General features: G+C 47.2%; 1 long non-coding RNA gene across 1 annotated transcript; it reads left to right on the top strand.

The window, feature by feature from the left end:
- Window positions 1-30449: 30449 nt before the first annotated feature.
- Window positions 30450-139071, top strand: LOC134956854 (uncharacterized). Its single transcript, XR_010186235.1, has 3 exons — window positions 30450-30537; window positions 102998-103092; window positions 138959-139071. It is a non-coding gene; the product is annotated as an uncharacterized LOC134956854 (long non-coding RNA).
- The last annotated feature ends 5108 nt before the right edge of the window (window positions 139072-144179 follow it).

Here is a 144179-nt window from a genome sequence, read left to right as displayed (position 1 = left end):
CGACACAGAGGTAGCTACAGCCGTGGACTACCGTACTGTACTGTGTCTGCTGCTAATATAGACTGGATGATAATGAGATGTAGTATGTATAAAGAAGAAAGGGAAAAAAAACCACGGGTAGGTGGTATACAATTATGGACGGACTGCCGAGTGCCGACACAGAGGTAGCTACAGCCGTGGACTACCGTACTGTACTGTGTCTGCTGCTAATATAGACTGGATGATAATGAGATGTAGTATGTATAAAGAAGAAAGAAAAAAAAAACCACGGGTAGGTGGTATACAATTATGGACGGACTGCCGAGTGCCGACACAGAGGTAGCTACAGCCGTGGACTACCGTACTGTACTGTGTCTGCTGCTAATATAGACTGGATGATAATGAGATGTAGTATGTATAAAGAAGAAAGGAAAAAAAAACCACGGGTAGGTGGTATACAATTATGGATGGACTGCCGAGTGCCGACACAGAGGTAGCTACAGCCATGGACTACCGTACTATACTGTGTCTGCTGCTAATATAGACTGGATGATAATGAGATGTAGTATGTATAAAGAAGAAAGGAAAAAAAAACCACGGGTAGGTGGTATACAATTATGGATGGACTGCCGAGTGCCGACACAGAGGTAGCTACAGCCGTGGACTACCGTACTGTACTGTGTCTGCTGCTAATATAGACTGGATGATAATGAGATGTAGTATGTATAAAGAAGAAAGAAAAAAAAACCACGGGTAGGTGGTATACAATTATGGACGGACTGCCGAGTGCCGACACAGAGGTAGCTACAGCCGTGGACTACCGTACTGTGTCTGCTGCTAATATAGACTGGTTGATAATGAGATGTAGTATGTATAAAGAAGAAAGAAAAAAAAAACCACGGGTAGGTGGCATACAATTATGGACGGACTGCCGAGTGCCGACACAGAGGTAGCTACAGCCGTGGACTACCGTACTGTACTGTGTCTGCTGCTAATATAGACTGGATGATAATGAGATGTAGTATGTATAAAGAAGAAAGAAAAAAAAAAAACACGGGTAGGTGGTATACAATTATGGACGGACTGCCGAGTGCCGACACAGAGGTAGCTACAGCCGTGGACTACCGTACTGTACTGTGTCTGCTGCTAATATAGACTGGATGATAATGAGATGTAGTATGTATAAAGAAGAAAGAAAAAAAAAACCACGGGTAGGTGGTATACAATTATGGATGGACTGCCGAGTGCCGACACAGAGGTAGCTACAGCCGTGAACTACCGTACTGTGTCTGCTGCGACTGGATGATAAATAATGATATAAAAAATATATATATATCACTACTGCAGCCGGACAGGTATATATTATATAATGACGGACCTGCTGGACACTGTCTGTCAGCAGAATGAGTTTTTTATTTTATAGAATAAAAAAACACCACACAAGTCACACGACGTGTGTTTAACTTTTACAGGCAGACAGTCAATCACAATACAATATAGTATACTATACTGGTGGTCAGGTCACTGGTCAGTCACACTGGCAGTGGCACTCCTGCAGAAAAAAAGTGTGCACTGTTTAATTTTAATATGTACTCCTGGCTCCTGCTATAACCTAACTGCTCCCCAGTCTCCCCCACAATTAAGCTGTGTGAGCACAGTCAGATATTATACATAGATGATGCAGCACACTGGGCTGAGCACAGATATGGTATGTGACTGAGTCACTGTGTATCGTTTTTTCAGGCAGAGAACGGATTATATTAAATAATATAAAACTGCACTGGTGGTCACTGGTCAGTCACTAGTATAACTAACTAATACTATCAGCAAAATTCTGCACTCTCTGTCTGAGTACTCCTCCTAAGCTCCAGTAAATGAAGTGTCACTGTCTCACTCTGTCACTAGTATAACTAACTAATACTATCAGCAAAATTCTGCACTCTCTGTCTGAGTACTCCTCCTAAGCTCCAGTAAATGAAGTGTCACTGTCTCACTCTCACTCTCCTATCTATTTCTTCTCTAAACGGAGAGGACGCCAGCCACGTCCTCTCACTATCAATCTCAATGCACGTGTAAAATGGCGGCGACGCGCGGCTCCTTATATAGAATCCGAGTCTCGCGAGAATCCGACAGCGTCATGATGACGTTTGGGCGCGCTCGGGTTAACCGAGCAAGGCGGGAAGATCCGAGTCGCTCGGATCCGTGTAAAAAATCATGAAGTTCGGGCAGGTTCGGATTCCGAGGAACCGAACCCGCTCATCTCTAACAGAAATGGTGTTCGGTTGAGAAACGATAGAGAGGCGTGGGTGGGGGAGGGAATGTAGAGAAACGCTGTGCGATCAGTAAAGGATAGGGAGAGGCAGGGTGGTAGGGAGAGGATAAAGAAAGGGAAGATGTTAGAGAGAAAATACCGTTGCAAGAGGCTATGACCGGTTAACACCTGCACGGGCTTCAGCTGTGCTATAATTGTTATTATATGGAGTATTACCTGAATTTTTTTTTATGGCAGTGGGTAAATATTGTAAGGGGGGAGGGCGTGCGATTGTCAAGGGGGCGTTGCCCTTTGTGAGGGCATGCAGAGTGGCTGCAGGGCACAATGAATAACATAGTGTAGTATATACTGCTAGTGTCTGCATCATGAAGTACCAGATGACTAACAGCAATGCACTGTAGATAAGACACCAAAGTGCTGTGGACACAGGTAGCAGAGCCGCTTATACACACAATACCCCCAGGTAGCAGAACCGCTTATACACACAATACCCAACAGGTAACAGTGTCGCTTATACACACAGTGCCCACAGGTAGCAGGGCAGCTTATACACACAGTGCCCACAGGTAGCAGGGCAGCTTATACACACAGTGCCCACAGGTAACAGTGTCGCTTATACACACAGTGCCCACAGGTAGCAGGGCAGCTTATACACACAGTGCCCACAGGTAGCAGAGGCGCTTATACACACAATACCCACAGGTAGCAGAGGCGCTTATACACACAGTGCCCACAGGTAGCAGAGACGCTTATACACACAATACCTACAGGTAACAGAGGTGCTTATACACACAGTGCCCACAGGTAGCAGAGGTGCTTTTACACACAATGGGCACAGGTAGCAGATCCACGTATACACACAATACCCACAGGTAGCAGAGCCGCGTATACACACAATACCCACAGGTAGCAGAGCTGCTTATACACACAGTGCCCACAGGTAGCAGAGCCGCTTATACACACAATACCCACAGGTTGCAGAGGCGCTTATACACACAGTGGCCACAGGTAGCAGAGGCGCTTATACACACAATGGGCACAGGTTGCAGAGGCGCTTATACACACAATGGGCACAGGTAGCAGAGCCACGTATACACACAATACCCACAGGTAGCAGAGCCGCGTATAGACACAGTGGCCACAGGTAACAGAGTTGGTTCTACACACAATGGCCACAGGTAGCAGAGCCGCTTATACACATAGTGCCCACAGGTAGCAGCGCCACTTATACACAATGGCCACAGGTAGCAGTGTCGCTTATACACATAATGGCCACAGTATTAGTATACTCACAAAAGTTTGGGGGGTTTGGAAAGGGGGTGGGTTCAGTGAGGTGCCTATCAGTGCGGCTGATCATCCCGATTCAGGGCATCACTTGTAGCGGCTGCGGATGGTGTCCGAGCTGCTACGTGTGGTAGAGAGGTGGGTGTGGGAGGGGTTCCAGAGGTGTTGTGGGTGGCGGAGGGGTGGGTGCAGGGGCACGGATGGCGGAAAGGGTGCAGAGGTGCTGTGGGTGGGGGAGAGGTAGGTGTAGAGGGGGCGCGGATGGGGAGTGTAAATGCTGTTGGTGGGGGAGGGGTGGGAGCGGGGGACTGTGGATGAAGGAGGGGGTATGGAGGTGATGTGTGTGTGGGAGGGCTGATGTAGGGGTGTGTGTTTGGAGGTGCAGGGGGGGTGAGCTTAGGTGATGGGTTTCAGAAGTGCTGTGGGTGGGGGGGGGGTGGGATGGCACGGATGGGGGATGTAGATGTTGTGGATGGGGGTGGGGTTGATGCGGGGGAGCTTTGGATGGGGGAGGGAGTCCGGAGGGGGTTCGGGTGGTGGTCCAGAGGTGTTGCGGGTGGGGGAGGGGCAGGTGTGGGAGGTCCGCAGATGGGGAGGGTGTCTGTAGATAATGTGGGTGGGTAGGTGCTGTGGTTGTGGGAGTGGCGGGTGCGGGGGTGTTGCAGGTGGGGTAGTTGATCTGGATGTGCGGTAGCCAGGGGAGGGGCGGGTGCGGGGATGACACGGATGGGGGAGAGGGTCCGTGGGTGCTGTGGATGAGTGAGGGGTGGGTTACGGCGGTTGTGGCGGCCCGGGTGTGCTGTTGCGGTGGGTGAGGGAGGGTGCCGGTGCAGGGATACCGAAGTTGGGGTAGGGTGGGGGTGCAGCTGCGGCGGGTGGGGGAGGGGCATGGGCGGGGAAGAGGCGGGTATGGGGATGCTGTGGGTTGGGTGCCAGGGTGGGGGGTGTGAGGGTGTGTGGATGGGGTCTGTAGATGCTGCTGGTGGTGGAGGGGCAGGTGCGGGAGGCTGTGGATGAAGGAGGGGTCTGGAGGTGCTGTGCGTGGGGGAGGGGTGATGTAGGGGAAGGTGGGGTTGCAGGGGCGTGGGGGTTAGGTGATGGGTTGTAGAAGTGCTGCGGGTGGGGGAGGTGGGGGTGCGGGATGGGGTATGTAGATGCTGCGGGTGGCTGCAGGGGAGCCGTGGATGGGGGAGGGGGTCCTGAGGTGCTGTGGGTGGTGGTCCAGAGGTGCGGGGGGTGGTGGAGGGGAAGGTGTGGTGGGTGTGCGAATGAGGGAAGGTGTCTATAGATGATGGTGGTGGGGGAGGGGCCGGAGGTGCTGTGGGTGGGGGAGTGGCGGCTGTGGGGGTGTGGTGGGGGTCCTGATGCGCGGCGGGGAGGGGCGGGTGCGGGGATCAGAGGGCGCTGTTGGTGGGTGAGGGGCTGGTGTGGGGTTAACGCAGTTGGGGAGGGCCAGCTGTGGTGGTGTTGCGGGTGGTGGAGGGGCAGGTGCGTGGGTGTTGGGGGGGAGGGGAGGGGCAGGTGCTGTGTGTGGGGGAGGGGGCCGTTTGCTGGGGTGGTGCGGTTGGGTGTGAGGGTGTTGCGGGGGCGGGTGGTGCTGCAGGTAGGGGAAGGGTGGGGGTGCTGGAGCAGGGGTGCTGTGCATAGGGGAGGGGCGGGGGTGCCATGGGTGGGGGGTTGGGAGCAGGGGTGATGTGGGTGTGGGAGGGGTGGGGGGGCTGTGGGAGAAGCTGGTGTTGGAGTGCAGTGGGTGGAGGAGGGGGGTGCTGCGGGTGGTGGGCTGGTTCCATGGGTGGGGGGACAGATGCAGGGGTGCTGCGGTTGGGGGGTGGGAGGCGGCTGCGGGGGTTTCCGAGGGTTGGGGGGGGAGGGGGTTGCGGGAGCAGGGGTGTTGCGGATGGGGGAGGGGTGGGTGCAGGAGGGGCAGATGCGGTGGTGGTGCGGGTGGGGTGGAGGGTGCAGGGGTGTAGCGGGGGGAGAGGTGGGTATGGGGGTGCCGCGGGTGGGGGAGGGGGACGTTTTCCGGGGTGGTGCAGTTGGGTGGGTGTGAGGGTGCCACGGTTGCGGGGGCGAGTGGGGGTGCTGCAGGTAGCGGAGGGGTGGGGGTGCAGGAGCAGGGGTGGTGTGCGAAGGGGAGGGGCGGGGGTGTCATGGGTGGGGGGTTGGGAGCTGGGGTGATGTGGGTGTGGGGGGCTGTGGGAGAAGCTGGTGTGGAAGTGCTGTGGGTGGGGGAGGGGGGGATGCTGGGGGTGAAGGCGTGGTGCCATGGGTGGGGGGACAGGTGCGGGTGGGGTGGAGGGTGCAGGGGTGTAGCGGGGGGAGAGGTGGGTATGGGGGTGGGGGAGGGGCGTGGGTGCCGCTGGTGGGGGAGGGGCGGGGTTTGCTGCAGGTGTGGGGGCGGGAGTGCTGCGGGTGGGAGTGGATGTGGGGGGATGCGTTGGGTGCCGCGGATGGGGGGGTGTGTGGGTGTCGGTGCTACGGGCGGGGACGGGAGTGCCGCGGGTGGATGCCGCGGGTGGGCGGCCACGGATGTTGGTGCTACGGGTGGGGGAGAGGGCGGGAGTGGCGCGGGTGCTGGTTGGATGCGGTTGGTTGCCGCAGGTGGGAGGGGGAGCGAGTGCGGCTGTCAGTGTCAGCATTGTCCCCTGAACTCTGCAGCAGCCGCTAGTCTGTGAGGCTGGTAGTGTGAGTTCCGCTCACAGTCAGTGGCTGCTCTGTGTACGAAGAGGAGGGAGACAGGGGACAGGGCGGAGACGGGGAGGGGACTGGGCGGGGATGGGCGGTCAGAGGGAGAGGACTTCTGGTAGATCTGTGTCTGTGACTCCGCCCAGTGTTACGGCCAGGCACAGAATCACAGAGTTGGGCTAATAAATAGGAGATTCTATGAAGAAATTCCTGGAGACCTGAAGAAGTCAATGTAATGAGTAGGTGTGTGAATATGTAAGGTAGAAACTGACTGTAAAGGCACATGCATGGCAGATGAAGGAACAGATTTAGCACTTGATACTGCATTGCCAATAACAGTGGATGGCTGAAGCATCCCCCCTCCCACACTGTGTATCTCCTTGCTATAGCATCAGCCCACCTGACTGGTTCAGGAAAATAGGGAGAATCCCACACTGTTGCTTTCCCCTTATTTTCCAATATCAGTCTAGGCTCAGAGGCCCAGGACTGGTTATTGATATATATATATATATATATATATATATATATATATATTAACCCTTTATAACAATATTAATACAGGTTGAGTATCCCTTATCCAAAATGCTTGGGACCAGACTTATTTTGGATATGGGATTTTTCCGTATTTTGGAATAATTGCATACCATAATGAGATATCATGGCAATGGGACCTAAATCTAAGCACAGAATGCATTTATGTTTCATATACACCTTATACACACAACCTGTAGGCAATTTTAGCCAATATTTTTTATAACTTTGTGCATTAAACAAAGTGTGTCTACATTCACACAATTCATTTATGTTTCATATACACCTTATACACACAGCCTGAAGGTCATTTAATACAATATTTTTAATAACTGTGTGTATTAAACAAAGTTTGTGTACATTGAGTCATCAAAAAACAAAGGTTTCACTATCTCACTCGCATTCAAAAAAGTCCGTATTTTGGAATATTCCGTATTTCGGAATATTTGGATATGGGATACTCAACCTGTAATAACAGTGATCTGTGCATTGCTTCCAATCTGCAGCAGATTGACGGCTGGTTTCAATCTAACCCAATATTTTGTATATGTATTCCTTAGATGGAATATTGCTTGGGATACGGTTATTAGGTCAACAAAACTTATGTCTACAGTAATTAAGTCGACCACTATTGGTCAACATGCATTAGGTCGACATGGTCACTAGATCGATATGGTCATTAGGTCGACATGGTCACTAGATCGATATGGAAAAAGGTCGACATGGAAAAAGGTCGACATGAGTTTTTCAAATTTTTTTCATATTTTGAACTTTTTCATACTTTACTATCCACATGGATTACGACTGGGAAAGACTGGGAACGGTAACCTGTGCCGAGCACAGCGAGGCACCTTGCCCAAAGCATGGTAAGCAAAGCGAGCCATGCGATGGGACATGGTGCACTAATTGGGGTTCTCCCGGTCACTTTACGAAGAAAATGACACCAAAAAAAGTTACAAAAAATCCTCATGTCGACCTTTTTCCATGTCGACCTACTACATGTCAACCTAATGACCATGTCTACCTAGTGACCATGTCGCCCTAAGGCATGTCGACCTAATGACTGTCGACTTAAGTGTTGTCGACCTAATGACCCATACCCTATTGCTCACGTCTGTATTTTTATACTCAAGCGTCTTCATACTTGGTGTTTAACGTCTACTATATTTTGAGCATTTTAGAACATATGCAACCTTAAATCTAGTGTATAGATGAGACCTGGTCAAAAATCATCTTCATCTCAAACTCTTTCACCTGGTTTATATAGGCAAAAAATAATATACTTCTTCATCAATGTATTTCAAGATCAGTGCAAGTCAGAAAAAGACACTCAAAGAAGTGTGCTCAACTTGCATTTGCACATCCCTAATATACAACAGACTGTACTTGAACAATAATACTCCTGATTTGCCTCTCCAAGTGCAAGAACCCACTTCTATGGCATAACGTTGTAAGATATGAGCAACTCTAAATCAGTGGCGTAGCAGGGGCCTCTATATCTTGAGCCAGCACCCCCATTCTGAATGCACGTCTAATCATAATTAGAGATGAGCGCCTGAAATTTTTCGGGTTTTGTGTTTTGGTTTTGGGTTCGGTTCCGCGGCCGTGTTTTGGGTTCGAACGCGTTTTGGCAAAACCTCACCGAAATTTTTTTGTCGGATTCCGGTGTGTTTTGGATTCGGGTGTTTTTTTCCAAAAACACTAAAAAACAGCTTAAATCATAGAATTTGGGGGTCATTTTGATCCCAAAGTATTATTAACCTCAAAAACCATAATTTACACTCATTTTCAGTCTATTCTGAATACCTCACACCTCACAATATTATTTTTAGTCCTAAAATTTGCACCGAGGTCGCTGTGTGAGTAAGATAAGCGACCCTAGTGGCCGACACAAACACCGGGCCCATCTAGGAGTGGCACTGCAGTGTCACGCAGGATGTCCCTTCCAAAAAACCCTCCCCAAACAGCACATGACGCAAAGAAAAAAAGAGGCGCAATGAGGTAGCTGTGTGAGTAAGATTAGCGACCCTAGTGGCCGACACAAACACCGGGCCCATCTAGGAGTGGCACTGCAGTGTCACGCAGGATGGCCCTTCCAAAAAACCCTCCCCAAACAGCACATGACGCAAAGAAAAAAAGAGGCGCAATGAGGTAGCTGTGTGAGTAAGATTAGCGACCCTAGTGGCCGACACAAACACCGGGCCCATCTAGGAGTGGCACTGCAGTGTCACGCAGGATGGCCCTTCCAAAAAACCCTCCCCAAACAGCACATGACGCAAAGAAAAAAAGAGGCGCAATGAGGTAGCTGACTGTGTGAGTAAGATTAGCGACCCTAGTGGCCGACACAAACACCGGGCCCATCTAGGAGTGGCACTGCAGTGTCACGCAGGATGTCCCTTCCAAAAAACCCTCCCCAAACAGCACATGACGCAAAGAAAAAAAGAGGCGCAATGAGGTAGCTGACTGTGTGAGTAAGATTAGCGACCCTAGTGGCCGACACAAACACCGGGCCCATCTAGGAGTGGCACTGCAGTGTCACGCAGGATGTCCCTTCCAAAAAACCCTCCCCAATCAGCACATGATGCAAAGAAAAAGAAAAGAAAAAAGAGGTGCAAGATGGAATTGTCCTTGGGCCCTCCCACCCACCCTTATGTTGTATAAACAAAACAGGACATGCACACTTTAACCAACCCATCATTTCAGTGACAGGGTCTGCCACACGACTGTGACTGATATGACGGGTTGGTTTGGACCCCCCCCCAAAAAGAAGCAATTAATCTCTCCTTGCACAAACTGGCTCTACAGAGGCAAGATGTCCACCTCATCTTCACCCTCCGATATATCACCGTGTACATCCCCCTCCTCACAGATTATCAATTCGTCCCCACTGGAATCCACCATCTCAGCTCCCTGTGTACTTTGTGGAGGCAATTGCTGCTGGTCAATGTCTCCGCGGAGGAATTGATTATAATTCATTTTAATGAACATCATCTTCTCCACATTTTCTGGATGTAACCTCGTACGCCGATTGCTGACAAGGTGAGCGGCGGCACTAAACACTCTGTCTGCTGCTAATATATAGACTGGTTGATAAAGAGATAGTATACTCGTAACTAGTATGTATGTATAAAGAAAGAAAAAAAAACCACGGTTAGGTGGTATATACAATTATGGACGGGCTGCCGAGTGCCGACACAGAGGTAGCCACAGCCGTGAACTACCGCACTGTACTGTGTCTGCTGCTAATATATAGACTGGTTGATAAAGAGATAGTATACTCGTAACTAGTATGTATGTATAAAGAAAGAAAAAAAAACCACGGTTAGGTGGTATATACAATTATGGACGGGCTGCCGAGTGCCGACACAGAGGTAGCCACAGCCGTGAACTACCGCACTGTACTGTGTCTGCTGCTAATATATAGACTGGTTGATAAAGAGATAGTATACTCGTAACTAGTATGTATGTATAAAGAAAGAAAAAAAAACCACGGTTAGGTGGTATATACAATTATGGACGGGCTGCCGAGTGCCGACACAGAGGTAGCCACAGCCGTGAACTACCGCACTGTACTGTGTCTGCTGCTAATATATAGACTGGTTGATAAAGAGATAGTATACTCGTAACTAGTATGTATGTATAAAGAAAGAAAAAAAAACCACGGTTAGGTGGTATATACAATTATGGACGGGCTGCCGAGTGCCGACACAGAGGTAGCCACAGCCGTGAACTACCGCACTGTACTGTGTCTGCTGCTAATATATAGACTGGTTGATAAAGAGATAGTATACTCGTAACTAGTATGTATGTATAAAGAAAGAAAAAAAAAACACGGTTAGGTGGTATATACAATTATGGACGGGCTGCCGAGTGCCGACACAGAGGTAGCCACAGCCGTGAACTACCGCACTGTACTGTGTCTGCTGCTAATATATAGACTGGTTGATAAAGAGATAGTATACTCGTAACTAGTATGTATGTATAAAGAAAGAAAAAAAAACCACGGTTAGGTGGTATATACAATTATGGACGGGCTGCCGAGTGCCGACACAGAGGTAGCCACAGCCGTGAACTACCGCACTGTACTGTGTCTGCTGCTAATATATAGACTGGTTGATAAAGAGATAGTATACTCGTAACTAGTATGTATGTATAAAGAAAGAAAAAAAAACCACGGTTAGGTGGTATATACAATTATGGACGGGCTGCCGAGTGCCGACACAGAGGTAGCCACAGCCGTGAACTACCGCACTGTACTGTGTCTGCTGCTAATATATAGACTGGTTGATAAAGAGATAGTATACTCGTAACTAGTATGTATGTATAAAGAAAGAAAAAAAAACCACGGTTAGGTGGTATATACAATTATGGACGGGCTGCCGAGTGCCGACACAGAGGTAGCCACAGCCGTGAACTACCGCACTGTACTGTGTCTGCTGCTAATATATAGACTGGTTGATAAAGAGATAGTATACTCGTAACTAGTATGTATGTATAAAGAAAGAAAAAAAAACCACGGTTAGGTGGTATATACAATTATGGACGGGCTGCCGAGTGCCGACACAGAGGTAGCCACAGCCGTGAACTACCGCACTGTACTGTGTCTGCTGCTAATATATAGACTGGTTGATAAAGAGATAGTATACTCGTAACTAGTATGTATGTATAAAGAAAGACAAAAAAACCACGGTTAGGTCACTGGTATATACAATTATGGACGGGCTGCCGAGTGCCGACACAGAGGTAGCCACAGCCGTGAACTACCGCACTGTACTGTGTCTGCTGCTAATATAGACTGGTTGATAAAGAGATAGTATACTACTAATATTATATACTGGTGGTCAGGTCACTGGTCACTAGTCACACTGGCAGTGGCACTCCTGCAGCAAAAGTGTGCACTGTTTAATTTTAATATAATATTATGTACTCCTGGCTCCTGCTATAACCTATAACTGGCACTGCAGTAGTGCTCCCCAGTCTCCCCCACAATTATAAGCTGTGTGAGCTGAGCAGTCAGACAGATATATAATATATATAGATGATGCAGCACACTGGCCTGAGCCTGAGCAGTGCACACAGATATGGTATGTGACTGAGTCACTGTGTGCTGTGTATCGCTTTTTTCAGGCAGAGAACGGATTATAAATAAAAGTGGTGGTCACTGGTCACTATCAGCAAAACTCTGCACTGTACACTACTGAGTACTCCTAATGCTCCCCAAAATTAGTAAATCAAGTGTCTCTCTAATCTATTCTAATTCTAAACGGAGAGGACGCCAGCCACGTCCTCTCCCTATCAATCTCAATGCACGTGTGAAAATGGCGGCGACGCGCGGCTCCTTATATAGAATCCGAGTCTCGCGATAGAATCCGAGCCTCGCGAGAATCCGACAGCGTCATGATGACGTTCTGGGCGCGCTCGGGTTAACCGAGCAAGGCGGGAAGATCCGAGTCGCTCGGACCCGTGAAAAAAAACATGAAGTTCTGGCGGGTTCGGATTCAGAGAAACCGAACCCGCTCATCTCTAATCATAATGTCACAAGACAAATGCCACTAAGATTTGTACCTCTATACAGAAAGTTGGCATTTCTAGGCAGTCACCCGACAATGTGGAAAAGGATGGTGGGCTGCCTCTTCGTGGTGCCATCAGAGCAGCGACCATGCTGCTACCTTGGCCTTCGCCCTTAGGCAGTGGCACCGGTCGAACAACTTTCTTTAGGGCACTTAATAAATTAAATATGCATGCTGTGCACATCTGTGGTGTGCCAGTTTTGCACCAAAAAATAAGAATTTTAAACCTACCGGTAAATCTTTTTCTCCTAGTCCGTAGAGGATGCTGGGGACTCCGTAAGGACCATGGGGTATAGATGGGCTCCGTAGGAGATATGGGCACTATAAAGAACTTTAGAATGGGTGTGCACTGGCTCCTCCCTCTATGCCCCTCCTCCAGACCTCAGTTAGAGAAACTGTGCCCAGAGGAGATGGACAATACGAGGAAAGGATTTTGTTAATCTAAGGGCAAGATTCATACCAGCCCACACCATCCACACCGTATAACCTGGAATATACGCAACCAGTTAACAGTATGAACAAAAACAGTATCAGCTAAAGACTGATCTCAACTGTAACATAACCCTTATGGGAGCAACAACTATATACAAGCCTTGCAGATTTCGTCCGCACTAGAACGGGCGCCCAGCATCCTCTACGGACTAGGAGAAAAAGATTTACCGGTAGGTTTAAAATCTTATTTTCTCTTACGTCCTAGAGGATGCTGGGGACTCCGTAAGGACCATGGGGTTTATACCAAAGCTCCAGACCGGGCGGGAGAGTGCGGACGACTCTGCAGCACTGACTGAGCAAACGCAAGGTCCTCATCAGCCAGGGTATAAAACTTATAGAACTTTGCAAAAGTGTTTGTACCTGACCAGGTAGCTGCTCGGCAAAGCTGTAAAGCCGAGACGCCTCGGGCAGCCGCCCAAGAAGAGGCCACCTTCCTAGTGGAATGGGCCTTTACTGAATTTGTTAACGGCAAACCCGCCGTAGATTGAGCCTGCTGAATTGTGTTACAGATCCAGCGAGCAATAGTCTGCTTCGAAGCAGGAGCGCCAACTTTGTTGGCTGCATACTGGACAAACAGTGCTTCTGTTTTCCTAACCCGAGCCATCCTGGCTACATAGATTTTTAAGGCCCTGACTACATCCAGGTACTTGGAATCCTCCAAGTCACCTGTAGCCACAGGCACCACAATAGGTTGGTTCATATGAAATGAAGAAACCACCTTAGGCAAAAATTGAGGACGAGTCCTCAACTCTGCTCTATCCACATGGAAGGTCAAATAGGGGCTCTTGTGAGACAAGGCCGCCAATTCGGACACCCGCCTTGCAGATGCCAAGGCCAACAACATGACCACCTTCCAAGTGAGAAATTTCAATTCAACCGTTTGAAGAGGTTCAAACCAGTGAGACTTCAGGAACCGCAACACCACGTTAAGGTCCCAAGGTGCCACTGGGGGCACAAAAGGAGGCTGGATGTGCAGCACTCCCTTCACAAAAGTCTGGACTTCTGGGAGAGAAGCCAATTCCTTCTGAAAGAAAATAGACAGGGCCGAAATCTGTACCTTAATGGAGCCTAATTTTAGGCCCATATCCACTCCTGTCTGTGGAAAGTGGAGAAAACGGCCCAGATGGAAATCTTCCGTAGGAGCATTCTCGGCTTCACACCAAGAAACATAATTCCTCCAGATACGGTGATAATGTTTTGCCGTCACCTCCTTCCTAGCCTTTATCAGAGTAGGGATGACTTCCTCCGGAATACTTTTCCCAGCTAGGATTCGGTGTTCAACCGCCATGCCGTCAAACGTAACCACGGTAAGTCTTGGAACACGCAGGGCCCCTGTTGTAACAGGTCCTCCCTGAGAGGAAGAGGCCATGCATCTTCTGTGAGCATCTCCTGAAGATCTGAATACCAGGCCCTTCGAGGCCAATCTGGAACAATGAGGATTGTTTTCACTCTTTTTTGTCTTATCATTCTCAATATTTTTGAGATGAGAGGAAGAGGGGGGAACACATAGACCGACTGAAACACCCAAGGTGTCACCAGGGCATCTACCGCTACTGCCTGAGGGTCCCTTGACCAGGCACAATACCTCCGAAGCTTCTTGTTGAGACGTGACGCCATCATGTCTATGTGAGGAAATTCCCCAAAGACTTGTTCTCTCTGTGAAAACGTCTTGATGAAGTCCCCACTCTCCTGGATGGAGATCGTGTTTGCTGAGGAAGTCTGCTTCCCAGTGGTCCACTCCCGGAATGAAGACCACTGACAGAGCACTTACGTGATTTTCCGCCCAGCGAAGAATCCTGGTGGCTTCCGCCATTGCCACTCTGCTCCTTGTCCCACCTTGGCGGTTTACATGAGCCACGGCTGTGACGTTGTCTGATTGAATCAGAACCGGTAGGTCGCGAAGAAGATTCTCTGCTTGTCGTAGGCCGTTGTATATGGTCCTCAATTCCAGTACGTTGATGTGTAGACAAGCCTCCTGGCTTGACCATAGCCCCTGAAAATTTCTTCCTTGTGTGACTGCTCCCCATCCTCGGAGGCTCGCGTCCGTGGTCACCAGAACCCAGTCTTGAATGCCGAACCTGTGACCTTCTAGAAGCTGAGCACTTTGCAGCCACCACAGGAGAGACACCCTGGCCCGTGGGGGACAGGCTTATCTTCTGATGTATTAGTAGATGGGACCCTGACCACTTGTCCAGGAGGTCCCACTGAAACGTCCTTGCATGAAACCTGCCAAAGGGGATGGCCTCGTAGGCTGCCACCATTTTCCCCAGAACTCAAGTGCATTGATGAACAGACACTCTTTTTGGTTTTAGCAAGTCTCTGACCATGTTCTGGAGGTCCTGGGCTTTTTCCATCGGGAGAAAAACCCTCTTCTGTTCCGTGTCCAGAATCATGCCTAGTAATGATAGTCGAGTCGTTGGAATCAATTGTGACTTTGGCAGATTGAGAATCCAACCGTGTTGTTGTAGCACTCTCAGGGAGAGTGACACGCTCTTCTGCAATTGATCTCTCGATCTTGCTTTTATCAGGAGATCGTCCAAGTATGGGATAATTGTGACTCCCTGCCTGCGCAGGAGCACCATCATCTCCGCCATCACCTTGGTGAAAATCCTCGGGGCCGTGGAAAGCCCAAACGGCAACGTATGAAACTGGTAATGACAGTCCCGTACAGCGAATCTCAGGTACGCCTGATGAGGAGGATATATGGGGACATGAAGGTATGCATATTTTATGTCGAGTGACACCATAAAATCCCCCCCTTCCAGACTGGAGATCACAGCCCGGAGCGATTCCATCTTGAATTTGAACTTTTTCAAGTACAGGTTAAGGGAGTTTAGATTTAAAATGGGTCTGACCGAACCATCCGGCTTCGGTACCACGAACAGGGTCGAATCGTACCCTTTCCCCTGTTGGACTAGGGGAACCTTGACAATCACTTGCTGTTGACACAGCTTTTGAATTGCAGCTAACACTACTTCCCGCTCTGGGGAAGAAGCTGGCAAGGCCGACTTGAAAAATCGGCGAGGGGGCACCTCTTCGAATTCCAGTTTGTAGCCTTGGGATACAATATCCATCACCAAAGGATCCACGTCTGACAGAACCCAGACCTGGCTGAAGAGTCGAAGACGTGCCCCCACCGGTGCGGGCTCCCTCAGTGGAGCCCCAGCGTCATGCGGTGGATTTAGTAGAAGCCGGGGAGGACTTCTGCTCCTGGGAACTAGCTGGAGCAGGTGCTCCCTTTCCTCTACCCTTACCTCTGGCGAGGAAAGATGAGCCCCGACCTCTTCTGGACTTATGCGACCGAAAGGACTGCATCTGATATTGTGAGTTTTCTTTTGCTGTGAGGGAACAAAAGGCAAAAAGGTAGATTTACCCGCGGTAGCTGTGGCAACCAGGTCCGCGAGACCTTCCCCAAATAAAACGTCACCTTTGTATGGCAAAACCTCCATATGCTTCTTTGAGTTGGCATTACCCGTCCATTGGCGGGTCCACAGGGCTCGCCTAGCAGAAATCGCCATGGCGTTGGCTCTCGAACCCAGCAGCCCAACGTCTCTTTGAGCGTCCCTCATATATAAGACTGCGTCTTTAATGTGGCCTAAGGTCAACAAAATGGTATCCCTGTCTAGGGTATCAAGGTCAGCTGACAAGGTATCTGTCCAAGCTGCAACTGCACTACACACCCATGTCGATGCTATTGCCGGTCTGAGCAAAGCACCTGTATGCGCATAAATAGACTTTAAAGTAGTTTCCTGTCTGCGATCAGCAGGATCCTTGAGGGCTGCCATGTCCGGAGACGGTAGCGCCACCTTCTTGGACAGGCGTGTTAAAGCCTTGTCCACCCTGGGCGAGGATTCCCACCGTACCCTGTCCTCGGCAGGGAAAGGATACGCCATAAGAATCCTTTTGGGAATCTGCAGTTTTTTATCAGGAATTTCCCAAGCTTTTTCAAATAACTCGTTAAGCTCATGGGATGGGGGAAAGGTTACCTCAGGTTTTTTTTCCTTATACATGTGCACCCTCGTGTCAGGGACCGAGGGGTCATCTGTGATATGCAAAACATCTTTTATTACAATAATCATATAATGAATACTTTTGGCCACCCTTGGGTGTAACCTCGCATCATCGTAGTCGACACTGGAGTCAGAATCCGTGTCCGTATCAGTGTCTGCTATTTGGGATAGGGGACGTTTTTGAGACCAAGAAGGGCCCGGTGACCCAGTCGAAGCGGTGGATTGACTCCCAGCTTTTTCTCTGGACTCTGCTTTGTCTAATCTCTTATGTAATAAGGTCACATTTGCATTTAAAACATTCCACATGTCCATCCAATCATGAGTTGGCGTTGCCGACGGAGACACCACAATCATCTGCTCCACCTCCTCCTTAGCTGAGCCTTCCGCATCAGACATGCCGACACACTCGTACTGACACCCCACACACACAGGGATATAGTTATAAGGAGACAGTTTCCCAATAAGGCCCTTTGGAGAGACAGAGAGAGAGTATGCCAGCACACACCCAGCGCCAACTGACACTGGAAAATACTCTCCCAGATATTAGCGCTTTTATCTTAATCACTGTGTTAATACACTCACTGTGCCTTACAAGTGCCCCCCCCCCCCCCCCCTCCTCTTTTCAGCCCTGTGTCACAATGTTCAGCAGAGGAGAGACCGGGGAGCCAGCTTCTCTGCAGATTTCTGTGGAGAAAATGGCGCTGGTTAGTGCTGAGGGACCAAGCTCTGCCCCCTCCAGCGGCGGGCTTCGGTCCCGCTCAAAATATCACAAAACTGGCGGGGGATTTATAGAATTACTGCCTCTAACAGACACTGCGTCTAACCTTATAATGCCAGAATCAGAGGTTTTTATTGCTGCCCAGGGCGCACCCCCCCCTGCGCCCTGCACCCATCAGTGTCCGCTTGTGTGTGTAGTGTGTGGGAGCAATGGCGAGCAGCGTTACCGCTGCGTGCTTACCTCAGTGAAGATCTGAAGTCTTCTGCCGCCTTGAAGTCTTCTTTTCTTCTTACACTCACCCGGCTTCTATCTTCCGGCTCTGCAAGGAGGACGGCGGCGCGGCTCTGGGACAAACAGCGAGGGGAGACCTGCGTTCCGACTCCCTCTGGAGCTAATGGTGTCCAGTAGCCTAAGAAGCAGAGCCTATCACTTAAGTAGGTCTGCTTCTCTCTCCTCAGTCCCACGATGCAGGGAGCCTGTTGTCAGCAGTGCTCCCTGAAAATAAAAAACCTAACAAAATTCTTTATCAGAGAAACTCAGGAGAGCTCCCCTGTAATGCACCCAGTCTCCTCTGGGCACAGGATCTAACTGAGGTCTGGAGGCGGGGCATAGAGGGAGGAGCCAGTGCACACCCATTCTAAAGTTCTTTATAGTGCCCATATCTCCTGCAGAGCCCGTCTATACCCCATGGTCCTTACGGAGTCCCCAGCATCCTCTAGGACGTAAGAGAAAGCATCGTTATGACATACACTTATGTGCATTTTAAAAACAAGGGAGACCTAAACCTAACAATAGACCAGAAATGTATTTTCATGAGCCACTATGTTTTCTCATTTTATGAAACTGAGCTATGAGTTCACACGCTGAAGAAAATTAGGCAATTTTTTCCCCCCAAATAAAAAAACTGAATAAAATCAAGATCTAATGAGGCCTAGTACCACTGCTGATCACAACCATACATAGTTATCTCCTTCAACATTTATCAAGCAAGTTAAAATAATAATCTGTTTATATTTTGTGAGCTAGGCTTGGAGCCATGATTTACAAAGTATCAAGAGGGATAGTTGTAATCATGTTTCAACAGCACAAATAAGAATTTGAACAAATATAAGTATCAATCTTAATTAGAAACAAATAAGAAACGGTTAGAAATGAATTGAGCCACTAAGCATATATCAAACCGATTTAAATTATTTTGCAGAAGGTTACAACGGCACTTAGCCTTACAATATAGAAAACAGATGGGAATCAAAAAGATTTGAATGCATTATGATATACAGAATGACATTTAAAGGTTATTGGTTTACTTAGCCCCATATTAGTTTTATTAGTATTATTATTTTTATTATTATTACCATCAATATAATACGCATATCTATTTAACTGTAAATATTTTGAACATATAAACATTGTTATGCCACAGATATCTCTCTTTTATTTTACATGTGTGGTTAAATTGGCAGTTGTTGAAAACACAATATTATGGGTGTCCATGCAGGGAACAGAACTTTGTGGGCCCCATAGCAACATATTGAAGAAGCCCCTGTCCCAATGCTTCTAGAGAGACACCTCTCCACAGCAGTTATTAATTGTATGCCCCATAATAGTGCCCTACAGTGTCGGCTCCTGAAGTGGCGCTGCAGCACAGTTCAAAATTCAAATAGGGGAGCCACACCAACTGACAGGCGAGTCCTGGGCAGCGATGTTTGGCAGTGTTTGGGGTGGGAATTGGTTTGGCTCAACTATTTGAAACTTGGACTGAGCTGCAGACACATATCTGGAGCCGCCACTGGTGCCCTACTTCATTTTCGGAACCATAGTAGTGCCCTAGTTAATATTATGCCCCATAGTAGTGTTCTAGCTTATTTTAGGAACCATCGTAGTGCCCTAGTCTATTTCAATTACAATTTTGCCCTGCATTGCATCTTGCATCCTCTTGGACTTACGCTACCAGCACACCGTGGACAAAGCTAAATGTAGTCTATCGTCTCTGACAAAAAAACACTCACATTGGATAAATAGTCCCTCTTCCATCCAAACTCAGTACCACAACCATCAATCAAATGTATTTAAAAAATAGACACAGCTTACATAAGCACTCATTGCCCTACTATCACACCTGAGAGTTTGGGCAGGCTTGGGGTGGTGTATGAGGCTGAAGCCACAGTGGCTGGAGTGTGGTGGAAGCGCGGAGGCTTAATCCAGCTTTTACCCGTGAAGTGTTCTGCATTAGGAGATGTATGGTTTATTGAACTTGAAGAGATATGTTGGTGCTCTAGCAGAGCAGTCCCTGGGCAGCCTACTGGTATCTTGTATCCACACCACCAACCGAGTGGGAATAGAACCTGAGTTCAGGACATCCAGCACAGCCAACAGTCCCATCTTCCCTGTGAAAAAGAGTGGGGAGAGGGGTTACAGGCTAATGCAGGATCTATGAGGGATAAACAAGATAGTCGAGAGCCAATTCCCCGTAGTGCCCAATCCAGCGGTCATCCTGATGCAGATTCCCTCCACCTCTAAGTTTTTCACTGTCATCGACCTCTGTTCTGCTTTCTTTTCTATCCCTCTTCACCCTGACAGTCAGTAAGTTTTCGCTTTCACATACAGGGGAGTACAGTACACCTGGACCCGTCTCCCCCAAGGGTTCATCAGTGACAACCCAATGGAAGACGTAGACTTTGCCTTCTACACTGATGGTAGTTGCCACAGACAGACGGACTCAGGAGACCTGTGCACTGGATATGCAGTTGTAGATGACGAATGTATCATAGAAGCTGAACACCTTGGTCCACCTCACTCAGCACAAGTCGCTGAGCTGGTAGCAATGACCACAGCATGTGAGTTGGCAAAGGGTAAGTCAGCTAATATATACACGGACTCTAGATACGCCTCTGGAGTGGTGCATGATTTCGGGGCCCTGTGGCGCCTCAGAAATTTCATGACGGTAGCTGGCACACCTGTAGCGCAAGCGTCACACATTAAGAGGCTTCTGACAGCCATACAGGAACCTGACAGTGGCTGTTATGAAGTGTAAAGCACACACTTACAACCAAGACCAATTTCACTTGGTAACAGCCGAGCGGACGAAGCTGCAAAATCAGCAGCGAGCACTACCACACAAATTAACACCACACAACTGATTACATTCAACACGGTAAACATGCAACAATTAATCGAAATGCAAAATTTGTGTTCCCTACAGGAGAAGGACGTCTGGAAGGTGAAGGGATATGGTCAGGAGTCCTCAGGGCTCTGGAGAGATGGACAAGGTAAGCCAGTGGCCCCCAGGGCATATCTCCCAAGCCTAGCTGAGGTGGCACACGGTCTGACTCATCTGGGCAAGGAAGGTATGTGCAAATTGGTAAGAGCCTACTGGAGTGCACCAGGGTTCTCTTCTCAGGCGAGCAAGAAAGCAATGACATGTCTTACTTGTTTGAGGAAGAATATTGGTAAGACAATACCAATGGAGCCATCCCATATCCCTCATACAGGTAATACAAATTGACTTCATACAGCTACCACCCTGTAGGAATTTAAATTATGTTTTAGTATGTACTGATATCTTTTCGAACTGGGCAGAAGGATTTCCCACTACCACAAATACTGCCGTATTCACTGCAAAGAAAATTGTACAAGAATTTGTGTGTAGATATGGTATCCCTAAAATGATTGAAAGTGATAGGGGTACCCCTTTTAAAGGTGAAGTCTTTCAAGTCATGTGCAAACTTATGGGTATTAATAGTAAGCTACATACTCCCTACCGGCCACAGGCCAGTGCAAAGGTGGAGAGAATTAATAACACTATTAAGAACACGCTGAGTAAAGTGATGGCTGAAACTGGACTGTTGTGGCCAGAAGCACTGTCACTAGTGTTGTACAGCATCAGAACGACTCCCAGGTCACCGCTTAACCTATCACCCTTTGAAATTCTTTTTGTACGACAGCCCCATGTAATGATAGACCCCCAGGATGATCTGAAGTGCAATAATGAAATGACTGTGCAATATTTGGTTAGGATGAGCCAGCAACTGAGAAACCAGCAAAGGAATCTGAAACTGGAAATTCCTGACCTACCAAACAGTAATTGTCATAACATTGAACCTGAATTTGAAATTTTCTACGCTCAGGTTGCCTCATTGACAGGTGGGAAGGACCGTATCAAGTTTTGTTGACCAGCACGACAGCACTGAAGGTTGCCGAGAGAGAGACTTGGGTCCACTCGTCCCACTGCAAGAAGGTCGCTGACTCGGAGAAAACTCGTGAAAAAGAGAAAGGTGAAGAGAACCTCATATCACTACAGAATTTGTGCACCTGAGTGTGGGGAACAGCAAAATCAAGGACGGATGTCATAATTTATTTTTCTCCTCCAACCACCCCCCACTCTTTTCCTCCTTCTTTTTTTTCTCCTTACCGAAATGGATCCACATCAAGAGACTGTGTTCCGGCTTTTTCTTGTGATTCTATTTTTGATCAGGACAATTTGTTTTTGTGATGGCCCCCGAGAAGTCGAGCAAGGATCTGGAATGGGTTCTGATGGAGAGGATGAATTCGTAGGACCCCAGGATCAGTTCATCACTTTGCTCAAAGCTGGTATCAGTAAGAGATCTGGTAGTCACGGAGCTCGGAGGCAATGTGAAGGGTTATTGTCTGATGAATATTGCATATGTACGTACTGCGATAACATAGTCGAAGATGGGTGCATCCAGAGATGTCAGTCAAAGAATAATATCAATACCGACGGACATCCTTTGAGTGATTACCACTCATTAGTGGGTACGGTCTTAAACCAAATGGAATGCTGGGTGTGCTCACAAGTACCTCAAGGACAGAGTAAATCGGGATTAGTGCCATACCCCTCAACAGTAAATGAGGTACTTGAATTACATGGGGGGAGACCGGTGGACAGGAAATTCAATATATCTAGGCACCCTAGCTTGAAGCTGCACCAGTACCACGTAGATAGGTCACTACTGTGTTTTAAAGTGTCCAATTTCCGGAAACCAGGAAATTGGGAAGTGACATGGAACAATCAGACAATGACCTTCTCACATAGGGCTGATAAAGAACCCATCAACTCCGAACTTGTACGTAGGATAACCACAAGTGGGAAGTACTTCCGATACAGGTATACACGTGGGAAAAAAAACCATGTGGACTGGAAAGTTGTCACAGCGATACTGTGCACACATCATCCAACCAGATACTTGTGTCGAGTAGATGAAAGAACTGGGGACAGGTTTCTTTATAAGGATTATGTGTGACATGGTATTAATGCATTCTGTCCCCTATGTTCTCCCAGATGATGCATATTTCATATGTGGAAGGAAAGCGTACAAGTGGCTTACTCCGAGCTCTGAAGGAATGTGTTACATAGGCAGAGTACTACCAGAGGTCATGACCATTGCACATGACAAAATGAAATATATTCACCGCAACGCTCAGACTCCTTATACTCATACACACTATGAACACATTGTCAAGAGACACCTCATAGATAGGACAGAGCCCACAGCCTCTGATTTGATTCATGAATCCACCGGGATTCAGACTCTTCTCACATTAGATATCACCCATACTGCCAGAGGAATTATAAATTATAGGTACATCCATGCGCTAGCGAACTTGATAGATAATATCACTGAGATTTATGATGACACCTTCAGGTATACGGGTAGGGAACTACAGGCCTACAAGAAGGAGCTGGTCCAGCACAGGATGGTCTTAAATTACGTCACGGCCGTGACAGGTGGGTATTGTGTTATATATCAATTAATGTTCTATAGGAAACATTAAAGGAGCGCTGTTTACAAATATAAATTCGTTTAATAATAAGTATGGTGGAAAGGACCACCTAAAATAGTTGGTTTAAGAGTTAAAATCAAAGAACAGTGCAAATACAAATGCATATACAATAATCACATTCACAATGAAGGATAAGTTAACTGAAAACGGCCTGTGCGCCAATTATAATTGATATTGCAGTCCACAATGGTGTATTATGCTGATGCCATCCGTACTGATAAGGGCATATATAAGTGTCTCGACAGGTTTATTTGAAAAATCTGCTGATAATTATAGGCAATTGGATTTTGTTTGCTGTTTTTCACCCTTAGCATTAAGATTCGTTACTCTGGCAACTCAATACGGTGTGAAGTGCTGTACTTTTATTACGAACAGTACTGAAGACCCAACGGAGATCATCAATCAAAAGATGGATGAGATCTTGCAGTTGAAGTGGGAGATCAGAAGGAAACACAAACTTACCTTAACGGCTGTGGGTAATGAATTGACCGGATGGATCTCATGGTTGAACCCACTCAAATGGTTCTCTGGGTTAGGAGAGTGGGCACAAAATGTGATTGCAAGCGTGGGAAAGTTTGTCCTCTGTATCCTGGGTGTCGTCATAATTATCGGTCTGATATTCAGATGTGTTCGAATTTTGACGCAGCGAAAACATAAGACAAATTTGATGAGTCTAAGGCGCGAGGGCGTTGTAACAGCAGCAGATTTTATATATGACCCAACCATAGAAACAGTGTTGTGATAAGGAATGTAAATGAATTTCATGGCCTGTTTCTTTCACCATCTTTCTGTTTTCCCCTCTACCCAGAGATCTACAATCCGGAAATGACATCAGTGTACCCTAAATTTATGTGAATGTATGTTTATATGTCTTACCCTCATCTCTGCAAACTTCAGTTAATAACACACATAGCCGATAAACTTTATCCAAACATAATGGCATACACATACATCTCCCCACATGTTTCATCAGATAAATGTGCTCCCCATTTACTATTATAAGAAGCCGAACAAGGCGAGGGCTAATGGCCCTTGCCTAGAAAGAGCTTGGTAATGTTTGTTTGCTCATGTACAGACCCTTAATACGGGATGAGAAGGATTAAATGTATACTTCGCAGTACCATACGGCACGATGATACATCTCCCTCAGACATTTACTCATACATACACACTTTTTCCTATCCCACTAGGCTATATGTTTCCCACCTACAACTCTTCCTCCTGTTACTCGAATGTTGTACATATTGTAAATGTAATATTTTCAGTATTATTAGTAATGTGTGGCAGTTATTGTTTACTGCCAAAGGGTGGACTGTCGAAGTCGAAAATATTATACCCACATCCAACACGTGCAAACACCACACAGACAGGCCTCCGTGCGTGTGCTTGTTCTGCTGTGAATGCACATTCCCGCACGCTGCATACATTGGCTCACGAAGCCCTGCGTATTAGCGCGTGGTATGGGTAAATACAGTAGCATACGCATTTGCATAGAGAAGCCACAAAGACATACCTGATATTTTATCCACATAGTGCATAATTTACACATAGTCTACACACACCACACCAGCAAGTTACATTTACTTCAGAAATAGAACAATAGAAATATCCAGCTTTACAGGATGTGAGGGGACAGAATTAGGTTAGGACATAGTGTTTGGTATCCAGATGTACAGTATTTCAAGGGCTACATTCCGATCGCAGTTTGCAGATTATAGCATGCTCCTGCGAATAGATATGCACAAGAATACAATATTCATATCATACTGTAATTACTGTACTCCTGATATTCGGCGGGAACCCAGTGGAGGACACCTGCAAGTACATCTGGACCAAGCATCGCCCACCTATTCAAACTAACCTATGACCCCTCACGTACTGTAAATGACCAGCCCTTTGACCTATGAAAGAAGAGCTTACAGTTTCCTTTGTATTATGTTTTGGACTATTGTATAAAAGAACGGCCTCCTGGCCGGTCCCAGTCTAATTCTCTGAAGGTCATCTTGCTAGACTGACTGAGGACCGGATCCGGGTGGCACAGGCGAACAAACGTATGTACTATTGGTTGTAGCTCTTCTCTTGTATTATTGTTGTATTTCTGTGTGTATCACCTTTTAGTAAATATTTGTTGCTGCATTGTACCACAACATAACATATACAATTGGTGTCACATTCCATTCCTGTTAGGGGTTTAAAGTGTATTAAGCCACACGTGTAGCTGCATTGTGCTCACAACATGTCGGCGTGCCTACGCAACGTGCGTACATTCCATAGAGGTTTATTGCATACATTTAGCGGCCACAGATGCCCGAACCCTTGTGTAATAAGGTACTGCTTTTTCCTGAAAGTTAAACGAACTTAACAGCCCTCTGGAACATATTACAGCCTTAGCACCAAATTGAATTGTCCCCTTAAAGTCAGACATACACATTATTGCTATTAGTGTTCACACAATGGCTTGTGTCACTGAGGGACATGAGAAGGAAGTTCAGGTTTGTTAGCTTTTTAGATGCAATACAGTGCCAGATTAAGGTCCGCATGGGCCTGGAACTGAAATTTAGGAAGGGCCTATTGTGTGCCTCGGCAGGAGGTGTGACAAGCGCTGCAGTGGTGTGATTAGTGATGTGGGGGTGTGACCAGTGTGGTGTGGCTGTGATCTAAATAGGGTGTGTGGCTATCCCGATGGATGTCAAAGCTAGTGCCCCAATGCCTACCTTCAACCACTTAATAGTGACGCTATAACAAGAAAAAGTTTGTAACCACCATATAATACAAAGAATCAGTGACCACCATATGATACAGAAAGCATCTCAGTGACCACCTTATGATACCTAGAGCATCTAAGTGACCAGCATCTAATACAGAGAGCATCGCAGTGACCGCCATATGATACAGAGAGTTGTATCAACATGCAAAGAAGATGGAAAGGGGAGAAACAATGGGGCAAAACAGAGCAAGTGTGGAAAGATTAGAAAAGAGGGGGGCAATACAGAGGAGACAAGGAAAGGGGAGCAGAGACGGGCAAAACAGAGCAAACAGGGAACTGAGGGCTCATGAGACACAGTTACTGATACAGATACTTATTGACACAGACACCACTTACCGACACGGGCATCTCTTACTGACACAGGCACACTTGCAGACAGACACCGCTTACCAATAGACACCCCTTACTGACACAAATACAGATATAGACTGAAGACCTTACTGACACACAGACCACCTACTGACACAGACTTACTGATACAACTTACTGACACCTACACAGACACCTCTTACTGACACAGACACAGCTTACTGATAGATATCACTTATGGATACAGGCACCCCTTACTGACATATTCCACTTACTGATACACCTTACGAACACAAACATTTATTGACACAGACACCACTTACTGACAGATGGCACTTACGGACACAGACACCGCTTATTGGCACATAAATACTTAATAACAGACACCCCTTACTGACAAAGATACAACTTAGTGACACAAACAATCTTACTGGCAGGGACAGGGATGCCATCAGATATTGTGGGGCCTGGGACAGAAAAAATAGGTACCCCCCCCCCCCCCCGACCCACATAGCCTCACACATGCATATGCTGCCCCATAGCCATATTTCCCTCTGTCTCTGTTACATCCCCCACATTACCCTCTGCCTCAGTGACATGGCCACATTGACCTGACTCTCAGTGTCCCCCCCTCGCCACATTCCCCTGTCTCTCAGTGACTGCTCCCACATTCCTCCCTGTGTCAGTGACACCCCATTTTCCTGTCTCTCAGCGACCCTCCTCCCCACATTGCCCTGTCTCTCAGTGACCCCCCAAACATTCCCCTCTGTCTCTCAGTGACCACCACAGACGCACTCACATTCCCCTCTGTTTCTCAGTGACATTCCCCCTCACACACTCACATTCCCCTCTCGGTGGCAACATTAATACAAAGGTCCTCACCAGTGAAAAGATGCGGCCTGCTGAGCACTGTCCTGGCCCAGGAACATCTCAGGCATCCACAGATTACACATGGTACAATGCCAGGCTGTCTGGGAGTACAAGAGAGGGTGGTTACTGGGCCACATCTAAGCTGGAAGATAAGCTCTGCGCGGCCGGGCCAGAGCTTAAGAGCAGTGTCAACCCTACTATAGGAGCCAGAGGTAGCCCCCCTTTCCACCCTGGCCAGGTACTCCTGTCTGGCAGTCCCCCCACCCCTGATGGCAGCCCTGAACATTGATATCCCTTACTGACAGATACCACTTACTGACACAGACTCCACTTACCTATACAGACATCTCTAATGGACACAAATAGCCCTTACGGACACACAGACACCTCTTACTGACATAGACACCCCTTACTGACAGACACACTGACACAAACACACTGATATACACTTACTGACACACCTTACTGACACACACACATACAGACACTCCTTACTGATACAAACATTTAGTGACAGATACCACTTAATAACACAGAACCCTTACTGACACAGACGCCACTTACCGACACAGATGCCACATATTGGAACATACAAAGTTACTGACAGGCATGCCTTACTGACACAGATACAACTTACTGACACAGACCACTTACTGAGGCACCACATACTGTCACAGACACACTTACTGAGACACCCCTTACTGACACAGACACTACTTACGGACAGATAACTTACTGGCACATACATACTTACTAACACACACCCCTTACTGACACAGGTACAACTTACTGATACCCCTTACAGAAACACACAACACAGATACCGCTTACTAACACAGATAAACTAACTGCCTCAGACACCACTTACTGACAGACACTACTGACACACACAACACAAACTTACTGACACAGTCACCACTTACTGATAGACATTACTTACTGACATACACGCACAACACAGACACTACTTACTGACACACACAGATACAACACAATACTTACTGACACAGACACCACTTACTGACAGACACTACTTACTGACACACACACAAGGCAAAATGTACTGACACAGATACCATTTATTGACAGACACTACTTACTGACACACACACACAACAAAAAACGTACTGACAGACACTACTTACTAACACACACACACACACACACACACACACACACACACACACACACAAAACTTACTGACACACACACAACATAAAACTTACTGGCACACACCACTTACTGACAGACAATACTTACTGACACCAGTGGCGTAAGTTCCTTCCAAGTACCCCCCACCCCCTCCACAGCATTGGTGACACCCATATGCTAGTGATAGCATCGTCACCTCCATATTGTAACAACAGCATCGGGGAACCACAGATACTACAGACAGCGTTAGTGGTCTCCATATGCTATATCCCTCAATCTAATAAAAAAAAATCTAACAACAGTTTGGATTTATCTTTGGAGTATCAAGCCAAGCGAAGTGTGTAGAAGAAAGGGCATGGAAAAATGCAACAAAAAGTCAATTTAACCCCTTCCACAGATCAAAAATATACTCATCCTTTTTTTTTTTTGGGGGGGGGGGGGGGGGGTACAGGGTGACACACACACACAGAGGTGGAGAGTGTACAGTGTGACATACACGGAGGGACTGGGAGCACAGGGTGTCAAACACAAAGGTGTAGGAGGTGTAAACTGTGCCATGCACGGGGGGTATGGGGGTACAAAATGTCATACACACAGGGTAGGGGGATGCAGGGTGACATACACACAAAGGTAGCAGGTACAGGATACAGGGGGTCACAGGGAGGTACACACACACACACACACACACACACACACACACACACACACAGTGGTATGGGTACAGGGCAGTAACACACAGGAGTGGGGGGTAGCTGGGTACAGGACTACCCGGTCACTCACTGCACTGTGTCCAATCCCAACCTTGCAAGTGGTGAGCTGTATGGTGTCATTGGGAGGTCCATGGATCCAGGTGCAGGTCGAAGAGGATGCCAGCGGCAGGAGGATCCACGCTGGATGCGGAGCTCACCAAGCTCCAGTTGCTATGCTGTCCTATGGTGCCGTCCTGCCTCTAGTGTGAGGAGGAGTTTAGAACACTGGAACAGTATTTGCTATGGAGAGGCCGACCTCTGTTTCACCGCAGCTGCTGGAGGAGGGAGAATGTCGGGCCTGCTCGGGAGGAGGGCAGCAGCTTAGTGAACTGCCCTGCCGGCGGCTGCCCGAACGGAGCGGCATGTTTATATTAGTCAGCCAGGCGAGCCTTGCTTGGCACCTGCACTCCCCCCCGCTGCAGACTCAGAGCTGTCCTGCCAGCTGCTGCCCGATCTCAGCTGAGACAGGCAGCTAAAATCATAACAGAGCCGCCGGCAGGTGCCCCTACCTACCACCACCATCACTCTAAGGGCCGGCTCTGAGACCGCGGCGGCACAACAGCGGTGACGAGATCCCGGAACTCTACTCTGACAACAGTAGCAACGGCAGGTGTGCTACCGCTCAGCGCTCACTGCTGAAGTGGTCAGCGGCGCGCCAGTTACACACACAGCAGTTAAAGATGGATTCATATATGGATTCATCTATAACCTCAGTGCCTGCTCTTCTATGCCCCTCTGATGGCAAATGTCTCCATTGCCTCTGGGAGTTACGCCACTGACTGACACATACACACAACACTTACTGACACAGATAGTACATACTGACAGACACTACTTATTGACACACAAACACACAACTTACTGACACACACCACTTACTGACACATATAGCACATACTGACAGACACTATTTACTGACACACACCACAAAACCTACTGACACACACCACTTACTGACACAGATAGCACATACTGACAGATACTATTTACTGACACACACAACACAAAACTTACTGACACACACCACTTACTGGCAGACACTACTTACTGACACACACATGCAACACTTACTGACATAAACACCACTTACAGAGGAGACCTCAGGGCCTGGTGTGGAAGACAGCTCTCCTAAAGGCAGCAGCCCCTCCCCCTCTTTCATGAGGCATTTTCATGTTGGGAAGCTGCAGCAGGGGGTGACAAGCAAAGGACGTATTTCGGATTGGCAGGGGGCGGAGCCTCGGGTGAATGGGGCGGAGCTTCCGGCGGACCCGGGGTGGAGCTTCAGGCGGACCCAGGGGCCAAGCCTCAGGCTCAGATGGATATAGAAAAGGAAAGCCACTGGCAGTGGTATGTTTAGTTACTAGTCAGTGCTGTGGTGGGGGTGAATGGGCAGCCGGAGGTGAGTGCGCTGCTGTGTGTGATGACAGGAAATATATTTTTTCCTGTCCCCACTGGCTGCACTGCACTGCAGGGAGGTCTGTGGGCCTATTTTCAATGGGAGGCTTGGAGCTGCAGCTCCATCCGCCCCATTGTTAATCCGGACCTGATGCAATAGTGTGTATGCAACAAATGTTTTATCTTCGCACGGCGTGCATGTTATATATTATGATATTGAGAATGTGTCTGCATGTGTTCAAATTAGTATAGTTTATTGGCAGGTTTAAAACTCCTTGCAGTTTTCCAAACAAGCCAGTGCTAAAGGTAAGTGTTGGGAATTTGTTTTTTCAAAATGTTAAGGAATGTAAATCACAGTAAAAGCTCACTGTGAAGTTGTATTAGGGCTATGGCATTTTTATCCACTGTTTACTAAGAGTCTCAATTTTTAGGTTTATCTGGGTGTAATATAAAATGCTGGTGTCGGGGATGCTGGCTGTCAAAATACCCTCCCCAATACCCCTTAACCTTCCCTTCCCGCAGCCTAACCTTAACCCCCCCCCCCCCCCCCCCCCACACACACACACACACACTCCCTGTAGCCTAACCTAACCCTTTATTCCCTACAGCCTAACCCTAACCCTCCCTGGGGGTGCCTGAACCTACCCTCAACCTCCCTTGGGGTAACAGTGAGAGTCCGCCGGTCGGGATTCCGGCATCTGCATTTTGTTTGGTATTGGAGTTCTGGCGTCAGCATTATGACCCGATCCCAGTTATCTAGTTTAGCAGTATTACAGCCTTTCCATATTTATTTGTGTTGCCCTGTATGTACTGTATGTGCTCCTGGATATTTCAGGTATGTTTCAACCCCTTCCCCAATATTACAGTATTTAAAATAGAGATGTGCGGCGGGCACGTTTCGTGTTTTGGTTTTGGTTCTGGTTCCATGCTCATGTTTTGGATATGATTTGGTTTTGCCAAAACCACCCTTTCGTGTTTTGGTTTTGGATGATTCTTTTAAAAAAACATAAAAACATCTAAAATCACAGAATTTGGGGGTAATTTTGATCCTACGGTATTATTACCTCAATAACATTCATTTCCACTTATTTCCAGTCTATTCTGAACACTTCACACCTCACAATATTGTCTTTAGGCCAAAAGGCTGCACCAAGGTGGCTGTATGACTAAGCTAAGCGACACAAGTGTGCGGCACAAACACCTGGCCCATCTAGGAGTGCCACTGCAGTGGCAGAAAGGAAGGCAGATTTAAAAAATAGGCCCCAAACAGCACATCATGCAAAGAAGAAAAAGAGGTGCAATGAGGGAGCTGTATGACTAAGCTAAGCGACACAGGTGTGCGGCACAAACACCTGGCCCATCTAGGAGTGGCACTGCAGTGGCAGACAGGATGGCATTTAAAAAAAATTGTCCCCAAACAGCACATCATGCAAAGAAGTAAAAGAGGTGCAATGAGGCAGCTCTATGACTTAGCTAAGCGATACAAGTGTGTGGCACAAACACCTGGCCCATCTAGGAGTGGCGCTGTAATGTCATACAGGATGGCACTTTAAAAAAATAGGCCCCAAACAGCACATCATGCAGAGAAGTAAAAGAGGTGCAATGAGGTAGCTGTATGGCTAAGATAAGTGACACAAGTGTGAGGCACAGACACCTGGCCCATCTAGGGTTGGCACTGCAGTCCCACTGCACTATTGGCGGATATTGGACGCACGTCTAACACCAACATAGCTGTCAAGGCCTCAGTTATCCGCTTTGCAACAGGATGACTGCTGTCATATTTCATCTTCCTCACAAAGGACTATTGGACAGTCATTTGCTTAGTTGAAGGTCTTCCGAATTCCCCACTTGAATGATGATCGATTCCCAGCAGCAACAACAGCAGCGGCAGCAGCAGAAGTAGGAGGAAGTGGTTCTTGATCTTTCCCTATTTTATCCTCCAAATTTTTGTTCTCCATTATTTTTCTGGAGTGATATAACAAAATGCAGCAAAGGAGAGCATACCTCTATACCAAACTGGGCAAACCCTGTAAAAATTATTTGAATTAAATATTAATAACCCCTTTATTTGGAGTAAATAATATACAGCACAGGACCGCACCACTGAACTTATATGGCAGCACCACTGGACTGGACTTATACAGCAGTACCACTGGACTGGATTTATATGGCAGTACCACTGGACTTATACGGCAGTACTACTGGAAATATATGGCAGAATCACTGGACTTATATGGCAGTATCACTGGACTGGATTTATGCGCCAGTACCACTGGATTTATATGGCAGTACCACTGGACTGGATTTATACGGCAGTATCACTGGAATTACACGGCACTATCACTGGAATTATACGGCAGTATCACTGGAATTATACGGCACTATCACATTATACTGCAGTACCACTGGACTGGATTTATACGGCTGTATCACTAGATTTATATGCCAGCACCACTGGAATTATATGGCAGTATCACTGTATTTATACGCCAGTACCACTGGAATTATACGTCAGTATCACTGGATTTATACGGCAGTATCACTGGAATTATATGGCAGTACCATTGGACATGTACGGCAGTATCACTGGAATTATATGGCAGTACCACTGGACTTATATGGCAGTATCACTGTACTGAATTTGTACGGCAGTACCACTGGACATATACGGCAGTATCACTGGACTGGATTAATACACCAGTACCACTGGATTTATACACCAGTACCATTGGACATATACGGCAGTATCACTGGACTGGATTAATACACCAGTACCACTGGATTTATACTTAATCTAATGGGGATAGTTCCGCAACAGGTTATTATTACAGACATTGACCGATATTAGATCTAAGTCTGTGACCGACTTTAGACTGATAATGTACACTGAGTGTACTAAACCAATTACACGTCGGTGGTGCTCCCAGAGTCAGTAGGTTTTTCCACTGGATTTATACACCAGTACCATTGGACATATACGGCAGTATCACTGGACATATACGGCAGTATCACTGGACTGGATTTATACGCCAGTACCACTGGATTTATACGGCAGTACCATTGGACATATACGGCAGTATCACTGGAATTATATGGCAGTACCACTGGACATATACGCCAGTATCACTGGATTTATACGGCAGTACTGCTGGACATATACGGCAGTATCACTGGACATATACAGCAGTATCACTGGACATATATGGCAGTATTACTGGACATATACGGCAGTACCACTGGACTGGATTTATACAGCAGTATCACTGGATTTATACGGAAGTACCACTGGACATATATGGCAGTATCACTGGACATTTACAGAAATATCACTGGACTTATAAGGCAGTACCACTGGACTTATACGGCAGCACAGGGACACCACCACTGGACTGATGCAGGACAACACAGCACCACTGCAATGGACTAGACTTGTACAGCAGCACTGGACATATGGCAGCAGAGGACACCACCACTGTGACTGGACTGATGCAGCACAAGACGCCGCTACTGGATGGATGCAGCACAACACAGCACCACTGGACTGGACTTATACAGCAGCACTGGACATATGGCAGCAGAGGACACCACTACTGTGACTGGACTGATATAGCACAAGACACTACCACTGGACTTATGCAGGACAACACAGCACCACTGCACTGGACTTATACAGCAACACTGGACATATGGTAGCAGAGTACACCACGACTGTGACTGGACTGATGCAGCATAAGACACTACACTGGACTGAGCAGCACAAGACAGCACTTGAATTGCCACCCGACTTTCTCTCCCGCACAGACACTGAGGACAGAGACACATCCTCTCGCTACACTCTCCAATGCCGGAGTGAAAATGGCGGCGACGCGCAACTCCTTAGATGGAATCCAAAACCCGCGAGAATCCGACAGCAGGATGATGATGTTTTGCCTCGTTCTGCTTTACGAGTCAGGCGGGAAAACCAGAGCTCGGATCCGGGCTCGGGTAGTGAAGACCGGTAGGCTTTGGTTCTCAGGGAACAGAACCCGCTCATCTCTAATTTAAAGTAGCAATGTTTGCATGGATACCATGGTTTCAGTTGTTGAATGTGTTTACACTTGCTAGCACTAGCCTTTGAATAGATTACAAGTGTAAACAAATCAATACTGTGCACAGAATATTGATTATTATTGGGAGACATGTTTGTCAAGGTTACATGCATTTACTATGCAGATAAACAAGATGTGGCTATTCTTTCTATGTATAATAATTCCAATGTATTTCATTGAAGGATATAATTTTCCTTTAAAGCCTATTTTTATGGTAAATCACCCCCAGCTCCTGGCATCCCTTTTCTATTGAAGTCAGACATTATAAGCATAATAGTACCTTGCTTTGGATATATTGTTGATTATTTGACGAGTGAATGCATTAGCAGTGTTTGTAATTCTAGGTAGATCAGAGTCAGGGTCGTTAATTAAATTTTCCACAACACTGTTGCTGGATCCATACAAAGGAACATTTGCACTCAAAATCATCCTAATTTGTGAGTTCAAACTTCAAAGCAAAAGTATGCCACAAATCCACACACAGAATATGTCAGCACTGTGAAATATTTGTTGCAAATCAGCAATTTAGTTTGAAAAAGGCGATTGAAAAAGTCATTGAGTCAGTTAATTACAGTTTCTTTTTGTCACGTCAGGAACTTCACAAAAGGAAATATTCATGAGGATTTTACACTTCTTTAGTTTAATGGGGCAAGTTGAATATTTAGAAATCTAATGCAAAGATTTAGTTAATGTATTGTGTTCCAGAAAGCTGCATTGCAGTAATCACCAGGAAAGGATGGACAAGAGCTTTGGTTAAGGCAGAAGTGAAGTTTGCCAAACCTAAGTTATTAACAGAAACTGGGCCACTGAGAACTGGGCAAACCCATTACTTGGGCGATGGGGAGGGGAGATGGCCACTGTAGTTGTGGAGGAGACACTTTATTGTGGTATATTTTCCTATGGTGCATGACACACAGCACATGTAGAGGAAGGCATCTTTATGTGTTTAGGCACTTTGGGGGTCATTCCGAGTTGATCGCATGTAGCAACTTTTTGCTGCCCATGTGATCAACTAGACACCGCCTATGGGGGAGTGTATATCTGCATAGCAGGGCTGCGAACGCTTGTGCAGCCCTGCTATGCAAAAAAAGTTTCCTGTAAAAGAAGCCCAGGGTAAGAGTTACTTACCCTGTGTGATCGTTCCAGCGATGCAGGTCCCGGAATTTACGTCAGACATCCGCCCTCCAAACGCCTGGACACGCCTGCGTTGGACTCACCACTCCGAAAATGGTGAGTTGCCGCCTAGATCCACCTCCCTCCTGTCAATCTTCTTGCAGTTGCCGCTGCGACCGCTTTCTTCATTCAAAGCGGCCGCCTCACATACGCAGTTCCAACCCTATCACACGGCTGCGAGGAAGTGCAGCGTGCGATCGAGTCGGAATGACCCCCTTTGTGCCCACCCACACTCTTGGCGCCTTTGACTGGCAAGAGAGAAAATTACATATCCCCCTTCATGTTAGCGGGCCATGTATGAAAGCCATTATGGGCTCCTTGAGTCTTTGCAGAGAGTTAGTCTCAGCCCTCTGCCTTTACTCCCTGATTCTTCTGTCACTCTTTGACCACCAAAAATAAGGAATCAGAATGACAAAAGGATTGTTTAATAATGAATGAATATGGGAAGTAAACCATAGCATCAGCCAGGGATGTTTTTTCCCCCCACTGGGATCCTATTTGGACAGTATTAAATAAATGTGCCTTAAGCTGTATTTTTCCTACATAATTATTTGCAGATGATCATCTTTTTAATAAAGGAACTAATACAATGAAAATGACCATGTATGTAAAAACTAATAAAGAATATACATTATTATAGCAATGTGTAATACTGTTTGGAAGAAAAATGATACATTTCATGCTGCATTAATCCTCCAGGCACCCTACAAGAAGGAAAAGAGTGACAGTCTGATGCTCCAGGGTGTTCTCAGTGCAAAGAATGTGTAGCCCCTTGGCTTTACACCCCGGCCGGTGTCACCTGGCACTCACCCCTCGTTACAGCTTTGATCTTGCATACAGATGTAGCCATGATCATCTCTTAAGCAAAGCAGCATGCAGTAACTTGGCTTGCTGCATTGCATGCCAGGCTGCGACTATCCGCAGCCAGCGATCGCTCCATTAATTCCTAAAGGAATTAATAAACCGATTGCCGGCTGCAAATAGTTGTGATGCAACAGGCCACAACGCAGTAAGATAAGAATGGCTCAATCAGGAACTGCCCAATCAGAACTCTAAATACACCTGTGCTCTCTGCCAAGTATAGCACTTTATCTCTGAGTTACACTTTCATCTAAAACTGTGGTAAGCAGAGCTTACTGCTGTTTAATAAGTCGCCAGCAGGTCACTGTCACCATACTTGTGTATAGGGAAGCTTAATTAACTGAAACTAGGGGGTCCGCACTCCACAGAAGACATCAGAGATTTCTTGCATAGTGCAATGCTGTGAAAAGCCCTTTTATCACTGGTGACAGATGATAAAGGGCTTTTCAGAGCTTTTCTGTCCTAAAATGATGCTTTTTACCATAAGAAGGTACAGTTATAAGCACCATCAAGATATGGAGCATCTTAACATCCAATAACACAATAAGTGCATACATTCAATTATTACAAACGTGATACATATTTATGTAATAATTACCTGTATTTCTGAATTGTGACATTTATGTAGCAAATTAGAAGCAAAAAAAAAAATTATAAAAAAAAAAAATTGCCTTTATGCTTTGTGCCAATACAATATGGTCACAGATCAGAGAAATATCGAAACTTTAATAAAGATTAATATAATAATGTAAGATAAGAATACATTTTAAAACATACAGTAAGGCTACACTTTTTATAAATGACAGCAATCCATGCTGACTTCTAATAAAACAGCAGGAAACTAGCTATACTTGGTCTGATTGCGCCGGTCACATGACCGCATCTCGGTCTGACCACGATACTCAGTTCTAGCACTGACCACCAGATTACTGTCCATCCCCACTACACACATGGGAATTTGGCCGCTCACACAGGCTGGTAGATGGTATCTGCTGACTGGGTATTGTATATAGCCATGCTCAGTTACAATCAGAATGATTACAATTGGATCATTAATGGCCACTGTAATTTGGGACTTGATTTGAAAATATCCAGACAATTGCCTAATGTAACTGGTGATTATGTATTGTGTGGTCAGCATAATACTGCAAAGCAAGAGGGCTGTTATTCTTCATAATACACATATTACCAATGTATACTGGTTAGTACATCATAATAGATTGTTATTTAGATAGTATTAGCAGGAGTTTAGATATTTATGTCACCTTTGCACATACTGTATAAATATTAGAGATGTGCGGCTGGCACTTTTCGTGTTCTGGTTTTGGTTCTAATTACACTTTCGTGTTTTGGTTTTGGTTTTTGATCTGGATGATTTTTTAAAAAAACATAAAAACAGCTAAAATCACAAAATTTGGGGGTAATTTTGCTCCTATGGTATTATTACCTTAATAACATTCATTTCCAGTCTATTCTGAACACCTCACACCTCACATTATTGTTTTTAGGCCAAAAGGTTGTACCAAGGTTGCTGGATGACTAAGCTAAGCGACACAAGTGGACAACACAAACAATTGGCCCATCTAGGCATGGCACTGCAGTGGCAGACAGGAAGGCAGATATAAAAAAAAGGCCCCAAACAGCACATCATGCAAAGATGTAGAAGAAGTGCAATGAGGTAGCTGTATGACTAAGCCAAGCGACACAAACAATTGGCCCATCTAGGAGTGGCACTGCAGTGGCAGACAGGAGGGCAGATATCAAGAAACGCCCCTGATGCAAAGAAGAAAAAAATGCACATTCCGTGTCGTAAATGGCATATTGGCAAGTTTACGTTTCTCCTCAGACCATTTAAATTTCTTTTTTTGGGGTCTTTTTACTGAACTTTGGCTTTTTGGATTTTAGATGCCCTCTACTATCACAATGGGCATCGGCCTTGGCAGACGACGTTGATGGCATTTCATCGTCTATGTCATGGCTAGTGGCAGCAGCTTCAGCACTAGAAGGAAGTGGTTCTTGATCTTTCCCTATTTTATCCTCCAAATTTTTGTTCTCCATTATTTTTCTGGAGTTATATACCACAATATGCGGCACAAGAGATCATACCCCTACATCTCACAGGGCAAACACTGTAAAAATTATTTGGATTAAATATTAATAACCCATTTATTTGGAGTAAATAATATACAGCACAGGACAGCACCACTGAACTTATATGGCAGCACCACTGGACTGTATTTATATGGAATTATATGGAATTATACGGCAGGATAACTGGAATTATATGGCAGTATTTCGAGAATTATACGCCAATATCACAGGAATTATACAGCAATATCATATGAATTATACGCTAGTATTCCGAGAATTATACGGCAATATCACAGGAATTATACGCCAGTATTCCGAGAATTATATGGCAATGTCACAGGAATTATACGCCAGTATTCCGAGAATTATACGGCAATATCACAGGAATTATACGCCAGTATTCCGAGAATTATATGGCAATATCACAGGAATTATACGGCAATATGATAGAAATTATACACCAGTATTCTGAGAATTATACGGCAATGTCATAGGAATTATATGCCAGTATCACGGGAATTATATGGCAGAAACACTGGATATATGGCAGCAGAGGACACCACCACTGTGACTGGTCACTGGACTGATGCTGCACAAGACACTACCCCTGGTCTGATGCAAGAGAGCACAGCAAAAATGCAAGAGACTTATACAGCAGCCAGCAGCACTGGGGACATATAGCAGCAGAGGACACCAACACTGTGACTGGCTGGACTGATGCAGCACAATACACTGACTACACTGGACTGGACTAAGCAGCACAACACAGCACAAGACTCGCCACCCCACTTTCCCGCCCCCACACAGACACTGAGGACAGAGACACGTCCTCTCACTACACTCTCCGAGACTGGAGTGAAAATGGCCGCGGCTCCTTATATGGAATCCAAATCCCGCGAGAATCCGAAAGCGCGATGATGACGTTTTGCCTTGTTCGGGTTTGGTGAAGTTCGTTACGGTTCCGTTCTCTGAGAACCGAGCCCGCTCATCTCTAATAAATACATTGTATTTTTTATCACCTATGTGAGTAAACAGTGGGCAGAATGTAGTAAGCATCGCAGTCGTAATGTGGTGCATCCCGCCACTTACCGCGGACATACTAATAGCATATGTACTTACATATGTAATTAGTATTGCAAAGGTCAGCTCTTTGTAATGCCAGGACTACCAGGTTTAATATCCAGTTGTCTCTCTGCGCATGCACAGATTGACATGGCGGCTGCGGGGCGTGCTGGGAGGGATCTGATTGGATCCCTCTCAGGGAAAATCACGAAAAGAAGCCCATAGGCTTCTATTGAGTAACGTCAACCAAAGATGGCATTACCCATCGAGTCCAAGCTCCGTAATGCATTGCAATCTGGAGTTTGGTACATATGGAAATGCGGTAAAAACCCAGAAAACTGGATTTTCAGGGTTTTTACTGCAGTTTAGGCTTTAGTACGTCCCGCACAATATGTAATTTCTATCCTGGGAGTCATACAGAGTTGGATATGAAAGCAATCGGCTTATTTTTCCCCGAATATTGCTATTTTATTGTTCGTTATGCATGCACATTAAAACTTCTCATGTATCCCTACCTATGATGACTGAGAAGCATTTGCCCTTACAACCCTTTATACTAATGGGAATGAAACAGACATTAGAGGTGGCGTGTAATACGCACCCATATTGTGCTTTACTGCGCTTACACCGTGTAAGCACAATAAAAGCTCAATATGGAAGCTTAAATGTGTTTAACTGAGAGATCTCCATTTTATTTAGAAATCTAAGGCAGTTTTATAAGGTACCCTTTACATATGACAGCGGTAGGCGGCGGGGGTCTATTTTTTGTGCCATTAAAAAAACAATACCTTCCTCAGATGCACTAAACCTTGGAGAGTGATAAATTGGATGGAGACAAAGTACCAGCCAATCAGCTCCTGACTGCCGTGTTGCGGCCTGTGTTTGAAAATTGAAAGGAGCTGATTGGTTGGTACTTATTTCTCTCTACTTTATCATTCTCCAAGGCTTAGTACATCAGCCCCCTTTGAAACAGGAACTACAATTACTATAATTCAGTATATGGCTAACCATTAGTAATGGCTGACCATTAGAGTATGATCTGGACCCCTTTATAACTATATTCCATGCATGATAATTTACCAGGTTAATTCACTGTAGAAAATACACCAAAGTCCTGTGCAGTGTAATGTAATATATGTATAATGTATAATTCAAGTGCACAGTCTGGAACCTGATCCCTAGATGAGGTAGTGGACTCCCAGACAGTGGGGCCCACCAGGGCTTGCCTTTCCCCTATACCCCGGTGGGCCAGTCTAACCCTGGTTGTTGCCCATTTAAAGCACTACTAAGGTAGTAATATTGGGGGTAATTCTGAGTTGATCGCAGCAGGAACTTTGGCCCTCATTCAGAGTTGATCGCTCGCTGCCGATTTTCGCAGCGCAGCGATCAGGTGAAAAAAATGGCAATTCTGCGCATGCGCATGGTACGCAGCGCGCATGCGCTAAGTACTTTCACACAAAACTTTGTAGTTTTACACAAGCTCGACCAACACTTTTCAGTCGCTCGAGTGTTCGTTGTTTGATTGACAGGAAGTGGGTGTATCTGGGCGGCAATTCAGCGTTTTCAGGGAGTGTGCTAAAAAACGCAGGCGTGCCAGGTAAAAACGCAGGAGTGGCTGGAGAAATAGGGGAGTGGCTGGCAGAACGCAGGGCGTGTTTATGACATCAAACCAGGAACTAAACTGACTGCAGTCATCGCAAGCTGGGAGTAAGTCTTGAGCCACTCTGAAACTGCATGATTTTTTTTAGTTGCAGAACTACTAACCTTTCGATTGCACTTCTGCTAAGCTAAGATACACTCCCTGAGGGCGGCGGCCTAGCGTTTGCATTTCTGCTAAAAGCAGCTAGCGAGCGATCAACTCGGAATGAGGGCTTTTGTTAGCAGTTGGGCAAAACCATGTGCACTGCAGGGGAGGCAGATATAACATGTGCAGAGAGAGTTAGATTTGGGTGTGGTGTGTTCAATCTGCAATCTAAATTGCAGTGTAAAAATAAAGCAGCCAGTATTTACCCTGCAGAGAAACAAAATAACCCACCCAAATCTAACTCTCTCTGCACGTTATATCTGCCTCCCCTGCAGTGCACATGGTTTTGCCCAACTGCTAACAAATGGGGTAATTCCAAGTTGATCGCAGCAGGAAATTTTTTAGCAGTTGGGCAAAACCATGTGCACTGCAGGGGAGGCAGATATAACATTTGCAGAGAGAGTTAGATTTGGGTGGGTTATTTTATTTCTGTGCAGGGTAAATACTGGCTGCTTTATTTTTACACTGCAAATTAGATTGCAGATTGAACACACCACACCCAAATCTAACTCTCTCTGCACATGTTATATCTGCCCCCCCTGCAGTGCACATGGTTTTGCCCAATTGCTAACAGAATTCCTGCTGCGATCAACTTGGAATTACCCCCAAAGTTCTTACTGCGATCAACTCAGTATTACCCCCATAGTTATTTATGCTTTATGTACTAGAGATGAAAGCACACTCTAGTTCAAGAATGTACTGCATACTAGAGATGTGCACCGGAAATTTTTCGGGTTTTGGTTTTGGGTTCGGTTCCGCGGCCGTGTTTTGGGTTCGAACGCGTTTTGGCAAAACCTCACCGAATTTTTTTTGTCGGATTCGGGTGTGTTTTGGATTTGGGTGTTTTTTTCAAAAAACCCTAAAAAACAGCTTAAATCATAGAATTTGGGGGTCATTTTGATCCCAAAGTATTATTAACCTCAATAACCATAATTTCCACTCATTTTCAGTCTATTCTGAACACCTCACACCTCACAATATTATTTTTAGTCCTAAAATTTGCACCGAGGTCGCTGGATGACTAAGCTCAGCGACCCAAGTGGCCGACACAAACACCTGGCCCATCTAGGAGTGGCACTGCAGTGTCACGCAGGATGGCCCTTCCAAAAAACACTCCCCAAACAGCACATGACGCAAAGAAAAAAAGAGGCGCAATGAGGTAGCTGTGTGACTAAGCTCAGCAACCCAAGTGGCCGACACAAACACCTGGCCCATCTAGGAGTGGCACTGCAGTGTCAGGCAGGATGGCCCTTCCAAAAAATACTCCCCAAACAGCACATGACGCAAAGAAGAAAAAAAAGAGGCGCAAAGAGGTAGCTGTGTGAGTAAGCTAAGCGACCCTAGTGGCCGACACAAACACCTGGCCCATCTAGGAGTGGCACTGCAGTGTCACGCGGGATGGCCCTTCCAAAAAACACTCCCCAAACAGCACATGACGCAAAGAAAAAAAGAGGCGCAATGAGGTAGCTGTGTGAGTAAGCTCAGCGACCCTAGTGGCCGACACAAACACCTGGCCCATCTAGGAGTGGCACTGCAGTGTCAGGCAGGATGGCCCTTCCAAAAAATACTCCCCAAACAGCACATGACGCAAAGAAAAAAAGAGGCGCATTGAGGTAGCTGTGTGACTAAGCTCAGCGACCCAAGTGGCCGACACAAACACCTGGCCCATCTAGGAGTGGCACTGCAGTGTCACGCAGGATGGCCCTTCCAAAAAACACTCCCCAAACAGCACATGACGCAAAGAAAAAAAGAGGCGCAATGAGGTAGCTGTGTGACTAAGCTCAGCGACCCAAGTGGCCGACACAAACACCTGGACCATCTAGGAGTGGCACTGCAGTGTCACGCAGGATGGCCCTTCCAAAAAACACTCCCCAAACAGCACATGACGCAAAGAAAAAAAGAGGCGCAATGAGGTAGCTGTGTGACTAAGCTCAGCGACCCTAGTGGCCGACACAAACACCTGGCCCATCTAGGAGTGGCACTGCAGTGTCAGGCAGGCTGGCCCTTTCAAAAAACACTCCCCAAACAGCACATGACGCAAAGAAAAATGAAAGAAAAAAGAGGTGCAAGATGGAATTGTCCTTGGGCCCTTCCACCCACCCTTATGTTGTATAAACAGGACATGCACACTTTAACCAACCCATCATTTCAGTGACAGGGTCTGCCACACGACTGTGACTGAAATGACGGGTTGGTTTGGACCCCCACCAAAAAAGAAGCAATTAATCTCTCCTTGCACAAACTGGCTCTACAGAGGCAAGATGTCCACCTCATCATCATCCTCCGATTCATCACCGTGTACATCCCCCTCCTCATAGATTATCAATTCGTCCCCACTGGAATCCACCATCACAGCTCCCTGTGTACTTTGTGGAGGCAATTGCTGCTGGTGAATGTCTCCATGGAGGAATTGATTATAATTCATTTTAATGAACATCATCTTCTCCACATTTTCTGGAAGTAACCTCGTACGCCGATTGCTGACAAGGTGAGCGGCGGCACTAAACACTCTTTCGGAGTACACACTTGTGGGAGGGCAACTTAGGTAGAATAAAGCCAGTTTGTGCAAGGGCCTCCAAATTGCCTCTTTTTCCTGCCAGTATACGTACGGACTGTCTGACGTGCCTACTTGGATGCGGTCACTCATATAATCCTCCACCATTCTTTCAATGGGGAGAGAATCATATGCAGTGACAGTAGACGACATGTCCGTAATCGTTGGCAGGTCCTTCAGTCCGGACCAGATGTCAGCATCAGCAGTCGCTCCAGACTGCCCTGCATCACCGCCAGCGGGTGGGCTCGGAATTCTGAGCCTTTTCCTCGCACCCCCAGTTGCGGGAGAATGTGAAGGAGGAGATGTTGACAGGTCGCGTTCCGCTTGACTTGACAATTTTCTCACCAGCAGTTCTTTGAACCCCTGCAGACTTGTGTCTGCCGGAAAGAGAGATACAACGAAGGTTTTAAATCTAGGATCGAGCACGGTGGCCAAAATGTAGTGCTCTGATTTCAACAGATTGACCACCCGTGAATCCTTGTTAAGCGAATTAAGGGCTCCATCCACAAGTCCCACATGCCTAGCGGAATCGCTCTGTGTTAGCTCCTCCTTCAATGTCTCCAGCTTCTTCTGCAAAAGCCTGATGAGGGGAATGACCTGACTCAGGCTGGCAGTGTCTGAACTGACTTCACGTGTGGCAAGTTCAAAAGGTTGCAGAACCTTGCACAACGTTGAAATCATTTTCCACTGCGCTTGAGACAGGTGCATTCCACCTCCTATATCGTGCTCAGTTGTATAGGCTTGAATGGCCTTTTGCTGCTCCTCCAACCTCTGAAGCATATAGAGGGTTGAATTCCACCTCGTTACCACTTCTTGCTTCAGATGATGGCAGGGCAGGTTCAGGCGTTTTTGGTGTTGCTCCCGTCTTTTGTACGTGGTGCCTGTACGCCGAAAGTGTCCCGCAATTCTTCTGGCCACCGACAGCATCTCTTGCACGCCCCTCTCGTTTTTTAAATAATTCTGCACCACCAAATTCAAGGTATGTGCAAAACATGGGACGTGATGGAATTTGCCCATATTTAATGCACACACAATATTGCTGGCGTTGTCCGATGCCACAAATCCACAGGAGAGTCCAATTGGGGTAAGCCATTCTGCGATGATCTTCCTCAGTTGCCGTAAGAGGTTTTTAGCTGTGTGCGTATTCTGGAAAGCGGTGATACAAAGCGTAGCCTGCCTAGGAAAGAGTTGGCGTTTGCGAGATGCTGCTACTGGTGCCGCCGCTGCTGTTCTTGCGGCGGGAGTCCATACATCTACCCAGTGGGCTGTCATAGTCATATAGTCCTGAGTCTGCCCTGCTCCACTTGTCCACATGTCCGTGGTTAAGTGGACATTGGGTACAACTGCATTTTTTAGGACACTGGTGAGTCTTTTTCTGAGGTCTGTGTACATTTTCGGTATCGCCTGCCCAGAGAAATGGAACCTAGATGGTATTTGGTACCGGGGACACAGTACCTCCAACAAGTCTCTAGTTGGCTCTGCAGTAATGATGGATACCGGAACCACGTTTCTCACCGCCCAGGATGCCAAGGCCTCAGTTATCAGCTTTGCAGCAGGATGACTGCTATGATATTTCATCTTCCTCGCAAAGGACTGTTGGACAGTCAATTGCTTGGTGGAAGTAGTAAAAGTGGTCTTACGACTTCCCCTCTGGGATGACTATCGACTCCCAGCAGCAACAACAGCAGCGCCAGCAGCAGTAGGCGTTACACGCAAGGATTCATCGGAGGAATCCCAGGCAGGAGAGGACTCGTCAGAATTGCCAGTGACATGGCCTGCAGGACTATTGGCATTCCTGGGGAAGGAGGAAATTGACACTGAGGGAGTTGGTGGGGTGGTTTGCGTGAGCTTGGTTACAAGAGGAAGGGATTTACTGGTCAGTGGACTGCTTCCGCTGTCGCCCAAAGTTTTTGAACTTGTCACTGACTTATGATGAATGCGCTGCAGGTGACGTATAAGGTAGGATGTTCCGAGGTGGTTAACGTCCTTACCCCTACTTATTACAGCTTGACAAAGGCAACACACGGCTTGACAAATGTTGTCCGCATTTCTGTTGAAATACTTCCACACTGAAGAGCTGATTTTTTTGGTATTTTCACCAGGCATGTCAATGGCCATATTCCTCCCATGGACAACAGGTGTCTCCCCGGGTGCCTGACTTAAACAAACCACCTCACCATCAGAATCCTCCTGGTCAATTTCCTCCCCAGCGCCAGCAACACCCATATCCTCCTCATCCTGGTGTACTTCAACACTGACATCTTCAATCTGACTATCAGGAACTGGACTGCGGGTGCTCCTTCCAGCACTTGCAGGGGGCGTTCAAATGGTGGAAGGCGCATGCTCTTCACGTCCAGTGTTGGGAAGGTCAGGCATCGCAACCGACACAATTGGACTCTCCTTGTGGATTTGTGATTTCGAAGAACGCACAGTTCTTTGCTGTGCTTTTGCCAGCTTAAGTCTTTTCATTTTTCTAGCGAGAGGCTGAGTGCTTCCATCCTCATGTGAAGCTGAACCACTAGCCATGAACATAGGCCAGGGCCTCAGCCGTTCCTTGCCACTCCGTGTGGTAAATGGCATATTGGCAAGTTTACGCTTCTCCTCCGACGATTTTATTTTAGATTTTTGAGTCCTTTTTTTACTGATATTTGGTGTTTTGGATTTTACATGCTCTGTACTATGACATTGGGCATCGGCCTTGGCAGACAACGTTGATGGCATTTCATCGTCTCGGCCATGACTAGTGGCAGCAGCTTCAGCACGAGGTGGAAGTGGATCTTGATCTTTCCCTATTTTTGGAACCTCAACATTTTTGTTCTCCATATTTTAATAGGCACAACTAAAAGGCACCTCAGGTAAACAATGGAGATGGATGGATACTAGTATACTTATGGATGACGAGCGACTGCCGACACAGAGGTAGCTACAGCCGTGGACTACCGTACTGCATCTGCTAGTATAGACTGGATGATAATGATATAAAAAAAATATATATATCACTACTGCAGGACAGGTATATATTGTATAATGACGGACCTGCTGGACACTGTCAGCACTGCAGACTCCTAAACTACTAGTATGAAGAAGATAGAAAAAAAAAACCCACCACAGGTAGGTATACAATTATGGACGAGCGACTGCCGACACAGAGGAAGCTACAGCCGTGGACTACCGTACTGCGTCTGCTAGTATAGACTGGATGATAATGATATAAAAAATATATATATATATCACTACTGCAGGACAGGTATATATTGTATAATGACGGACCTGCTGGACACTGTCAGCACTGCAGACTCCTAAACTACTAGTATGAAGAAGATAGAAAAAAAAAAAACACCACAGGTAGGTATACAATTATGGACGAGCGACTGCCGACACAGAGGTAGCTACAGCCGTGGACTACCGTACTGCGTCTGCTAGTATAGACTGGATGATAATGATATAAAAAATATATATATATCACTACTGCAGGACAGGTATATATTGTATAATGACGGACCTGCTGGACACTGTCAGCACTGCAGACTCCTAAACTACTAGTATGAAGAAGATAGAAAAAAAAAACACCACAGGTAGGTATACAATTATGGACGAGCGACTGCCGACACAGAGGTAGCTACAGCCGTGGACTACCGTACTGCGTCTGCTAGTATAGACTGGATGATAATGATATAAAATATATATATCACTACTGCAGGACAGGTATATATTGTATAATGACGGACCTGCTGGACACTGTCAGCACTGCAGACTCCTAAACTACTAGTATGAAGAAGATAGAAAAAAAAAAAACCACCACAGGTAGGTATACAATTATGGACGAGCGACTGCCGACACAGAGGTAGCTACAGCCGTGGACTACCGTACTGCGTCTGCTAGTATAGACTGGATGATAATGATATAAAAAATATATATATATCACTACTGCAGGACAGGTATATATTGTATAATGACGGACCTGCTGGACACTGTCAGCACTGCAGACTCCTAAACTACTAGTATGAAGAAGATAGAAAAAAAAAAAACCACCACAGGTAGGTATACAATTATGGACGAGCGACTGCCAACACAGAGGTAGCTACAGCCGTGGACTACCGTACTGCGTCTGCTAGTATAGACTGGATGATAATGATATAAAAAATATATATATATCACTACTGCAGGACAGGTATATATTGTATAATGACGGACCTGCTGGACACTGTCAGCACTGCAGACTCCTAAACTACTAGTATGAAGAAGATAGAAATATAATGAATGACGGACCTGCTGGACACTGTCAGCAGAATGCGTTTATATATAGAATAAAAAAAAAAACACCACACGAGTGTTTAACTTTTTCAGGCAGACAATATACTGGTGGTCACTGCTGGTCAGTCACACTGGCACTCTGGCAGCAAAAGTGTGCACTGTTAAATATGTACTCCTGCTATAACTGCTCCCCAGTCTCCCCCACAATTAAGCTGTGTGAGCAGTGAGCACTACTCAGCACAGTCAGATATACATAGATGATATTATCATGCAGCACACTGAGGCTGAGCACAGATATGGTATGTGACTGTGTATCATTTTTTTTCAGGCAGAGAACGGATTATATTAAATAATAAATAAAACTGGTGGTCACCACTAGTATAACTATCAGCAAAACTCTGCACTCTCTGAGTACTCCCAATGCTCCAGTAAATCAAGTGTCTCACTCTCTATCTAAACGGAGAGGACGCCAGCCACGTCCTCTCCCTATCAATCTCAATGCACGTGTGAAAATGGCGGCGACGCGCGGCTCCTTATATAGAATCCGAGTCTCGCGATAGAATACGAGCCTCGCGAGAATCCGACAGCGGGATGATGACGTTCGGGCGCGCTCGGGTTAGCCGAGCAAGGCGGGAAGATCCGAGTCTGCCTCGGACCCGTGTAAAAAGCGTGAAGTTCGGGGGGGTTCGGATTCCGAGGAACCGAACCCGCTCATCTCTACTGCATACTAGCCCTTACCAGTTAGCTTCTCCATCTCGCTCATATTCAATTACTTTGTTTCAGGGTGCAAATCCATAGGTACTTACAGGGTGTAAACCCTCTGTATTACCACAGAGCCCTAATTACTGCAAGAAGTTCCACAATACAGGATATTGCTACATGGCCTCATCTGTGATTCAGCTTTTTGTATCACCATATTTAAAGATCCCGTTGTAGCCTCTGCATTGTCATTGCTTACTTATTGCCTTTTAAAAAGATATTAGGGAGTTAGATAGGGTTTTCCTGCATCAGCCTTTAATGGCCTCTGCAAGGACCCACGTTCTTGAAGAAAGAATTCGACTTACAGTAGGTGGAGGCACTGAGAAGAAGTGAGGGGATCCTAACGTGAGGTTTACCACCTCTCCAGCTGCATCGAGGTGCTAGGAGGCACAGAACTACTGTCCAACACTACAAAGCAATTCATCAAACAAAACTCATATTTAAAAGACCCAAGGGGAGATGTAACAAGCCTTGGAGAGAGATAAAGTGGAGCAGTTGTCCAAAGCACCCAATCAGCTTCTTATTTTCATTTCAAAGACTGTGTCAGTTAGAAGATAATTGATTGATTTTGGCAACTGCTCCACTTTATCTCTCTCCAAGGCCTAGTGAATTTCCCTCTCGGTTCAGTACCTATTGGCAGGGCCGTAGAAAGCTGGACAGTCAAGGGTGCTTTTCAGGGGGCATGGCCTAATTGCCCCTTAGTAAAAAAAATAAATTAGCAAAAAAAAGTACTTGCTGTGCTGCACCCTAAACAAGGGGGAAGGGGGGAGGGCAGCAGTGATTACCTGCAAGACCCTAGGCCAGCTGCATGACCCATGGGAACGTGCAAGCTGGCCATCGCAGATCAAACAAAGAGGTTGTTTTGGGAAACTGGGACCATTGCTGCCCACTTACCCTCAAATGGCTGCAGACTGTCAATCACTCACAGTCTGCTGTCGATCTGCATCCAACATCACAGACCGTGCTGTACATGTGCAGTATGGGTCCGGCGCAGATCCACTGGAACCTGAATCAAGCCTCTGCACTATGTTGTAATGATCTTATTATTACCATGGTCAAACAGGAAATGTGCTGATTCTATTACACTTTCAGTATTGCTAATCTATGCCCCTGCCGAGGATTGCTGAGCTGGACATACCAAAATTTTAATTACATCTGACCATGTATGTAGTAGGGATGAGCGGGTTCAGTTCTCAGAGAACCGAACCCTACCGAACTTCACCATTCGAGCCAGGCTCGGGTTTTCCTGCCTGCCTTGGAAGGCGCCACCTCTTCCCGTCCAGTGTTGGGAAGGTCAGGCATCGCAGCCGACAAAATTGGACTCTCCTTGGGGATTTGTGATTTAGAAGAACGCACAGTTCTTTGCTGTGCTTTTTCCAGCTTAAGTCTTTTCATTTTTCTAGCGAGAGGATGAGTGCTTCCATCCTCATGTGAAGCTGAACCACTAGCCATGAACATAGGCCAGGGCCTCAGCCGTTCCTTGCCACTCCATGTCATAAATGGCATATTGGCAAGTTTACGCTTCTCCTCAGACGCTTTTAATTTTGATTTTTGGGTCATTTTACTGAACTTTTGTTTTTTGGATTTTACATGCTCTCTACTATGACATTGGGCATCGGCCTTGGCAGACGACGTTGATGGCATTTCATCGTCTCGGCCATGACTAGTGGCAGCAGCTTCAGCACGAGGTGGAAGTGGATCTTGATCTTTCCCTATTTTACCCTCCACATTTTTGTTCTCCATTTTTTAATGTGTGGAATTATATGCCAGTAATATATCAGTAGCAATGGCCTACTACTATATATACTGCGCACAACTGAAATGCACCACAGGTATGGATGGATAGTATACTTGACGACACAGAGGTAGGTAGAGCAGTGACCTACTGTACCGTACTGCTATATATTATATACTGGTGGTCAGCAAACTGTGCAAAACTGAAATGCACCACAGGTATGGATGGATAGTATACTTGACGACTCAGAGGTAGGTAGAGCAGTGGCCTTCTGTACCGTGCTCCTATATATTATATACTGGTGGTCAGCAAAATTATGCACTGTACTCCTACTATATACTACAATGCAGCACAGATATGGAGCGTTTTTCAGGCAGAGAACGTATAATACTGGTGGTCACTGGTCAGCAAAACTCTGCACTGTACTCCTCCTATATAATACTGCTGGTCCCCAGTCCCCACAATAAAGCAGTGTGAGCACAGATATATGCAGCACACTGAGCACAGATATGGAGCGTTTTTCAGGCAGAGAACGTATAATACTGGTGGTCACTGGTCAGCAAAACTCTGCACTGTACTCCTCCTATATAATACTGCTGGTCCCCAGTCCCCACAATAAAGCAGTGTGAGTACAGATATATGCAGCACACTGAGCACAGATATGGAGCATTTTTCAGGCAGAGAACGTATAATACTGGTGGTCACTGGTCAGCAAAACTCTGGACTGTACTCCTATAATACTGCTGGTCCCCAGAATAAAGATATTTGCAGCCCCCTGAAACAAAGTGAGAGGACGCCAGCCACGTCCTGTGCATCAGTCAGTCTAGTGACCATTCGCAGTGGTGGTGTCCTTTGCTGCCATATGTCCACTGCTGCTGTATAATAAGTCCCTTACAGTGTTGCTGTGTTGTGCTGCATCAGACCAGTGGTAGTGTCCTGGCCATCAGTCATTCCAGTGACCAGGCAGCCACAGTGGTATACACTGCTGCTATATGTCCACTGCTGCCGTATTATTATAATAATAACAACAAGTCCCTCACAGTGTTACTGTGTTGTGCTGCATCAGACTAGTGGTAGTGTCCTGGCCATCAGTGTTTCCAGTGACCAGGCAGTCACAGTGGTATACGCTGCTGCTATATGTCCACTGCTACAGTATAATAATAATAATAATAACAAGAAGTCCCTCACAGTGTTGCTGTGTCATGCTGCATCAGACCAGTGGTAGTGTCCTGGCCGTCAGTCATTCCAGTGACCAGGCAGTCACAGTGGTATACGCTGCTGCTATATGTCCACTGCTACAGTATAATAATAAGAATAATAAGAATAACAACAACAACAAGTCCCTCACAGTGTTGCTGTGTCGAGCTGCATCAGACCAGTGGTAGTGTCCTGGCCATCAGTCATTCCAGTGACCAGGCATTCACAGTGGTATACGCTGCTGCTATATGTCCACTGCTGCAGTATTATAATAATAATAATAACAACAACAAGTCCCTCACAGTGTTGCTGTGTCCTGCTGCATCAGACCAGTGGTAGTGTCCTGGCCATCAGTGTTTCCAGTGACCAAGCAGTCACAGTGGTATATGCTGCTGCTATATGTCCACTGCTGCCGTATAATAATAATAACAAAAAGAAGTCCCTTACAGTGTTGCTGTGTTGTGCTGCATCAGACCAGTGGTAGTGTCCTGGTCATCAGTCATTCCAGTGACCAAGCAGTCACAGTGGTATATGCTGTTGCTATACAGTATATCCACTGCTACAGTATTATTATAATAATAATAATAATAATAATAATAATAATAACAAGTCCCTCACAGTGTTGCTGTGTTGTGCTGCAGATGACCAGTGGTAGTGTCCTGGCCATCAGTCATTCCAGTGACCAGGCAGTCATAGTGGTATATGCTGCTGCTATATGTCCGCTGCTGCCGTATAATAGTAACAACAAGTCCCTTACAGTGTTGCTGTGTTGTCCTGCATCAGACCAGTGGTAGTGTCCTGTGCATCAGCTATCAGTCATTCCTGTGACGCATATTGTGTAATATAACTCCAGAAACATAATGGAGAACAAAAAGTTGGAGGATAAAATAGGGAAAGATCAAGAACCACTTCCTCCTAGTGCTGAAGCTGCTGCCACTAGCCATGACATAGATGATGAAATGCCATCGTCGTATGCCAAGGCCGATGCCCAATGTGATAGTAGAGGGCATGTCAAATCCAATAAGCCAAAGTTCAGTAAAAAGGCCCAAAAAAAGAAATTTAAATAAATCTGAGGAGAAACGTAAACTTGCCAATATGCCATTTACGACACAAAGTGGCAAGGAACAGCTAAGGCCCTCATCCTCCCGCTGGAAAAATTAAGAGAGTTAAGCTGGAAAAAGCACAGAAAAGAACTGCGTTCTGAGATGGTATCACAAATCCCCAAGGAGAGTCCAAGTGTGTCGGTGGTAGCGATGCATGACCTTCCCAACACTGGATGGGAAGAGGTGGCTCCTCCCACCATTTGCACGCCCCTTGCAAGTGCTGGAAGGAGCACCCACAGTCCAGCTCCTGATATTGAAATTGAAGATGTCACTGTTGAAGTACACCAGGATGAGGATATGGATGTTGCTGGCGCTGAGGAGGAAGTTGACGATGAGGATTCTGATGGTGATGTGGTTTGTTTAAGTCAGGCACTGGGGGAGACACCTGTTGTCAGTGGGATGAAGGATCCCTTTGTGATGCCTGGGCAAAATACCAAAAAAGCCACCTCTTCGGTGTGGAATTATTTCTCCACAAATCCGGACAACAGGTGTCAAGCCGTGTGTTGCCTCTGTCAATCTGTAATAAGTAGGAGTAAGGATGTTAACCACCTAGGAACATCCTCCCTTATACGTCACTTGCAGCGCATTCATCAGAAGTCAGTGTCAAGTTGTGAAACTTTGGGTAAGAATGTAAGCAGTCCACTGACACCTAAATCCCTTCTTCCTCCTGTACCCAAGCTCCTGCAAGCCACACCACCAACTCCCTCAACATCAACTTCCTCCTCAGCCAGAAACGTCAGTAGTCCTGCTGGCCATGTCACTGTCAAGACTGAGGAGTCCTCTCCTAACTGGGATTCCTCCGGAGGATCCTTGAGTGGTACGCCTGCTGTTGCTATTGTTGCTGCTGGGAGTCGATCGTCATCCCAGAGGAGAAGTTGGAAGACCACTTGTACTACTTCAACTAAGCAATTGACTGTCCAACAGTCCTTTGCAAGGAAGATGAAATATGACAGCAGTCATCCTGTTGCAAAGCAGATAACTGGGGCCTTGACACTTATGTTGGTGTTAGATGTGCATCCGGTATCCGCCATTAGTGCAGTGTGATTTAGACAATTGATGGAGGTACGGTGTCCCCGGTATCAACTCCCATCTAGGTTCCACTTCACTAGGCAGGCAATATCGAGAATGTACAAAGACGTCAGAAAAAGAGCCACCAGTGTCCTACAAAATGCGGTTGTATCCAGTTTCCACTTAACCACGGACATGTGGACAAGTGGAACAGGGCAGACTAAGGACTATATGACTGTGACAGCCCACTGGGTAGATGTATGGCCTCCCGCAGCAACAACAGCAGCTGCACCAGTAGCAGCATCTCGCAAACGCCAACTCGTACCTAGGCAGGCTACGCTATGTATCACAGCTTTCCGTAAGAGGCACACAGCTGACAACCTCTTACGGAAACTGAGGGACATTATCGCAGAATGGCTTACCCCAATTAGACTCTCCTGGGGATTTATGATATCGGACATCGCCACCAATATTGTGCATGCATTATATCTGGGTAAATTCCAGCACGTCCCATGTTTTGCACATACAATTAATTTGGTGATGCAGAATTTTTTTAAAAATGACAGGGGCATACAGGAGGCTGTCGGTGGCCCAAAAAATTGCGGGCCACTTTCGACATTCTGCCACCGCGTGCCAAAGACTGGAGTGACAGCAAACACTCCTGAACCTGCCCTGCCATCAACTGAAGCAAGAGGTGGTAACGAGGTGGAATTCAACACTCTATATGCTTCAGAGGATGGAGGAGCAGCAAAAGACCATTCAAGCCTATACATCCACCTACGATATAGGCAAAGGAGGGGGAATGCATCTGACTCAAGTGCAGTGGAGAATGATTTCTGTCTTATGCAAGGTTCTCCAACCCTTCGAACTTGCCACACGTGAAGTCAGTTCAGACACTGCCAGCTTGAGTCAGGTCATTCCCCTCATCAGGCTTTTGCAGAAGTAGCTGAAGAAATAGAAGGAGGAGCTAAGACAGAGTGATTCCACAAAGTATGTGGGACGTGTGGATGGAGCCCTTCATTCACTTTGCCAGGATTCACGGGTGGTCAATCTGTTGAAATCAGAGCACTACATTCTGGCCACCGTGCTCAATCCTAGGTTTAAAGCCTACGTTGTATCTCTCTTTCCGGCAGACACAAGTGTGCAGAGATGCAAAGACCTGCTAGTGAGTAAATTGTCAACTCAAGCGGAACGTGACCCGTCAACAGCTCCTCCTTCAATTTCTCCCACCATTGGGGCTGCAAGGAAAAGGATAAGATTTCCTAGCCCACCTGCTGGTGGTGATGCAGTACAGTCAGGAGCGAGTGCTGACATCTGGTCCGCACTGAAGGACCTGCCAATGATTACTGACATGTCTACTGTCATTGCATATGATTCTGTCACCATTGAAAGAATGGTGGAGGATTATATGAGTGACAGCATCCAAGTAGGCATGTCAGGCAGTTCGTATGTATACTGGCAGTAAAAAGAGGCAATTTGGATGCCCCTGCACAAGCTGGCTTTATTTTACCTAAGTTGCCCCCCCCCCCCCCTCTAGTGTGTACTCCGAAAGAGTGTTTAGTGCAGCCGATAACCTTGTCAGCGATCGGCGTAGGAGGTTACTTCCACAAAATGTGGAGAGATGATGTTCATCAAAATGAATTATAAATTCCTCCGGGAAGACCTTTACCAGCAATTGCCTCCAGAAAGTACAGAGGGACCTGTGATGGTGGATTCCAGTGGGGACGAATTAATTCTCTGTGAGGAGGAGGATATACACAGTGAAAGGGGTGAGGAATCGGAGGATGAGGATGAGGTCGAAATCTTGCCTCTGTAGAGCCAGTTTGTGCAAGGAGAGATTGATTACTTCTTTTTTTGGTGGGGGCCCAAACAAACCACTCATTTCAGCCACAGTCGTGTGTCAGACCCTGTCGCTGAAATGATTGGTTTGTTAAAGTGTGCATGTCGTTTTTGTACAACATAAGGGTGGGTGGGATGGCCCAAGGACAATTTCATCTTGCACCTCTTTTTTCTTATTATCATCATGTGCTGTTTGGGGACTATTTTTTTAAAGTGCCATCCTGTCTGACACTTCCGTATATGTCCAGTGGTACTGCCATTTAATTCCAGTGATTTGGACGTAGAATTCCAGTGATTTGGACATAGAATTCCAGTGATTTTGCCATTTGATGCCTGTGATTTAGACGTATAATTCCAGTGATTTGGACGTATAATTCCAGTGATTTTGCCATTTAATTCCATTGATTTTGCCATTTAATTCTAGTGATTTGGTCGTATAACTCCAGTGATTTGTAGTGATGAGCGGATTCGGTTTTACTCGGTTTTACTCGGTTCTCAAAACCGAAGCTTATTGGCTATCCAGAACACGTGACATCAGTGAGCCAATAAGATTCGGTTTTGAGAACCGAGTAAAACCGAATCCGCTCATCACTAGTGATTTGGACGTATAATTCCAGTGATTTGGACGTATAATGCCAGTGATTTTGCCATTTAATTCCAGTGATTTTGCTATTTAATTCCAGTGATTTTGATGTATAATTCCAGTGATTTGGACGTATAATTCCAGTGATTTGGACGTATAATGCCAGTGATTTTGCCATTTAATCCCAGTGATTTGGTCGTATAATTCCAGTGATTTGGACGTATAATTCCAGTGATTTGGACGTTTAATTCCAGTGATTTGGACGTATAATTCCAGTGATTTTGCCATTTAATTCCAGTGATTTGGATGTATAATTCCAGTGATTTGGACGTATAATGCCAGTGATTTTGCCATTTAATTCCAGTGATTTGGATGTATAATTCCATTGATTTTGACGTATAATACCATTGATTTGGACGTATAATTCCAGTGATTTTGCAGTATAATTCCAGTGTTTTGCAGTATAATTCCAGTGATTTGGACGTATAATTCCAGTGATTTTGCCATTTAATTCCAGTGATTTGGACGTATAATTCCAGTGATTTGGACGTATAATTCCAGTGGGAATTATTTGTGTCACTTGGCTTGGTCATACAGCTACCTCATTGCACCTCTTCGACATCTTTGCATGAGGTGCTGTTTGGGTCTAGTTTTTGAAAAGTGCCATCCTGTGTGACACTGCCGTATGAGTCAAGGGGTACTGCTGTATTAGTCCTGGGGTACTGCCGTATAAATCCACCAATTGCAGATTTTTTTTTAAATGACAGGGGTGTGCTGGAAATGCTGTCAGTGGACCGAAACAATTGCGGCTTACACTCGACATTCAGCCACTGCGTGACACTACTAGATGGGCTAGGTGGTTGTGTCGCTTAGCTTAGTCATACAGCTACCTCATTGCACCTTTTTTACTTATTTGCATTATGTGCTGTTTGGGGCCTAGTTTTTGATAATGCTGATTTATATACAGGGATGAAAGCTATACCTTAAACCAGAGGTTCTCAAACTCGGTCCTCGGGGGCCCACACAGTGCATGTTTTGCAGGTCTCCTCACAGAATCGCAAGTGAAATAATTAGCTCCACCTGTGGACCTTTTAAAATGTGTCAGTGAGTAATTAATACACCTGTGCACCTGCTGGGTTACCTGCAAAACATGCACTGTGTGGGCTCCCGAGGACCGAGTTTGAGAACCTCTGCCTTAAACACACTTTAAATACACTTTGCCATGGAGCCGCTGCGGCCGCTATACTTAATACACACTCTACGTACTCTTTACGCTATTAGCGTAAAGAGTCCCGTACTGTGTACGGACTTAACGCACAAACGCCACGCTGACGGTACAAAGTACACACAGCGCGTACACACCCAGAGATACACCGCAAACCCTTAACAGCTATGCAATGCGATAATATTACACTCTAAACCTTAGCAGGGAAAGGAAGAAACAACACCGGTTTGCTATTTAAGATGCTGGGTTCCGACACCACAGCATATTATTACTGAAAGGGGGTTACAATATATACAATACAATACAACAGAATAATGGCTATAGTCAATGGTACATACGTGATTGGATTCGCCGCGCTACCCAGTCTGGTCCTCAGTCATCTGATAGATAACTTTGTGAGTCTTGTGTCTGACCAGGCCTGCAGCAGGCTCTCTTTATACAATTCTTCCAAAACCTAACACAATGGATACTGTAATCTCTTTGTCCATTGGACACAGGGATGGTCATTTACAGTACAGGAGAGGTCATAGGTCGGTTTGAATAGGTGGGCGATGTCGTGGGTGGTCTCCTTTGGATTCCCGCCGCATACATAATGTACAGTAAATACAGTTTATATCTATATTCTGCTCCTGCACATAACTATCCGCAGGAACATGCGATCTGCTGCAGACCAACACCGGAATGTTACCCTTAAAATACTCTACAGCTGGATACCAAACACCACCTTATAACCTTAGTCTGTCCCCTCCTATCCTGTAAAGGTGAATCCCTTTGTTCTGAAACCATTTAAACTGCTGTAACTTGCTGCTGTGGTGCAGGGAGGCTATGTGTAAAATGTGCACTATTTGGATTAAATATGTAATGTGTTTTGATGGCTTTTCCATATGTTCACAAACTCTACCGTAAATACTCATACCACGCGCTAATACGCAGGTCCGCTGGAGCGACCATACGCAAATTGCGGATATGTGCACGCACGGCAGAATAAGTACGCGCACAGAGGCCATCTGTGTGTAGTTTGTACTTGATGTGTGTACTGCAATATTTTTCGACTTTGACAGTCCACCCTTTGGCAGTCACCAATAAATGCCACTATCTAATCAATAAACAGAAAAATATCTACACAATATCTACAGAAGTTTGGATGTTCGGGGGAGAGTTGTAGGTGGGAAATACATGACCTAGTGGGATAGTAAAAAGCATGTATGTATGAATCCATGTCTGAGGGGCATGTATCATCGAGCCGTATATGTAATAAGCTTCGAGGTATTGCGAAGTATACATTAAATCCTTCTCATCCCGTATTAAGGGTCTGTAAATGGGCCAACAAACACTACCGAGCTCTTTTCGGCTTCTTGTTCCAACAAATGGGGTGCACATTTAGTTGATGATACATTGAGGGGGAAACATATGTGAGTTCTAGTATATGTGGATATCACCTGTCGACTATGTGTGCCATTAACTGGAGGTTGCAGAGATGAAGATAAGACACATATATGAAAATACATTCACATAAACATTTTGGGTAGGTCTGACGTCTTTTTCCGGATGGATGTATCTGGGCAGAGGGGGAGACAAAAGAAAAACGGGTGAAAGAAACAGGCCATGGAATTCATTTGCAATCCTTATCATAACGATGTCTCTATGGATGGGTCATAAATTAAATCTGCTGCTATAACAGCGCCCTCGCTCCTTAGACTCATCAGAGTTGTGCCGTGCTTGCGCCGCATTAGAATTCGAACACACCTAAATATCGAACCAATAATTATGACGACTCCCAGGATACAAAGGAGAAACTTCCCTACACTCATGATGACATTTGAGCCCACTATCCTAAACCTGAGAACCAATTGCGTGGGTTCAACCATTAGACCCAGTCGGTCAGTTCATTACTCACAGTCGCTAAGGTAAGTGTTATGAACCACAGGTAGTGGTTCATTCCTGTTTTCTGTATTTTATGTTTATAGTTGTCTTGCAGGCCAGGATTTCCCGTTACTCTGGTTTAAGAAGACTCTTGTTTGCTGCCGGTGGTGAGTCTGTGTAATTGCAGCTATTTCCAATGTGTTCAGCCTCACCTGTCTGTTAATTGCACCTCTCAGTTGTGCAGCAGGGCAGCTGCACGACATAATTAATTAGGACTCTCTGTTATATTCTGGCTCAGTGCAATACACAGACGCTGGTGATAGTTCCAGAGTTCTTGAGTTCTGAGCTAGTCCCTGCCAGTTCCTGAGCTCCTGTCTAGCAGTGTCTGTCTAGCTGCTTCCAGTGTCGGTTCCAGTGTCTGATCCCATGTCCTGAAGCGTTCCTGTCCAGAAGTCCGGTGGCTTTGTCTGTGCCTGGTCGAGTATCTGGCTTCTTGGTGTCCACCGGTCTGTCGTTTGGGATTCTGCCTGTCCTCCGGTTCTGAAAGTCTGTGTCGGCTACATTGGAGGTTCCTGTCCGTTTGCCAGTATTTGTACCGGTTCCGTGAGTAGCGGCTTTGCCGCGTCCGTCGGCCTAGGCCGCTGTATTCTTTGGTTTTATTTGTTACTGGTGTTTTGCAGAGGGTTCTGCTTATGCTGTCACCGCCGGTACACAACAGTATTGTGTCGGCGTGTGGACAGCATTTCCTTTGTTGTTCTTTTCCTTTGGCGGCGTGCCGCACATATATTTAGTTTTAGGGTTGTTAGTAGCCCCTAGCCTTTTGTTTGCTTTAGTTAGAGGTCCCCTTGTTATTATCCTGTCTCGGTTCACGCCTTTTCTCACTCTAAGACCTGGGGGCATCGGAGTTGGGCAGACCTAATCCGCCCTTCAAACGCGGCTGCCGTGGGCCCAAGAAACCATAGTCACTCAGGCGTGAACTGACCACACGGGTGAAACAATAGAGGTAGGGTGCTAGGGGCTATTTCCACACCACACCTTATTTCAGCGTCACGTTCTGGTGCTCTGGACTCACTACGCAACATCTCCCTTGTTCTGAGCACCAGGAACCTAACAGTAAGGTTGTGCTTCCTCCTGAACTCCCACTTCAACTGCAAGATATCGTCCATCTTTCGATCGATAATCTAAGTGGAGTTGTCAGTGCTGTTCGTAATATTTGTACAGCACTTCACACCATATTGAGTTGCCAGAGTAACACAGTACCCACCTGTCACGGCTGTGACATAATTAAGGACCATTCTGTGCTGAATCAGTTCCTTCTTGTAAGCTTGTAACTCTCTTCCCGTATACCTGAAGGTGTCGTCATACATCTCAGTGATATTATCTATCAAGTTCGCTAGTGCATGGATATACCTATAATTTATAATTCCTCTGGCAGTACGGGTGATGTCTAATGCGAGAAGGAATTGAATCCCGGTGGATTCGTGGATCAAATTAGAGGCTGCGTGCTCTGCCCTATCTATGAGGTGTCTCTTAGTGATGTGTTCATCGTGAGTATGAGTATAAGGAGCCTGAGCACTGAAGTTAACGTCTTTCATCTTATCATGGGTTATGGTCATGACCTCTGGCAGTACTCTCCCAATATAACACAATCCCTCTGCGCTTGGGGCAAGCCACTTGTACGCCTTTCTCCCACATATGAAATAGGCATCATCTGGGAGAACATAGGGGACAAAATATAACATCACCATATTACAAATTTTCCAAGTAAAGAGACCAATCCCTAGTTCTCCCATCTGCTCAGTACAAATATCGGGCTGGATGATATGAGCACAATACCCTGGCGATACTTTTCCAACCCACATGGTCTTGCTTCCACGAGTATACCTATACCAGAAATACCTCCCACTTTTCGCTATTTGGCGTACAAGTTCATAGTCTATGGGTATGCTATCAGCTCTATGTGAAAAGGTCATTGTCTGGTTATTCCACGTCACTTCCCAATTTCCCGGTTTTCGGTAATTGGAAATATTAAAACACAAAAAGGACCTGTCTACATGATACTGGTGGAGCTTCAAGCTAGGGGGCCTAGAGATATTGAATTTCTTGTCCACCGGTCTCCCACCCCGTAATTCGAGTACCTCATCTATTGCTAAAGGGTATGGTACTAATCCTGACTTGCTCTGACCTTGAGGTACCTGTGAGCACACCCAGCATTCTGTCTGGTTTAAGACCTTACCCACTAGTGAGTGGTAATCACTCAATGGATGACGGTCCATGTCGATATTAAGGTTGGACTGACATCTCTGGATGCACCCATCCTCTACTATATTCTCACAATTCCTACAAATACAATATTCATCAGACAATAACCCCTCACAGTGCCTCCGAGCTCCCTGACTACCAGAGCACTTACTGATGCCAGCCTTTACTAAAGTGATGTGCTGCTTCTGAGATCCTATAAATTCATACTCGCCATCAGAACCCATTCCAGATCCCTGCTCGACCTCTCTGGGACCCTCACCAAAACAAACTGTCCTTATCAAAACCAGAATTACTAAAAGAACCCGAAACGCAGTCTCTTGTGATCGATCCATTTTGTTAGGGGAAAAGGAGGAAAATAAGAAGGAGAAAAGAAAGGAAAAATGCAGGTGGAGGTGAAAAATGAAAGTGGTACGACAACCGTTCTAGGTCTTGTTACTCTCTGTGCTCAGATGCCCTTCAACAGTCCTGCATCTCAACTTTCCCGGAACAGACACTCCAGTGATACGAGATTCTCTACACTCTGCTCTTTGTCACGAGTTCTCTCCGGGTCAGCGACCTTCTTGCAGTGGGACAAGTGGACCCAAGTCTCTCTTTCGGCGACCTTCAATGCTGTCGTGCTGGTTAACAAGACTTGATATGGTCCTTCCCACCTGTCTATGAGGCAACCTGAGCGTAAGAAATTTCGAATCATCACATAATCCCCAGGCTCAATGTCATGACAATTACTGTTCGGAATCACCAGCTTTAAATTTCTTTGTTGATTTCTCAGCTGCTGGCTCATCCCAACCAAATATTTCACAGTCACTTCATTATTACATTTCAAATCATCCTGGGGGTCTATCATTACATGAGGTTGTCGATCAAAAAGAATTTCCAAGGGTGATAGGTTAAGGGGAGACCTGGAAGTGGTTCTGATGCTGTACAACACTAGTGGCAAAGCTTCTGGCCACGACAATCCAGTTTCAGCCATTAATTTGCTCAGCTTGTTCTTAATAGTGCTGTTCACGCTCTCCACCTTTGCACTCGCCTGTGGACGGTACGGAGTATGCAGTTTGCTATTAATTCCCATCAGTTTGCACATGACCTGAAAGACTTCACCTGTAAAATGGGTACCCCTGTCACTTTCAATTATTCTAGGGATACCATATCTACACACAAAATCCTGCACAATTTTCTTTGCAGTGAACGTAGCAGTATTTGTGGCAGCAGGGAATGCTTCTACCCAGTTGGAAAATACATCAATACAAACTAACGCATATTTTAAATTCCTACAGGGTGGTAACTGTATGAAATCGATTTGTATTACCTGAAAAGGTCCGTCTGTCGGAGGGATATGGGATGGCTCTGTTGGTATTGACTTTCCAATATTCTTCCTCAAGCAAGTAAAACATGTCATTGCTCTCTTACCTGCATGAGAAGAGAATCCTGGCACACACCAGTAGGCTCTTACCAGCTTGCACATACCCTCTTTGCCCAGATGAGTCAGACCGTGTGCCGCCTCAGCTAAGCTTGGAAGATATGCTCTGGGGGCCACCGGCTTACCTTGTCCACCTGTCCACAGTTCTGAGGATTCCTGGCCATACCCCTTTGACCTCCAGACTGCCTTTTCCTGTAAAGAACACAAATCTTGCATTTCAATTAATTGTTGTGTGTTGATCATGTTAAATGTCATCAGTGATGTGATGTTCGTTTGTATGGGGGTGCTGGCTGCTGATTTAGCAGCTTCGTCTGCCCGGCTGTTACCAAGTGAAATTGGGTCTTGGTTGTAAGTATGTGCTTTGCACTTGATAACAGCCACTCTGTCTGGTTCCTGTATCGCTGTTAGAAGCCTTTTTATGTGGGATGCATGCGCTACAGGTGTGCCAGCTGCCGTCATGAAATTTCTGAGGCGCCATAGGGCCCCGAAATCATGCACTACTCCAAAGGCGTACCTGGAATCCGTGTATATATTAGCTGACTTACCCTTGGCCAATTCACACGCTCTGGTTAGGGTGACCAACTCAGCAACCTGTGCTGTGTGCGGTGGACCCAGGGGTTCAGCTTCTATGATACCTCTGTCGTCTACAACTGCATATCCAGTGCACAAGTCTCCCGATTCTGTCTGTCTGTGGCAACTACCGTCAGTGTAGAAGGTAAAGTCTACTCCTTCCAGTGGGTTGTCACTGATGTCAGGTCTCACTGTGAAAGTCTGATTCAGGTATTCCATACAATCATGCATATCAGTATCTGCACTAAATCCTCCTTCACCATTATTCTCATCCTCCACCCTTTGTGCCTGTCCAGGCACACTTGGCAAGTAAGTTGCAGGATTTAGTGAGCTGCATCTCTTAATGGTGATGTTTACCGGGGCCATCAGTGATAATTCCCACTTTGTAAACCGAGCAGATGAGACATGTCTGGTTTGGGCTGAGTTCAGTAAGGCTGATACTGCATGAGGTGTATGAATGGTCAGGTCATGTCCTAACACTACGTCCTCGCTTTTACTTACCAGCAAAGCTATCGCTGCAACACTTCGCAAGCAAGTGGGCGAGAGACTGTGCTACAGTGTCCAACTGTGCACTGTAGTATGCTACCGGTCTGCTGGCATCACCATGTCTCTGAGTTAAAACGCCTGCCGCGCACCCTGCACTTTCTGTACCGTACAATTCAAAGGGCTTCTCATAATCTGGCATACCTAATGCAGGTGCCTGTGATAGGCACTGTTTGAGTCTCTCAAATGCCAGTTCGGACTCATCTGTGTGCGGGACCCGTTCTGGTTTGTTTGAAGAGACCATTTCTTGCAAAGATAAAGCCAGTATAGATAACCCTGGAATCCAGTTTCGACAGTACCCACACATTCCAAGGAAAGTGCAAATCTGTTGTTGCGTTTGTGGCAGAGTCATGTCACGAATCGCCTGTATTCTATCAGCGGTGAGGTGTCTAAGTCCTTGGGTCAAGCAATGTCCCAAATATTTTACCCTGGTCTGGCACAACTGCAACTTATCCTTTGAAACCTTGTGTCCCGTTTGAGAAAGATGAAACAGAAGCTGTTTCGTGTCTTTCAAGGACGATTTGAGTGAGTCAGAACACAACAATAAGTCATCGACATACTGTATTAGCACTGATCCACTCTCAGGTTGAAAGGATTGTAAACAGTCATGCAAGGCCTGAGAGAAAATACTCGGGCTGTCAATGAAACCTTGGGGGAGATGAGTCCAGGTGTACTGTACTCCCCTGTATGTAAAAGCAAAAAGGTATTGGCTGTCAGGGTGAAGAGGGGCAGAAAAGAAAGCAGAACAGAGGTAAATGACAGTGAAAAATGTTGCCGTAGAGGGAATTTGCATGAGGATGACTGCTGGATTGGTCACTACGGGGAATTGGCTCTCAACTATCTTGTTTATCCCCCTTAGATCCTGCACTAGCCTATAACCCCTCCCCCCACTCTTTTTCACAGGGAAGATGGGACTATTGGCGGTGCTGGACATCCTGACTAGGATACCCTGCTGTAGCAGCCGCTCTATGACAGGGTACACTCCTAATTCTACCTCTGGCTTCAGAGGATACTGAGGGATTTTTGGAGCTATCCTACCATCTTTTACTTGTACTACTACTGGAGCTACATTCGCCATCAATCCAGTGTCTTGTCCATCTTTGGTCAGAGGGAACCCGGTATTTCTGAGATAATTTCCTCTACTTTTGATGAACACTTGTCTATAACAGTAGAATGCGACATTAGCCTTTGAGGGGTGTCTATCTTGTACTTCTTGAGCGTGGTTCCCAGGTATATCCAAGAAGACACCCTCAGGAGTACAGTATATGACACACCGCATTTTACACAATAAATCTCTGCCGAGTAGATTAGTCGGAGCCGATGCAGCCAGCAGAAAAGAATGTTTGGTTTGCAAAGGCCCTATCGTAATCTCTGCCGGTCTACTCAAAGGGTATTGTTGCACAGTTCCTGTTACTCCCATTGCCGAAATTGTTTTACCCATGGTTTTTATACCTACTGTTGAATTTAACACTGACCTGGCCGCCCCTGTATCTACGAGAAAAGGTAATGGTACACCAGCTACATCAACCGTTACCTCAGGTTCACTACCAAGGCTAGCAATCAACTTCACTGGCTGCAGACTACAGGTGTGGCCCAACCCCTATTGTGTGTTGAGACCCTCACGCAGCACATTGGCAGCTACAATATGTGAGGGGGGTAGCTGAGAATTTTCGGAGGCCTGCCAGTCTCTCCTTGGTGGGTACCTCCTTGTTTCCCCTGCATGTGGCTCGTAATTTCTCCTAAGTGGTCCCTGATCCCAATTATGTGCATTGTAGTGTGGTTCATATCCTGGTCTTGGGGGTCGGTATACATTATGTGTACCTTTATTCTTACATTCCCTCGAGTAATGTCCTACCTAATGACAAGCATAGCATGTTACTATACGTGACTTACCATCAGGGGTCTGGGGTTTCGGCTGATGTGGCTTTTTGGTAAGTGCGTCTATACTCACTGTCATCAGCTTTTCCCCCTGAGACTCCCTGTGCTTACTGATGTTCCTGTCGTGTTCGATAGCGGACTCTCTCAATGCAGCCACGAGATACCTCTCCAGTTTGGTAGAGAGGTCTGTACCCTTGCTCTTAATGGCTCTTTTAACCCGTCCATTAATACAGTAACACCTACTTCCCTGTGATGCGCATTATCTTTTATGTCCTCGATCCCAGTGTATCTAGACATTTCCTGCATTGCTCGATGGAAATATTCGGATGCCATTTCACCTTCCTTTTGTCTTATGGAAAAGATTTTATTCCATTTGACAACAGTAGGGAAATATACTCCTAATTGCAGATTGATTTGCAGTACATTCTCCTGATTGTATTCATCAGTGAGAGGTACTCTGGCATGCGACTAGATCTTTTCTGGGATCGGGAAATTCTGACGTAATTGACCTTAACTCTGCTCGGGACCAGGGACAGTGCATGGCAATGTTCCTGATGGGAGTGACTCCCTGAGCGTCAGTCTTCCCATTGGGGACTGCAATCACCCTGACAGGATTTAATTCAATTACATCATTCTGGTTTGATTCTACAATGTGGGGAGCTATTGTCTCTGCATAATGTATGGTACCATACTTACCTGTGGACATGACCTCACTTATCCCTCCACTAGGGGGCCTGACTACTGCTCTTGTTGGTTGGGCCGTGCCCACCTGAGTGTCCTGTATGGTGGCTGCTAGAGAGAGTGCCGATATCGTGCTGGGCTCATCTTCCTGCTCGCAGTCCTGGGGAAAATTTAAAATGGGATACAACTGGCAAGGGTTAGCGTTAGTACATTTATCAATTACTCTCCTATCCTGTACCAATGTACACTGTAACCACTTTCTCCCCCACAATATATGGTGGTGGTGGTGCGGTCGCCATTGTTTTCCCGCTAGGTTTGGAACCTGTTGCGCGAGCTAATCCCCTTTGCACATCCCCCTCCTGTTGCCATAAATTTAAACAATCTGTATGTCTAATCCTTTGTTTCTTGGATTTTATCAGACATATCCTTATCCTTAAGTTCTGTAATACCTCTGGTTCAAAGCTGCCCACCCTAGGGAATGGTACCCTATCTTTGTTAGTCATACGTACCCATTCAGACAAAAAGTCTTCCGTGTGTGATCCATATTTACCACACATAACAAACCTCGCTGACCCCTTGGGCCGCGGCTCTTCAACCTGAACCCTGGCTACAAAATGTCCACCGCTTGTGCAATTGGATCCCATTGCGGACTTTTTCCTTTTTATGCAATCCCCAATGCACAATACGAATAGACGGTGAAAGTTCTTAGAGCGCTTTCACCCACTCCTTCTCCGCTGAGTACCACGACTCACTCCAATAGTGACCACCGCGAACCCAGTGAGGCCCCTATCTGGTTTCTATTCACTGGAAGTGTTTAGGAGTGACTTACCTATTCCAGTAAATATACACCGCTGGAGATTTTCCTGAGAGAGACCAGCAAAAACTCCCTATACACTTATACACAAATCACGCTTGCGTATGCTCTATACAGCGCTAATGATACCGCGATTTTACGCAAAATTTCGTAAAGGGGTATCAAGTTGCGCTGTATATATCGCACCCACAAACACGCGGTCCAATTGCACAGCGTATAGGTACTTGTTACATATCTGCCGTACAACCACGGGTCAATGTACAAACTGTGATCCTCAGCCCGGAGCGTAATACAAAAACCTTTTTATTTCAATACTTCGCAATACTTATGCACTATCACGCTCCTTTGCAAATCACCTCACGATTCGCGTATTAAACCTTATACTAACGTGAGTCAGCCGCCTCACGCCACCAAGCCTCCACTTACTTGATGTACCACACGACGGGATCCCGAATTCCCCGGGTTCAAATATCCACACACTCCTACGTTCGCTCACTCAAATACACTATGTTTTTCTGTACAGAAAATTTGGATTCATTCAGGTTGGCAGCTTTACCCCAGAGGCAATTTAAAAAAAAAATGTTTTTGTACTAAATTTTTTTTTTATATGAATCTGCTTTAGAAACCGGGCAGTTTTGTGCTATTGTAGAGTGGCTACTGTCCCACCTTTAAACTAAACAAACTATTGTGTAATTTGTACTTAGCGCCCGTACTCTTACGCACTTTGCGTAAACACGCGATCGTGCGTGTCTCTTACGCTGCGTGCGCAGTCTTGTACTTTGTCCGAGACACGTGTACAAAACCGTACGTCCGCAATAAAACAAATCCCACAACTTCTATAAATGTGAGCAATACTAACTACAATCGCTCACTTAACACAACACAGTTTCTTTCTGTATAAACCTTTACAACCAGGCCAGACTGCGTTTGTGCTTTACACTTACTTCCTTAAACATTTATTTTAGTTTTAACTATATAGCAACAAAATGTAACCGGTTTCACACAGATCTAAATGAATCTAACAATTTGAGTCTTATGGCAACAATGTGAGAGGGTATACAAAGGGTATGGGTGCCTTTTGTTGTGTACGCTTTTGGCGCCAAAAAAAATTCACAGATTTTTAAATAGCTTTTTTCCTGTTTACTTTACGGGTTCTACCAGCATCTCTACAAACCATACAGAACAGACGTCATCTAATCAGCACACAAGTAGGGTTTTTTAGTGTATCCACCGACCAAGAAAAGGTTACGTAGGATACTTTCTGTCCACCCTTTTGCTAATAGATTAAGTCTGCTGTTACCTGTTAGGCTGTGAGTATGCTGATTTATATACAGGGATGAAAGCTATACCTTAAACACACTTTAAATACATTTTACCATGGAGCTGCTGCGGCCGCTATACTTAATACACACTCTACGTACTCTTTACGCTATTAGCGTAAAGAGTCCCGTACTGTGTACGGACTTTGCGCACAAATGCCGGGCTGACGGTACAAAGTACACACAGCGCATGCACACCCAGAGATACACCGCAAACCCTTAACAGCTATGCAATGCGATAGTATTACACTCTAAATCTTAGCAGGGAAAGGAAGACACGACATCGGTTTGCTATTTAAGATGCTGGGTTCCGACACCACAGCATATTATTACTGAAAGGGGATTACAATATATACAATACAATACAATACAACAGAATAATGGCTACAGTCAATGGTACATACGTGATTGGATTCGCCGCGCTACCCAGTCTGGTCCTCAGTCATCTGATAGATAACTTTGTGAGTCTTGTGTCTGACCAGGCCTGCAGCAGGCTCTCTTTATACAATTCTTCCAAAACCTAACACAATGGATACTGTAATCTCTTTGTCCATTGGACACAGGGATGGTCATTTACAGTACAGGAGAGGTCATAGGTCGGTTTGAATAGGTGGGCGATGTCGTGGGTGGTCTCCTCTGGATTCCCGCCGCATACATAATGTACAGTAAATACAGTTTATATCTATATTCTGCTCCTGCACATAACTATCCGCAGGAACATACGATCTGCTGCAGACCAACACCGGAATGTTACCCTTAAAATACTCTACAGCTGGATACCAAACACCACCTTATAACCTTAGTCTGTCCCCTCCTATCCTGTAAAGGTGAATCCCTTTGTTCTGAAACCATTTAAACTGCTGTAACTTGCTACTGTGGTGCGGGGAGGTTATGTGTAAAATGTGCACTATTTGGATTAAATATGTATTGTGTTTTGATGGCTTTTCTATGTGTTCACAAACTCTACCGTAAATACTCATACCACGTGCTAATACGCAGGTCCGCGGGAGCGACCATACGCAAATTGCGGATATGTGCACGCACGGCAGAATAAGTACGCGAACGGAGGCCATCTGTGTGTAGTTTGTACTTGATGTGTGTACTGCAATATTTTTCGACTTTGACATTTTTAAATCTGCCATCCTGCCTGACACTGCAGTGCCACTTCTAGATGGGCCAGGTGTTTGTGCCGCACACTAGTGTCACTTAGCTTGGTCATACAGCCACCTCGGTGCAACTTTTAGGCCTAAAAACAATATTGTGAGGTGTTCAGTGTTCAGAATAGACTGGAAATGAGTGGAAATGAATGTTATTGAGGTTAATAATACCGTAGGAGCAAAATTATCCCCAAATTCTGTGATTTTAGCTGTTTTTATGTTTTTTCAAAAATCATCCATATCCAAAACCAAAACCAAAACACGAAAGGGTGGTTTTGGCAAAACCAAGCCAAAACCAAAACACGAATTTGGAATTAGAACGAAAATCAAAACACAAAACGCGAAAAGTGCCAGCTGCACATCTCTAGTATGTAGTCATTGTCCGCTCTAATTGGTCTATATAAAGTATGTCTATGGCCAGATCTGACATAAAGCAACCTAAGATCTGACATTGTGGGTAATTCAGACTGGATTGCTGCAGTCTGAATTACTTTGTGGAGTGCGCACCCTGGGAGCCCAGTGAGATGCTATCAGCATCTCACTGACTGCGATCGCCTCTGCCTGATTGACAGGCAGAGGCTGACGCGGGGCGGTAGGGGGCGTGCCAACAGCGTTAGAACACCATTGGCAGGGCGCAGTCCGGACATTGGAGGCGTGTCTGGACTGTTGGGAGGGGTGGGCCACGGTGGTTGCGTAATGTCACACGCAGCCACTGCAAACCCGGAACACGGTGGGTAGCTCCCTGCGAGCCCGCAGGAGCTGCACAGGTAGAGAGCTACTTGCCAGGTATAAAAGCATTGCTGCCGTGCAATGCTTTTGTACCAGTGCAGTGCGGGGAATAGGCAGGGCCTGACATGGAGGACGCACTAGCCCTGTGCTGGGTGTCCCCCCGCATGTCAGAGTAAATGATCGTAGATGTGCTAAATTTAGCACATCTACGATCAACTCTGAATTACCCCCAAAGAGTAACCTGACAACCAGTGGGGCAAAGCAGCCATATGAGCCCGTGTGTGTCTAGCCTCAGACTGGATCATAGGCATGTGCAAGGGGTGTGCGCCCACATATTTCTTAGGCAGCCTCAACCTAGCTTTAGTAACTCCAATCAACAGGATTGGAACACACAGAACCCGGTCATGTACCTGGCGACAGGCAGCTCAGCAGTGATGAGATGGTGGGCGCAATATTCCAGCTCCACTACCTCATCACCCGGACTGTCCAAGAAGGCCCAGGAAGAGGTGAGCGGTCTGTGCCATAAAAGGCTGGATTACATGCATTGCACAAACTGCATGAGGGATGATTTTAGGCCATAATCTGGCTCTACATTCGTGTTTATAGTTAGGCATGATACTTTTATATCAGCCAACAGTATTATACCATTTACTCAGAATGTAAACACCATGTAAGCCAGTGGTGGAAAACCTGGTATACATACTGTATAAGGGTCACATATCTCCTATATATTTGCTCAAGTCTGTGACTCTGTGCCCGTAACGCTGGGCGGAGTCACAGGCACAGATCTGGCCAGGAACAGTCCCCTCCCTCTCTCCCCCCAGTCCCCTCCCCATCTCCGCCCAGTCCCCTGTCTCCCTTCTCCCCGTACACTCACTCTGGTGACACCGCAGCCGCTGACTGTGAGCGGAACTCACAGTGCCAGATTAAGGTTCACATGGGCCTGGAGCTGAAATTTACGAAGGGCCTATTGTGTGTCTCCACAAGAGTAGTAACCAGCGTCGCAGGAGTGTGACTACTTATATGGGGTGTGTGACCAGTGTTGTGAGGGTGGGGCATATATATATATATATATGTGTATTCCAAAAATATAACAGGGTGGCTCTCAATGTGCACCAATTAATTTGGTACCACAGCTATGGCCTGATTCATCAGTTGTTGCTAATTAAGATTGCTGGCATTTTGGCCAATTTTTTGCCATTGCGCATGCATCTGAGATGCAATACCCATGTGCAGGTGATTGTGTTGCAATCACGCTCACAAGGGAAAGCAGTCACAAAGTCCGTGACAGCTGAGCAGCGTTTGGGGGAGGTGACAAGGGGTGGTTATAAGCAGGAGAGCTCTATGAGTGTCGGGCAAGCTGCTGCATTTAGAAGTGGTCAGGCTCATTCAGAAGCTTCAGCACCACCCAATCTGCGATGATGTTACCAATATATTTGCAGTTTGCCGACGTCGGATGGATATACGAAGGCACTCTTATGTACTGGTGTGCTCGATGTCTATTAGCAGATAACTGCAGCTGCATTCCTTAAAAAAAAGCAATTGCGATTGTATTTGAACCACTGCTGAATAAGGCCCTATAACCCATAGTCAATTACACACCTAACGTAAAACCACTTTGGTCAAAAGTTATCTGAATTCTCTACAGTATATGGTGTTTCTCTGCATCCCAATGGGTGAATAGAAATCTGTATAGAATCAGACAAGGGCTGGATGTTACACTCTGTACCTGAGAGTACCTGATTTGAGATCACCATGCCCGTCCACATTACAGCAATAGCACACCATCTGTACACATTACAGCAATTGGCAATACCAACCCCACATTACAGCAATACCGCACATTTCCTGCACATTACAGCAATACTACTATCTCCACCACCCCAATTGTCACACTACATCAATATTATTATCCTTTTTTACTTTTAAGGTGCAACAAGGGCCTAATTCAGGCCCTATCGCTCCTCTGCATTTTTGCAGAGGTCTGCGATCAGATAGCCGCCGCCCATAGAGAGTAAAAACCCGCCCTGTGCAAGTGTGCGAATGCATGTGTACGCCGTGCGAAAACTTCACCAGACAGTGGACATCTGCAAATCCGATCGCAGCTCACTCACCAGCTAATGATTTTTCCAGTCTGTGCAGTCTGTGTGTAGTCCAGAACTTACTCCTACAGTGCGATACAAAGACAGATTGGGCCAGAGTTGACGTCACACACCCTCCCTGAAAACGCTTGGGCACACCTGCTTTTTTCCTGAGACTCCCAGAAAACGTCCATTTACCACCCCCCAAACGTCCGCTTCCTGTCAATCAACCTGCGTTCACCTAGAAATTTAAAAAACACAGTACTGCAGTACTCAGGATTAAACCATTAGGTACGTCTCATTACCAAAGACACCTATGGGGGGAATTCAATTCAAAGTAATGGACGCGATGCTGGCATTGCAAGTTTTCCCTCATCTGAAAGAAGTGCGATGAAAAACTTGTGATACTGATATGTGCACATCTTGGCACCATGACGATGTGTGTAAATCAGTGGTCGAAGTGGAAATTTTGAAGTGGGGGTATGGAAAAGTGAAGGCGTGGCCACTCAAAAGGGTGTGTGTCCTTTAGTATAGTTTACCAAACTATATACCCCTTATACACATTAAGCACCACAATAGTAGGACCCCTTATACTATCTAGTACTGCTGCCCCTTTCACATTATACCACACAGTATGAGCCGAAATTCACATTATAGCACACGGTATGAGCTGAAATTCACATTATAGCACACGGAATGAACCGAAATTCACATTATAGCACACGGAATGAGCCGAAATTCACATTATTGCACACGGAATGAGCCGAAATTCACATTATAGCACACGGTATGAGCCGAAATTCACATTATAGCATACAGTATGATCCGAAATTCACATTATAGCACACGGTATGAGCCGAAATTCACATTATAGCACACAGTATGATCCGAAATTCACATTATAGCACACGGAATGAACCGAAATTCACATTATAGCACACGGTATGAGACAAAATTCACATTATAGCAAACGGTATGAGACGAAATTCGCATTATACCACATGGTATGAGCCGAAATTCACATTATAGCACAAGGTATGAGCCGAAATTCACATTATAGCACAAGGTATGAGCCGAAATTCACACTATAGCACACGGAATGAGCCGAAATTCACATTATACCACATGGAATGAAACAGAATTCAGGGAGAGTGACAGCGGGGACATAGGGACAGTGACAGAAGGGGCAATGACAGAGAGAGGGACAGGGAGAGGGACAGAGGGACAGGGAAAGTGACAGCAGGGACATAGGAACAGGGAGAGTGACAGAGAAAGGGACAGCAAGGGCATACACTAGGGACTAGGGAGAGAGAAAGGCAGCAGGGTAAGATTACCTATTTAGCAGCGCGGTGCTGAGGATGCTGTGGTCTGCGATGCATGAGGAGGCTGTGGTCGTCGCGAGGCGGAGGAGGCTGTGGTCGTCGCGGGGCGGAGGAGGCTGTGGGCCTCAGAGATAGTGCAGAGAAGGACTAAGGGCGGCAAAGGAGGCTGAGGGCGGCGGCGGTGCAGCGGAGGAGGAGGCAGAGGACGGCGGTGCAGCGGAGGAGGAGGCAGAGCACAGTGGCAGCGGTGCAACAAAGGAGAACGGAGTAGCTGTGGTCGGCGACCTTTGGTGGTGCGGCACTGCACTGGCTCCTATGACCTGGCGCTACTATTTCAAATCTGCCGCGGACCTGCAGCCAATCAGGAGCAGCCACGCGACCGCTGTTGATTGGATGCCGGTCTGCGGCAGATTTGAAATAGTAGCGTCGCGGTCAGCTCGATGCAGCTGCTGCCCAGCGGGGGGACAGTGCTCGAAGAAGTACCAGTATACCATATCGTTGTATACCGGCACACTTCGAGCACTGCTGTAAATGAAATGTCACTTTGTGCACACAGAAAATCGGTATGCATAATATAAGAGAGTTGTATGACTACTCTGGTCTGGTTCAGAGGTGCACGCTATTGCAGCCGTGACTGCTTATTTCTGCTAATGCTAAGGCTGATGGTCTTCCCAGTGACACACTCACCGGCCGTAGTGCTAATCTGCCACTGTGCACACAAAACAAACATCAGTCTCACCATCGGATATTGCGTCAGCCCTATGGAGGTGCAGAATGTTCTTCTGAACATGTGTGCCAGTGCAACTCTGACAAAAGATGTAGTTGCTGGCCATGACACACCTGCATCTGGCTAGCCACCCCCGTTACCTCCCAGGAACGCCTACTAAAATTGCCTGTCTCTGCATCCAAATTCCTTCTGTGCTTCCCAGCGGTAAGCATCTGGAAGCATGTGCAGTGCCACTCACACGCATGCGCAGAATGAAAATATTGTCCTCTTGCGCAATGACATAGCGTGCACCTCTGAATCAGGCCCTCTGTCTTCTGGTTAAACTGGGAAAATCTACTAATAACAGGAAAGTAGTTTATATACAACAACAAGCTACACTTATAGATTACAAATCTGAAATTAAGGCAGAAAATAGATGTACATGTGCATTAAGATGTACATCATAATGCACTGCATAAAATATTTATTATATGGCGTGTCAGTCTAGTGCAGGCACACTGCCGCCAGACCCCCCCCATCTCCTTGGTGGTGACAGCTCACACTGCCATTACAGTGAGGTGTGCACAGGTGACCCTGCAACTAAATTTTCTCACTAGGGGCGGGATTTACTAAAGGGAAAATGCGGTAAAACCCCCGTAACTTATAGTAAATCCCGCCCTAGGCCTGAACAGAGGCTTCTCCACTACACCGGCTGGTGAATGTCACCTAAAAAAAAAAGAAAAAAAGACAGCAGTGGCCACGAATTGCATCCTACATGGAATGTCTGTTCAGCTGAACAGTAAGGCTGGGTACACGCTAGTGCGACCAGCAATAGTGCTGATGTGCAGGGTGATTACCATTTGCCCTGGGCATCGGAGATTGCCAGTACACACTAGACAGATATTGGTGTGCGACGGAACGTTCACTGTTCCGTCACTCATTAATATTAATTTCATCACATGCAAGGTCGTGTGATTGGCCATGCAGCATGGCCAATCACGTGACCTCGCATGCGACTCACGGGCGTGCACAATCGCCGTACACACTGCACAATACAGCTGATTAACACGGACAGGCCCGGCGACAAGGGGGGTCAAAGGGGACACCCGTCCCGGGCCCCGTCGTTGTGAGGGGCCCCAAGGTCCAGGCAGTGTAAATAATTATATATTGCTCCCGGCATCGCGGCAGCCGCTGGCCGCCCGCTGTGTGGTTGCGTTTTTTTTTTAAATTCAGCACACGTGCCCCCCCAGTCCTCCGGAGTCCTGTGTTCACTCTTCAGTGCCCCCAGCCCCCCCCCCCCCCGGTCACCTGTCATCCGTTCAGCCAGTCCCCGGCTGTGCCGTGTGCTGTGCAGTGTACTGACGTTGCACCGCGCACCAGTCACACAGCAGGAAGCTCGTCCGGACCGCCCCTCCAGTGTCTCACCGCACGCGGCCTCCCTGTCTCTGCTGTGTGAGTGAGGAGCCGGACGGAGCGCCAAGCAGGAGCGGCCCGGGACACAGTACTGCAGCGGGACTTGGGGAGGCGAGCCTGGTCAATGAGCGCCGCGGAGTCGGCGGCTGTGTCACTGTCAGTGTGTTGCTGCTGCAGCCTGCTGGTAAGGCTTTTATCACTTCATGCATCATGTATAGGGCTTTAGGATTGGTTTGGGGCGGAATGCAGGCGGGCACATTCTGCACATTCTGCACGCGTCTGCATTCTGCACATATGGATGCATCTGCATGCATGCATGTGCATGTCAGATGAGAGCAGAATGTCTGTGCTGTGGTAGTGGACGTAGATAGGATCCCGGCGGCCGGAATCCTGGCTGTCAGCATACCGACGCCGGGATCCCGGCCGCCAGAATGCCGGCAGGCGGCCCAGGCATATCGGTGTCGGCATGCTGGGGGCAAGGGGGGTTGGGCCGGGGGGGAGGGGGGCCCACAGAGATGTCAGTGTACCGGGCCCCAAGATTTCTGTTGCCGGCCCTGAACACGGATCGGACAAATCGGAACAATACTGTGCAAGAGTGTACCCAGTTTAAGAGTCGCCAGGAACGGGATGAGACAGGAGGAACACAGGGGGAAGAACAGAGATAGACGGCAGGAAGATAGGGAGAAGAACAGAGGGAAAAGGGAGAAGGAAAGAACACAGGGGAAGAACAGGGAAAGATACAGGTGGAACACAGGGGAAAGGACAAGGGAAGATGGAAGGAAGTCCAAAATACCTACACAAAATAATAGTGAGCACTAGTGTGTATATATATATATATATATATATATATATATATATATATGTACATATATATATATATATATATATATATATATATACAGTATATATATATATATATATATATACACATACACTCATGAATAAAGTGGATCCGGACATACATGCATACAAACACACTTACAAGATACAGTATGAAGCTGTTATTTTCCTCATTATTTCAAAGGTCCTGGAGGGTGGATTGCTGATGCTGTATCATCCGAACCAGGCGATCAGTTACAGGCAGCACTAGTGCACTTGCAGTGCACTATGCTCTGCAGTCTGCACAGCCACACAGTCATCACGGGGGCGGGGCTTGGTGCAGTGTAAGAGAGGAGCTCCAGGAAGTAGGCAGTGACAGTGGCACGCTGTTGTTGTGACTGGTCCCTTTAGCTTCAGGAAGTAAATCTGTATAGGGACAGTCACTAACTGCCGGGACAGCTTTAAGTAAGCCCCCCACGGGGAAGGGGGCGGGGCCCGTGATCGGGGGGCGGGGCCTCGGGTGGTCACTGGGCTGGCAGGCTGCTGTAGCAGGAAAAAAACTTTCTTGTCTAGAGCAGCACAGGAGATAATGGTGGGCCTATTTTGATGGGGGGCCTGGAGCTGCAGCTCCATCCGCCCCATTGTTAATCCGGCCCTGGGAACTCACACTACCCGCCTCACAGACTAGCGGCTGCTGCAGAGTTCAGGGGGACATGCTGAGCACTGGCAGCTGCTCTCGCTCCCTCTCCCACCCGCGGCAACCACCCGTCACTTACACGCGGTCGCGGGTGAAAAGGGGGGCGTGGCTTCGCGGGAGGGGCGTGTCTTCGCATCCCGACCCCCGTTTTCGGCACAACTCGCCCCCCCTCCCACCCGCGGCAACCACCCGCATCTGCCCCCCACCCGCGGCATCCACCCGTCACTTACCCGCGGTCGCGGGTGAAAAGGGGGCGTGGCTTGGCGGAAGGGGGCGTGGCTCCGCGTCCCGACCCCCGTTTTCGGCACATTGTGGGTCGGGGCATACGGCCTTCACCCGGACACTGCTGAATCTGCAGTGCTGGCTTCTGGACTGTGACAGGAGCCGGCACTTTGGTGTCACCCCTCAGAGGGTAACACCCGGGTGCGGGCCGCACCCCCCCGCACCCACGTTGTGGCGCCACTGCTCCCGCCCCCACCTGTAGCACAAACACCCGCTGCATCCACCCACCACCAGCGGCACTCCCGTCCCCTCCCCCACCCAGAGCACAAACACCCGCGCCACCCACCCGCGGAACTCCCGACCCCTCCCCCACCCGTAGCACCAACACCCGAGGCAACCAACCGCATTCGCCCCCCACCCGCGGCACCAACACCCGCGCCACCTACCCGCGACACCCACCGCATCCACCCACCACCCGTGGCACTCCACCCCCTCCCCCACCCGCAGCACCAACACCCGTGGCACTCTGCCCCCTCCCCCACCCACAGCACCAACACCCGCTGGCCCCCCCTGCGGGAATCCCAAGGCATCCCCCACATCCGCTCCCACCCGCGGCACTCATGCCCCCACCTGTAGCTCCAACACCTGCAGCACCCCCCGCCCCCCCCACCCGCTGCAACCCTGCCCCTCCCCCTGCACCCCTCCTGCACCCACCCCTCCCCCACCCGCACCACCGCCCCAACCCTCAGAACCCCAGCAGCTGCCTCCCACCACCCAACTGCACCACCACTGCTCCAGCCCCTGCCCCCCCTCCGCACCTGTCCCTCCACTCCCAGCACCCCCCCTCCCCCATCCACGGCACTCCCACACCAGCTTCTCCCACAGCCCTCCCACACCCACATCACCCCTGCTCCCAACCCCCCACCCATGGCACCCATGGCACCCCCGCCCCTCTCCTACGCACAGCACCCCTGCTCCCGCACCCCTCCCCTACCTGTAGCACCTGCCCCTGCAACCGTGGCACCCTCAAACCCACCACCCCCCCAAATGCACCACACCGGCAAACCGCCCCCTCCCCCACCCATGACACCCCCCACTCCACCCCCATACCCACCTCTCCCCCCTCTACACCCCTGCATCCTCCACTCCACCCGCACCACCACCGCATCTGCCCCTCCTGCACCCACCCCTCCCCCATACGCAACACCCCTGCTCCTGCACCCCCTCCCCCACCCACGCCACACCCCCAACCCTCGGAACCCCAGCAGCCGCCTTCCACCCCCCATCCGCACCACAACTGCACCCGCCACTACCCCCACACACCTGTCCACCACCCATGGCACAACGCCCCCACGCCCAGAACCCCCCCCCCCTCCCCTACCCACGGCACTCCCACACCAGCTTCTCCCACAGCCCCCCCAACCCTCCCAAACCCACATCACCCCTGCTCCCAACTCCCCACCCATGGCACCCCGACCCTTCACTACGCACAGCACCCCTGCTCCTGCGCCCCCACCCCTCCCCTACCTGCAGCACCCCCCCACCCGCCCCTGCAACCATAGCACCCTCACACCCACCCACCCCCAACCGCACCACCCCGGCAAACTGCCCCCTCCCCCACCCGCGGCACCCCCGCCCCTCCACCACTCTACCCCTATACCCACCTCTCCCCCGCTACACCCCTCCACCCCACCCGCACCACCACCGCATCTGCCCCTCCTGCACCCGCCGCTTCCCCATCCGCAACACCCCTGCTCCCGCACCCCCTCCCCCACCCGCGCCAACCCTTGGAAACCCCCACAGCCGCTTCCCACACCCCAAACGCAGCACTACTGCACCCGTCACTGCCCCACGCACCTGTCCCCACACCCATGGCACCACACTCCCACCCGCAGCCCCCCCTCCCCCACCCACGGCACTCCCACACCAGCTTCTCCCACAACCCCTCCCACACCCATATCACCCCTGCTCCCAACCCTCCACCCATGGCACCCCGCCCCTCCCCTATGCACAGGACCCCTGCTCCCGCACCCCACACCCCTCCCCTTCCTGCAGCACCACCCGCCCCCGCAACCGTGGCACCCTCACACCCACCTCCCACCCAACCGCACCACCCCGCCAAATGGCCCCCACCCACAGCACCCCTGCACCCGCCCCTCCCCAATACCCACGCACCTGCCCCTCCACCACCCACAACACCACCACAGCCGGCCCTCCCCAACTGCGTTAACCCCGCACCAGCCCCTCACCCACCCACAGCACCCTCTGATCCCCTCCCCCATCCCCGCACCCGCCTCTCCCCTGCCCGTGGCACATCCGGACCACCACCACACCCCCACAGCCACCACTCCCCCACCCACAGCACTTCCCCCACCCCCATCATCTACAGACACCTCCCCCACCCCCAGCACTTCTACAAACCATCACCCAACCTCCCCCTCTGCAACCCCACCTCACCCTACATTGCCCCTCCCCCACACACAGCACCTCCAGACCCCCTCCTTCATCCACAGCCTCCTGCACCTGCCCCTCCACCACCAGCATCTACAGACCCCATCCACACCCCCTCCCGCCCCCCCCCACCCGCAGCATCCTCACACCCGCCCCTTCCCCACCGCCGCACCCCCTCCCCTGCCCCTCCCCTACCCGCTGCAGCTGCACCAACCGCCCTACCCCAACTGCGGTATCCCTGCACCGGCGCCCTCCCCCACCCACTGCAGCAGCACACCTGGCCCACCACAACCGCCGTAACCCCACACCCACCACTCACTCATCCACAGCGCCCACGGACCCCCTCCCCCATCCGTGCCATCCCCGCACCCACCCCTCCCCTAGCTACCGCACATCCAAATCACCTACCCCATCCAGATCACGTACCCCACCCGCAACACCCCCACCACTCCCACAACCACAGCACCTACCCGCCCACATTATCTACAGGCACCCTCCACATCTGCGGACCTCCCACACCTGCCCCTCCCCCACCCGCAACACCTCTGGACCACCACCCGAACCACCTCCGGACTCCCTCCCCCATCCACAGCTCCCCCGCATCCACCCCTCCCCCATCCACATCCCCCATCCGTGCCATCCCACACCTCCCCCACCCACAGCACTTCTGAAACCCATCACCTAAGCTCACCCCCCCCTGCACCTCCAAACGCACACCCCTACATCGCCCCTCCCACACACACATCACCTCCATACCCCCTCCTTCATCCACAGTCCCCCGCACCCACCCCTCCCCCACCAACAGCAACTACACTCCCCATCCGCGCCCCCTCTACACCTCCCCCTCCCCCACCCACAGGACCTCTGCACCCTTTACGCCATCCATGCCCCTGCACCCACCCCTCCGCCACCCACAACACCTCTGGACCCCCTCCCACACCAACCCTCCACCACACGTAGCACCTCAAATCACCTTCCACAGCCGCTACAAGTGATTCCCACGGATAGGAACCTCACTGAACCCACCCCCTTTCCAAACCCCCCAAACTTTTGTGAGTATAGTTGCTACCAATGGACATTGGATTAATTAGAAACACTAATACTGTGGCCATTATGTGTATAAGCAACACTGCTACCTGTGCCCATTGTGTATAAGTGGCGCTGCTACCTGTGCACACTGTGTGTATAAGCGGCTCTGCTACCTGTGGTCACTGTGTGTATAAGCGGCTTTGCTACCTGTGGGTATTGTGTGTATACGCCGCTCTGCTACCTGTGGGTATTGTGTGTACACGTGGCTCTGCTACCTGTGCCCATTGTGTGTATAAGCACCTCTGCTACCTGTGGGCACTGTGTATAAGCGCCTCTGCTACCTGGGGGTATTGTGTGTATAAGCGGCTCAGCTAGCTGTGGGCACTGTGTGTATAAGCGTCTCTGCCCCCTGTGGGTATTGTGTGTATAAGCAGTTCTGCTACCTTTGGGTAATGTGTGTACATGTGGCTCTGCTACCTGTGCCCATTGTGTGTATAAGCCCCTCTGCTACCTGTGGGCACTGTGTGTATAAGCGCCTCTGCCCCTGTGGGTATTGTGTGTATAAGCGGTTCTGCTACCTGTGGGTATTGTGTGTATAAGCCGTTCTGCTACCTGTGGGTATTGTGTGTATAAGCGGCTCTGCTATCTGTGGGCACTGTGTGTATAAGCGCCTCTGCCCCCTGTGGGTATTGTGTGTATAAGCGGCTCTGCTACCTGTGGCCACTGTGTGTATAAGCGGCTCTGCTACCTGTGGCCATTGTGTGTATAAGCGGTTCTGCTACCTGTGGGTATTGAGTGTATAAGCGGCTCTGCTACCTGTGGCCATTGTGTGTATAAGCGGCTCTGCTACCTGTGGCCACAGCACCTTCGTATCTTATCTACAGTGCATTGCTGTTACTCATCTGGTACTTCATAATGCAGACACTAGCAATATATACTACACTCTACACTATGTTATTCATTGTGCCCTGCGGCCACTCTGCACGCCCTCACAAAGGCCTACGCCCCCTTGACAATCACACGCCCTCCCCCCTTACAATATTTACCCACTGCCATAAAAAAAAAACCAGGTAATACTCCATATAATAACAATTATAGCACAGCTGAAGCCCGTGCAGGGGATAATGGATCGTAGCCCCTTACAACTGTATTTTCTGTCTAACACCTTCCCTCTCTTTATCCTCTCCCTACCACCCTGCCTCTCCCTATCCTTTACCGATCGCACAGCGTTTCTGTACATTCCCTTTCTCTCCCCCTACGCCTCTCTATCTTATCTCAACCGGAACCCATTTCTATATGCCCTCTATACTGCCCTGCGTTTTCCTATTCTGTTATCTACCGCCCTGCGTATGTTCAAAGGCGTGCAGAGGTTAACGGGGCGTAGCCCCTAACGACGGTGTGAAGAGCGCCCGTAGGGCGCGATGAATCACCTAGTAATACAATACTCCCACATGACACTCACATCTCATTCAGACCTCAATTATATGGCTATTTAACCAAGCTAGGTGAACACTGAATGCTAAATGTACTTTGACCCAGGGGAACAGGGGAAACCACTGGTGGGCCCTACTGCCTGTGGTCCCTCCTCCTCATCTAGAGATCAAGTTCCAGACTATCCTAGTGCACTGGATTTATGTGTTATATTCAGGGCCGGTGCAAGGTTTCTCGGCACCCTAGGCAAAATTTCTGCCTACACCCCCCCCCCCCCCCCCCCCCGTCCTCCCGTCCTCCCGACCCTCCCCTTCCCCTGTTGCTTGGACAGTGGAGTGATCACGTTATCTAGAGGCTGTGTTAACGGTATGTTGATCCTCCCGAAGCAGCCAAATAACAGCAAAAGAAAACCTGACAAATATTATATTAAATGCACACAAGTTAAAAAGCATCCAGCCCCACATACATATATAGTATAAAACCACAGTCTGTAGTTTTATACAGTATTATAGATAGGCATCAGGGTTGTAACTAGAACTTTGTGGCAGTGACGTGCGGTGAGGTCATTGGCTATATATATATATATATATATATATATAGTGTTCATTCTAGCACCCTGCACCTTTCAAATACTGTGCAGTTCCTCTTTCCTGCCCGGGGTGTCGCTCTCTGCTGTGGTGCTTCTCCGCACACTCTGATCTGTTACTCAGTGCTGTGATACAGACCTGTGTGTGCTGAGAAACACCAGAGCAGAGAGTGACACCCCAGGCAGGAAAGGGGAACTGCATGGATTTTGAAAGGTGCAGGGTGCTAGAATGAATACTATATATATATATATATATATATATATACACACACACACATACATATACAGTGGTCGAAGTAGACATTTTGAAGTGGGGGTATGGAAAAGTGAAGGTTGCAATTATGCGCGCGCCTCCGGGAGAGGGGGTGTGGCCACTCAAATGGGGGCGTGTCCTTCAGTGTATTAGGACCCCTTATACTATCTAGAAATTCTTATACTATCTAGAAATTCACATTACAGCACACGGAATGACCTGAAATTCACACTACAGCACATGGTATGAGCCAAAATTCACACTACAGCACATGGTATGAGCCAAAATTCATATTTTACCACACAGTATGAGCCGAAATTCACATTACAGCACACCGTATGAGCCGAAATTCATATTACAGCACACCGTATGAGCCGAAATTCACATTACAGCACACCGTATGATCCGAAATTCATATTTTACCACACAGTATGAGCCGAAATTCACATTACAGCACACGGTATGAGCCGAAATTCACATTACAGCACACGGTATGAGCCGAAATTCACATTATAGCACACGGTATGAGCCGAAATTCACATTACAGCACACGGTATGAGCCGAAATTCACATTACAGCACACAGTATGAGCTAAAATTCATATTTTACTACACAGTATGAGCCGAAATTCACATTACAGCACACGGTATGAGCCGAAATTCATGTTACAGAACACGCTATGACCCAAAATTTCAGATTTTACCACACTGTATGAGCCGAAATTCACATTATAGCACACGGTATGACCCGAAATTCACATTACAGCATACTGTATGAGCCAAAATTCACATTATAGCACACGGTATGACCCGAAATTCACATTACAGCATACTGTATGAGCCGAAATTCACATTATAGCACACGGTATGACCCGAAATTCACATTACAGCATACTGTATGAGCCAAAATTCTGATTTTACCATATGGTATGAGACGAAATTCACATTATAGCAAACGGTATGACCCACAATTCAGGGACAGGGAGAGAGAGTGACAGCAAGGACTGAGAGAGTGACAGCAGGGACTGAGAGCGTGACAGCAGGGACATAGGGTAACATTACCTGATATGTGCAGCGGAGGTGCGGAAGGGACTGTGGTTGTTGGTGGCGTATGAGCCCATGGTCTGCGGGGGATGCGGCGGTACTAAGCTGTCCTTCTTCGCTGCGGCGTTGATGTCCCTCTGACCACCGCCAGTTGTGGTCTGCGGTGGTCAGCTTTCAATGGCGGTGCAGCGTGCAGAAGTGAGCGCTGGTCAGCGCTGGGAGGCGGGCAGCTGTGATATAAATATATAATTTTTTTACATTTATTTTATTTATTTTACCCTGTCCCTGCGTCCAAGTGATCTGGGGGTGTGCTGCAGTCCAAGTGATCTTGCCCAGATCACTTGGACTGCAGCTCACCCCCAGATCACTTGGACTGCAGCTCACCCCCAGATCACAAGGCGGGGAGCTGCAGTCCAAGTGATCTGGGGGTGAGCTGCCCAGACACTTGCCACCAAGCACAACTCCCCCACCCCTCGCCTTAGTGGTCCTGGTTCCTCAGTCCCGGAGGAAGCAGATGCTGCCGGAGATGCTGAGGGCACGGAAATAGAGGTAACAGCGCTGCCTGTTGTCTCCGGAGCTGCCGCTGCTGTAGGCAACTCCAACATCGGGAGGTGCGGGGCGGCAGGGAGGGAGGGGATAGGGAGACGTGGAGTGGGAGGGAGGGGATAGGGAGACGCAGGGCGGCAGGGAGGGAGGGGATAGGGAGACGTGGGGTGGGAGGGAGGGGATAGGGAGACGCGGGGTGGAAGGGAGGGGATAGGGAGATGCGGGGTGGGAGGGAGGAGATAGGGAGGCGCGGGGCGGCAGGGAGGGAGGGAGGGGATAGCGAGACGTGGGGCGGCAGGGAGGGGATAGTGAGACGCGGGGTGCGAGGGAGGGGATAGGGAGACGCGGGGCTGCAGGGAGTGAGGGGATAGGGAGGCGCGGGGCAGCAGGGAGGGAGGCGCGGGGAGGGAGGGGATAGCGAGACGCGGGGCGGCAGTGAGGGGACAGTGAGACGCGGGTGGGAGGGAGAGGATAGGGAGACGCGGGGCGGCAGGGAGGGAGGGGATAGGGAGACGTGGGGTGGGAGGGAGGGGATAGGGAGACGTGGGGTGGAAGGGAGGGGATAGGGAGATGCGGGGTGGGAGGGAGGAGATAGGGAGGCGCAGGGCGGCAGGGAGGGAGGGGATAGCGAGACGTGGGGCGGCAGGGAGGGGATAGTGAGACGCGGAGTGCGAGGGAGGGGATAGGGAGACGCGGGGCTGCAGGGAGTGAGGGGATAGGGAGGCGCGGGGCAGCAGGGAGGGAGGCGCGGGGAGGGAGGGGATAGCGAGACGCGGGGCGGCAGTGAGGGGACAGTGAGACGCGGGTGGGAGGAAGAGGATAGGGAGACGCGGGGCGGCAGGGAGGGAGGGGATAGGGAGACGTGGGGTGGGAGGGAGGGGATAGGGAGACGTGGGGTGGGAGGGAGGGGATAGCGAGACGCGGGGCGGCAGTGAGGGGATAGTGAGACGCAGGTGGGAGGGAGAGGATAGGGAGACGCGGGGCGGCAGGGAGGGAGGGGATAGGGAGACGTGGGGTGGGAGGGAGGGGATAGGGTGACGCGGGGTGGAAGGGAGGGGATAGGGAGATGCGGGGTGGGAGGGAGGAGATAGGGAGGCGCGGGGCGGCAGGGAGGGAGGGGATAGCGAGACGCGGGGCGGCAGTGAGGGGATAGTGAGACGCGGGGTGGGAGGGAGGGGATAGGGAGACGTGGGGTGGGAGGGAGGGGATAGCGAGACGCGGGGCGGCAGTGAGGGGATAGTGAGACGCGGGTGGGAGGGAGAGGATAGGGAGACGCGGGTCGGCAGGGAGGGAGGGGATAGGGAGACGTGGGGTGGGAGGGAGGGGATAGGGAGACGCGGGGTGGAAGGGAGGGGATAGGGAGACGCGGGGTGGAAGGGAGGGGATAGGGAGATGCGGGGTGGGAGGGAGGAGATAGGGAGGCGCGGGGTGGCAGGGAGGGAGGGGATAGCGAGACGCGGGGCGGCAGTTAGGGGATAGTGAGACGCTGGGTGGGAGAGAGAGGATAGGGAGACGCGGGGCGGCAGGGAGGGGATAGGGAGGCGCGGGGCGGCGGGGAGGGAGGGGATAGAGAGACTTCTCTTGTCTTTCAGATGTTCCAATTAAATATATTTTACACAAAAAAAAATATATTTTGATAAGTAAGCCCAGACCAGGGGCGGCCGCGGCGAGGGTCTAGCCTGCCACAGCCGTCAGTCACCTCACCTACGCCAGTGTGATTTCCCTGCGGCTGCTCCATGTCTCTAACAGAAATAGACGGAGCCGCGCGTATGAGAGAGCAGGTCAGGAGACGGGCGCCACACAAGCGCTGACGTTCGTGCTGACGGCGCCTAGCAGGATGCGTGTTAGGCTGTCAGTGTGGGCGGCGCCCGTCTCCTGACCTGCTCTCTCATACGCGCGGCTCCGTCTATTTCTGTTTAGACATGGAGCAGCCGCAGGCCCGCAGGGAAAGCAATACACTGGGCTGGTGAGGTGACTGACGGCTGTGGCAGGCTAGACCCTCGCCGCGGCCGCCCCTGGTCTGGGCTTACTTATCAAAATATATATTTTTTTTGGTAAAATATATTTAATTGGAGCCTGCCGCCCTCCAGTGGCCAGCGCCCATAGGCAGCTGCCTAAAGCTGCCTAATGGTAGCGCCGGCCCTGGTTATATTACATATGTTACATTATACTTCACAATAATTTGGTTTATTATATATTTACCAAGGGGCACAGAACATGTAATGGTTAGCCAAACCTCTGTGGTGGCTGGCCACGCCCCCACTGGAACCTGGCTACACCTTTAAGCATGGGCCCCTACAGCAGCATTCCCCCAGTGGGCCCTTCATGCCCCAGTCCGACACTGCTTTGACCTGGTTTATAGCAGGCAGGAGTCACATATACTTATAGCCATCTTTTCACCATTTCTTTTGCCTTTGAAATATACAGTGCATTCTCTAATAGCTATTCAATAAAACCTGATACAAGAGAAACAACTCTATTGTTTATGATTTGATTTTATTTTTTTCATTTAACATGCGAACAAAAGCATAATACACATCCCAGCAACAAAGAATGCACCAATCACCAACGGCTCACTGGAGCTGACCACCGTTGCTCCAATATAAGCATCAATGCACTCGCTCCTGAACTGACTGCAGGTAATATGGCTTTCTCAGATGAAAGTCTGTCTGGCTGCTGGTCTGCAAGTGCTTACAATTATGCCAACACTCCCTTTTCTATCCCTTGTTAGACTGCCCCTTTTCCCTCGCTTCCCACTGCTATAGGTGCCTGAATGACACAAGCCTGCATAAGCACATACTGTATGTGTTCACCCATTTACAGGGTATGTACAGAGTAATTTCCCACAAACTGGTGTAGTGCTGACTGTACCCATCAGGGCTGGCTCCAGGCCTACTAGCACCCTGAGCGAAAACATATAAAAGCCCCCCCCCCATGCGCGCGCCTTCGGCGCGCGCTCCAGGAAAAGTGGGCGTGACCTCTTGAAAAGTGGGCGTGGCCTCATAACGTCATATTATTAGACTATAAATAAATATGTTTTCCCACCCCCTCTACGCACACAATTAGCAGCCTTACACATAACAGCCACAGTAGTGTTCCCTACACACAATGTCTCCAGTATAGTGCCAGATACACAATGTGCAGTGCCAGATAGACATGATATGCCCCCCAGCAGTGCCAGCTACACACAATATGCCCCCCAGCAGTGCCAGCTACACGATAGTGTTCACTTTTTAGGGCAGGGAGGGCACATTTTTAAGTTAGGCGGGCAAAATGATGTACATACTGTAATGCTTGTTGCTCATCTACCTACATGGCAAAGCATGGACAGTGCGCGCCGAAGGCGCGCAGCAAAAATTTAGGGGCGTTGCTTCGTGGGGAAGGTGCGTGGCCACATAATAGTGGCAATTCGCATTACACCACACAGTAGTGCAGTTAATACACAATGCACCAGGTAGAACCTCCTAGACACTTTGCGGCAGGCAGAGCACGTTAGACACTTTGCGCCAGGCAGAGCACGTTAGACACTTTGCGCCAGGCAGAGCACGTTAGACACTTTGCGCCAGGCAGAGCACGTTAGACACTTTGCGCCAGGCAGAGCACGTTAGACACTTTGCGCCAGGCAGAGCACGTTAGACACTTTGCGCCAGGCAGAGCACGTTGGACACATTGCCTAGCCACAGACGCCTAGAGGGAACACTACATGATATGCTCCCCAGCCGTGCCAGCTACACATGACATGCCCCCCAGCAGTGCCAGCAACACATGACATGCCCCCCAGCAATGCCAGATACATAAATGGCCACACAGTGCCAGATATGTAGATACAGAAAAGCCCCCACAGTGCTAGATAAATGCCCCCACAGTGCCAGATAAATGCCCCCACAGTGCCAGATATGACCCCACAGTGCTACATAAATGCCCCCACAGTGCCAGATAAATGCCCCCACAGTGCCAGATAAATGCCCCCACAGTGCCAGGTAAATGCCCCCACAGTGCCAGGTAAATTCCCCCCACAGTGCCAGGTAAATGCCCCCACAGTGCCAGATACAGAAAAGCCCCCACAGTGCTAGATAAATGCCCCCACAGTGCCAGATAAATGACCCCACAGTGCCAGATATGACCCCACAGTGCTACATAAATGCCCCCACAGTGCCAGATATGACCCCACAGTGCTACATAAATGACCCCAGTGCCAGATAAATGCCCCCACAGTGCCAGATAAATGCCCCCAGTGCCAGATAAATGCCCCCACAGTGCCAGATAAATGCCCCACAGTGCCATATACACCTGCCCCACAGTGCCAGATATGCCCCCAGTGCCAGATACACATGCCCCACAGTGCCAGATACACATGCCCCACAGTGCCAGATACACATGCCCCACAGTGCCAGATATGCCCCCAGTGCCAGATATACCAGCCCCACAGTGTCAGATACACATGCCCCACGGTGCCAGATATGCCCCCAGTGCCAGATACACATGCCCCACAGTGCCAGATATGCCCCCAGTGCCAGATATGCCCCCAGTGCCAGATACACATGCCCCACAGTGCCAGATATGCCCCCAGTGCCAGATACACATGCCCCACAGTGCCAGATATGCCCCCCAGTGCCAGATACACCTGCCCCACAGTGCAAGATATGGCTCCAGTCCCAGAAACACATGTCCCCACACGGTTTCCCCCCCCCCCCCCCCCCCCAAAGTGCTGCTCACCGCGGTGCTGCTTCCGATGGTCCTCTTGGGCTCTTGGGCGGGGAGGAGGCGGCGGCTGCTGCTTCTGCTGTGAGGACGGGGAGGAGAGCGCAGCATGTGCCTCTCCTTCCCCTCAGTCTCCGGCGGGTGGGCGGCTGGGCGCACTAAACGAACCAAACTCAGTGCGCGCTATGCGCACTGAGTAGTTTTGCATAGTCCCGCCCCCAGCACAGAGTCAGCCACTGACTGCTGGCTGGGAGTGGGACACGGAGGCGGGCCGGGGACGGAGCTGGAGCTGCACACTGACACAGGACCAGGCTCCAATATGGCGGTGCCAGCGTGCGGCGCCCATTAAGGGTGGCGCCCTGCGCGGCCGCTCTATTGGAACATGCCTGGAGCCGGCCCTGGTACCCATATATATCTGTATTTTATACTGTAATGAAATTTACCCTATTTTGGAGCAGAAAAAGGATGAATAAAATTGGTTGATGATAGTAATGAATGATGATAAGCGACTGTTTTATTATCGGGGGGGGGGGGGGGGGGGTGACTGTTTGGACTCAAGTAGTGTGAATTGGTGTGCACCACAGGCTGCCATAGAGGGATAGCACATTTTGAATGTGGAGCAGCAGGCAAGCTAATCAGAGCCACAGCAGCAGCTCCTGATTGACTGCCAGTCTGCGGACTCTGACTGGCTCGCAGCTGGCTCCAAATTTGAAATACCTCTGTCCCTCTATGGCTGCCTGCTCTGGACTCCTTTGTGCTTCTGCTATGGTCCCGGGACTCTACTGTCATGCCTAGGGGCGCCACCTGATGTCCCATGGCCTTTTCCCGGAACTGTCAACCAGCGCCCAAAATGGTAAGTTGTGGGGGCTGCAGGGGGAGCGGAAGGTGAGGGGTGAAGGAGTGAGGGGCCCTGTCTATTCTGACTGTCCCAGGCCACACAATTTCTGATGGCAGCCCTGAACATACATCTGTTTTTTCACACAGATCTCTTGCACCATGGACAGACCTGAAGATAAGGTATACCGATAATGATGATCGCTATGAAACCAAGTGTATGGCTTGGGGTAATGCAGTCGTACATGATACAGACAAAAATCTAACATATTCTCTGTGCACACAATGCAGTGTACTTGCAGTGTACTTTCAACCCTGCATTAGCCCCTTTTTCCATTAGGTTTCACATTCCCAGTATTTTCCAGAATAAAAAGAATTGTTAACTTGTCAATAGCAGTCCAATATGACTTCCCTAACCACGGGACAATGCTTCACTGCAAATAGTCAGCACTGAAATGGTGTCTGGTGTCTGGTGCAGGTGAAAATAAAGGACGTTTATAACAATATGATTGTGGGCATAAATATTAGTTCATTAGGGGGGGGGGGGGTATTCATCATCCAAAATAGACCTGTTACACATGCGGAAATGCTGTTTTTTGCATGTTCTATGGAACATGTCAATTTAGTATTATTGGAGCGTATAAAATTCAACAAACGTTTCACAGGTTGCTTTCAGAATCCAACACCATCTTAAAATGGCGCTTCTTCCCAACATCCTGCTCCTTCCTACTGAAAGGGCAGAAGTAGGGGTTGTGAAAAGGAATCTGGGAGGATCCCTCCACTGCTTCCTCACTGCAAGACAGGCGGCCATGCACAGTTGACCTGGCCCAGAGGGTAAGTAACAATGCTAGTGTTACTGACCATGGGGACAGTTGCTTTTCAGAGAAGTTGTCCCTGCACTGTAGCAATTATGAATTGCTCCATTACTAAAGGATTACAGTAAGGATCCATCGCCCGACTGCGCAGTTTATTGTTCAGGGCTGTCCGGCCCTGGATGATAAATAAGTCCCCGAGTGACCATTTTATCTTAGTTTCTTGTCATTAGTGCAGACAAACTCTCCCACAATCACACCCAGCTACAACATTCATATACTTTTGTTGGAAGAAAGGTAATACCCAGTTCTGATCCACTCTCAAATTGACAGGCCAGTGTACGTGCCCTCTGTGCCTGGTACTTGCTTCCGGACTTGTAATGAGTACTATATTATTGAAAACAGAGGAATATTTTCAATTGGTTTCCCAGTGAGCATTGATGTTTTTTAATCACAGCATAAATAGCTTTTGCAAGATTAGCAATGGAGATGCAAACATCAGATACAAATACGACAAGAACTACATTAAATAAAAAGAAAAAAAAAACCTTTTTATTTTTTAAGTTGCAAAGCTCTCTGTGTTTTGGACCCATTTGTCCATGAGCAAAATTCAATTACTATCTTCTTGGTAATACCATTAGAGTTTAAAAAGGAATGTTTGAGCTGGCTACTTATTTTGTTGTACGCTCTATCAGTGCATTAATCGTTCTTGGCTCAGGACCAGCAGCCTTTTACATGTTTTATGAAAATAAAACACCATTATCCCGCTCAATTCAGATCATACTCCAAATGTTTTTCTTTTAGACAAAGAATTCAATATAACCCAGTTCCTGATAGCTCTGGTAAGATCTATTTATTGCGGGCTCCTTGGTCTTTAAAGCAGACAGCTAATGCAAAAGCATTTTGATTACCCCTTCTTACTCTTATCATTCACAAACCATCTTTCCTAATTATATTATTAGGAAATTTCCATAACTGGTGGGTAGGGGGGGGATTGACTGATTTCTTTTCTCTCTGGCACTTGTGTGAAAGGATATTACATTCACGTGCATCGCAGATTGCTTATGAAAGATCAAGACAATAATAGCTGATCAGACGATAAAGGATCTCTTTTCTCCTCCCAGACAGGCTGTCTCTGACAGAAGAATACAGATCATCAAATGTGTCTGCAGGTTGTCAAACACTGTGAGATCCGGGGACGCTCTCAAGGCACGCTATGACCAACAAGAACATATTCTATAGGGGATTTTTTTTTTCTCCCAATCATTCACCCTCAGGAAATGATCACTCACTGCACTCTAAAGTCTGCTAGTTCAGAAGAAAAGAGCCATTTCAGGGGGAAAAAAACAATATATCGCTTTTTTCTCGGTCCACACCGATTCCATTATCAAACAATAATAAATCATACTTATGCTCCCAGAAGATTACCACTTACATTACATAGTTTGGGGAAAAGCTAAAAAATAGGAAAGGTCTGGCGGACAAAATGCATCTTCGCGGCTGTAAGTTTGAAAATAGAAAACTGAGTCATGATCAGACGCTGCTGCAAAGACAGGATATTCTAAATCTTGCATGGGAACACTACAGTCTGAATAATACAGCAATAGTATAAAAGTGCGCTCTCAAAATAGAAGTAGCAAGCACAGACAGCAAGAATACAACAGAAATTAGGCCGGTTACAAATTGCTGTGATACGACATGGTTACTTTATTATTAAATAGAACTATTTGTTAGCGTTCAAGATATCCCTGGGTTCTAAACTTTGAACGGAGCATGTGTTTCCAATTAGTATGTTGCACAATACTAGCTATTCACATCTTTATGATTAATGGGTCTTTGGAGTTTCCAATCAAACTAATATAATATTACCAAAATACAATGTAAAATCGGATAATGTTCTCAATGTGTTTCTACTTAATATTTGCACTGGGACAGATGAATAAAGTACAGTGCGATTAACCTTTTTGATGTCAAAATAATCTGTTCTTGGCTGTGCCAGTGGGTTGATAAAAATCAGTCGCCTTATTTGGTATGACCGCATGTAATGAAAACAGGATAAATAGATAGATGGATAATATATATATATATATATATATATATATATATACAGTGTAGAGTGTTCTCAAGGGAGCTATACCAGTTCAATCAATGTAATTTTTTCTCTAAACCACCTTAATTAATCAGTATAATTTCACTAAAAACATATATAAGAATTTTTTTTATTGTCATAAAATAAACACTGAATTTCTTAACATTGTTATACACGTCTATGACGCAAATGCATAATTTTTTTTATATAAAATCATATATATCAGTTGTACATACAGATAATGTTTACAATATTCTACAGAATTTTTCTCTGATGATATCGATTATATTGATTGAACATCCAGTATTCAACAAGATCGTTCAGATGTACATCCTGATATAATTCAACAAACTTTTTTTAATGTATTTGCGTCATAGACGTATATAACAATGTTAAGAAATTCAGTGTTTATTTTATGACAATAAAAAAAATTCTAATATAAGTTTTTAGTGAAGTTATACTGATTAATTAAGGTGGTTTAGAGAAAAAATTACATTGATTGAACTGGTATAGCTCCGTTGAGAACTCTCTACACTGTTGATCTCTATTTCTATATATTGGGGTAAATTTACTAAGATAGGAGTTCTATTTAAGATGGGATGTTGCCCATAGCAACCAATCAGATCCTACTTCTCATTTATCTAGCACCTTCTAGAAGATAATAACTGGAGTCTGATTGGTTGCTATCCCATCTTAAATAGAACACCTATCTTAGTAAATTTACCCCCTTGTCTAACAGGAGGTATCTCTCGGAGGTGTAGCTTCTTGTCTAGCGCAATTCAGGGTCCTAATTAGTATTTTCATATATATATATATATATATATATATATATATAAAATGTTTTTGTAAATTCAATGGGTTTTGAGCTATAGCATTTTGGCTTATTTTTGTGCAAAATTATTTTCAACAAAGTAGTGATGGAATGAGACAAAATTGGGGAGGAACTAGTAGTAGTAAAGACAATGGAACTGATTGAGATGTGGTTGGAGGTGCTACCGCTGCTACTTACATGGAAGCAGCAGTGATAGCGTTAATATGTTAATTTATTATTTATTTATTAATAGTTTCTTATATAGAACAGCAAATTCAATTGTGCATTATTTTTGGAAACAACAGTGATAAAACAAACAGTCATTGAGGTAGGAAGGCCCTGCTCGCAAGCTTACGATCTATGGGAAAACAGGCATTGATACACAAGAATAGTTGTTATTCATTGCATAATGGTCAACCAGATTGCAAAGGTTCTTGGTGGGCTGTTTGATATGGTCACACAACAATGTTGGCCTGGGGTCAGGGGGATGGGTAGTAAAAAACGAGAAAACATGTGAGTATATGTGTGGACTGTATACTGGGGATGCAGTTGGATAGGAAAGTTTATGAAGGTTATGTAGGCGGTTCTGGAATTTGATAAGCTTGCCTGAATAGGTGAGTTTTCAGGGAACACTTAAAGGTTTGGAGACTAGAGGAGAGTCTTATTGTGTGTGGGAGGACATTCCACAGAATGGGTGCAGCCCGAACAAAGTCCTGCAATCGTGAATGGGAGCAAAAAATTAGTGTGGATGAAAGATGTAGATCTTGTGAAGAGGTTGGGTTGGGAGATATTTTGAGATAAGCGAAGAGATACATTGGTGTACGTTGGTTAATGGCCTTGTGTGTGAGGAAAAGTATTTTACAGTGCATCCGGAAAGTATTTAAAGCGCTTCACTTTTTCCACATTTTGTTATGTTACAGCCTTATTCCAAACTGGAATAAATTCATTTTTTTTCCTCAAAATTCTACACACCATACCCCATAAAGACAATGTGGTTAAAGTTTTTTGTAAATTTATTTAAAAAAAAAACAAAAAACAATCACATGAACATAAGTATTCACAGTGTTTGCTCAATACTTTGTTGATGCACCTTAGGCAGCAATTACAGCCTCAAGTCTGTTTGAATATGATGCCACAAGCTTGGCACACCTATCTTTGGGCAGTTTCGCCCATTCCTCTTTGCAGCTCCATCAGGTTGGATGTGAAGCACCAATGCACAGCCATTTTCAGATCTCTCCAGAGATGTTCAATAGGATTCAAGTCTGTGCTCTGGCTGGGCCCCTCAAATACATTCACAGAGTTGTCCTGAAGCCACGCCTTTCACATCTTGGCTGTGTGCTTAGGGTCGTTGTGCTGCTGGAAGATGTATAAAATAATTATTGTGCTTGATGTACTGATATTTAATTGATTATATAAAATTTGTAATAGTATATATTAGTGTCTGCTTTCACTCAATAATTACACGAAAAAACTTGCATCCTATAATAAACATTTTTTACTATATTTCAGTTAAAAATATAATAATACACTTTCCATCAGAGGTTATTCACATAATAAAGTTATGTGACGTCACTCCCCTCTCTAGTCTACACATTGACAGATCCGAGCACTGAAGCGGTTCATTATTTGCGGCTGGTATTTGGAGCGCTACTCCCCCGCCTGCCAGGACAGATTTCTGCACCACACTAGTGCCGGCGGTCGATGTGTGCTTGCAATTGGAAGGATATCTCTCCGGCTGCTTGTCTTTGTTACAGCTGGACATTCCCGCTGGATCGGGTAATTCTAACAAAGCCTTATCCCTTGCACTGGGACGCCAGTAGCAGGTGGATTGGAGAGACACATAACTCTATTACGGGAATATACTACTGCTATGCTAATTAAGTATTTTTTCTAAGCAATTGGAAACAAAGCTGCAGTAATACCGCTACTTAAAGCAGACTGGATGTGTCTGCTCATTATTATAAGGAATACATTGTTGCTATAAGTAAACAGTGTAAGAAAAAACAATTTGTGTTCCCTAATGCACACTGAGTGAGAAATAATACTACATAATAATCAGATAATACGGAGATCTTAGTTGCGTATATCTGCAGATATAGGGTTAAGCCCCCAGGCCGTTCGGCAAGGCGTCTCCATCACTAGGGGTCCCTAATACTAGGTGTGGTTCCGGGGTGCAGGACCCCATCACGTCGGCACAGGTCGGCTACCCCAGGTCAGCACACAGGTGAAAGTTAATAAGGGTTAATAAGAAGCACAGAAGTGCTATATAAGTGAAGTGCGATTAAAAGAATACCAAAATATATACAAAGTGATAGGGAAAATCATAAGTGTTAATAAAGTGTTAGGGTGTGCCGACCTGAAGCTGCCCAGCCATACCGACACAGGGGCCACTGCACCCCACACCCACCCCATAAATAATTACACATATGTCTGGGTCTGAATGCCCAGTGTAAGGCCACATGATAATGGCTCCTACAGAATCTGAGAGCCAGCTTACCTGGAGACACCCTTAACTTCTACAATGGCACTCTGGAGTCAGCACTCCCTCCTAATGCTGACCCATCCATGCCTCTCTAAATATATACATGACAGTAGGGTCTAGCACAACCACCTAGGCACACTTACGGTTGCGTGCCTTCACAATAGAGCATGGGTAGGTGGGCAGAGGTTCGGCACTCCAATAAACGATCCAACAACTTAATAGAGTCAACGTTTCAATGCCTTTATTTCAACGCAGCATTTTCATCAGATATATATATATATATATATATATAGATTAGATAGATAGATAACAGCCTAGATAGAGAATTACTGATGTACAGATAAATTACATTTGAGAGCTGGTCACCGAAACATTTCATCTTTGTATTTTTTGTGTGCTGACCTGGGGTAGCCGACCTGTGCCGACATGATGGGGTCCTGCACCCCGGACACACACCTAGTATTAGGGACCCCAGTGATGGAGACGCCTTGCCGAACGGCCTGGGGGCTTAACCCTATATCTGCAGATATACGCAACTAAGATCTCCGTATTATCTGATTATTATGTAGTATTATTTCTCACTCAGTGTGCATTAGGGAACACAAATAGTTTTTTCTTACACAGAATTACCCCTCCCTTTTAGCACCTAAGTGACATCACAATCTGATTGAGCAGCTTACCATTTTGTGCATTGTATTTAGAGAGGCATGGATGGGTCAGCATTAGGAGGGAGTGCTGACTCCAGAGTGCCATTGGAGAAGTTAGGGGTGTCTCCAGGTAAGCTGGCTCTCAGATTCTGTAGGAGCCATTATCATGTGGCCTTACACTGGGCATTCAGACCCAGACATATATGTAATTATTTATGGCGTGGGTGTGGGGTGCAGCGGCCCCTGTGTTGGTATGGCTGGGCGGCTTCAGGTCGGCACACCCTAACACTTTATTAACACTTATGATTTTCCCTATCACTTTGTATATATTTTGGTATTCTTTTAATCGCACTTCACTTATATAGCACTTATGTGCTTCTTATTAACCCTTATTAACTTTCACCTGTGGGCTGACCTGGAGTAGCCGACCTGTGCCGACGTGATGGGGTCCTGCACCCAGGACCCACACCTAGTATTAGAGACCCCCAGTGACGGAGACGCCTTGCCGAACGGCCTGGGGGCTTAACCCTATATCTGCAGATATACGCAACTAAGATCTCCGTATTATCTGATTAATATGTAGTATTATTTCTCACTCAGTGTGCATTAGGGAACACAAATTGTTTTTTCTTACACAGAATTACCCCTCCCTTTTAGCACCTGAGTGACATCACAATCTGATTGAGCAGCTTACCATTTTGTGCATTATAATTAAACAGTGCAAAGAGACTTCAGTGCTTACTAATCAGTATGGTATAATATCACATCATCTGACTAGTTTTATTGTTTGTAATTTTTTACACTAAGTATGTGAATAACCTCTGATGGAAAGTGTATTATTCTGTTTTTAACTTAAATATAGTAAAAAATAGTTATTATTGGATGCAAGTTTTTTCGTGTAATTATTGAGTGAAAGCAAACACTAATATATACTATTTCAAATTTTATATAATCAATTAAATATCAGTACATCAAGCACAATAATTATTTTATGCTTTTGTTGTTCTTCTGGGACTTTGCTAAGCCCATATTATGTGCAGCTGATATTCACCTGTTTATTTGAAGTATAATAATTTCATTTGCACCGGGAGTTGGGGTGGATTTCCAACTCTAATTTTTCATGCTGAAAGATGAACCGTCGCCTTAGTCTGAGGTTCAAGAGCGCTCTGGAGCAGGTTTTCATCCAGGATGTCTCTGTACATTGCTGCATTCATCTTTCCCTTTATCCTGACTAGTCTCCCAGTTCCTGCCACTGAAAAACATCCCCACAGCATGATGCTGCCACCACCATGCTTCACTGTAGGGATGGTATTGGCCTGATAAGCGGTGCTTGGTTTCCTCCAAACATGACGTCTGGCATTCACACCAAAGAGTTCAACCTTTGTCTCATCAGACCTGAGAATTTTGTCTCTCATGGTCTGAGAGTCCTTCAGGTGCATTTTGCTAAACTCCAGGGGGGCTGCCATGTGCTTTTTAACTAAGGAGTGGCTTCCGTCTGACCACTCTACCATACAAGCCTGATTGGTGGATTGCTGCAGAGATGGTTGCCCTTCTGGAAGGTTCCTCTCTCTTCAGAGGAATGCTGTTCCATTGGGTTTTTGGTCACCTCCCTGACTGGGAGCCCTTCTCCCCTGATCGCTCAGTTTAGACGGCTGGCCAGCTCTAGGAAGAGTCCTGGTGGTTCCAAACTTCTTCCATTTACGGATGATGGAGGCAACTGTGCTGATTGGGACCGTCAAAGCAGCAGATATTTTTCTGTACCTTTCCCCAAATTTGTGTCTCGAGATAATCCTGTCTCGGAGGTCTACAGACAATTCCTTTGACATCATGACTGGTTTATGCTCAGACATGCACTGTCAAGTGTAGGACCTTATATAGACAGGTGTGTGCCTTTCCAAATCATGTCCAATCAACTGAATTTACCCCAGGTTGACTCCAATTAAGCTGTAGGAACATCTCAAGGATTATCAGTGGAAACAGGATGCACCTGTGCTCAATTTTAAGCTTCATGGCAAAAGCTGTTAATACTTATGTACACGTGATTTCTTGGTTTTTTTATTTTTAATAAATTTGCTAAAATCTCCCCCAATTTTTTTTTCACATTGTCATTATGGGGTATTGGGCCTAATTCAGAGTTGATTGCAGCAGTGAGGTGTGTTCAAACTGAAATCTAAATTGCAGTGTAAAAACAAAGCAGCCAATATTTACCCTCCACAGAAACAAAATAACCTACCCAAATATAAATCTCTCTGCTCATGGTACATCTGCCACACCTGCAGTGCACATGGGTGGTCATTCCGAGTTGATCGCTCGCTAACAGTTTTTAGCAGCCGTGCAAACGCTATGCCGCCTCCCACTGGGAGTGTATTAGCAGAAGTGCGAACGAAAGGATCGCAGAGAAGCGGCAAAGTTTTTTTGTGCAATTTTAGAGTAGCTCAATACCTACTCAGCGCTTGCGATGACTTCAGACTGTTCAGTTCCTGTTTTGACGTCACAAACACGCCCTGTGTTTGCCCAGCCATGCCTGCGTTTTTCCTGGCACGCCTGAGTTTTTTCGAACGCTCCCTGAAAACGGTCAGTTGCCACCCAGAAACGCCCCCTTCATGTCAATCACTCTGCGGCCAGCAGTGCGACTGAAAAGCTTCGCTAGACCTTGTGTGAAACTACATCGTTCATTGTAATATTACTTTGCGCGTGCGCATTGCGCCGCATACGCATGCGCAGAAGTGACTTTTTTTGCCTCATTGCTGCACAGCAAACTAATGCAGCTAGCAATCAACTTGGAATGACCACCTTGGTTTTGCCCAACTGCTAACAAATTTGCTGCTGCGATCAACTCTGAATTACCCCCATTGTGTGTAGAATTTTGAGGGGGTAAAATGAATGTATTCCATTTTGGAATAAGGCTGTAACATAACAAAATGTGGAAATAGGGAAGCGCTGTAAATACTTTTCGGATGCACTGTATATGAATACAGTAGACTACAGGTAACCAATAGAGGGACTGACAGAGTGAATCCGAAGACAATGAACATCTAGCGAGTAAGATTAGCCTTGCTGCTGCATTCAGAATTGATTGAAGTGGTGAGAATCTCTTTTTGGTAAGACCAGTAAGTAGACTATTGCAATTATCAATGCGGAAGATAATGAGAGCGGGAACTACAGTTTTTGCAGTGTCTTGTGTAAGGTATGGTTGTAATTTTGGTATGCAGTTGCCGGCAGTCAGGATCCCGACGGTCAGGATACCGATGCCGGGATCCTGACCGCTGACAATGCCTACAGCAGGAATCCCGGCTAACGGGCTATTCTCACTCATGGTTGTCCACGACACCCATAGAGTGGGAATAGAACCTGTGGTGAGTGCAGCGAGCCACCAAGCCCGCAGTGTGGCAAGCACAGTAATCGTCGGTAAATCCTACTGATCCCGTATTTTGGATGTTTTTTAGATGCATGTAACATGATTTGAGTCAGATTGAATTTGGGGAACAAAGGACAGTTCAGAGTCAAAAATGATACCTAAGCAGCGAGCTTGTTGGGTAGTTAGAGAGTGAATTATGGTCAGATGTTTTTTTTTTTCAGAATAGGAGTAATCGCTGCATGCATGAACAGTGAAGGTAATAAACCAGTAAAAAGATTTCAGATTTTATTTAAGGTTGGAATAAGCACAGGAGATAGAGCTTTACTTATTTGTGAGGGTATAAGATCAAGAGGAGAGGTAGTAGAGTAGGAGGATGAGAAGAGTGTTGATACTTCATCTTCATTTGTGAGATCAAATGAAGAGCAGGTGCCAGAGGGTTCAGGTAGGGAAATGAGCAGGTCACTGGCTGAGGAAGAGCATACCATTTAATCTTGGATCTTATCAAACTTGTTGTTGAATTTGGAAACAAGATCTTGCACATTGATAATGACTGGTGGGTTGGGTGAGGGAGGGTTGAGAAGTGATTTAAATGCATTAAAAAGTTGCTTGGGGTTAGAGGCTTTAGCATAGATGAGAGTTTTGTAATATGTTTGTTTGGCAGTGTCCAAGGCATTACGATAGGAGTGGTAGATAGTCTTATACGTGAGGAAGTCACTTGGAGTACGAGATGTACGCCACTGACGTTCAACTTTACGTGAGAGTAGAAGTGACTGTACTACCAAGTGGATGAATACAGCATTCAGAAGCTAGCTGTCATTCCTAAAAATGCATTGGATCACTATTTTTCAGCACTCATACATTATTACTATAACCTTCCAGTCGTGTTCTCCATTATAGGCCGGCTGGGTCAAGGGCAAGGACTAGACTTTATCACTTATGCCATCTTACAGCAGCTATAAACATGCTACCTAAATCAATGTGAGTGCAAGGAGTTTTGGCTGAGGTCTGGCGATGCAAAGGTAGTCGCTGGTTGTATACACTCTAATTCCCTCCATATGTATGGAAACAGTAAGCAGCCCCTTAAACAACTAATTTAAACACCAATGCAATGCACAAGACTTTGGAGGGTGAAGAGACTAAAATGTGAGACAAAGCAAAAAAGGGGAACGGGGGATTATGTTTCAGAGGGTGAGTAGTTTATTGCTGAGGGGTACAAAGTGTGTATCCACAGAATTGTTGGCTAGACATAATCAATAGGAAATTGGGCGGGGGCACAAGGGATTTGTTGGGGGATACAATGTGTGACAAGGGAATTTTGTGGGGCAAAATGTGTGACAAGTCATATAGGGCTGTGTTGTATTTTCTTACCAATATGGTAGATAGAAATTATAATTTACTTACCAAATCTAGGTGTTACTCTCAACTAAAGAAAATAGAAAATAATAGTGATCACTACCTAGTGAGATTGCTGTAAAAACAAATATGATAAACTCACTAATTTCATATGTAGGTGAAAAACTCCTTCAGTGCTTCCTGAGGTCACATGATGACAGCCAGTGAGGACAGAGACAGACAAGGAGTCACCAGCTGAAGAGTCACCTCTCTGTAGGTATATATGCTTTGGATGGAGCTTGGTCATTCAGATCACAGATACAGTAATCGTATGATATGTTTAATAACTACCCTCTGCCATGTTAGGGTGTCTGCGGGGAGGAAGGTAAGCAGGAGGGCACCAATGTGAACTGGGGACACTGTATGGTATAAAGGGAACTGGAAGCACTGTGTGACATAATATGAATTGAGGCTACTGTGGCATAAAGTGAACTGGGGGCACTACATTGTGGCATGTTGTCCAAAGAAATGAAGAAACTACAATGTACAGATTAATGTTTAAATCATAATTTTCACATTCCTAAACTAATTTTTAAGGCTATTTTTGCATTTACACTTTCATTAAAAAAGAGATTTATATACTTTGAAAATTATATGGGTAAAGAAAAAAATTACAAATATAAGACAGGTTGCATGATGTGTTCAGGACAAAATTTGCATGGCAAAGAATATGCTGATTATGGGACCCCTGTACATAGGGACATACATCTTGATCGTGAAACAGTGGAAAAGTCTTCTTAATGTTGGTCACCTGTTTCATTAGTTATGGGAGCCTGGAAGGCACTCCAGCACAACATAATTATTATAGGTTTTAGTTGGTGGTGGTAGGTGCAGCATACCTTGTTTTGGGCACTGCACGGAGACTCAGACTGCAGGACACAAACTGCCCATCTTTGATTAGCAGAAGCAGCCTGCTGGATCTCCAACAAGCAGCATAAGACATCTGCAGGACAGCCCTGCCACAATCACACGGGCCGCCTTCTCAAAGCTGAGGCTGCGTTTGACTGCATCTAGCATGGTGGTAAAGGAAGTGGAGGAGGAAGCGCTGGGATACTGTGCAGTGCAGTGAGGGCTAATGAAGCCTTCTGTGCCGTCATAAGGAACAGTCTTACTCGATGCTGGCATTTGAACCCCGTGCCTGTCCTGGACTCTGACCGGCTGGCAGTGGGGGAGGTAGGTAGCGGTGTGAGCATATGGACTTGCTGTTAGAGCTGCGGCGGGTCCTAGTGCCTGCCGGCTCTTTAATCAAATCTGACTGATGGAAATAGCAGTAGTGCTGCTGCTGTTCTCTTTTTGAGAAAAAAAGAAGTCAGAAATGACAGGGGGGGGGGGGGGCACAGGACCGAGTGCCCCCCCCCCCCCCCTGGATCCACCTATGGTTGGGTGGAAGGGCCCACGGACAATTCCATTTTGCACCTCTTTTCTTTGCCACATCATTCCAGGGGTGCTGCCCTATATGGGGTGCTGCCCCTCTGCTCTATCAGTCCAGGGGTGGTGCCCCACTGCCATTTAAGTCCACAGGTGCTGTTGCCTGTCTGCTGTGCTGTGTAATTCTCCAGGGGTGCTGCCTATGCTGTATAAATCCAGGGGTGTTGCCATATAATTCCAGGGGTGTGCTGTACTTGATCCTAGGTTTAAATGACTAGAGCAGTTATGAAACAAACTTCAACATCACAAAAAGATTTGTGAAAATATAGCCACAAAGGAGGAAATGGAAATTGCTATTTTGACTAAGTGTTTTTCTCTGACGTCCTAGTGGATGCTGGGGACTCCGTAAGGACCATGGGGAATAGACGGGCTCCGCAGGAGACTGGGCACTCTAAAAGAAAGATTAGGTACTATCTGGTGTGCACTGGCTCCTCCCTCTATGCCCCTCCTCCAGACCTCAGTTAGAATCTGTGCCTGGCCAGAGCTGGATGCACCTAGTGGGCTCTCCTGAGCCTGCTATTAAAGAAAGTAATGTTAGGTTTTTTATTTTCAGTGAGATCTGCTGGCAACAGACTCACTGCTACGTGGGACCGAGGGGAGAGAAGCAAACGTACCTGTTCACAGCTAGGTTGCGCTTCTTAGGCTACTGGACACCATTAGCTCCAGAGGGTTCGAACACAGGCAAAGGTCCTCGGTCGTCCGTTCCCTGAGCCGCGCCGCCGTCCCCCTCGCAGAGCCAGACCATCAGAAGTTGGTGATGAAATCGGTGGCTGAAGACTCCTGTCTTCATTAAGGTAGCGCACAGCACCGCAGCTGTGCGCCATTGCTCCCACTGCACACCACACACTCCGGTCACTGTAGGGTGCAGGGCGCTGGGGGGGGGGGCGCCCTGGGCAGCAATAAGAATACCTTTGGCATAAAAAAGACACATAATACAGTCTGTGACTGTATATGTGTAAAACCCCCGCCATTTTTTAGTCAGAAACAGCGGGACAGAAGCCCGCCGCTGAGGGGGCGGGGCCTTCTTCATCAGCACACCAGCGCCATTTCTCTTCACAGCTCCGCTGGAAGGACGCTCCCCAGGCTCTTCCCTGCAGTCTCCTTGCACTAAGAGGGTAAAAAGAGAGGGGGGGGCACATAAATTTAGGCAAAAGGTGTATTGATACAGCAGCTATTGGGAAAAATTCACTTCTGGTAGTGTGTATCCCTGTGTATATAGCGCTGTGGTGTGTGCTGGCATACTCTTTCTCTGTCTCCCCATAGACCTTGTGGGGTCCTGTCCTCAGTCAGAGCATTCCCTGTGTGTGTGCTGTGTGTCGGTACGACTGTCGACATGTTTGATGAGGAGGGTTACGTGGAGGCGGAGCAAGTGCAGATAAATGTGGTGTCGCCCCCGTCGGTGCCGACACCTGATTGGATGGATATGTGGAAGGTCTTAAATGACAATGTAAACTCATTACATAAGAGATTTGATTATGTTGCTGCCGGGGGACAGCCGGGCTCCCAACCCGGGCCTGCCCAGGCGCCTCAGAGGCCGTCAGCGTCTCAAAAACGCCCACTATCTCAGTTGGTTGACACAGATGTCGACACGGAGTCCGACTCCAGCGTCGACGAGGATGAGGCACTATTACAGCCCAAAATGACTAAGGCCATCCGATACATGATTATTGCAATGAAAAATGTATTACACATTTCAGAGGCTGACCCTGTCCCTGACAAGAGGGTAAATATGTTTGGGGAGAAAAAGCAGCCAGTGACTTTTCCCCCGTCACATGAATTAAATGAGTTATGTGAAGAAGCGTGGTCTTCCCCTGATAAGAAAGTGGTGATTCCCAAGAGAATACTAATGGCGTACCCTTTCCCGCCAACGGATAGGTTACGCTGGGAATCCTCCCCTAGGGTTGACAAGGCCCTGACACGCTTATCTAAAAGAGTGGCCCTGCCGTCTCAGGATACGGCCGCCCTAAAGGAACCTGCGGATAGGAAGCAGGAAGGTATCTTGAAGTCTGTGTATACACACTCTGGTACTCTACTGAGACCGGCTATTGCTTCAGCTTGGATGTGCAGTGCTGTTGCAGCATGGACAGATACTCTGTCAGAGGGGTTGGATACCCTGGACAGGGATACCGTATTGCTAACACTTAGCCATATTAAAGACGTCGTCTTATATATGCGGGATGCCCAGAGGGACATTTGCCTGCTGGGCTCTCGAATAAATGCAATGTCCATTTCTGCCAGGAGGGTCTTATGGACTCGGCAATGGACAGGGGATGCCGACTCTAAAAAACACATAAAGGTTTTGCCTTATAAGGGTGAGGAATTGTTTGGGGACGGTCTCTCAGACCTCGTATCCACAGCGACAGCTGGAAAGTCGACTTTCTTGCCACAGGTTTCCTCACAGCCTAAGAAAGCACCGTATTACCAAATGCAGTCCTTTCGTTCTCAAAAAAGCAAGAGAGTCAGAGGTGCATCCTTTCTTGCCAGAGGCAGGGGTAGAGGAAAGAAGCTGCACCATGCAGCCAGTTCTCAGGAACAAAAGTCCTCCCCTGCTTCCACTAAGTCCACCGCATGATGCTGGGGCTCCACAGGCGGAGCCAGGAGCGGTGGGGGCGCATCTCCGAAATTTCTGCAACCAGTGGGTTCGCTCACAAGTGGATCCTTGGGCTATACAAATTGTATCTCAGGGATACAAGCTGGAATTCGAAGTGACGCCCCCTCACCGTTACCTAAAATCCGCCTTGCCAGCTTCTCCCATGGGGAGGGAGATAGTCCTGATGGCTATTCACAAGCTGTACCTCCAGCAAGTGATAATAATGGTACCCCCCCTTCAGCAGGGAAGGGGTTACTATTCCACACTGTTGTGGTACCGAAACCGGACGGTTCGGTAAGACCCATTCTAAATTTAAAATCCTTGAATATTTACATGAAAAAGTTCAGGTTCAAAATGGAATCGCTCAGAGCGGTCATTGCCAGCCTGGAAGAGGGGGATTTTATGGTATCTCTGGACATCAAGGATGCGTACTTGCATGTCCCCATTTATCCGCCTCACCAGGAGTACCTCAGGTTTGTGGTACAGGACTGTCATTACCAATTCCAGACGTTGCCGTTTGGTCTATCCACGGCACCGAGAGTCTTTACCAAGGTAATGGCGGAGATGACGGTACTTCTCCGGAAGCAAGGAGTTACAGTTATCCCGTACTTAGACGATCTCCTCATAAAGGCGAGGTCCAGAGAGCAGTTGTTGGTCAGCGTAGCGCACTCTCAGGAAGTGTTGCTACGGCACGGCTGGATTCTGAATATTCCAAAGTCGCAGCTGATTCCTACGACGCGTCTGCCCTTCCTGGGCATGATTCTGGACACAGAACAGAAGAAGGTATTTCTCCCGGAGGAGAAGGCTCAGGAGTTAGTGACCATGGTCAGGGATCTCCTGAAACCAAAGCAGGTGTCGGTGCATCACTGCACGCGAGTCCTGGGAAAGATGGTAGCGTCATACGAAGCCATTCCTTTCGGCAGGTTCCATGCCAGGATCTTTCAGTGGGATCTGTTGGACAAGTGGTCCGGATCGCATCTTCAGATGCATCGGCTGATCGCCCTGTCCCCGAGGGCCAGGGTGTCTCTTCTGTGGTGGCTGCAGAGTGCTCATCTTCTCGAGGGCCGCAGGTTCGGCATACAGGACTGGGTCCTGGTGACCACGGATGCAAGCCTCCGCGGATGGGGGGCAGTCACTCAGGGAAGAAACTTCCAGGGGCTGTGGTCAAGTCAGGAGACTCGTCTGCACATAAACATACTGGAATCAAGGGCCATATACAACGCCCTGAGTCAAGCGGAGCCCCTGCTTCGAGACCAACCAGTGCTGATTCAGTCAGACAACATCACGGCAGTCGCCCATGTAAACCGACAGGGCGGCACAAGAAGCAGGGTGGCGATGGCGGAAGCCACAAGGATTCTCCGTTGGGCGGAGAATCACGTACAAGCACTGTCAGCAGTGTTCATTCCGGGAGTGGACAACTGGGAAGCAGACTTCCTCAGCAGGCACGACCTCCACCCGGGAGAGTGGGGACTTCATCAAGAAGTCTTCGAGCAGATTGCAAATCGGTGGGAACGGCCACAGGTGGACATGATGGCGTCCCGCCTAAACCAAAAGCTAAAAAAATATTGCGCCAGGTCAAGGGACCCTCAGGCGATAGCTGTGGACGCACTGGTAACTCCGTGGGTGTTCCAGTCGGTATATGTGTTTCCTCCTCTTCCTCTCATACACAAGGTACTGAGAATAGTAAGAAAAAGAGGAGTGAGAACAATACTCATTGTTCCGGATTGGCCAAGACGGACTTGGTACCCAGAACTTCAAGAGATGGTCACAGAGGACCCATGGCCTCTGCCTCTCAGACAGGACCTGTTGCAGCAGGGGCCCTGTCTGTTCCAAGACTTACCGCGGCTGCGTTTGACGGCATGGCGGTTGAACGATGGATCCTAGCGGAAAAGGGTATACCGGATGAAGTAATTCCTACACTGATAAGAGCTAGGAAGGATGTGACAGCAAAGCTTTATCACCGCATATGGCGGAAATATGTTGCTTGGTGTGAGGCCAGGAAGGCCCCTACAGAGGACTTCCAGTTGGGTCGTTTTCTGCATTTCCTACAGTCAGGTGTGACTATGGGCCTCAAATTAGGGTCCATAAAGGTTCAGATCTCGGCCCTATCCATTTTCTTTCAAAAAGAACTGGCTTCACTGCCTGAGGTTCAGACGTTTGTAAAGGGAGTGCTGCATATTCAGCCTCCTTTTGTGCCACCAGTGGCACCTTGGGATCTTAACGTTGTGTTGGATTTCCTGAAATCCCACTGGTTTGAGCCACTTAAGACCGTGGAGCTAAAATATCTCACGTGGAAAGTGGTCATGCTATTGGCCTTAGCTTCGGCTAGGCGGGTGTCAGAATTGGCGGCTTTGTCATGTAAAAGCCCCTATCTGATTTTCCATATGGACAGGGCAGAATTGAGGACTCGTCCCCAATTTCTCCCTAAGGTGGTATCATCGTTTCATTTGAACCAACCTATTGTGGTGCCTGCGGCTACTAGGGACTTGGAGGATTCCAAGTTGCTGGACGTAGTCCGGGCTTTGAAAATTTATGTTTCCAGAACGGCGGGAGTTAGAAAGTCTGACTCGCTGTTTATTCTGTATGCAGCCAACAAGGTTGGCGCTCCTGCTTCGAAGCAGACTATTGCTCGCTGGATCTGTAGCACGATTCAGCTGGCTCACTCTGCGGCTGGATTGCCGCATCCAAAATCAGTAAAAGCCCATTCCACAAGGAAGGTGGGCTCTTCTTGTGCGGCTGCCCGAGGGGTCTCGGCTTTACAGCTTTGCCGAGCTGCTACTTGGTCGGGTTCAAACACATTTGCTAAGTTCTACAAGTTTGATACCCTGGCTGAGGAGGACCTTGAGTTTGCTCATTCGGTGCTGCAGAGTCGTCCGCACTCTCCCGCCCGTTTGGGAGCTTTGATATAATCCCCATGGTCCTTACGGAGTCCCCAGCATCCACTAGGACGTCAGAGAAAATAAGAATTTACTCACCGGTAATTCTATTTCTCGTAGTCCGTAGTGGATGCTGGGCGCCCGTCCCAAGTGCGGACTTCTTCTGCAATACGTGTATATAGTTATTGCTTACTAAAGGGTTATTGTTATGAGCCATCCGTTGATTGAGGCTCAGTTGTTGTTCATACTGTTAACTGGGTATGGTTATCACAAGTTATACGGTGTGATTGGTGTGGCTGGTATGAGTCTTACCCTGGATTCCAAATCCTTTCCTTGTAGTGTCAGCTCTTCCGGGCACAGTTTCCCTAACTGAGGTCTGGAGGAGGGGCATAGAGGGAGGAGCCAGTGCACACCAGATAGTACCTAATCTTTCTTTTAGAGTGCCCAGTCTCCTGCGGAGCCCGTCTATTCCCCATGGTCCTTACGGAGTCCCCAGCATCCACTACGGACTACGAGAAATAGAATTACCGGTGAGTAAATTCTTATTTTTAATAAAGTGGGGAGAGACCACATTTGTGGGCAAAATCAGTGTGACTCAGAAGAGACTGGATCATAATCCAGTGCAACTGCCAGTGAGGTAAAAGTGAGATTTTCTGCCGGAGCATTAGAGAAAGATTCTTCTCAATTATTTCATGTTAGGGACTCACTCAAATGAATGTCTCCAATTAGTCAACCTTAATTTTGATTTATTATTAATGTTCCACATTTTGGGATTATTTATTTGCAAAATGTGCATTTGTTGTACAGGGTTCTTTTCCTAAGGGCTGCATAGGGTTATCGCAAGACTTCGCGGTGTTAGAAAAACAGAGTTTCAGTAATCTTGCATTGCATCAGCTTTCCATTGCACTGCAGCACTAGATGGGCCAGGAGCTCCTGTGAGGCACAAACAGTTACTGAATAAGGCCCAGTATGGAGTCTCATGATGTCTTACAGCCAGGAAAATGTTTGGCTTGCCAGGCTGAGGCATGCTGTGGGCACAGAGGTTAGCATTGCTTCCTTCCACAGTCCTACTTATAGTATGAAATGATTTTCGACTTTATAGTAGTACACTCCACTACGGCAGGGGCTCAATAACAAAAAAATGCACTGCATAATCCTGCTTAGTACGGTACCAAACCCACTCAAACTCAACTTGCCCCATCCGGGGCTACTGTCGGGGCTCAGGAGGGGCTGCTAAAACATCTAAGGGCTCCTTTATTTAAAAATTAAATATGAAAAAATAAACAAGACACACAGGTATGCTCACATGTATGTAACTGGGGTACACAGGTATTATTATTATTATTATCCTTTATTTATATGGCGCCACATTGGTTCCGCAGCACCCAATTACAGAGTACATATGCACATAATCAAAACAGGAAAACAGTGACTTACAGTTGAAGACAATATAGGACAATAACAGGGTAACTAAGCATAACTACACCAGTAGACGACATAGAGATAAGTTTCTAGGTGGCCAAAAAACTGCAGGATTTGGGCAGTTGAGGATTATTAAAGTAAGAAAAGGATAAGCACATGAGGAAAGAGGGCCCTACTTGTGAGAGCTTACATTCTAAAGGGGAGGGGCAGACAGACAGGGGTGACACAGATGGGGTAGACCAAGCATGGCACAGAGGGTTAGGATGAGATTTGGCTGGGTTTGGTAAAGAAGTGGGTCTTAAGAGCCTGTTTGAAGTTCTGTAGGGAGGTGGAGAGTCTGAGGGTGAGAGGCAAAGAATTCCAGAGAAAGGGAGCAGCAGGTGAAAAATCTCGGAGATAGGAGTGGGAGAAAGTAATCAGAAGACAGAGTCGGCGTGCATTAGCAGAGCGAAGAGGACGGGTAGGAGAGTAAAGGGAGATAAGGTCAGAGATGTAAATGGGAGAGGAGTGGGTGAGTGCTTTGTAAGTGAGAGTGAGAAGTTTGAATTGGATTCTGAAAGGGAAGGGAAGCCAGTGAAGGGCTTGTAGGAGAGGGGAGGTGGATGTAGTGCGTTTGGTGAGGAAGATGAGCCGAGCTGCAGCATTGAGGATAGATTGGAGTGGAGAGAGGTAATTGTCAGGGAGGCCAGTTAGGAGGAGATTACAGTAATCTAGTCTGGAAATAATCAGTGAGTGAATAATGGTCTTGGTGGCATCCTGGGTGAGAAAGGGTCTGATCCTGGAAATGTTTTTGAGATGAAAATGACAGGTTTGTGAGAGGTGCTGAATGTGTAGTTTGAAGGAGAGGGAGGAGTCTAGGATTACGCCAAGACAGCATACTTGGGGGCTAGAGGAGATAGTCGTGCCATCAATGGATAATGAGATTGTGGGAGGTGAGGTTGTGCGGGAGGGTGGGAAGATGATTAGCTCAGTGTTAGACATGTTGAGTTTAAGAAAGCGCTGGGACATCCAGGAAGAGATAGCAGAGAGACAGTTGGAGGTATGAGTGAGGAGAGCTGGGGTGAGATCAGGGAAGGAAAGGAAGATTTGAGTGTCATCAGCATAGAGGTGATACTGGAAGTTAAAAGAAGTAATGAGTTGACCTAAAGAGGATATACTGTATAGAGAGAGAAAAGGAGAGGACCAAGCACAGAGCCTTGGGGGACACCAACAGTTAGTGGAAGTGGGGGGGAGGTAGTGCCATGAGAGGAGACGCAGAAGGAATGATCAGAGAGGTAGGATGACAGCCAGGAGCGGGCAGTATCACGCAGACCATGAGAGTGAAGGATTTGCAGAAGGAGCGGGTGGTCCACAGTGTCAAAAGCAGCAGAGAGGTCAAGAAGAATAAGCAGAGAGTAGTGGCCCTTAGATTTGGATGCATGGAGGTCATTGCAGACTTTTGTGAGGGCAGTTTTAGTGGAGTGAAGAGAACGGAAACCAAACTGGAATAGGTCAAGCAGTGAATGGGAGGAAAGAAAGGCAGTGAGGCGATTATAGACAATACGCTCAAGGAGTTTGGAGGCAAAAGAGAAGAGAGAAATGGGTTGATAGTTGGAGAGAGTGTATGCTCACATGCGTGTAACTGGGAGCTGTGAAAAACAAAAATAAGGTATCTGCCACAAAATATGTAAGTAAAAATGCAATAAAAAAATGGAATAAAAGAAACCGACGAGATTTTCACAAAATAAGTCTCCAGACTCCGTGGAGGGGAAAATATCCAATCTTGATCCTGTGGTATACACCAGTTCATTTGCATCCCATCATTAAATCCGAGATTATCTTAATACCTGAACATGAAGAAATTTGGAGGCTTTGGCCCCTACCTTTTTAGTTTGTCCAGTAATGTGGTAATTATATATTTGCTTGATTGAAGTCCTTTCCGTTCAAAACCAATATAGGAGTGGAGGTGAAAGCCTGTGTGTTGTTCCTGATTGTGTGTGCCTCTCTAATTTGTAATCACCTTCTTGACACTGTCCTCTTCCTCTTGCCTCTTCTCATAATGTGAAAAGTCATCAAAGAAGGAGGTGGTATGTTTGTAGCTAGCTATGATTCAGAGAACTTGGCAAGCACTTTTCCAGGGGGACCACCTGTCGCTGAAATGATGGGTTTATTATACTGTGCATGTCCTGTTTAAACAACATAATGGTGGCCAAGACAATTCCATCTTGCACCTCTTTCTTTTTTCTTTGTTTTATGTGCTGTTTGGGGCCTAGTTTTTAAAACTGCCATCCTGTCTGCCACTGCAGTGCCACTCTTGGATGGGCCAGGTGTTTGTGCCGCCCACTTGTGTCGCTTAGCTTAGTCATCCAGCGACCTCGGTGCAACCTTTTGGCCTAAAAACAATATTCTGAGCTGTGAGGGTTCAGAATAGACTGTAAATGAGTAGATATGAATGTTATTGAGGTTAATAATACCATAGGATCAAACTTATCCCCAATTTCTGTGATTGTAGCTGTTTTTATGTTTTGTTTTGTTTTGTTTTGTTTTTTAAATCATCCAGATCCAAAACCAAAACCCGAAAGGGTGGTTTTGGCAAAACCAATCCAGATCCAAAACACGAGCGGAGATCCAGATCCAGAACCAAAACTGAGTATTGATACTTATATACAAAATGGACATATAGGAAGTCAGCAGCATTTGGATCATAATCTGTACCAAACTCCTGTGTTCTCAACAATACTGTAAATGCATCAAAATACCTGCTCATGCTTCAGCTGGATTTATTCATAACACATTTACAGAGCTACACTGACTCAATTACCTAGTTTTCTTTACATTACACATGGCTGTAATTGATTACAAAATCTTAATTAAATTTTTTTAAATGAAACTTAAATATACAGTACACTGATTAGCCTGACACTAGAGCGCTAATTCATTAAAAAGTAAAGTATTATCTCCTCCATAGCCATATTAAAGGGAGGAAGGGGCAGTGTGTGTGTGTGTGTGTGTGTGTGTGTGTGTGTGTGTGTGTGGGTGGGGGGGGGGGGGCACAGGGCATACCTTTGTCAGGGGTCCCCATGGCCGCAGGACAGTGACATCACTAGATTTCCCTCTTATACAGCAGCAGAACCAGGCAGCCAGAATGCCAACTGGACAGTATGCAGTCCAGGCAGAGACACAGGAGTATCAGGTTTCATGAGCTACCTACAGAGCTTTCTGACCAGAGGAGAGATACTGTAGGAGGGTGGAGAGAGTTGTAATTGACACAGAGATCCCAGCTTCTCCTCCTCCCTACTTGGGTGTCTGGGTCCTATGTAACCTGTTATCTAATGAGGGTCTGAGACCTCCTGAGTCCTGTCTCATTGTGTAAGTAGTACTTAGCCTGCTGCTATTTTATTTGTCTATGTGTATTTTAAGGTTAAGGGGTCAATTTCTTAACATTATTTTTTACTAAAATAATGTGAAAAAGGGTGTTTTCACACCATTTTCACATTATTTTAGTTTTCATGAAAAACTGCTCGAAACTCTTTAATTTACCTTTTTTTTAGTACGCTACATCACATTCCCCATACTTATAATGAGAAATGTGATGTGGCTAAAATTACTAAAAAAAAATGCAAAAAAATACTGCAGTGTGCCCTGTGATAATCTCGTCAGCTCAGGCTGGCAAGATCACAGGGCAGCACTGCGATAGGAAGGCATTTGCCCAGCTTTCTTTGCCCCTGGCAGGGAAAGCTGAGAGGAACACGGCTCGAGTGATCAGCTCTGTGTGTCCCATGGACACCCAAGATGATCAGAGTGTAAAAAAAAATGTATAAAAAAAACCCAAAACCATACTCAAGTGTCCAAGGAGCCGGTGTCCGCTGCTCCGCTGAGCGCTGCCGGGCGCCGGGTCCCCCATGTGCTGCAGTGGGACCACGGTGCAGTAAACTGATGCTGCAAAGCGGGGTCACTGCAGCGCACAGGCTCTGGACTGGCAGCCCAGGAAGAGCAGCGCGGACCGGCTCTCTGGACTGGTAAGTATATTGATCTGCTAGGGAGGGGGGCCCGTGGCACGCACGGGTAGTCGCCACGGGGTGGTCGACTGGACAGCGGCGGTAGCAGCGGAGGCAGCTCATGCGCAGCAGGACATTGGGGTATTTTTTTCGAAAAATACCCCGATGCTGCTGCGGAGTGTCATCGCAGGGACAGAGCTTGACTGCAAGCTCTGTCCCTGCATGCAATAATTGATACATCCATGCGATACAATCAATTATCACAGTGCGAGTTTGGGCGATTTTATCACCTGTCATCCGCATCCTGGATGCGGATGGTGATAAAGAGGCCCCGAGATCTTTGTTCCACTACAAGAAAATCTTATAAAACAGTTGTCTTTCAATTAGATTGAGCTATAAACAGTACCCAGGCATTATTAAACTATTAATTAAATATACACCATTAGTTTAAATTGATTATACACAATCCATACATCCTAACATTAGTTGTTTCAGGAGGAACAAATGCTCTCTATCTGAACTTCCTTCTTAAGGGCAGACTAGATGGGCCAAGTGGTTCTTATCTGACGTCAAATTCTATGTTTCTATGATTGCAATCACCTGTGTTGAAACACCTTTCTTATCAATTAAATAATTCAACACAGGTGACACTAGTCATATATTAAGAGGGAAGTTCAGGTAGAGAGCATTTTGTCCATCCTGGAATGGGTCATGTTGGAAGTAGAGATGAGCGGGTTCAGTTCCCTGAGATCCGAACCCCCCCGAACTTCCCTACCCGAGCTTGGACCCGAGCATGGATCCGAGCCCGGATCAGGTTTTCCTGCCTGACTCGGAAACCAGAATGAGGCAAAACGTCATCATCCCGCTGTCGGATTCTCTCGGGTTTTTTATTCCATATAAGGAGTCGCGCGTCGCCACCATTTTCACTCCAGTCCTGGAGAGTGTAGCGAGAGGACATGTCTCCATTCTCAGTGTCTGGGCGGGAGGGAAAGTGGGGTGGCGATTCCAGTGCTGTCTTGTGCTGCTCAGTCCAGTGTAGTGTCTTATGCTGCATCAGTCCAGTCACAGTGTAGCTGTATAAGTCCAGTGCAGTGGTGCTGTGTTGTCCTGCATCAGTACAGTGGTAGTGTCTTGTGCTGCATCAGTCCAGTCACAGTGGTTGTGTCCTCTGCTGCCATATGTCCACTTCTGCTGTATAAGTCCAGTCCAGTGGTGCTGTTTTGTGCTGCATCAGTCCAGAGGCGGTGTCTTGTGCTGCATCAGTCCAGTCACAGTGGTTGTGTCCTCTGCTGCAATATGTCCAGTGCTACTGTATAAGTCCAGTTCAGTGGTGCTGTGTTGTGCTGCATCAGTCCAGTGGTTGTGTCATGTGCTGCATCAGTCCAGTCACAGTGGTAGTGTCCTCTGCTGCCATATGTCCAGTGCTGCTGTATAAGTCCAGTTCAGTGGTGCTGTGTTGTGCTGCATCAGTCCAGTGGTGGTGTCATGTGCTGCATCAGTCCAGTCACAGTGGTGGTGTCCTCTGCTGCCACATGTCCAGTGCTGCTGTATAAGTCCAGTTCAGTGGTGCTGTGTTGTGCTGCATCAGTCCAGTGGTTGTGTCATGTGCTGCATCAGTCCAGTTACAGGGGTAGTGTCCTCTGCTGCCATATGTCCAGTGCTGCTGTATAAGTCCAGTTCAGTGGTGCTGTGTTGTGCTGCATCAGTCCAGTGGTGGTGTCATGTGCTGCATCAGTCCAGGTACAGTGGTGGTGTCCTCTGCTGCCATATGTCCAGTGCTGCTGTATAAGTCCAGTCTATTGCAGTGGTGCTGTGTTGTCCTGCATCAGATCAGTGGTGGTGTCCATGTGCTGCTGTATAAGTCCAGTGGTACTGCCGTATTGCTACGTCCCTGTGCTGCTTTATAAGTCCAGTGGTACTGCCGTATTGCTGTATAAGTCCAGTGGTACTGCCGCATTGCTACATCCATTGCAACTGTATAAGTCAAGTTCAGTGGTGCTGTGTTGTGCTGCATCAGTCCAGTGGTGGTGTCATGTGCTACATTAGTCCAGTCACAGTGGTGGTGTCCTCTGCTGCCATATGTCCAGTGCTGCTGTATAAATCTAGTATATTGCAGTGGTGCTGTGTTGTCCTGCATCAGTCCAGTGGTGGTATCCCTGTGCTGCTGTATAAGTCCAGTGGTACTGCCGTATATGTCCAGTGATACTGCTGTATAAGTCCAGTGATACTGCCGTATATGTCCAGTGGTACTGCCGTATAAATCCAGTGATACTGCCGTATATGTCTAGTGGTACTGTCATATAATTCCAGTGATACTGCAATATAATTCCAGGGATATTGCCGTATAAATCCAGAGATACTGCCGTATAATTCCATTGGTACTGGCGTATAAGTTCAGTGGTACTGCCATATAATTCCAGTGGTACTGCCGTACAATTCCAGTGATACTGCCGTATATGTCCAGTGGTACTACCGTATAAATCCAGTGGTACTGGCATATAAATTAGAAGATGTGTGGCGGGCACTTTTCATTTTTTGTGTTTTGGTTTTGGTTCTAATTCCCCGCTCGTGTTTTGGTTTTATATAGGTTTTGCTAAAACCACCCTTTCGTGTTTTGGTTTTGGTTTTGGATCTGGGTGATTTTTAAAAAAATAAATAAAGCTGATAATATTAATTTCCACTAATTTCCAGTCTATTCTGAACACCTCACACCCAATATTGTTTTTAGACCAAAAGGTTGCACCAAGGTGGCTGTATGACTAAGCAAAGCGACACAAGTGTGCGGCCCAAACACTAGAGATGAGCGCCTGAAATTTTTCGGGTTTTGTGTTTTGGTTTTGGGTTCGGTTCCGCGGCCGTGTTTTGGGTTCGAACGCGTTTTGGCAAAACCTCACCGAATTATTTTTGTCGGATTCGGGTGTGTTTTGGATTCGGGTGTTTTTTTCCAAAAACACTAAAAAACAGCTTAAATCATAGAATTTGGGGGTCATTTTGATCCCAAAGTATTATTAACCTCAAAAACCATAATTTACACTCATTTTCAGTCTATTCTGAATACCTCACACCTCACAATATTATTTTTAGTCCTAAAATTTGCACCGAGGTCGCTGTGTGAGTAAGATAAGCGACCCTAGTGGCCGACACAAACACCGGGCCCATCTAGGAGTGGCACTGCAGTGTCACGCAGGATGTCCCTTCCAAAAAACCCTCCCCAAACAGCACATGACGCAAAGAAAAAAAGAGGCGCAATGAGGTAGCTGTGTGAGTAAGATTAGCGACCCTAGTGGCCGACACAAACACCGGGCCCATCTAGGAGTGGCACTGCAGTGTCACGCAGGATGGCCCTTCCAAAAAACCCTCCCCAAACAGCACATGACGCAAAGAAAAAAAGAGGCGCAATGAGGTAGCTGACTGTGTGAGTAAGATTAGCGACCCTAGTGGCCGACACAAACACCGGGCACATCTAGGAGTGGCACTGCAGTGTCACGCAGGATGTCCCTTCCAAAAAACCCTCCCCAAACAGCACATGACGCAAAGAAAAAAAGAGGCGCAATGAGGTAGCTGTGTGAGTAAGATTAGCGACCCTAGTGGCCGACACAAACACCGGGCCCATCTAGGAGTGGCACTGCAGTGTCACGCAGGATGTCCCTTCCAAAAAACCCTCCCCAATCAGCACATGATGCAAAGAAAAAGAAAAGAAAAAAGAGGTGCAAGATGGAATTATCCTTGGGCCCTCCCACCCACCCTTATGTTGTATAAACAAAACAGGACATGCACACTTTAACCAACCCATCATTTCAGTGACAGGGTCTGCCACACGACTGTGACTGATATGACGGGTTGGTTTGGACCCCCCCCAAAAAAGAAGCAATTAATCTCTCCTTGCACAAACTGGCTCTACAGAGGCAAGATGTCCACCTCATCTTCACCCTCCGATATATCACCGTGTACATCCCCCTCCTCACAGATTATCAATTCGTCCCCACTGGAATCCACCATCTCAGCTCCCTGTGTACTTTGTGGAGGCAATTGCTGCTGGTCAATGTCTCCGCGGAGGAATTGATTATAATTCATTTTAATGAACATCATCTTCTCCACATTTTCTGGATGTAACCTCGTACGCCGATTGCTGACAAGGTGAGCGGCGGCACTAAACACTCTTTCGGAGTACACACTTGTGGGAGGGCAACTTAGGTAGAATAAAGCCAGTTTGTGCAAGGGCCTCCAAATTGCCTCTTTTTCCTGCCAGTATAAGTACGGACTGTGTGACGTGCCTACTTGGATGCGGTCACTCATATAATCCTCCACCATTCTATCAATGTTGAGAGAATCATATGCAGTGACAGTAGACGACATGTCCGTAATCGTTGTCAGGTCCTTCAGTCCGGACCAGATGTCAGCATCAGCAGTCGCTCCAGACTGCCCTGCATCACCGCCAGCGGGTGGGCTCGGAATTCTGAGCCTTTTCCTCGCACCCCCAGTTGCGGGAGAATGTGAAGGAGGAGATGTTGACAGGTCGCGTTCCGCTTGACTTGACAATTTTGTCACCAGCAGGTCTTTCAACCCCAGCAGACCTGTGTCTGCCGGAAAGAGAGATCCAAGGTAGGCTTTAAATCTAGGATCGAGCACGGTGGCCAAAATGTAGTGCTCTGATTTCAACAGATTGACCACCCGTGAATCCTTGTTAAGCGAATTAAGGGCTGCATCCACAAGTCCCACATGCCTAGCGGAATCGCTCCGTGTTAGCTCCTTCTTCAATGCCTCCAGCTTCTTCTGCAAAAGCCTGATGAGGGGAATGACCTGACTCAGGCTGGCAGTGTCTGAACTGACTTCACGTGTGGCAAGTTCAAAGGGCATCAGAACCTTGCACAACGTTGAAATCATTCTCCACTGCACTTGAGACAGGTGCATTCCATCTCCTATATCGTGCTCAATTGTATAGGCTTGAATGGCCTTTTGCTGCTCCTCCAACCTCTGAAGCATATAGAGGGTTGAATTCCACCTCGTTACCACTTCTTGCTTCAGATGATGGCAGGGCAGGTTCAGTAGTTTTTGGTGGTGCTCCAGTCTTCTGTACGTGGTGCCTGTACGCCGAAAGTGTCCCGCAATTTTTCTGGCCACCGACAGCATCTCTTGCACGCCCCTGTCGTTTTTTAAAAAATTCTGCACCACCAAATTCAAGGTATGTGCAAAACATGGGACGTGCTGGAATTTGCCCATATTTAATGCACACACAATATTGCTGGCGTTGTCCGATGCCACAAATCCACAGGAGAGTCCAATTGGGGTAAGCCATTCCGCGATGATCTTCCTCAGTTGCCGTAAGAGGTTTTCAGCTGTGTGCGTATTCTGGAAAGCGGTGATACAAAGCGTAGCCTGCCTAGGAAAGAGTTGGCGTTTGCGAGATGCTGCTACTGGTGCCGCCGCTGCTGTTCTTGCGGCGGGAGTCCATACATCTACCCAGTGGGCTGTCACAGTCATATAGTCCTGACCCTGCCCTGCTCCACTTGTCCACATGTCCGTGGTTAAGTGGACATTGGGTACAACTGCATTTTTTAGGACACTGGTGAGTCTTTTTCTGACGTCCGTGTACATTCTCGGTATCGCCTGCCTAGAGAAGTGGAACCTAGATGGTATTTGGTAACGGGGGCACACTGCCTCAATAAATTGTCTAGTTCCCTGTGAACTAACGGCGGATACCGGACGCACGTCTAACACCAACATAGTTGTCAAGGACTCAGTTATCCGCTTTGCAGTAGGATGACTGCTGTGATATTTCATCTTCCTCGCAAAGGACTGTTGAACAGTCAATTGCTTACTGGAAGTAGTACAAGTGGGCTTACGACTTCCCCTCTGGGATGACCATCGACTCCCAGCGGCAACAACAGCAGCGCCAGCAGCAGTAGGCGTTACACGCAAGGATGCATCGGAGGAATCCCAGGCAGGAGAGGACTCGTCAGACTTGCCAGTGACATGGCCTGCAGGACTATTGGCATTCCTGGGGAAGGAGGAAATTGACACTGAGGGAGTTGGTGGGGTGGTTTGCGTGAGCTTGGTTACAAGAGGAAGGGATTTACTGGTCAGTGGACTGCTTCCGCTGTCACCCAAAGTTTTTGAACTTGTCACTGACTTATTATGAATGCGCTGCAGGTGACGTATAAGGGAGGATGTTCCGAGGTGGTTAACGTCCTTACCCCTACTTATTACAGCTTGACAAAGGGAACACACGGCTTGACACCTGTTGTCCGCATTTCTGGTGAAATACCTCCACACCGAAGAGCTGATTTTTTTGGTATTTTCACCTGGCATGTCAACGGCCATATTCCTCCCACGGACAACAGGTGTCTCCCCGGGTGCCTGACTTAAACAAACCACCTCACCATCAGAATCCTTCTGGTCAATTTCCTCCCCAGCGCCAGCAACACCCATATCCTCCTCATCCTGGTGTACTTCAACACTGACATCTTCAATCTGACTATCAGGAACTGGACTGCGGGTGCTCCTTCCAGCACTTGCAGGGGGCATGCAAATAGTGGAAGGCGCATGCTCTTCACGTCCAGTGTTGGGAAGGTCAGGCATCGCAACCGACACAATTGGACTCTCCTTGTGGATTTGGGATTTCAAAGAACGCACAGTTCTTTGCGGTGCTTTTGCCAGCTTGAGTCTTTTCAGTTTTCTAGCGAGAGGCTGAGTGCTTCCATCCTCATGTGAAGCTGAACCACTAGCCATGAACATAGGCCAGGGCCTCAGCCGTTCCTTGCCACTCCGTGTGGTAAATGGCATATTGGCAAGTTTACGCTTCTCCTCCGACAATTTTATTTTAGGTTTTGGAGTCCTTTTTTTTCTGATATTTGGTGTTTTGGATTTGACATGCTCTGTACTATGACATTGGGCATCGGCCTTGGCAGACGACGTTGCTGGCATTTCATCGTCTCGGCCATGACTAGTGGCAGCAGCTTCAGCACGAGGTGGAAGTGGATCTTGATCTTTCCCTAATTTTGGAACCTCAACTTTTTTGTTCTCCATATTTTATAGGCAGAACTAAAAGGCACCTCAGGTAAACAATGGAGATGGATGGATTGGATACTAGTATACAATTATGGACGGACTGCCACGGTTAGGTGGTATAAAAAAACCACGGTTAGGTGGTATATATTGTAATACAATTATGGATGGACGGACTGCCTGCCGAGTGCCGACACAGAGGTAGCCACAGCCGTGAACTACCGCACTGTACACTGGTTGATAAAGAGATAGTAGTATACTCGTAACAACTAGTATGACTGACTATGACGGTATAAAGAATGAAAAAAAAACCACGGTTAGGTGGTATATATTGTAATACAATTATGGATGGACGGACTGCCTGCCGAGTTCCGACACAGAGGTAGCCACAGCCGTGAACTACCGCACTGTACACTGGTTGATAAAGAGATAGTAGTATACTCGTAACAACTAGTATGACTGACTATGACGGTATAAAGAATGAAAAAAAAACCACGGTTAGGTGGTATATATTATAATACAATTATGGATGGACGGAGTGCCTGCCGACTGCCGACACAGAGGTAGCCACAGCCGTGAACTACCGCACTGTACACTGGTTGATAAAGAGATAGTAGTATACTCGTAACAACTAGTATGACTGACTATGACGGTATAAAGAATGAAAAAAAAACCACGGTTAGGTGGTATATATTATAATAATACAATTATGGATGGACGGACTGCCTGCCGAGTTCCGACACAGAGGTAGCCACAGCCGTGAACTACCGCACTGTACACTGGTTGATAAAGAGATAGTAGTATACTCGTAACAACTAGTATGACTGACTATGACGGTATAAAGAATGAAAAAAAAACCACGGTTAGGTGGTATATATTATAATACAATTATGGATGGACGGACTGCCTGCCGAGTGCCGACACAGAGGTAGCCACAGCCGTGAACTACCGCACTGTACACTGGTTGATAAAGAGATAGTAGTATACTCGTAACAACTAGTATGACTGACTATGACGGTATAAAGAATGAAAAAAAAACCACGGTTAGGTGGTATATATTATAATACAATTATGGATGGACGGACTGCCTGCCGACTGCCGACACAGAGGTAGCCACAGCCGTGAACTACCGCACTGTACACTGGTTGATAAAGAGATAGTAGTATACTCGTAACAACTAGTATGACACTATGACGGTATAAAGAATGAAAAAAAAACCACGGTTAGGTGGTATATATTATAATACAATTATGGATGGACGGACTGCCTGCCGACTGCCGACACAGAGGTAGCCACAGCCGTGAACTACCGCACTGTACACTGGTTGATAAAGAGATAGTAGTATACTCGTAACAACTAGTATGACACTATGACGGTATAAAGAATGAAAAAAAAACCACGGTTAGGTGGTATATATTATAATAATACAATTATGGATGGACGGACTGCCTGCCGACTGCCGACACAGAGGTAGCCACAGCCGTGAACTACCGCACTGTACACTGGTTGATAAAGAGATAGTAGTATACTCGTAACAACTAGTATGACTATGACGACGGTATAAAGAAAGAAAAAAAAATACCACGGTTAGGTGGTATATAATTATACAATTATGGATGGACGGACTGCCTGCCGAGTGCCGACTGCCGACACAGAGGTAGCCACAGCCGTGAACTACCGCACTGTACTGTGTCTGCTGCTAATATAGACTGGTTGATAAAGAGATAGTATACAACAATATACTACTATACTGGTGGTCAGGCACTGGTCACCACTAGTCACACTGGCAGTGGCACTCCTGCAGCAAAAGTGTGCACTGTTTAATTTTAAATTAATATAATATTATGTACTCCTGGCTCCTGCTATAACAACCTGCAGTGCTCCCCAGTCTCCCCCACAATTATTATAAGCTTTTATACATTGATGTGCAGCACACTGGGCTGAGCTGAGTGCACACAGACTGAGTCACACTGTGTGACTGCTGTGTATCGTTTTTTTCAGGCAGAGAACGGATATAGCAGAGAACGGATATATTAAATAAAAGTTAACTTAACAACAACTGCACTGGTCACTGTGGTAAACTCTGTCTGCACAATCTCTCTCTCTCTCTCTCTCTTCTAATCTATTCTAATGGAGAGGACGCCAGCCACGTCCTCTCCCTATCAATCTCAATGCACGTGTGAAAATGGCGGCGACGCGCGGCTCCTTATATAGAATCCGAGTCTCGCGAGAATCCGACAGCGTCATGATGACGTTCGGGCGCGCTCGGGTTAACCGAGCAAGGCGGGAAGATCCGAGTCGCTCGGACCCGTGAAAAAAAAAGTGAAGTTCGTGCGGGTTCGGATTCAAAGAAACCGAACCCGCTCATCTCTACCAAACACCTGGCCCATCTAGAAGTGGCACTGCAGTGGCAGACAGAATGGCAGATAAAAAAAAGGCCCCAAACAGCACATCATGCAAAGATGTAAAAGAGGTGCAATGAGGTAGCTGTATGACTAAGCTAAGTGACACAAACAATTGGCCCATCTATGAGTGGCACTGCAGTGTCAGACAGGATGGCACTTTAAAAAAACTAGCCCACAAACAGCACATGATGCAAATAAGAAAAAGAAGTGCACTGAGGTTGCTTTATGACTAAGCTAAGCAACAGAACCATCTGGCCCATCTAGTAGTGACATGCAGTGGCTGAATGTAGAAAGTGGCCCGTAATTTTTCAGTCCACTGACAGCAACTCCTACACGCCCCTGTCATTTTTTAGAAAATTATACAATCGGTGGACTTATATGGCAGTACCCCTGGACTAATACAGCAGTACCCCTGGATTTATACAGAAGAGTCAGACAGGATGGCACTTTAAAAAACCATGCCCCAAACAGCACATGATGCAAAGATGAAAAAGAGGTTGCTGTATGACTAAGCTAAGCGACACAAGTCTGCGGCACAAACACCTGGCCCATCTAGGAGTGGCACTGCAGTGGCAGTTATGGTGGCACTTAAAAAAACTAGGCCCTAAACAGCACATCATGCAAAGATGTAAAAGAGGTGCAATGAGGTAGCTGTATGACTAAGCTAAGCGACACAAACAATTGGCCCATCTAGGAGTGGCACTGAAGTGTCAGACAGGAGGGCAGATATAAAAAAAGGCCCCAAACAGCACATCATGCAAAAATGAAAAATAGGTGCAATGAGGTAGCTGCATGACTAAGCTAAGCAACACAAACAATTGGCCCATCTAGGAGTGGCATTGCAGTGGCAGACAGGATGGCACTTAAAAAAAAATAGTACCCAAACAGCACATCATGCCAAGAAGAAAAAGAAAGCAATGAGGTAGCTGTATGACTGAGCTAAGCGACACAAGTATATATACACGGCAGTATCACTGGAAATATACACGGCAGTATCACTGGAAATATATGGCAGTACCACTGGACATATATACGGCAGGATCACTTGACTGGACTTATACACCAGTACCACTATAATTATACGGCAGGATCACTGGCTTTATATGGCAGTACCACTGGACATATACAACAGTATCGATGTACTGGAGTTATACGCCAGTACCACTGGAATTATACGGCAAAATCACTGGAATTATACAGCAGGGTCACTGGATTTATACGGCAGTACCGCTGAACATATACGGCAGTATCAATGAACATATACGGCAGTATCACTGGACATATACGGCAGTATTACTGGACTGGATTTATATGCTAGTACCACTGGAATTATATGGCAGGATCACTGGAATTATACGGCAGGATCACTGGAATTATACGGCATTACTGCTGGACATATACGGCAGTATCAATATACAAATACGGCAGTAACACTGGACATATACAGCAGTATCACTGGACTGCACTTATAAGCCAGTACCACTGGATTTATACAGCAGGATCACTGGATTTATACACCAGTACCACTGGAATTATACGGCAGGATCACTTGAATATACGGCAGTATCACTGGACATATACGGCAGTATCAATGGACATTTACGGCAGTATCACTGGACATATACGGTAGTATCACTGGACTGGACTTATACGCCAGGATCACTGGATTTATACACCAGTACCACTGGAATTATACGGCAGGATCACTTGAATATACGGCAGTATCAATGGACATTTACGGCAGTATCACTGGACATATACGGTAGTATCACTGGACTGGACTTATACGCCAGTATCACTGGCATTATACGGCAGGATCACTGGATTTATACGTCAGTATCACTGGAATTATACGGCAGGATCACTGGATTTATACGGCAGTACCGCTGGACATATACGGCAGTATCACTGGACATATACGGCAGTATCACTGGACATATACGGCAGTATCACTGGACTGGAGAAATACGCCAGTACCACTGGAATTATACGGCAGGATCAGTAGATTTATACATCAGTACCGCTGGACCTATACGGCAGTATCAATGGACATATACGGCAGTATCACTGGACTGGAGTTATATGCCAGTACCACTGGAATTATACGGCAGGATCATTGGATTTATTGGCCAGTACCACTGGAATTATACAGCAGGATCACTGGAATTAAATGGCAGGATCACTGGAATTATATTACAGGATCACTGGATTTGTACGGCAGTACCGCTGGACATATACTGTACCGCTGGACATATACTGTACGGCAGTATCAATGGACATATACGGCAGTATCACTGGACATATACGGCAGTATCATTGGAAATATACAGCAGCACAGGGACATCACCACTGGACTGATGCAGGACAACACAGCACCACTGTGTCAGGAATCTGCATTTTCCATCGCATCACTGCTGTGGAACTACAGGTCCCAGCAGTTCAGTTCTGTTCCAGTTCTGGTTTTCAGTCCTCTGCAGCCTGGAATGCTTCAGCTAACTCACAGCTGATCTGGACACCTAATCCAGCTAGTATCTCTGCCTGCAGTTTGTGTCCAATCACTGCTGGGCAGGAGGTATAACTTCCAGTTTGTGGCTCTCTCACATTGCCTTGGACAACACGTCACATCCCGTGAACAGGTGGCTCCTGTTTGCAATCCTCTGTCTTCAGAGATTTCCTTGTGTGTTAGACCTGTGGAACAACAGGTCCCAGCCGTTCCAGGTTCCAGCAGTTCCGGTGTTCCTGTGGAACTACAAGTTCCAGCAATCACTCCAGCTCTCCTGCTACATTCGGTGTGTCAAGTCTCCAGTGGTTCCCTGTGTTCCAGTCTCCAGTGGTTCCCTGTGTTCCAGCCTCCAGTGGTTCCCTGTGTTCCAGCCTCCAGTGGTTCCCTGTGTTCCAGCCTCCAGTGGTTCCCTGTGTTCCAGCCTCCAGTGGTTCCCTGTGTTCCAGTCTCCAGATCCCTTGTGTTCCTGGATATTCTCCTGTACCTGTTACTTCCGTGGAACTACAAGTACCAGCACCAGCAATACCTTTCTGGCTTCACACCTTCTACATCTGCAGTGTGCTCCAGCCTACAGCAGTAGAGACTCCCTCTCCAGGTGCATTCCGTCATCTCACCTGTGATTCAGCCTGCATGCTGATTGTGCACTTCCAACAGCACAGTGAACATCACCATCCAGTCTCCTGCATTTCTACCTGGTTTGCTACCATCATTTCACCTCTGCTGGCTCCACGTCTTAATTACTCTGGTTCCATTTCTGCATTACAAACTCTGCCATAGACTTTCAGTTTCAAACCATACTATTCCATTGCCATTACCATTGCCGTTACCATTGTCATTTCCATTGCATTCGTTTGTTTACTTTCTGCTGCATTATTATCTGGACTTTTCTGTTATTAATAAATCTACATTGTGCACATGCGCAGAAACCCAGTACTGCCTCCTCACTTCATTCTTCCATCCTACCTCCACTGACCCACTAGCGCCCCCTCCGGGGACACAAACCAGACCGAACCTGACAGTTTGTCCAAGGCCCATGGACTCGGATGGTGGTCAGAATGTGGGGTCAGGGGCCTTACAAAATCTGGTCTCCCGTTTGGATGGCTATGAGGCAGCACAACAACAAGTGATCCTGTTTCTGCAGGGAATGTCTACCCGTTTGGATACCTTGCAGCAATCCCTTCCAAGTTCTGCTGATCTTCCTGTTCCAGTTCAAGTCACTCCTGTTCCAGTTATTCCAACTTCCTCTGCACAATTCGTTCCTGTAGGTGGACCTCGCTCAAGTCAGCCCTATGGTACACCCTTCACAACTGATTCTACTGAGAGGGCGACTTCCTCCTTTGCAAATTTCAGGACTCCTCTGTCTTCTGCTGTAAAACCTGAACTTATAAACACTCTTTGTTATTTATTGGAACAACTTCAAAGTCTGCTATCAAGAATCATTCCAATCATACCAGAAATCCTAGGTGGTGCTTTAAATACAGTGAAGAGTCCTGCTCAATGTATTGAGACTAGTGCGACCTCCGTGTCAAGCTTCCTACAAACTCAAGTCTCTCCTCCTATGCAGAGAGAGGGCAGATTCCAGAGCTATCCGCGCTCCAAACTCACGGAAGCTGAACGCCGCCATCGCAGGCAGCTTCACCTCTGCTTTTACTGTGGGAGTTCTAGTCATCTTATTAAGGACTGTTCCTTCCGCAACTCAAAAGTTGGTGACAGGTCCCAGCATCACAGTGTTTTCACCTACAAACCTTCCAACGTATCCTCTACAGTTTCAAGTTCCTTTACCCCGGACAGGAGTGTCCAAAAAGTCTACGATTGGGGTCCTGTGACAAATAGACCCAATCCCAAGTTCAGAAATCAACAGAGACTATCTATGTTACCCATAACTAAAGTAGTTTCTGTGCCCACAGCCCGAGAAGGGGCGTCTGTGCCCACAGCCCGAGAAGGGGCGTCTGTGCCCACAGCCCGAGAAGGGGCGTCTGTGCCCACAGCCCGAGAAGGGGCGTCTGTGCCCACAGCCCGAGAAGGGGCGTCTGTGCCCACAGCCCGAGAAGGGGCGTCTGTGCCTACAGCCCGAGAAGGGGCGTCTGTGCCTACAGCCCAAGAAGGGGCGTCTGTGCCTACAGCCCGAGAAGGGGCATCCGTGCCTACAGCCCGAGAAGGGGCATCCGTGCCTACAGCCCGAGAAGGGGCGTCTGTGCCTACAGCCCGAGAAGGGGCGTCTGTGCCTACAGCCCGAGAAGGGGCATCCGTGCCTACAGCCCGAGAAGGGGCATCTGTGTCTACAGCCCCAGGTGGGGCATCTGATGTTCAGGTTCCAGAAGTGGCATCCGGGCATGCAGCTCAAAGAAGTGTGTCTGATCTATTAACCCCAGGAGGGGTCTTTGGAGTTTCAGCCTCAAGTGAGGAATCCAGGGCCAAGATCCCAGGAGGAATTCTTAAAGCCACAGATACAGACATGAACTTTTGTTTGCCAACTTCAGAGAGTGCTACCAGCTCAGTACCACTCCAAGAAGAATCATCAGAACATCCGGATTCTGTCTATACAGAGTCAAGTGTCACTGGACCTAATCCGGTTCCAGCCGGTTCAAGCTTATCTGGACCCAATCCGGTCCCATCCGTCTGTCCAGATCAGCCTCCTCTGGTTCCAGCCAGCCTGAGTAGCTCTGTTTCCAATGCTGAGCTACCTCCTTCGGTTCCAGCCGATTCCCGCATCCTCGGATCAAATCCGGTCCTATCCGTCATTCCGAGGACTCCTTCGGTTCCAGCCGATCCCAGTCTCTTCATATCAAATCCGGTTCCAGCCGGTTCAAGCTTATCTGGACCCAATCCGGTCCCATCCGTCTGTCCAGATCAGCCTCCTCTGGTTCCAGCCAGCCTGAGTAGCTCTGTTTCCAATGCTGAGCTACCTTCGTCGGTTCCTGCCGATTCCAGTTCCTCTGAACCCGGTGTGGTTCTCTCCAGTGTTTCAAGTAAGCAACTCCTGTCGCTATGTCCAGAGTCTACAGTTCTTGCAGATATTGCAGTTGCCTCAACCCAGATGGAGGCTTTACGCATCTCACCCCAAGATGAAGCTTCTAGCGTTCTGTCAACCTCAGCAGAGAATTCCCGTCAGTCAATCCAGGAGATGACGTCCTCTCTCCACCCTCGAGCATTTCAAGTTGATTCTACTCCTGCTTCTGAATGCTTATTTCAGTCCTCAACTCTCAAGTGTCCTACATTGTCTTCCGAGACTTCAACTGACATTCAGCCTTCCAAGTGTCCACCAGATACAAAAGCTCCAGTCTACTTTGATGGTGACTATGCTCAGTTTCGTGCAGTGGCGAGCCAATACCTCGCTTTTACTGAGTCTGAACCTTCAGTGACTATTTCTCCAGCCAATGCAATCAGATACTTCCTCCTGTTCTTCAAAGGTAAAGCATTGGACTGGGCGAATCCTCTCATTGAATCTAAAGATCCGCTACTGAGTGATCTTCCCGCTTTCTGCGAAGCCGTAAAACAGGAGTTTGCTCCAAAGTTTATGCAGTCAAAGTCATCTGGGCATTCCGGCCAATTTGTCAACAGTTTGTCTACTGCTAAATCCTCTCCAACATCTCTGTCTGTGCAAGATCAGGATACATTAGACCAAGCTATTAAAAATTTCCAAGCTGCAAAGTCAAGACAACGTTCTCAGACTTTAGATTTGAAAGTTGCATATACTTCCATGCCTCCATCCTACAGCAACACTTCTGAAAGTATTGACTCCCCAGATTCAACATCTGCTCAGTCTTCTGATCAGTCTTCCAGTTCTCAGTTTTTCGACTCAACTCCTTCCAAACACGAACAGGTTCTGTTGAATCAACGTATCAGAGATTTCAAGAATTACAAGAATTGGAGAGCTCAAAAACCAGCTCAAAGTCTACCATCTGTTGATGTAAGTGTTGGCTATGCTGCCGTAAACCCTAGTCCTGGTGTCTCATATAGCTTCAAATTCACTGGTCCACAGATTGTCTCAGATTCTGTTGTTCCTAAACAAAAGGCTCCCATGACCACACTAGACCTGGACCCTGACTCTGAAAGTGAGTTTGTTGATGAAGACTCAAGTTACATTATGGGAGGTTCTATCCTTCCTAGCTATGCCTTTTCCCAGGAAGTAAATTCTGTCTCAAATGACCCTGAATGGTCTACTTGTTCTGACGAGGAAAATCTGTCTTCTGAAGATGAAAGTTGGGAAGACTTTTGAGGACCTCTGCTTTTGTGTTTTCCTAAGTTCTTTTTCAAGGTTCCTCCAAGTTCCAGCGTGGGTGTTCGGTGCCCACCCATAAAAGAGGGGGGTACTGTCAGGAATCTGCATTTTCCATCGCATCACTGCTGTGGAACTACAGGTCCCAGCAGTTCAGTTCTGTTCCAGTTCTGGTTTTCAGTCCTCTGCAGCCTGGAATGCTTCAGCTAACTCACAGCTGATCTGGACACCTAATCCAGCTAGTATCTCTGCCTGCAGTTTGTGTCCAATCACTGCTGGGCAGGAGGTATAACTTCCAGTTTGTGGCTCTCTCACATTGCCTTGGACAACACGTCACATCCCGTGAACAGGTGGCTCCTGTTTGCAATCCTCTGTCTTCAGAGATTTCCTTGTGTGTTAGACCTGTGGAACAACAGGTCCCAGCCGTTCCAGGTTCCAGCAGTTCCGGTGTTCCTGTGGAACTACAAGTTCCAGCAATCACTCCAGCTCTCCTGCTACATTCGGTGTGTCAAGTCTCCAGTGGTTCCCTGTGTTCCAGTCTCCAGTGGTTCCCTGTGTTCCAGCCTCCAGTGGTTCCCTGTGTTCCAGCCTCCAGTGGTTCCCTGTGTTCCAGCCTCCAGTGGTTCCCTGTGTTCCAGTCTCCAGATCCCTTGTGTTCCTGGATATTCTCCTGTACCTGTTACTTCCGTGGAACTACAAGTACCAGCACCAGCAATACCTTTCTGGCTTCACACCTTCTACATCTGCAGTGTGCTCCAGCCTACAGCAGTAGAGACTCCCTCTCCAGGTGCATTCCGTCATCTCACCTGTGATTCAGCCTGCATGCTGATTGTGCACTTCCAACAGCACAGTGAACATCACCATCCAGTCTCCTGCATTTCTACCTGGTTTGCTACCATCATTTCACCTCTGCTGGCTCCACGTCTTAATTACTCTGGTTCCATTTCTGCATTACAAACTCTGCCATAGACTTTCAGTTTCAAACCATACTATTCCATTGCCATTACCATTGCCGTTACCATTGTCATTTCCATTGCATTCGTTTGTTTACTTTCTGCTGCATTATTATCTGGACTTTTCTGTTATTAATAAATCTACATTGTGCACATGCGCAGAAACCCAGTACTGCCTCCTCACTTCATTCTTCCATCCTACCTCCACTGACCCACTAGCGCCCCCTCCGGGGACACAAACCAGACCGAACCTGACACACTGCAATGGACTGGACTTATACAGCAGCACTGGACATATGGCAGCAGAGGACACCACCACTGTGACTGGACTAATGCAGCACAAGACAACACCACTGGACTGATGCAGCACAATACATCACCAATGGACTGGACTTATACAGCAGCACTGGACGTATGGCAGCAGAGGACACAACCACTGTGACTGGACGGATGCAGCACAAGACACCACCACTGGACTGATGCAGCACAACATAGCACCACTGGACTGGTCTTATACAGCAGCACTGGACATATGGCAGCAGAGGACACAACCACTGTGACTGAACAGATGCAGCACAAGACACTACCACTGAGGACACTAAGGACGGAGACATGTCCTCTCTCTACACTCGACAATGCCGGAGTGAAAATGGCGGGGAAGCGCGGCTCCTTATATGGAATAAAAACCCAGCGAGAATCCGACAGCGGTATGATGACGTTTTACCTCGTTCTGGTTTCTGAGTCAGGCGGGAAACCCGAGCCGAGCTTGGATCCGGGCTTGAGTAGTGAAGTTCAAGTGGGTTCGGTTCTCTGAGAACCGAACCCGCTCATCTCTAGTATAAATCTAGTCCAGTGATACTGCCGTATAAGTCCAGTGATACTGGCGTATAAATCCAGTGATACCGCCGTATATGTCCAGTGATACTGCCGTATAAATCCAGTGGTACTGGCGTATAAATCCAATCCAGTGGTACTGCCGTATAAGTCCAGTCCAGTGGTGCTGCCATATAAGTTGAGTGGTACTGTCCTGTGCTGTATATTATTTACTCCAAATAAAGGGGTTATTAATATTTAATCCAAATAGTTTTTACAGGGTTTGCCCTGTGTGGTGTAGAGGTATGCTCTCCTTTTCTGCATTTTGTTATATAACTCTAGAACAATAATGGAGAACAAAAATTTGGAGGATAAAATAGAGAAAGATCAAGATCCACTTCCTCGTACTGCTGCCGCTGCTGTTGTTTCTGCTGGGAGTCGATCGTCATCTCAGAGGGGAAGTCAGAAGAACACTTGTACTACTTCAACTAAGCAAATGACTGTCTAACAGTCCTTTGCGAGGAAGATGAAATATGACAGTCATCCTGTTGCAAAGCAGATAACTGAGGCCTTGACAGCTCTGTTGTTGTTAGACGTGCATCTGGTATCCGCCATTAGCGCAGTGGGACTGCAGTGCCAACCCTAGATGGGCCAGGTGTTTGTGCCACACACTTGTGTCGCTTAGCTTAGCCATACAGCTACCTCATTGCACCTCTTTTACTTCTTTGCATGATGTGCTGTTTGGGGACTACTTTTTTTAAATGCCATCCTGTCTGCCATTGCAGTGCCACTCCTAGATGGGCCAGGTGTTTGTGCGGCACACTTGTGTCGCTTTGCCATCCAGCAACCTTGGTGCACCTCTTTTTCTTCTTTGCATGATGTGCTGTTTGGGGCCTTTTTTTTTTAAATATCTGCCATCCCGTCTGCCACTGCAGTGCACTCCTAGATGGGCCAGGTGTTTGTGCCGCATACTTGTGTCGCTTGGCTTAGTCATACAGCCACCTCATTGCAATTCTTTTTCTTTTTTTGCATGATGTGCTGTTTGGGGCCTATTTTTTAAATCTGCCATCCTGTCTGCCACTGCAGTGCCACTCCTAGATGGCCCAGGTGTTTTTGCCGCACACTTGTGTCGCTTAGCTTAGTCATACAGCCACCTCATTGCAATTCTTTTTCTTTTTTTGCATGATGTTCTGTTTGGGGCCTATTTTTGAAATCTGCCATCCTGCCTGCCACTGCAGTGCCACTCCTAGATGGGCCAGGTGTTTGGGCCGGACACTTGTGTCGCTTTACTTAGTCATAAAGCCACCTCGGTGCAACCTTTTGGCCTAAAAACAATATTGTGAGGTGTTCAGAATAGACTGGAAATGAGTGGAAATGAATGGTATTGGTTAATGAAAGGTTAATAATACTGTAGTACACTGGTGTTTCTGTAATGGGTGCAGTGTGTGCGGTGCACACGGACTCCTGAGTCCAGAGGGGGCCCCCACCGCACACACTGCACCAATTTTTAAAATACTCACCCCTCCAGAGTCTAGCGCTGGCATCCGCATCGTTGTGAAAACACAGTGAAAATGGCTCAGCGGCCATTTTCACGGTGTTTTGCGCATGCGCAGTAGAGAAATCTCAGGGAGAATGGCCGCCGCGCATTTTCCCTGAGATCTCTGCATGTGCAGTAGAGTCTGAGCCCTCTAGTGCTCAGACTCTACAGCGCTCCGAGCAGAGAGGAGGGGGCCCGAACGGAGGAGGCTGAACACGGGCCTCCTCCTCTATTAATGCGCCCCAGCCGTAGTATCAAAATTACCTCCACATTCTGTAATTTTAGCTGTTTTTATGTTTTTTCAAAAATCATCCAGATCCAAAATCAAAACCGAAAAGGGTGATTTTGGCAAAACCAATCCAGATCCAAAACAGGAGCATGGAACCAGAACCAAAACCAAAACACAAAACACGAAAAGTGCCCGCCGCACATCTCTAGTTGGAAGGTATGCACAATCTAAACACCCCGTTTGCCTGGGCCCTCCTGTTTTATGTGCCCCAGGCACCCCCAAGGCTGAATCTGGCCCTGATCTCTTCACTCCATTAAAGACATCAGATGCTCCTCCCACATCTTTATAACAGTATCATTGTATCTGATGAGGGTAAAGTGCAGTTATTTCAGCTAATGTGAGAATACAGGTTTTGAAGCTACCAACATGAATAGTGCATTTGTGGAGAACACACCTGAACATCTCCTAGCTGCTGTCATCTCCCCTAAACCTGCTGCAAATGAGTAAAAGCAGAGCCCCTGTCCCAGTGACTCACCAATGGTACGTCCTAGCGAATAAAGATTCCATACTGATGCAAATTGTAGAAATAAGCAATCTGTATATTTGGTGCAGACCGAAAGTAATAATAATTATTATTAATATTACATTTTATTTATAAGGCGCCACAAGTGTTTCGCAGCGCCGTACATAGGACAGTACAGGGAGACAAGACTTAGCATTACAGTAAATAAATAACAAAAATGGAGTACAGGTAACAAAGAGCATCACAATTCTCAATACATAGGGGGTCATTCCGAGTTGATCGCAGCCAGCAACTTTTTGCTGCTGGTGCGATCAACTAATCCACACCTATGAGAGGGGGGGGGGTGTATTTTAGCTTAGCAGGGCTGCGATCGCTTGTGCAGCCCTGCTAAGCTAAACAAAGTTCCCAGCAACCTAGGAGTAAGGCTGGATCTATGTGCGTCTGATCCAGCGATGTTCCTCCCGGCTTTGATGTCAGACATCTGCCCTCCGTTTGCCTGGGCACGCCTGCATTTTCCTTTCCAGTTCCACTCCCCGAAAACGAAGGGGTGCAGCACGGGCAAAATCTTGAACTCGAGCATGGGAAGCAGTGACCAGGGCAGAGGAGAAGCGACAGTCATTGGCTGACTATACGGGGCTGGAGGGAGGGAGATGGCCTTGTATGTGATGGTGAGGAGTTTGAAGTGCAGAATTTGTTGAAGGGGAGAGGCAGATGTGGATCGGTTGGAGAGGAAGATTAGCCTAGCTGTGGAGTTGAGGACAGATTGCAGGGGAGCAATTGGGCCCCATAAACACTACATTCCTTAGTCCTTCAGGATACTGTCTTATATTTTTTCTCATTCTACTGATCAAATTGCTCTTCAGTATTTGTTTCTCTGGATCCACAAGGCTCATTTAAATGTCCTCTGCTCTTCTCTTGTAGACAACTTTTCTTGAATGAATAGGCTGCAATGGATAACAGTATAATCTTTATGTGGATAGTACCCAAATGTGTGATACTCTATTGGTGCATACACACGGTGCAATTCTGCCTAAAGGCCTATTTTGAATTTGCGATTACCCTTGAACTCCCCGGAGCCCAGAACCACCGATATTGACTATACACACGGTGCAATTTTGGCTATGTACAATTTTTTACTATATACAGTACAATTTTGACTATACTAGAAACAAGATTGTACACTTTCTAGTCAAAAGGCGCGATATGTGCTATGTTTTCTACCGATATGGACTACAGTATATTGTCCATATCGGTATTTCAACTCGTACCATGTGTATGCACCTTTAGGATCTCTAACCATTTGTGTTATCTGTAGTTGCCAAATTTCTATAGAATAAGCTAAACAGTAAAATGAATTATGCCAGCACACTGACGTGTGCAAGTGCACGTGGAAACAAACATGCATTGTACATGCCTCTCCCAAAAACTCCAGGACAAAAAAAACCCACGTCTGCCATTACCACGCCCACTTTTCTCCAAACCATATTCCCTTCAACACACTCTCATGATAATGATTCCTTCACATATAGTACAGCTCCCTAAAGCCATGTCCACATGGCTCCACCCATGGCCATACCCACCTGTTTCACAATCCAAATCCCCTTCAAAACACACTCTCCTATCCACAACCTGATTGGCTGGGGTCTCCCTTATAATGACAAGACTCACACGGGTGCCAGTTATTCACGTAGAGGAAATGTATGTGTTAACACATACACTTCCTCAGTCCATTTTGGATCGAGTGTTCAGTTTATTTTATTTTTTACCTCTTGCATGCCTACTTGGAATGAAGAAAACCTAATCTACACTTTGAATAGGTGAGTATGGATTTTTTTCACAGTTATCGTGGATGCTGCTGGACAAGAGGACTGAATGGCCACAGGGATTGTGGGTGAGTATGTGTGAATGTGTAAGAGTGTATATTAAAGTTCTACTTTCATGGTGTGTGTCTTGTGGGTTTTTTATATTTATTTTACATGGGGACTATAGATTCCAGTGAGCACTTAATACCATGCCTGCTGGTGCTTCTGGTTTCACCAAGTACATACCAGCATGCGGAGGAGTCTTGCTGGGACCTGTAATCCCTCCTGTAAAAGACAGTATTTTTTACAAACAAAAATTCACTGATGGACTATCAACTAAATACCCACAGTCTAGTGGTGTCAGGCAAAGCCCCGGGCTTCAGCCCTGGCCTTGGGTGCACTGAAGGGGTAGGACCCCTTTATTGGGGGATCCCCGCTTCCCCAGGACACCTCGGCCAGGGCTAACTAGTTGGGGATGGTTAATGCAACAGCCACGGGGACCAATATAAGCATGTCCCCTGGCTGTGGCATTACCTTCCTGGCTAGTGGAACCCTGGTTTTATAAACACAGGGAACCCCTACATCTTTTTTCCCATTATCTTTAAAGCAGGACCGGTCCAAAAGCCTGGTGCTGCTTCTTAAAATGCAGGGGAGTCCAATGCAATTTTTTCCCTGTATTTTTTGAACTAGGACCCCTGTGCTGGTTATACTTGGGGAGTGGGGGGAGCCTTTTTTCTAATTTTTTGATCCTTTATTAACATTTAAATAGAGAAGCACTGTACAGATCTCACTGATCTGTGCATGCTTCATATTCGGGAGTGTTTGGCTGCCGACAAACACGGCAGCCAAACATGAATACATACACCATCGGAAAGCATGATTGACCGATTGACTAAAACACGGGAGCATAATAAATTTCTGTGTTTTCGTTCTGATCAATCTCACCCATGTTTACTCTTGGGCAAAGACGAGTGAGACGTGATTCTTAGTAAATTTAGCCCTTATAGGCCCTCATTCCGAGTTGTTCGCTCGCTAGCTGCTTTTAGCAGCATTGCACACGCTAGGCCGCTGCCCTCTGGGAGTGTATCTTAGCATAGCAGAATTGCGAACGAAAGATTAGCAGAACTGCTAATAAATAATTCTTTGCAGTTTCTGAGTAGCTCCAGACCTACTCACAGATTGCTATCAGCTCAGTCCGTTTAGTTCCTGGTTTGACGTCACAAACATGCCCTGCGTTCGGTCAGCCACTCCCCCGTTTCTCCAGACACTCCCACGTTTTTCCCTGACACTCCTGCATTTTTTATCACACTCCCGGAAAACGCTCAGTTACCACCCAGAAACACCCCTTACCTGTCAATCATTCACCGATCAGCAGTGCGACTGAAAAGCGCAGCAGAATCCACAGCAAATCTGCTAAGTTTTAAGTTAAATAACTAAGCGCATGCGCCCTGCGTGCCTTGCGCATGCGCATTTTGCAACAAATCGCAGCATAGCGAAAATCGGCAACAAGCGAACAACTCGGAATGACCCCCATTATCCTATACTGCAGATTGTTTGTGAGCAGGGCTTCCTTACTTTTTTGTCTATTTCATTATTGTGTTTGTTCCTCATTGTAGAGCACTTTGGAATGTAATAATGTTAATGAATAATTATTGTGCATGCTAAATAAGAACATCTAGATCAGAGATAATTTAGTTATTGTTATAATTCATTCTACCTTGATTTGCCATAAACCTTTTTATTGGCAAACAATTGTCATCTTCTTTTCTCTTTACCTTTTCCCACAATTCTGTGCAGAACACCCAGGCCTAAAAGGGTTATCTGGACGTCAATAAAAATAATGGCCCGATCGTGTTTGCATCATTATGGATGAGAGTCAGCAGGACCTTAATGGAAGGTTAGCATCTCCTCTGTCACATCGTATTAGCAGTTCACCTCGAGAATTACATTTTCATGACAAAGAAACAAAGCTTCAACATGTTTTCTTATTACTGTAGTATGGAGGGGGGGGGAGTTCATTGTGATGTTACTATGATTCACAGGCAGAGAGGAGGAAAGCAGAGTTATAAAGAAAGACCACCTTAAAAGGAATCTAGTAATGCTACAGTATGTGGGGCGATACATTGCCATTGGCAGGTAGTTACATCTAAGCTGCTGTAGGTAAAGGATTATTTAACATATCATTTAGGCCATTCAGGACTAATATACACAAGTGCCACTTTGGTCTGTTAGTGACCTTTGGTGGTTGTATTTTGAATAGGCCTTTGCAGTACTGTTCTTGTTTTCCCCATGTAACCTGCTTTATTACTGTATAAGTGGCTTCTTCCTGCCCAGTGAAAATGTGGACAGGTTTGGTGGTTCTTCATTACTATGCTCACAGTAAGACTGATGCAGAGTGAGCACTACATCAGTTTGTATCCTTCATCTTGGGCAAGTTTACACTATACATGGTCAGAAGCAAATGCACACAATTGCACTAATACAGACTTGGGAAAATCTGCAACTTACTAACGCCTGGAGAGGCGGGACAGAGTACAGCAGACCCGATGAAACACACTTACACAGTATGCCTGTTAGGCGGGGTATATTTTACATTGGCTGCAGCGCGTATGCTGATGATGTAGAGCTGGAAGCATCTTCAGACGTGTATGACTTTACGAATGGGCAAAATATGCATTTTTTCTGTGTTCTTTTGTTACAGTAATTTAGGCCAATTTGCCAACAATTCTGCAGCAGCCCTGGTCTTCTCTGTGTATGCTAATTGCAGCACATCTAGAGCAGTAGTAAGAAATCTGTTACACTTTGGGGGTCACACTGGGTGGTTCTGTAACCTTCAAATGGGTTGCACATTACCCTTAATCTCAGTAGTAAGTTAAATAAATCCATTTAATAAAAAAAGAGACTCGCGTGTAATAAAGATATCAACAGGCCTTTTAAACAACCAAGATAAGGTCTAACAAATTTTTGAACAATGCAGGAAAGAGCTGGGTGCTGCAAGTTAAGGCTTATGGGGCCGCATGTGGTCCCAGGGTTGCATGTTGCTCGCACTAATCTAGAGCCTGCCAGACTGTCACTAACAAAACCATTCAGCCTCTATCATGTAAGCCTAGGCCTCAAGATCCAGCAAGACATGTTGTGGTTACATCCTGTCAATGTAATTCTACTAATAACAACTTACTAAATGTGTACTGACTGTGTATGGTGCAGCATTCGTTATCACGTTAAACTACATGTACAATGCACTTATTTCTTACACTTACTGGGTTTCCGCAAGAGGAATTGATGAGCCTCAGGAAAGTAACACCTTAGTACATGGCTGCCTTAACAGCATTGTAAGCCCTGGGCAACCAATACGTTCACGGCAACCAATTAAAAAAAAAATCATAACATGGACCTCCTGCAGTTCTGAGCTGTCTCTCCACATGCTTCCATACAGTGAATGGCTGTCAGCACTCTGATTGATTGGTGGGTAGCTCCAGCCATCCACCAATCAGCATACTGATAGCCATTCACTGTCTGGCTGCAGCTGGGAGGCAGGTAGATAATGCTGCCATGCTGCTCTGATTGTGTGACCAATACCCACCCTTGCTCGAATGCCCCTAGAATTGTGTGGCTTTGAGCAGCTGCCCAGTGTACCTACAGTATACATTAAGATGGCCTTGCCTTAGTAAAACTGCTACTAGGTTTTTAAGGCAGATTGAGCTCTCTTAGGGGCCTAATAATCATCATTAATGACCCATTCATTATTATTGCAATGATTATGGGAACCTCGCTCCTTCCTACAGGAAGGAGGTCCGGGGTTGCAAGGAGGGATCTGAGAGGGATCCGTCCACCGCCAACACAATGTGAGAACTTTGGCTATGTGCATGAGTGAACTCAGATCACGCATGCTCAGTTCGTCTGGATGGTCCTGGTAAGTAACACTGCTATTTCTGTAGCAGTGTTAGGGATCGTGGGGACGGTTGCTTTCCAGAGTAGGTGTCCACACATCCAAGCAATACTAAAGCTTTGGTAATTAAACATCCACCACCGCAGCTTGTGGTTGGTTGGATACTTAATTACCGGGTCAGTGAAGAGGCCCCTTATAGAGGTGAGACAAGAGAGTTTCATTGTAGATTTACAGTGATGGGAAGAGGAAATGGAATAGAAAAATCGGACTACAAGAGCAAAAAGGAGAAATCTGCAATCTACTGTATATTTGTGCTAAAATGCAATTTTAGGCAAGCCATCATTAAGACATTAGGCAATATCTATTGAGATGCACCACTTTAACTCTAATCCACTGAGGTATGCATAAAGATGCACCATCAAACAGACATCAGCTGCACCATCGGACTTCTGAGACATACTATGGTTGCTCAGAATGTCCGATGATTTGGGCTGCCAGTGTCAGTCTTCTGATGTAGACCCTGACACCAGCACTTCCCTGACACATCTACCAACTCATGCACCCACCCCTAGTCACCACCCAGAATGCTTATTAGAGCTGATGGATGTTCATGCAGTTCCTATCTGCATCTGACGCATAAGTCCATCGGGACAAATACGCAGTGCGTATGGGACACATAGATATAAGTAAAACCTCTGAATCAGACACTGCATGAGATGCTAGTGCAGTGCAGAGCGAAAGTTGTTTTATTTCTTTCGCGACAACAAGTTCCTGTTTTTGTGCTGGACAAAACGCGGCACATTTTGTGAAGACACAGGTTTATTTGGGTTCAGTATGGTATACTGGCAGCTGAGATGCCAGCCGTCAGTGTACCGACAATGGCATTCCAGCCATCAGTATGCTGGCAGCGGGGTGAGCGCAAAGAGTACCTTTGTAGGCAGGGCCTGTGCTAGGGTATTCGACGCACTCATGCAAACTAAAAATTTGCGCCTTCCCTCCCATACTTCACAAAGGAACAGCATCACAAATAGGAGTGTGGTCTCACAAGGAAGGGGTGTGGACACACAATAGTACCACCAATTCAAATTATGCCACAGTAGTGACCCTTATACACATTATGCCAAATAGTAATGCACCTTTGAACACATTATACCACACTCAGTAATGCCCCTTACACATTACGCAACACACAGTAATGCTACTTACACATTATGGATGCTCTTTACACATTATGCCATACAGTAATGCCCTTACACTTTATGCCACATCTGGCGCAGGTTGTGACCCACTGCAGCCATTCCTATTAGCTGCCAGTGTGCAAGCTTCAAAATGGCTGGGAGAAGGTGACACGGTGACTGGGAGAAAACAAAAAGGATGTGCATGTGACAAAGTGACTGGGACAGAACACACATGGGGGTGACACAGTGACTGGGACAGAACACGGGGGGGGGGGGGTGACACAGTGACAGAACACAGTGGGGGTGTTATGCAGTGACTGAGACAGAACACAGGAGTGGTGACATGATGACTGGAACAGAACATGGGGAGTGACACAGTGACTGAGACAGAACACAGGGGAGGGTGACACAGTGACAGAATACAGAGAAGGGGTGACAATGACTGGGACAGAACTCGGGGGAGGGACACACAATTCCTGGGACAGAACATGGGGGTGAGACAGTGGCTGGGACAGAACACATGGGTGGTGACAATGACTGGGACAGAACACAGGGGGGTGACAATCGCTGACACAGAATACAGAGGGGGTGACATCATGACTGGAACAGAACACAGAGGGGGGTGACATCATGACTGGAACAGAACACAGAGGGTTGGCGACAAAGTAAAAAGTCACTGTTTCCCAGAGGGTCGGCGATCCGCACCCCCTGATTACCTACAGTATGAACCCCTTGTGACCTCACCTCCCAGAATCTAATGGGTCCCACTCCTTATGTTAACCCGGCCGCTGCCCCCACATTCCCTCCCCCTGCCCAGTGACAAGAACACACAGCCGCGACCACCTGCTGGTGTTGTGGGGTTTCTGGATCTGGCACTGCACCACTGTCTCTGCCCATGGACTGTGCAGTGACACCCGCCACTGCAAGGAGCCAGTACTTCTGATGGCCGCATGGGAGAAGGGGCCGGGAGGGCGAGCGGCCATAGCAGCAGCAATGTGATGCACTGCAGAGCGAGACGGGCCGGGCAGAGCTTACTGCATTTCACTAAATGGGGGTGCTGAAGTTAGGTCCTCCCTCTATCCGCACAGCTGCCGGGGCCGCTGCCTGACATACAGGCACAGCTGCCAGCAGCAAGAGGGGGGCAGGGATGCAGAGCAGGGAAAGCGCCTCTCAAGCCTAGCACCTCCATGCTTTGCATACCTTTGCTAAGCGGGATGCGCAAGGCCTGCTTGTGGGCTCACTGCACTGTGGGATTGGTGGCTCACTGCGCCCGCCATCGGTTCTATTCCCACTCTATGAGTGTTGTAGACATCCACGAGTGGGACTAGCCCGTTAACCGGGATTCCGGCTGGCGGCATTGCCAGCGGTCAGGATTCCGGCATCGGTATCCTGACTGCTGGGATCCCGTCCGTCGGCAACTAAACTGCATTCCATTTATTTGTGTTAAATGCAAAATGTATAACGCAAAAGCAAGAATTTGAGGACTGATAGTTAAATTAGATGTAGGGTTTGTGGACATAATTGAGGATATTCCCCATACAGTGTGAGCAGTTTATTAAAATCAATCAAAAATGATGCATGGAGAATTAAGTAATGCTTTGACCTGACTTACCCCATGCACAGCGAAAACACAGCTTATGAGATGTGTGTGTGTAAAGCAGGCACAATGACACTAAGGAGTGGATATACAATGCAGTGTGGATTAAACTGTATCATCTCCAGCAGTTTCCACTGCTAGATTGAGAGGGGCAATAACATTAAACACAACAACTCAGTGGCGCACGCAGGGGGGTTTCCCAGTACCTAAAAACCCCCCTGATGAGCCAAATTTTATATTTATGAGACAGAGACACAGCTGTCTCTGTCTCAGCTAAAAGCCGTGACCGGATCGCAAGCGCGATCGCGACCGTGAAGCTGCTGTACTGCTGAGCTACTATATGTACAGTAGCTC

Source organism: Pseudophryne corroboree, chromosome 9 (genome assembly GCF_028390025.1).
Source record: "Pseudophryne corroboree isolate aPseCor3 chromosome 9, aPseCor3.hap2, whole genome shotgun sequence".
Taxonomy (NCBI): Eukaryota; Metazoa; Chordata; class Amphibia; order Anura; family Myobatrachidae; genus Pseudophryne; species Pseudophryne corroboree.
This window is presented reverse-complemented; position numbering and strand designations above follow the sequence as displayed.